The sequence below is a fragment of the Zootoca vivipara genome, chromosome 15, assembly GCF_963506605.1.
Source record: "Zootoca vivipara chromosome 15, rZooViv1.1, whole genome shotgun sequence".
NCBI classification, from domain to species: Eukaryota; Metazoa; Chordata; class Lepidosauria; order Squamata; family Lacertidae; genus Zootoca; species Zootoca vivipara.
This window is the reverse complement of record NC_083290.1, coordinates 31,145,714-31,289,892: the sequence shown is the minus strand read 5'-3', so window position 1 is coordinate 31,289,892 and position 144,179 is coordinate 31,145,714.

Here is a 144,179-nt window from a genome sequence, read left to right as displayed (position 1 = left end):
AATCACAAATCACCAGAGATACGTTAGAGAAAACACTTCCATAATTATCTGTGTAAGCCTGGTGCCACTATATAAAAATAAACATATTTGAGTCATATGCAGAGTGAACCCACTGAAATCAGTCATAACTAACTTGAGTCATAGATTTCAGTTGGTTACTTACATTATATACAATGCAACCCACTGCAACATGGCAACTGTTATCACAAGCTATGCAGCTCACTTGGGGATGGGAACTAAGGCTGCACTGAACTTTCTCCCATTAGGTATTTGCTATTTTCAGTCCAGGGACCCAGGTGGCGCTGTGGGTTAAACCAGAGAGTCTAGGGCTTGCTGATCAGAAGGTTGGCGGTTTGAATCCCTGCAACGGGGTGAGCTCCCGTTGTTCAGTCCCAGCTCCTGCCCACCTAGCAGTTCGAAAGCATGTCAAAGTGCAAGTTGATAAATAGGGACCACTCTGGCGGGAAGGTAAACGGCGTTTCCGTGCACTGCTCTGGTTCGCCAGAAGCAGCTTTGTCATGCTGGCCATATGACCCGGAAGCTGTCTGCGGCTCCCTCGGCCTATAGAACGAGATGAGCGGCACAACCCCAGAGTCGGACACGACTGGACCTGATGATCAGGGGCCCCTTTACCTTTACCTATTTTCAGAAATATTTTCCCCAAATGCTCAAAGAGTAAGTATTTCATTTCTTGGCATCATCACTTCTCCTGCCTTTTTTCTGCTTTGGTACTTCCTCCTGCTCCCAATTTCTTTTTCTTAACCACAGGGGTGATCCCAGGCAATCAGGGTCCAGGATAGTGAGACATCAGAATGTTATATAGCTAGATTTCATAGAATCATAGAACTGTAGAGTTTGAAGGGACCATGAGGGTCATGAGTCCAACCTCCTGCAACACAGGAATCTTTGCCCATGTGCTGTCATTGATGGCAAAGCTCTTACCTGCCTAAATTGGAAACTGTCCTGCAGAAAGGTTGGTGGAAGAACCTTTGGAATAGCACAGAATATAAGTGTGATGAATATAGAACTGTCCCTGTGTTGGCTGCACCCAAAAAGGGAATTGCTTAATTTATTTGGAAAGAAATATTGCTGGTGTTTGTATGTAGAGCTATATTTATGCTTGGCTTTTGCACATTTTCTTGAAATAAAACAGTTAGCTAAAAGAAAAGAAAAAAGAAAGTCAGGCATATAAGCCTATTCCCTAGGAAAGTTCTGGAGCCACGGGTTTAAATTCTAGCAGGCAAAGATTTATAACCGAAACAGTGATGGACCCATAAGGGATCTGTCACAGTTTGAGACTCTGGGGTTCTAAGGAGCTATTGATTTTTGCCAAGGACAACATCGTGATTTATTGTCCAGAGTGAGGAATATTGAGTGACGTGAAGGCTTGCTCAATATCATCCTAAGGAATAATAAATCTTAATGGTAAACTGAAAGAGTCAATCTAGATTTGATATTACATATCTGGCATAATGGTATGCTACCCTAACAGATATGCAGATGACAAAACCTTGATGGCGGAAAGTGAGGAGGAATTAAAGAACCTTTTAATGAGGGTGAAAGAGGAGAGCGCAAACTATGGTCTGAAGCTCAACATCAAAAAACTACTGTAAGATCATGGCCATTGGTCCCATCACCTCCTGGCAAATAGAAGGGGAAGAAATGGAGGCAGTGAGAGATTTTACTTTCTTGGGTTCCATGATCACTGCAGATGGTGACAGCAGTCACGGAATTAAAAGACGGCAGCTTCTTGGGAGAAAAGCAATGACAAACCCAGACAGCATCTTAAAAAGCAGAGACATCACCTTGCTGACAAAGGTCCGCATTGTTAAAGTTAAGGTTTTCCTTTCCTAGTAGTGATGTTTATGGGTATTATGTTAATTGCCACACAAAGTAACAGGCCTGTTGAACGCATGTGCCTGATCTATACACATATGGAAATTATCCTTCGGCCCACCTTTGCTTTTGCTCCATGTACAAAAGAATATATTTGTCACAGGCACAAAAGCAGGTTCTCTATTTAATCTTAAGGGATGGTGGCTTCTTATCATGCTGATTGACTTTTAGCCATCTCTTGCTTTTGCCATCTTAAAAATGATTGTGAGGCACCAGATGATCAATAGTGGTGGGGTGAGCTGTAGGTCTGATTCAGTATAAGGTAGCTTTAAAAGTTCCTAAGTAGTGGTTAAACTGAAGGATTTTAATGTTTTAATTTTTACTATATAAAATCCAAGGATTTTTGTATAAGCAGGGTGTTAGTTGAATCAATCAATCAATCAATCAATCAATCCATGCACTAAGAGGAAAGCACAGCCCTGATTCACATGCAGTTGAAAACCCTGATACAAATCTACTTGACACACACATATGTCAGCACAAGACATTAGTTTGATTGGCAATGCCATGGGTGTGTGTGTGGGGGGGGGGGAGAGGAATAGTTTTTGAAAGTTTAAATATCTAAATTGTGCAAAGTAAAATTTTCCCAAAAAAAGTGTGTTGAAAAACTTGTTCTGTATGTATATATCAGCTTGACATCCTCTCAGCTGCTCTGTGGTGCCACACACAGCATCTCACAGCTCTCAGAGATCTTAATAAGCCAGGGTTACTACCGGGGGGGGGGGGAATTGTCAGATTGGAAATATTGATTTGTGTGCAACACTGTCAGGTTCTCCCAACCTCAGCATATTGCCTCCCTCTAATTTTCATCTTACAGGTAAAATATGAGCACTCATAGGCCCCCAATAGAACTGATGTGCAGGATAGCTATAATTCATATAGTATGAGCTCTCAAATAGATATAAAGCACAGTGAGTTGAGCGTAGAGACCCTGCTGTATTCTACAGTGGGGATAGCACAAAATGCAAAATACTACTACGGTACTACTACTACTACTACTAATAATAATAATAATTTAGGCATCCAGTAGGAACAAATTCATGTTAAGGATTTGGAGGGGGTGGGAAACTTTGCAGAAACTCCGGAATCCAGTCAGCTGCTACTTAAAGTTGTATTCACATGCAATCTTCTACATGGATTGAGGAGATGCTCATGTACAGGAAGAGTTACAAAACCCACAGGCCAAAACCCATATACCAGGAAGAACTGGTAGTCAGTCAACATGCCCAATAATGTGCAATTAGTGACAAATGACAAAGACTGATTAACATGCAGACTGACAACTTTGCAGTCAAAGCTAATGTGTGGTTACAGCTAATGGCCTAATGGTTTGTTAATGAGTAGTTAAAACTAGTGGGTTAATGGTTTGCTCCTTCTTTTTAAATACTCATGAACATTCTTCAGCATTTGCACACATTTTCCTTATCCTGTACAATTTTGTTCACATTGTTTGGCTGGAGAACCAAATCACCAAATTCAGATACCAGTAAGTGCAAATGTCAAAGGAAAGCTGCCTTTTTATTTATATATTGTTTCTGGAATTAGGAATGGGTGAATATGCCAGATGCCTGTGGGAAGCCTGCAAGGAAGGCATGAGTACAGCAGCACTTTCCTGTTTATGTCTCCACCAACCAGAGTTATCATGTACTTCTGACAGAGGAGGTAATATGGTCACGGCAGCCATGGAGCATTAGGCTCTATTAGAATCCATAAGTTTGTCTGCTCCCCTTGTAAAGCTGTACACTTTCATATTTGTTATTTCTGATGTCTAAAATATTATTTCACATATTCACAATGCCAATTTGCATTTAGTTCAGCTGTGCAAATAATTTAGTAGTCTGAACTATTTCTGAACCTGGATGAGGGGGATCCATTATCTCTAAGCAGGAACTGAGGATATCAGATTTCACTCTAAGATGCGCCTTAAGTAGAGGCCTAGACACTTCACTTTGAAAGTCTATTTTTTATTAGAAAAACTACTTGCGAAAATCACCTTTTCTTACATCATTCCATCTGTGCAGAATTAACTGCATTACCATGCTGCTTACTATAGAAAACACTGCAGATGTATGAGCTGGCTCCTACATCATTATTCAGATGGTCTGCTTTGAACTTCTCCTTTTACTGTACAACAGGGGCAGTTAACCTTTAGCCTACTATATGTTGCTGGATTCAAACTCCCATCAGCTGCAGCCAGTCTGTCCAATCAATATGAATGACAAGGCTTGGTCCTCCAGATGTTGCTGTACTACTAATGGTTAGCCACCTCTGCTAAGCAAATAAACCAACAACAGATCATGATTTCAACCAGATGAATTTCTCTTATATCCAGGCCAGAGTTGTTTCTCATTGTGCAAGCTTTGGAACAAATGGATGTTCTGGAGCTAAAGGGATATCCAATTGCATAGTCATATGATGATAAACAGTCATACTGTACAGGTAAAATAATACTGGCTAATAGGACAATAGGAATCAGCTCAACAAAGGATTTCAATGTTGGCACAATCACTTAAAACTTAATATGAGAATCCTGTTAACTGAGCAAATCCCATTAGTTTCAAGGCCTATTCAGGCAAGTGAGGGCAGGGGTTGCAGGAAGTTGTACACAACTCAACCCCCTGTGTTCCCCACTGTGAACTCCAGCAAACTTTCATGCACTAAATGAGAAAGTCTGAAGGGTGGGAGGTTCTAAGTGCACTTAGAACCTCCCACCCTAACACAATTAGAAATCACCACATGATTCGGTGCCCTCTGTTATCAGGGCTCCTAAATGCATGAAGGCTTCTAAGCATGTTCACCCAAACATTGATACAAGCCTCCTTCAGACCATGCACATGCAACCTGCATTGAGTGTTGTTAGATGCATAGGATTTAAACATCTGTGGTTTTCAAGTTGCAGATTGAGGCTCCTCAATGAAGAGATCATAAATGGTGGCCAAGCCTCACTGAAAAAATGAGACATCTTGTCCTCCACAACCTATTTCCCCTTGAAAATGCCGAAATAATTCCATGTATACTGCAGGTTCACAGGTCCAAAAGGCTTTGTCGATGCACCAAAGAAACTGTTGTCACAGAATATGCAACACTATGGGGTGTGCACAGACATGCAGGGTTCCCTCAGCACACAAGACAATGTGGGGAAGATTCCCTGTGCATGGGGGAGGTTTAAAAATTCTTCAAATTACTTGAGGTGCCTCCCACTATAATAGGCTGATAATGTATTAGGATCTGCAGAAGAAGTCCTTCTTTGTGAGGTGACATGGTGTCCCCTGTGGTGACACCCAATTGATGGAGCCTCCTTTCCTTGGAGGTGCAGCTGGCCCCATCACAGTTTATGTGTGAACACTGGTTGACGACACACCTGTTCAGCTAAGCCTTTGCTGGGAGTTGACTCAGAATGATGGGTGTCTGTTTGTTGGTTAGTTAAGATTGTATATTTTTATTCTTAGGTTTTAATTGTAATACTGTTTTATTCTGGTTGCTTTAATGAAATTGGTATTGTACGTTTATGTTATAACCCATCCTTGGGATTAAGAATTGGTGAAGGGTGAATCTAGAAATTAAACAAATAGATAAATAAGAAGGGTGTATATTCTACTCAACACATGGTACCATCATTTTAAACCTTGCTGAAATCCAGAAGCAGAAATATACAGTTGCAGAAACTAAGCTACGGTAAGTCAAATTCACACGGAAACTTATTGCGTGGTTCTCCATATTGCATCATAATATTGCCCACTTCATCTTAATTGTTTGTCGTTTTTTTGACACAGTATGCTGCCCATTCCTTATTGCAATGTGTTCTCTTTAAGTACCTGCCTTTGGAGTGAACCCAAGGGAGCAGGAAGACTGCCAAAAGACAAACTCAAGCCCTTTATGCCCACTTCTGAAAGAATATCCAATTGCTAGCAAAGACTGAAAACAAGCCACCAAAAAGCACTAGTTTTCAGCAAGGGAATGCAACAGGATATTGTTCAACTAAAGCAGCAATTTGTATTACATCCTTGCATATGGCCAAAGTGAAGATGGGAATTTTAAAAGGGAAAACACAAACAGAGAATGGCTCCATAAATATCACATCATGGAACAATACAGCTGTCTTTCCTGGACTAGCAAAGCTAAAGAATTGTTAAATACCCAGTGAAGACAAAAGGAAAGCTGTTAAGGGAATGGTGGTAACAAATAGCCCTGTTACGTGTTTTTTCCTATATTCATTTTGAATATTGCTGGCAAATGAACTGATGGAAATAAAAATGATTATGTTCCAGATACTGAGACATTACAGTATAGGTAGTATAAAGTTAAACTTCAACAACCCTATAGAGAGTTCTTCAGGAAAGCTTTGAATAGCAACCATACTATCCCACAACGCATTTACAAATCATGTGATAAGAAGGTCTCTATATGAAGTGTGGGAAAGAAATAAGATGCTGCTGGAAACTAAAACCCCATGATGGATTTCACCAGTAGAGGTATTGACGGTGAAAAAAGTGAATATGGAAGGGAGGAGGGCCACATACGAAGAGATTCTGATTAAAACAGAGAAGGGTTGGAGGTTGAAACCTTATGAAGAGATTAAAGAGGTGTTGACAGGTTGGATACAATATCACCAAGTAAATGATGTACTTAAGGATGATAAAAAAAATAGGTTTTGAGGATAAAAGGTCCAAATTTCAAATAGAATTACTGGAAGGCAGAGTTAAATTGTTGTCGGAAATGTATGATTTGTTGTTAGAATGGTACACAAAAGATGAATTGACAAAAGATGTTATGCTCAAATGGGCAAAAGATGTTGGGCATAATATTGAATATGATGCGTGGTTGAAATTGTGGAATCAAACATTGAAATTCACAGCAGATGGTATTTAATGCCAGTAAAATTGGCTAAGATGTATAGAATGAGTAGCAAAATTTGCTGGAAATGTAAGGAAAAAGATGGTGAATTTTATCATATGTGGTGGACATGCGATAGAGTTAAAAGATTTTGGGAAATGATTTACAATGAACTGAAAAAGATTCTTAAATATACTTTTCCCAAAAAGCCAGAGGCATTTTTGCTAGGGATTATGGGAGGAGAGATTGCAAAAGAAGACCAAATATTGTTTATGTATGCGACAACCGCGGCTAGGACTTTGTTGGCCCAAAAATGGAAAAACCAGGAATTACCAACGATTGATGAGTGGCAGGTGAAACTGATAGACTATGCTGAATCAGCAAAACTGACATGCAGGATCCGAAACCAGGGAGAGACAAAGTTCCGTAAAGATTGGAGTAAATTTGTGGACTATATGGAGAAAAACTGTAGAAGTTTAAAAACGCTCGCAGGACTGAAATAAATCCTACGAATTGACTGAAGTTAGGATAATAGTGAACTGCAAGACAGGAGTAAATAAGAAAATCGTGTGAAGGGAGGGAGGGAAGTCAAAGCTCGGCAGAGCAAATTGAGATGATTGAATTTTAGATGAATTGTGTTAAAAATGTGGTTTTATTTGTTTTATTTGTTAATTTGGAAAATTGAATAAAATTATTATATATATATAAAAAAGAATAGCAACCATACTAATGAGAGCTAAAAGACTGGCTTCCCATTCCTAAGTTTCAGTTTGTAGGGTCATGGAGGCAGAACTTGACACATGCAGAGAGAGGGAAATGGCTGTAGCCTAGTGTTTCCATACAGGATTGTATGGAATTCTGTGTATCTCCAGCTATGGCTGGGAAAGAATTCTGCCTAAAAACCTGGAGAACTTGCTGGTAAGTCAGTGTGTAGACAATACTGAGCTAGATGAATCAATGGTCTGACTTTGAATAAGGCAGCTTCTGTACTGGATGGACACTCCCTCCTACACACACATGTTGTTGTTGTTTAGTCATTTAGTCATGTCCAACTCTTCGTGACCCCATGGACCAGACCACACCAAGCACTCCTGTCTTCCAGTGCCTCCTGAAGTTTGGTCAAACTCATGTTAGTAGCTTCGAGAACACTGTCCAACCATCTCGTCCTCTGTCATCCCCTTCTCCTTGTGCCCTCCATCTTTCCCAACATCAGGGTCTTTTCCAAGGATTCTTCTCTTCTCATAAGGTGGCCAAAGTATTGGAGCCTCAGCTTCAGGATCTGTCCTTCCAGTGAGCACTCAGGGCTGATTTCCTTAAGAATGGATAGGTTTGATCTTCTTGAAGTCCATGGGACTCTCAAGAGCAGGCATCCCCAAACTTTGGCCCTCCAGATATTTTGGACTACAATTCCTACCATCCCTGACCACTGGCCCTCTTAGCTAGGGATCAGGGAAGTTGTAGGCTGAAACATCTGGATGGTCGCAGTTTGGGGGTGCCTGCTCAAGAGTGTCCTCCAGCACCATAATTCAAAAGTATCAATTTTTTTGGCAATCAGCCTTCTTTATGGTCCAGCTCTCACTTCCATACACCACCCCTGGGGAAACCATAGCTTTAACTATACGGACCTTGGTCAGCAAGGTTATATCTCTGCTTTTTAAGATGCTGTCTGGGTTTGCCATCGCTTTTCTCCCAAGAAGCAGGTGTCTTTTAATTTCGTGACTGCTGTCACCATCTGCAGTGATAATAGAACCCAAGAAAGTAAAATCTCTCACTGCCTCCATTTCTTCCCCTTCTATTTGCCAGGAGGTGATGAGACCAGTGGCCATGATCTTAATTTTTTTGATGTTGAGCTTCGGACCATATTTTGCACTCTCCTCTTTCACCCTCATTAAAAGGTTCTTTAATTCCTCCTCACTTTCTGCCATCAAAGTTGTGTCATCTGCATATCTGAGGTTGTTGATATTTCTTACTGCAATCGTAATTCCAGCTTGGGATCCAGCCTCTGTATTTAGGCAAGCATCTTTGCTGTGTTTAGTTTCAGATGCCAGTTTAAAATGCTTTTATTTACACAAGCTACCCTGCTATGACACCCAGCTTCTATGTTCTTTGGAGCTTTGCCTTTTTATGTTTTTACTTTTGATTTCCTGTTGGTTTTATGTGCAACATTCAGAAAACATCATTTTCTTGGTTTAGCAGCATAGAGATTTATGTAAAAACAGGTATACAGTACATGATGCTCCATCCAGGACTACTGGCTAAAACAACATCCAAGAGAAGGTTCAGGTATGATGTTATGGCCAGGTGGGAAAACACTAAGGACCAGGTGTCTACTTCTAAGTAACTCAGAACCTAAGAAGAGCCCTGCTGGATCAGGCCAAAGGCCCATGTAGTTCAGCATTCTGTTGTCACAGTGGCCAGCCACATGGCCAAATATTGGACTAGAGAGACCAATGACCCAAGCTCTGCCTAAGAAAGGGTTCATAGGTTCAGCAATCTTCGCCTGTATCTGAATGAGATAACAGGTTGAGAATTTGCATTTCTAAGCACATTTGTCCCCATGCAGACATTGTTATGGTTTTAGGGCAGCTGAGCCAATCCGCCAACACAACATTAAAACCATAACAATGTCCGCATTACAATATTGATTTGCTAATGTATTATTGACTTGGGCGACTTCATGCTCAATTTCCCATCTGACTTTAAAGCAGGGGTCCCCAGACTTACCGGGCTTCGGGCCGGTGCCCGCTGTGCCGACCGCGCGGCGGGCCGGAGGGTAGGGGAGTGCGCGCGCAGCGGGCCGGAGGGCGGGGGAGTGCACGCCCGTGCGCATGCGCACACGCTCGGAAAAAAATCGTCGAAAATCGCTTGTGCGCATGCGTATGGGCCTCCCCCAACCCGGAAGTGCATCGGAAATGACCTCTTCTGGGTCAGGAGAGGCCCATACGCATGCGCACAAAGGATTTTCGGCGATTTTTTGCCGATTTTGAAGATCGCCGCCACGTCACGCGCCGTAAGAGCGGGCGGCGGCAGCGGGCGGCGGTGGTCGCCGCGGGCCGGATTGGGAGGCCAATTGGGCCGCATCCGGTCCGGGGGCCGTAGTCTGGGGACCCCTGCTTTAAAGTATGGGGAGTTTAAGTCCAGCCACAGTTCAAGAAGACTAAGAGGCTCCCCATCTCATTTCTGAAGGTTGCCATTTCTAATGCCCAATGTGTACCCAGGGAAAGTAATGGAACACAGCAACATTTACTCCTCCATGATAGCACAGCATGTTGACTGGGTGCTGTGGCCCATCTATGCTAATCAGCAGTAATTGGGAGCACTTGTACATGCAGTATTACCCAACCACAACATTTTAAATATCTGGCAATAGATGTCACATTCCCTTCTCTTGTTATTGTGAATGGTGTCAACTGCTGCAGGAGTGCTCATACTTTATTTAGACACAAGGCAGCAATCTCTCCTGTTATGTATGACAACTGTCTTGCGATTTCTGTCTCATTAAGTTGCAAAATGTAAAACAAATGAGCTTATCTGGCTTGCTGTGCAGCATTCTCTCTTGAAACGCCAAGACCTGTGACTTTTAATGGCCCTTTAATCTCAGAGGAGGGCTGTCATTTGTTTGGATTGTGATTGAGGTCAGTGGCATTTCTAGATTTGGATTAATTCACAGAAGGAAAGGGGGGGGTCTTAATGGTAGTTAAGCAAAAGGGGAAAGAAGGGTGGATGCAGATATGTCACACCTATCACCATGCTTAATTCCCTCAGCTGGTCAATAGGCTGCTAAACTCTTCCATGTGGAAGAGTCCTGCAATCATAAATGGCATATGTTATGCTCATGTACAGCTTGCAGGCTTCCCATGGGCATCTGGATGGCTACTCTGAGAAGAGGATGCTGGACTAGATGGGCCTTTTGGCCAATTCAACATGGCTCTTCTTATGTTCCAATGGTAAAGTTGGTTCATATGCTTTGGGGCATACCTATGGGATTGCCCCATGGAATGACATTTAAATGTGAGTGAATCGGACCTAGGAGTATAAGAATAACTTCTGCTTCTATAATGGATGAAGTGGCTTTCTCCATCTTAGGTTGATGTGTCAGCTGTAGCCTATTTTATGCAGAGATAGCCACACCACAGCCACCCATGGCTTGATAACACCCAGACTTCCTTACTAAAATGCATTGTGCATGGGGACTGCCCTTAGAGGCTATGTAAAACATCAGTGATTTTGCATTATTATTTTTTATGAGCTGTTTTCTTTAAAGGTTAAAATACATTGCTTTAAAACAATTAACAATTAGGTGGATATTAGGCAGCTTCTGTGCTTCTTGAACTTAGGAAAGTCCAGCCAATATATCAGTAGCTGGAAATCACAGGTGGGCAAAGTGTTGTGCTCATGTCCAGCTTGCAAGCTTCACACAGGCATCTGGTTGGCCAACTGTGAGAACATGATGTTGGACAAGATGTACCATTGGCCTGATCCACCAGGCTTGTCTTATGTTTTTATGAATGCAACAAAAATTCTCAAAAATGGGAATTTCACCCATGCACCAGAATTTCACCATTACCTCTTCCCTTTTGAATTCCATGGAATTTCTGTTCTCACTGGTGAGAAAGACACTTTGGCTCAAGGCTTCCAACAGTGAGACATTTGGTTTTCTTGTTCAGCATGGCTTTTTATCCTTGTCTCAAAAGTAGGCAGAAGTAAGATCCATGGTACTTTGTCAGCATCAAGTTGCAAAATGCACTTTGTACTTGGTATGCATATTCTGTGCAAAAGGGAGAACACAAGCAGCAAGAATGCTACAGAGCAGACTATAAATGCAACCACTGATGGTTTCTGCAGCTACATTAGGGGGGAAATGTGATGAACAATGAGAAAAAAATCAACCCAGAAAATTAATTTCCTGTCAGTGGGATAAAACCTAAAGCTGGCAGACAAGCTAGAGTCTTGAACAAAGGCCCCAACTCCTATAGGTGTTCTTAACAAAGCCTGCAAAGAACTTCCTCTAGAATAAAATGAGGAATTTAAAACAACTCCCCCCCCCCAGTATGCAACATTTCTCTTGACTTTTAGGTGTTTGTACCCAAGTTCAGATCATGTGCATCTCTGGGCACAAAAGAAATGGGAGAGAGAGAGAAAAGAGATCAAGCAAGGCTAAGAGTGATTTATTGATCCATAGATAAAAGCCAAGTAGTTAGTTTTTAAATTGCATACTAAAAAAGGAAAATCAGCTCCTACCATTTCAAAAAGAAAGCAATGCATGCAATTTTGCATTAGCAACAAGCACTACATAATGGTGTATCAGCTTACAACATCCAGCTAAATATTTGTTCTCAAAAAACAGTTCCCAAATAAGCCAAATAAGAGCCAAATAAGAATTAAGCTCCTTGCTTAATTCATGTGATTGTTATTAGGTAAGGTAAAGTAAATGATCCATGGATGGTTAACTCCAGTCAATGGCAACTATGGGGTGCAGCACTCACCTCGCTTCAGGCTGAGGGAGCCAACATTTGTGTGTAGATAGCTTTTCGGGGCATGCGGGCAGCATGACTAAACTGCTTCTGGCGCAACAGGACACTGTGATGGAACCCAGAGTGCACAGAAACGCCATTTACCTTCCCACCACAGTGGTACCTATTTATCTACTTGTACTGGTATGCTTTCGACCTGTTAGGTTGGCAGGAGCTGGGACAGAGCAACGGGAGCTCATCCCATCGTGTGGATTCGATCCACCGACCTTCCGATCAGCAAGTCCAAGAGGCTCAGTGGTTTAGACCACATTGCCATCCACTCCCTTGATTGTTATTAGCAACACCAATGTCACCAGAGGTATCCTAACCCCAATGGCATCCAAATACATTCCCCCCACTTTCTTATACAAGTGAATGATTGCCATTTATTCCTACATAGAATGTAAGAGGGCTGCCCTTGGGAGAGGGGAGGAAGGGGGAGGGCGAGAAGAGAGAGGAGGAAGAGGTCACTGCTATCTGGAGGAAGAGGTCACTGCTATCTATAAACTCTCTCTTACCCACACAAATGTGTCACCTATCATACCAAGGGACTTTCTTCAAGTTCCTTATGGCACAAATAGGTGCATTCTTCAGTGCTTCATGAAAGGAGAGCTCCCAAGACAAGTACACTTCATCTTAGTCCCAATGGATCTTTGAAACAGCTGAAGAACAAGTGATAGAAAACAGCCTAATAATGAGCTCAGCTGCAGTCCTACAGCTGAGAGAGGCTGAAGGCCAGCAGGATATGGTAGACAAACTCTTCAACATGCTTTGAGCATGTCTGCACTGGACAGGCTTACGAAGGACACAGGCAGATCAATATTGCTTCTCCTACTGATGCAGCTCCCCAGATGTACTATACAATTGGGAATTGATTCATCATTCTCTCTCTCTCTCTCTCTCTGTGTGTGTGTGTGTGTGTGTGTGTGTGTGTGAGAGAGAGAGAGAGAGAGAGAGAGAGAGAGAGAGAGAGAGAGAGAGAGAGAGAGAGAGAGAAATTGCAGAGAAGACTCCCAGAAGGCAGGAGCCATTGGGACCAAGTCTCCAAACAGTTGAACACATTTACCAATGTGTTTCATTAGGAAGAGTGCCAGCATAAGAAGTTGTTATGATGAACTCAAAGCAGACATAGTAGGAGACACAATACTAGTGTTAGCATAACACATGCACAAACTAGCAGTAGATTGAGAGACCAACCTTCGTTCAACTATAGCTGGCACACAAAACTGTCTCAAAGCTGTTCACCTTGTTTGCAAGCAGAAAGCTTATGAGGATCTTTTATTTGCAAAAATTATCCAGAGGAGAAGAAATTATCCCAACAGTTTCTATTGAGTAATGTGTTACTGCTACAGGTTTGCTTCCACTATTATTTATCTTGAATAGAATTTCTTTGCTTGTTCATTCTTCTGTCCCAGGAAGTGTTGATGTGTCCCCCATGGGCACCCACAGAGCTGAAATAAGGCTAGAAAGAAGTATTTTATAGTAGCCAGTTTCTCTGATTTGCAGACGTAGGGCTCAAATAGATTGCCATCCCTTAATCTACTCAATGGAGAACTTCTACTTAATATTGACACCTGCTCTGTGTGGGTTGTTTTCCAACCATATCCCAGGGCAGGAACTTGCAGTATCTCCAGCAGGACAGAGGGACACTATTGCTGGCAGAAACTCTACTTCTTTCTGGCATAATGCTGCCTGCTATTTCACACTCCAAATGGAAACGGAGAAAGAAGAAAAAGAAATGCTTTGTTAATATTCAAATCTATTCAACCCTATTTCAATTTGAATTCTATGCATATGATCAGACAGAATCAATGCAAATGTATACTAATGCATCCCTAAGAAGAAAACAAACAAGGGAGTTATGCATAATGGGATTAGAATCAGCTCAGTTTCAATCCAGGGTGGGTGCAATGGAAGACACTCTGTAGGGTGGGACCTTTTGCTTTGGAGCATTGGCAGCTTAACCTTTATTGGAAGCTGGTCACAAATCAGACAGCTTTGGATGCAGACTGGCTTGAAAAGGCTGCTGCTATTGCCACTAGGAGTCTGATTGACAGGTGGGGAGGACAGAGGCTTGAGTGAGAAAGCTGTTCCATGTGCATTGATAGTGCAAATGAGGATACACATACACACCTCTCTCTCTTTCTCTCACTCACTCACTCACACGCATGCACTATAGTGGCAAAATATAAACTAGGAAAATAGTCCTGGTCAGGAGGAAGGTTGCATCCCCCCCCCCGTTTAATGTGGGGAGCGGTCATTATTCTATTGCTAATTAATGCAACAGGTAGTAGGCTCCTTGTCAAGACTGGTTGCATTTTCTTTCACTCTCTCTCTCTCTCTCCCTCTCTGTGTCCTTAAGAAACTTGACTGTAGCTCCCCTGCCACCCTTTCTTCAAAGCACTGTTGTTGTTGTTTTATATATTTATTTATATCCTGCCTTTTGCCCTGGTGGGACTCAAAGCGGCTTACAGCTAAAAACAAGCATGACTAAATACAGAAAAATACAACCAAACATTAATAGAATTAAAATGATATACATATATAAAACCTGTTTAAAATGCAGTGGGTTTTTTTCTTTAAAAATGTTTAGCGGTACTCTCATTTCCCTACTCGTATTAAAACACTGCCCCTCAATGAAGCCAAACTTAGATTCACAAAATGTTTAGGGGTATGTGTCCCCCTGCGTCGCCCCCCCCCCCCCCGAAAAAAACAGTGTTAAAATGTAATACTTACTGTATGTTTGGCCAGTGTCTAACCACAGCAGATCGGCTGTTTTGATAGCCCTACACCCCTCCCTCAAGTACTGTGGAAACTGGTCTTCAAGCAGTAACCCAAAAGAAATGGAAGAGAACATATGGAATTGGTTTATGAGGAGTTAAGCAATCTGCCTATCCACTCCAGTTGGTCTCCCAAGACTTCAGGCAGTCGTGCTACCACAGGTCTTCAACTTGAGATACCAGGGACTGAACTTGAGATTTAGCATGCAAACCATATTCTCCACAACAGAGTTCCTATCCTTCCCCCATAAGAACTTTGATGCAGGTAGACACACAGGTGATTGATCCTCCACACATGAACAGAAAACATTTACAGATCAGATTAAGAGGTTTCAGAAATGCTTGCTGCTTCATGCATGGAGTTCCCAAACCCATCCTTTTATTGTATTACATTTTCATTTGAAGTAAATATCTATTTTCAATTAGCACACATTTCAAGAGCGACATGCATCATTTAGAGTGCTAGTTTCTCTTCCCCTCATTATTAGAGTAGGAGTCATTGAAGTTTAACTAACAGCATTTTAAAAGACTCTGCTTTAGGATGACTGTGTTAATCCACTACACACACACACACACACACACACACACACACACACACACACACCTTCTCCATGCATCTTAAATTCTCTTACCTATCACCAAGGGAATGAAATATGGCAAGGGACTGTTTCCTGGGCAATTGACACGATACTATCTGAATACTGGTTTTATGAGGGAATCAACACCTCTCAGGCACTCAGTCTAGGGACATACTGTAGGTGCAATCTAGGTCTTTTCTAATGCAATTAATTAGATCCACTATATCAGTAAGAAAACCAGCACTTTATACAATGTCTTAGTCTAGAAATACTAAAGGCAATTCCTCACACTCCATAGAGGCTAACTTGCGATTGCCCCTGACACCCAGTTCAAACTCATGTCAAACTATAGTGTGGATTAGCCATAGCTCAGAACTAAGAATATGGTTTCATCTTTTGCTTTCTTATCTGCTCAGCCCTCTTTTTCTCAAGTGCATCAGCCTTTAGAGCTGCGACAAGGAACCTTTGACCTTCCAGAGGTTGCTGGCCTACAATTCCCATCAGTCCTAGCAAACACGTTCAATGGCCTAGGATTGTGGGGGTTGTAGGATAGTAACACCTGGAGGACCATAGGTTTTTCCCCACCAGCTCTAGGGAAGCAACAGCACAGCTATGCACCCTTTGCCCTTACAATCCCTTGACTGCTCCAGCAATGCAGAGCTTTCCACCATTGCATTAGAGAGGCCTTAGGTGGTGCTGTGGTTAAACCACTGAGCCTAGGGCTTGCTGACCACAAGGTCGGTGGTTTGAATCCCTGTGACGGGGTGAGCTCCCGTTGCTTGGTCCCAGCTCCTGCCAACCTAGCAGTTCGAAAGCACATCAAAATGCAAGTAGATAAATAGGAACCGCTACAGCGAGGAAGGTAAACGGCGTTTCCATGTGCTGCTCTGGTTCGCCAGAAGCGGCTTTGTCATGCTGGCCACATGACCTGGAAGCTATACGCTGGCTCCCTCGGCCAATAATGTGAGATGAGCGCGCAACCCCAGAGTCGGTCACGACTGGACCTAATGGTCAGGGGTCCCTTTACCTTTTATAGCAAATTAGGCCATTGGTACTATTCACATTGACAGGCACTAGCTCTCCAGGATTTCAAAAGGGGTTCTCTCCCAGCCCTACTTGGATATGCTGGAGTACACATGATGCAGGACATCCAAAGTTAAGTTTTCCACTTCAGCACCCATCTACCCCCTGCCCTGCCACCAACAAATGTCACATTGGAAGGGGTAGCCTATGAACAGTGAAGTAGTTATGTGGCTTAGCTCTCTTCTGAAAGCAGGGGAAGGCAATAAACTACAGTATTTGGGATTTGGATGGACTGGAAGAAGTACACTTAAAAATAATAAATGCTATGACAGAAACCAGCCCCTTTCCCATTGTTTCCAAGTACAGAAGAGAGTTAATGGTGGCAGTTTCCGCATGTCCTTTTAAAGAGCAAACTATTAGTGGAACCTGCAGCCCAACAACATCATAAGACCTTCCCCAATACAGTGGGGTACAGGTACTATTTCTGGGTTAGCGGAGTCTGTAACCTGAAGCGTCTGTAACCCGAGGTAACACTGTAGAAGATTCACAGAGAATGTGCTCTCAGTTTCCATACCAAGGCAAGGGGCGCTTCATGATGCATTCCAAAATGTAAGGAGGCTTATAACTGCTCTATGTGCTTTCAAAACTCCAAAGGAACATTATACCAGCAACACGAAGTTAACAATATGTTACAGTACACTGATCCAAAAACGCACTTGAAGAAGGCAGTAAGTGCACTTTATCCACACACCCTAAGGGTGGGAAAACAAAAAAGAGCAAGTGACACAATTGCCTTTCCCTAGTTGTGACCAATACTTTCCCGCATCAACCCCCACCTTTATTTATTGAATTCCATTTATGAATTGTTTCCCATAAAATATATCAAACTGATTCACAGCAAGAAACGATTGTACCATTTCATTTATAAAAACAATCTGAACAATAAAAACAAAGACATCACAACTAAAATAAACTTCAGATCCAAAACACACACAGAGAGAGTGAATGGGAAAAGATCTCCACTTAAAAGGTTTGCTGAAAAAGGAGGATTTTGCAATGGGAGCCAAAATGTCAACAGAGATGGTGTCTGTCTAATATATACTAGGAAGGAGCTGTGAAAGGCTAGGTGCCACCATGCTAAAGACCTAATTCCTACATCATAGGAAATGGACCACCTGATGAGATGATATCTGTAGGAAGCCCTCACTGACAGAGCACAATGATTGGTTGTTATACACTCTTTGCCACTGCAATTGAATCAAGATTTATAGGATTTGGCCATCCACAGAGGTTGCACCCAACAGAAATCCTTCCTCTATATCCACAGAGTGAGCTCTCTGGCAATGAAGCGGAGTTATAAACATAACAGCACTATTATACTTCACTCATTATGCCTAATTTTTATTGCAGAGCCTCATTAAGTTAAGCAGCTTCAGTGCTTAACTGCCTCTCCTGGCCTCTTAGCCAGGGGGGCCCTGGCCCGTATTTTGTCATCAATCACCACTTTATTAAACACACAAGACCAAAAAAAAAAAAAAAAAAGCTATTCTGTACGCTCCTGCCCATCAATCAGGTCTATTGCCTCTCAGGACCTCTGCTTGCTTCCTCAATGCATGGGGGCCAAATGAATGTCAGCAGCACCTTTTTAATCATTGGGAATTTCTAATGTAATTATGAGCAGATTAAGGGTTCATTCCAAAGAGAGAGAAACGCAAGTCACACCTCCCTTTTGCATTGTCTGACAGAAATGAATCTATCAAAGCAGAATGGAAGGAAACAAAAGCAGGTGGCAAAACACAAACATCCCTAAGCCAAGGGTAGGAATACTTAATTTCTACCCCTCCTTCTGTTTGATAGCTTAGGTGGGGAGGGGGGGGAGAATCGAACCATTTAATTAAAGAAATGCAATTAAATCTACAAGTTTGCTCTCCATCTTAGAAATGGACCTTATTTTAATACACTTATTTTGCAGGAACATAGGAAGCTGTGAGTCAGAGCGCTGGGTCCACCTATCTCAGTATTGCTTTCACTACACGAGTAGCAGCAGCTCTCTAGGTTTTCAGATGGGTACATCTCCCAACCCAACTTGGATGGTGCCAGGGATTGAATCAGGAACCTTCTGCATGAAAAGCAAGTACTCTTAGCACTGAACCACAGTCTAGGTCAATATCCCCGTTTACAATTTGGACTCTGTCTTGATCCACCCATGCATACATCCACTTCCCCCACATACATGAACCTCACCACCTTTAAAGCAACACCCACCCCACCTCCATTTTAAATATACTCTCTGCACCAACTCCACCATACAGAATACAGCTTGGCTAATGGTGGAATAAATATGCTTTTAAACACACAAAAATCCAAAGGCAGCCAAAAATTTTTTTGACAGGGTGCTAGACAAAATATTTAAGATTGTATCTTGGCTTTGGCTGACTGCAATCTACCACAGCAATCTACCACCCATCTACTATGAATTTAAAGTTTGAGTGCCATAGAGCCTAGTGATAAATACTTTCATCAACTCATCCTGCAGTTTGTGCTGGTCTGACATTATTGCCAGCTTGTTCACAATATAGTTCCAGAGACATGAAGTCCACTGTGCTGGTTGAAATGGCTTAATTTTCTTATAGGCAAGAACAGGGCTTCAACATTTGTCCATTAGTGTGGAAGGATTCAAAGGAAAGTTCAGTGTAAAGACCTGGACTAAGTACATTCTCTTAAGACCACAGTGGAACTGAGGGAAGAGAAAAGCATGCAACGCTGAGCTGCAGCAGACATGTAAAGGGAAGGAGCTGGGACTGAGCAACAGGAGCAAACCCCGTCGCGGGGATTCAAACTGCCGAGAGCAGACATGTGGGACTTAACAAACCACAATCCTGCAGTTAGGGTTTGTTTTTTCAGCTGGAACTGAGTTCCGGCACTTCCCAGGTGGGTTTCTGACACTGCTAAAGTGGGCGCCATTGCCACTCTAAGAGAATGAGGGAAGTGTTCGTGGTGAGTTCTGGTACCTCTTTTTCTAGAAAAATATCACTGCCTGCAGTGTAAAGGTAAAGGTAAAGGGACCCCTGACCATTAGGTCCAGTCGTGACCGACTCTGGGGTTGCTCGCTCATCTCGCATTATTGGCAGAGGGAGCCGGCGTATAGCTTCCAGGTCATGTGGCCAGCATGACAAAGCCGCTTCTGGCAAACCAGAGCAGCACATGGAAACGCCGTTTACCTTCCCGCTGTAGCGGTTCCTATTTATCTACTTGCATTTTGACATGCTTTCGAACTGCTAGGTTGGCAGGAGCTGGGACCAAGCAACGGGAGCTCACCCCGTCACAGGGATTCGAACCACCGACCTTGTGGTCAGCAAGCCCTAGGCTCAGTGGTTTAACCACAGCGCCACCTGGGTCCCTGCCTGCAGTGTATCTTCACCTAAAAGGAGAGCTCCAACTAGGATTCCAACCAGCCATATTCTTCTCCAAGATCCTGCCTCCACCCCATTTTCCATTGATGTTCAATGGCTACTGAGCATGCTCAATCTTCATTGGTATTTTTAAATTTTGGTGGTGGTGGCAATAATAATAATAGGAGTTTGCTCCTATAGGCTTTAAATTATTCTCCAGAGCGTGTTGATGCCTACCCTCTTGGGTCTCAGTGGCTCCAATTACGTTGACCCTTGCCAACTGAGTTCACTATTATTAGAAGAGGAAATATGTCCCCCTGGAGCAGCATGCAGCAGCAAGAGAGGTAATTGACAGTACTTCCCTTCTGCCACTTTTGTCTCTCCCCCCCCCCTCAAAGTATGATCCCTGTGCTATGCTTAGGCCACTGTCTAAATGCACATATTTAAACATGTGCCAGTGAACACCTTTGCCCATCTACAATATGCTTACAGCTGCTAAAATAAAGTGTGTTGAAAGATTGCTTCATGTAGATAAATGGAAGGATTTGCTTAGTAATTCAGCAGGGTAGGTTGCACAATAAATACATAACCAGTGGGAAAACGACAATATCCATAACCAGCAGCTCATCCTTTCCATCTCCATGCCAAACTAAGCATCCAAGACTAGCACCCACACACAAATCCTTGGTCTTCTATAGGCAAGATGTTTTGGGTGGCAAGTGGAAATCAGTGGGCAGTACAAATGGGGCAGGGGAATGCAAAGTAAGAAGAATCCAGGTCAAGGTCACTTCATATTATGATTTGACTTTCCATTTTAAGATGTTTCCAGAATACCCGCAGAAGAGTAAAGTGACTATATATATATATATATATATATATATATATATATATATATATATATATATATAGGCTGCAGTGTTCTATCTCAGGATGAAAGGAGGCTGTAGGCACCATTGCAAAAGGCAACAAAAGGGCATTGAGCCAGTTTGCAGAATCACACAGCCTTTTGTTCTCCCCACACATGGTGTACATTGACTGCTGCTTCCGCACCACACACACACACACACACACACACACACACAATACTTTTCATTTTGTTTGGGTGGCCTTTTCCCCTCTGGTATGATCCCACTGTATTAAAAGATAAGCATTTTAGAGATCAAAAAGGTACAATGGAGGCAGAGTGGAAATACAGAACCCATATATAGCAAGTGATACAGCACTGATAGAGTGTGAGCCTTTGTCAAAGGGAGGAGAGAGAAAAAGGATGAAGGGGATGTTAGAAATGAAGACAATTTAGAAGGGTCTTTTGTACCTCAAATGCAGAAATCCAAGTGACCAGCAATTTTCTTTTAAGATAACTGATTTGATAAAACAGGGCTTTGAAGACTTGAAAGAACTCCACATTACCTAGTTTTATCTTAAATGTACATCTTAAACCAATATTTGGAGCATGACCAGAGAGAGAGAGAACATTTTCAGAAATTGTTTCTAGCACAGGAGATGGATGCTGCCTACATGCAAAAAATATTGAAGACATGGAGAGGAAGAGAGTGTGTGTTATACAGCATGCAGACACTTACCCAACTGAACAGTGCTACAGCTATTAAAGCAGCATTGGATGACATTTCAGCTATCATGGGGCCCAAGAGCAAAAGCATTTCTGATCTCCTGGAAAGCCTCATCTGACTCCTCTTCTAAATGTAAACGAATTGCACTTCTGACACTGAGCTGCCAACAACACTTCAGCCCTTTCACAAGCAGTAGGAAGCTTTAACTTTGAGCACCAGTCTGGACTGGTTAAAAAAGAAAAGGTTATACAATATCCAGCATTTTACTGCATGAACTATGGAGTATCAGTTTAAACAGCAGATATGGAGCTGGCCACCTAGCTCAAGACTTGGTCAACACTTATCTTCAGAAATACCCCAAAGCATCAACCTGATTTTTTAAAAAACAAAAACAAAGAAGCAGACCTGTTGCAGCAAACAACTTGCTGGTCTTTATTTATGTAGTAGGTGCTGTATGGAAGTGATGCAACAAGGCAAGAATAAGAGAAGAAAGGAAACGGACAGTCAATGAGCAATGGGGAGTTATATAACAATGAAGAAATCAGTAAGGCAGAAAGGATATGGCAGATGAACAGATTAAGGAGCCATCCATACTTTCACTTGCCCCATCTTTTGATTGGCTTGTGCACAAATTAATTCACCCATGAGAGCTTTTTATGTTGTTCTGTGGCTGTGCCATAGGAGTCTTGCAAAGATCTGATCAGATGAATATTTAGGGCAGCCCAACCGTGTCCCCCACTGGGCATCAAGACAAGAAAGGCACCACAGGATCAGCGGTGGAACAAGTTGATTGGGTGCCTGGGGTGGTGCACATGGCCTGCGCCCAGGGGCGGGGCCAGCTGGGACAGGATGCTCTGCGGGACCTCCAAGGAGTCTGCCTGCCTTTTCCCACTCAGCCGCCCTACATTTGATGGTGAGGCGGCGGGCAGACCGTTTGGGGCAGCGCGGAGCCTGTGGGTGCCCAAACCACCATGACACTCCCAGGAGAGATGCGTGGCTCAGGTGTGCTGCAGGTCCCACAGTGAGTGCCGCCCGGCATTTTGTCACCCCCCCAATGGTGACATCCAGGGTGGCCAGCTCCCACCATACCCCCCTTCCTCTGCCCCTGCACAGGATGTCACAACTATGACGTGGCGCACACGCAGAATGGAAGATGAGAGGCAGGGGGGATGCCAAATTTTGGCCTTGTGCAGTGTGCCACTGAAATCTGAAAGACCAAAGTCCTCCCCTGATTTGATCTTGGTAGAAGTGTGGAAAATCTGAAGAGAGATTTGGCCCGCTTGATGAACCAATTATGGATCAGGTTTCTTCAGAGTATTGGACTAGGACATGCATCCCCAAACTGCGGCCCTCCAGATGTTTTGGCCTACAACTCCCATGATCTCTAGCTAACAGGACCAGTGGTCGGGGAAGATGGGAATTGTAGTCCAAAACATCTGGAGGGCTGAAGTTTGGGGATGCCTGGACTAGGACTTGGGAGACCAAGGTTAAAATCCCTTCTCAGCCATGAAGCTCAGTGGTGACCTTCAGCCAGTCGCTGTCTCTCAGCCTAACCTACCTTACAGGATTGTTATGAGAGTAAAACAGAAGGGGAGAACCATGTATGCCACCTTCTTGGAGGAAAGGTGGGTTATGCATGTAATAAATAAATTAAACAAATCAGGCACAGCCCCAAGGAAAGACAGGAGGGTCAGAGCAGTAGCTGAAAATGGAATTGTCAAAAAGAAACAGTTTTGATGTAAACTGCAAGCCTGATTGTCTTATTCTCCTTTTTGCCTCTGCACTTTGGATGGTGAATCTGTCGCTTTTTATTTCTCACTTTTCCCATCTTAAGTTCAGTTCTTCACATTTCTGCATCACATTGCAGTTTCTTTTCTTAAAGTCCTCATGAAAATTCACTAGCATTTTAAAAGTAATTTATCCTATTATGCACATTTTTGTATGCAATGTGGTCTAATTATACACATTTTTCCAAAGCAATTTCCCCTAATATAAGGTATTTCTGGATGTTATTTTTCACTGATACATACATTCTTATGCTCACATTACCCTGGTAGAAACATTTTTGTACACATCGCTTGGCTGGCGAACTGCATTGCAAAATGCAGAGAAGTGCTAATTTTCATGGATGGCTACGTTTCAGTTCACACACTGTGTCATGAAGTGTGAATTAGGTAGGTTCACCTGCAAATGTGAACTGAATCCAATTTATCCCCTGTCCCTACTCAACGCCAACAATTTCTGCATTCTTGAGATAAGGCTCTCAGTCTGAGCCAAGCAACAAGAAGGAATTCCAACCTCCAACATTCAGTGGTTCCCAATAAACAGTGAACCCACCCACTAAAACATACTGGGGCACTCTACATTAATCTCTCATGATCGCTTTCCAGAACTTTGGCACCAGGTCTGAGGCAATGCTCCTTCCTGCCACGAGTCTAAATAACTGCTTCCTTTTTGCAGAAGCCAGAAAACAAGCCTCATCTGATTGCCTGCCTTCTCCACACAGAGCAACTTGTTCAATCCCAAAGAAGCGCTGCTGCTGCCACCACAAGGCCAACATTAAAAGAGCAGTGCTACCACTTTGCAAGCTGAATTAATATTCCAAATGCATGTGTTTTATTTAGGGGATGGTGGTGAGAGAGCAATCTCCCTCCTTTCAATATGCCTGCATTATTAAGGCACCCCACATTTGTATCTGGGCTCCTTTCTAGCGCCAGCAAGTACACAGCTGGGGAAAAAGCCGCCGATCATTTCGAGTTCAGTTTTGGGGAATGGCTATTTGAGTCGCCTGCAGATCCCTTAATGGTGGGCAGTGACCAATCAGACCCCAATCAGGAAACATTCTTTGAGTCACTAAGGGCTACAGCAGACAGAGCACAGCAGTAAAGGACATGCTGGAAGGAAACAGGCTTAATGCAGCTGGGAGTCAGGAACGATTTATTAGGAAGCCCAAAATGGTCTTTCCACTTCTAATCTCTACGGCGCTGGCAGCAGCTATTCTGGCCCAGCTGAGCAGATGTCAAGACTGCAATCAGCTGGAACAGAAGCAGTTCTGTATCTACAAGAATGAAACGTAAGATCATTTTGATAGGTTTCATTCTCTCTCTCTCTCTCTCTCTCTCCCCTCCCTCCATCCCTCCCTCCTTCTCTCTACGTGTGTGTGTGTGTGTGTGTGTGTGTGTGTGTGTGTGTGTGTGTCTTTCTCCCCAACCCCCAACCCTCGCATTATTTTTCTCAGCTCATGAATGACAAGCTCCAGCTGAGACATAGCAACCAATGATACCACAGGGCAGCTGATGGAGATGCAAAGTGATGGGCAGCTATGAAATTCTTACAAGCTCTTATGCAGGAGACTGGAAGCTAGGGGCTTTGTCTGTTAAAAAGTATCTTGGCTTAATGGCCTAACATTAATGCTGCCAAACCAGGGGCCGTTTTCCCACATCTTTTTTGTCTCAGGGCTGGCTAATCTATGGATAATGTTGTAGTACAATTCCCATAATCTCTGGCCATTAGTCATGCTGTCTGGGGCTGATGGGAGTTGTAGTTCAACAACATTCAAAGGGCTGCACATTCTCCACCCATTGTAAATCACCCTGCCCTTCTTCCATGGAACCTTGGATAGCAACGCATGAAGTCTTAGTCTTTATCATTAACAACAGACATGTGAGTTAGGTTAGGCTGAGACATACTGAGTGACCTTGAGCTAATCACTGAACTTCAGGGGTGGTGCAGGATTTGAACCCAAGTCTCCCCAGTTCAAATCCAACACTTCATCTGCAACACATTTGCCCTATGATTGAAAACTAGATCCAATGTGCAGCCAGTGCAACTCAAGACACCTGCAATCTACAGTGGGAATTGCACAGACTTCATAATGTGGAATGTGAAATCTCTGCTTAGGGAATTCATGCAACACGCCTTTTACCCAGAGGCTCTTCACAGTGCCCCATCTCTGAACCAAGAAGTTGCTGTGAAGCTGGAAGCCATTGGATCATCTGCCAATACTGTTGGAAGAAAGCAGACATTCAGTGCCCACTAAGCAGAGTCCTCCAGCAGTTTCCCACAGACACATTTGGCTTCTGCAAGAGTCACATTGCATATGCCTTGTGCACCATGAAACAGATGAATGGAAAGCAGAAAACATCTGGCAATATAGCACCTGACTTGGGGACACGGTTTCCAAGTCACATTATGAAAAAACAAAACAAAAAACAGAAGCACTACAGATAATTCTCTATCCACTGAGCAACAAGAGGCTCAAACACTCATTCTGACCAACGTTTTCTGGGTGCCTCACATAAGGAAGCCTTCCATAAAGCCACTTCCGCGCCTGCGTCGGAGGTGGGGTTGTGGGCTGCCCGACTGTACCATCGCGTAGGGGCTGCGAGCTCAGCCCCTACATGATGGTAGGTTCCCGCCTGCGTCACCCCCCAACCAGCCAATGAGGTCGGTCGGGGCGGGGCCACGTCTTTTAAAGGGCTCTGCAGGCGGGAAAAGCTCCCTCTTTCTTCCCCTGTTCACCGGAGCGAACAATTCACCCGCCCGCCCACCCCTTAAAAAGAGATAAGGGGATGCTGCTGTGGACGTCAGTTGGTCGCCCTGGTTGGCCAGGGGGCTGGGTAGGATTTTTCCCATACTGGGCTAGACATGATGGGTTTTTCGCCTACCTCATAGCATGTCATCACAACTTAGGTTAGGCGGTTAGGCGTTGGAAATTTGCATAACAATTAGATGGAGGAGGGGCAGGTTTGCGTCATCACCTGCCCAAATTTGGAGAAGTAATTCCGTTAAAGGATTCCGGGGGCGAGGCTTGGTCCTGAGCCTGGAGTTGCCTGGGCCGTAAGGCACGCCCCTTCGGTGGCCACAGGAGGAGCTCTAGTAGATCTACGTCGTGGGGCTCCTTTCTGGTGGTTAACTTCTCACAGACTTCAACACACGGGTTGGAGTCGGATATAGTCTGTTAGGTTCCAACGCCTAAGCCAATTCCGCTCTACATGCATAATTAATAAAGTTGTGACCTTAACTACCCAATTAAATCTTAATCCCGGCGTCATGAGTCTTTATTCTGGGGAAGGAGGGCATATTGCCACACAAAAACCAAGCCTACCACACATGGCTAAGCACAACACAGTCTACCAGCCATGTAGGAGAGCCCAACAAAGGTGCAATGAACTTTTGGCTTTAGCCACCTGTCTGAGGAGTTGTCAGGCTATATTACTGGCTGGATTCAAGTTATGCAGGACTTCTTTTAAAGGTGCTCGCAAGCTAGAAACAAAAACAAAAAAACCCCAATGAGAAGTTCTCTTCTGTTTTGGCAAAGCCACAAGACTTTTATGATGTTCACTCAAAGAGCACTAGTTAATAAAGCTTCAATAATGACAGAGCTATCAGCATTTATCCTTTAAAGCACAAGGATCTCTGTCTGTCAAGGACTTAGTGAAAAACGGTACAGAGGACTTCGAAGATTGCCACAATTAGAGGGAGACATAATGTATGGTAGAAGCCCACAGATGTGCTCAGAAATGGTTCCTTGGAATGATTGATCCCTCCATTTGAGAAAGATTCTTCTTTCGCCTTCCAGGTCGAAATGGATATTGAACTCATTCCCTTTTGGCCCTCCCCTGCAAAGGGTATACACTCCCCTATTTATATGACTCGTCTGAAGTTATTGTAATGCAGATTCCTCTTCCAGTCCACCTGCTTTCTACCATTGTCACATCATGACCCAGAATTGAAAAGAAACAGGGGGAGGGGATTTTTATATGCTGGTGAGTGGGTAGCTGGTTTTTTGTTTTTTTTTGGTAGAAGCCTTTTTAATAGGAGTTGTTGTTGTTGTTGTTGTTGTTGTTGTTGTTGTTGTTGTTGTTAATTTAATTTATATACCACCCTATACCCAGAAGTCTCAGAATTTTTCATTCCTGATGTAGAGATTGCGTATTTGCCACTACAAGTAAATGCTTCTAGTAAAGATAACACTTTACTGTGTACCTTCTGAAGAAAGGATAGGGTCAAGGAACCATGTTTTGTTGCACAATTAACCACACAGAATGCACAGGGTGAAAAGTTGTAGCTGAGCACCCAAATGCAACAGCTGGACTGACAGCACTTGGATGGGGAATTATACCCACTTCTGCTAGGATGTTAGCTAGCCATTTGGAAAATCCTACAATTGCAGAAAATTGAAAAACTACTTTTGCAGATAAATGTCTTGAACATGCAATGCCACTTTTTGGCATGGCAGAAACATGGACACTTTCACACATCTCAAATCTATTATTCACATCTGAACAGCTGCTTCCCAGGGCATTTGTGAAAGGAAATTCACCAGCAACCAACACCCCTCCCAACAATGTGTCTGAATTAACTGTGCCAGAAAGATTCTTTTATCAGCTACTGCAGAATTAGGACACTTGTCTTCATGGCCCAGTGGCTTCCCGTAGACATGTGCTGAGTCCTCTTCCCTCCCACCCAGACTGAGCTGTAAATATAGACATAGGCCAGATGCTGAAATTGCTATAGAAGAGGATATCAAATACACCTCCAGCTCAGCTTGATGAGGTTTTGATGCAAATAGGCATCTTCTGAAACACACCACCTGTGCACTCATGCAAGAACATTAAGGTCTGTTGGCTTCTGTCCAAAAACAATCATGAATGACTTAGCAATCTTCTCTATCATCCCTTTCACCTGGGATCCAAGTATTTTCTATGCTCATACAGAACATTCCACATTGGCCCACCCAGCAGTACAATTCCTTTATGTTGTGTGTGTTTCAAAACAGCTCAACATATGCTAAGCCACCCACTGTTTAATGGCAGCAGCACTCAACTTCTTACCCCACACTTTTCATGCTATCCTAAAAATGAATCATCAAACACTACAACACCAATTTAAATATTTTTCCCACCCCACAGTATGATTTACTAAATTCCTTCCCAAATTTTCAGGAGTCTGAGGCAGTCCCACCCACATAACCTACTATTGTCCTGTCAGTCCAAGTACTTAAACTACAAATGAATGCACACTTCTCTTGCTCAAGTACCATCATCTACTAATAGCAGCAACCCACTCTTCTAAATGAACATCTGACAGCTTAAATACTACCACTTCATAATTGCTGTTCTAGAGCAGACATCCCCTGTGTGCTGCAGATGCTGTTGGACTACGACTCCCATCAGCCCTAGCCAGCATCCTCCATGGATAGGGATAGTGGGAGTTGTAAGAAAATTAATAATAATAATAATAATAATAATAATAATAATAATAATAATATTAGAAGGCACCAGGTTGGGAAAGGCTGTTCTAGAGTTATCTCCTAATGTATAGATCCAAATATGATGGTGATAATCCATACAAATTAACCTGGAGAGGATTGCATGAAATGAACTGCTTTCCCTTATTCTCTTTCCCATTCCTCCCCCTCCCCTCCGAAAAGAAATCTGCTTCAGCCAAACTGGTCAGTATGCAAGTTCAGTCAATCTAGCTTGTTACTGAGCACCCAAGTAGCACTGACATTTATTTAATCTTCATAGCACTGTTGACTATGTACTTAAATATTGCACAGTTATGGAAGACATTTGTTTCCAAGAAGCTTATGCTAAATCGCTGTGATATAAAGGAAACACTTAGCCATTATTGACATTTACTGACTCCTGGCAGTATATAGTCTATGTTCTCATTTGTGCCATAGAATATATTTGGAAAGAGTCTGTGGTAGAAAAAATAATCAAGGCTCTTCATTTTTATTTCTTTTTAGAGAGCAACAGCAATAGACAATCAGTGAGCAGTGGCCTGCTCTCTATAGTAGGGTAGCGTGGCAGAACTCAATAGATTTTATGTAATGTAACATGCTTTCTATTTCCTTGGGGTGTGTGGGGAGGGAATGGGCTTGGAGGATCATCTGTACATGGAAGAAGGATTAGCATGCATTTCTTAAACTTGGACAAAATCGTGTGCACAAATAAGGTTCCCAGCAAGATGTGGCAACCAAAGCGATATATGCACAGCCTGGCAAATACTTGCAATACTACCGGTACTGACTGGCAATTTGGAATGGAAAGCAGATGACTGGGTTTGGCCACATCAAGACAAATAATTGATTGCATCCAACTGGTCCATGTATCACAGCCCCAACTGTGATTGGATATTCTGTTCAGGGAGATAGGACCCCTGCAATTTTTATGGATTTCTGTAAGGCAGCAGGGTTAAAGTTTGTAGATCAACCACATTGCTTACCCAATGCCAAGTAAGCAAATGGTCATTAGTTTTCCTTCAGCACAAGCGTTCCATCACACATGGCTGTGAGTTAACCATTGTTCACATCACAGTGAAGTTTAAGGAAGGTGGTGCAGTTAGGGCTGGAAATACCACAAGAGGGAACTGCTAGTTTTGGTATTTAGGTATATACTCTTTTTCCTTTTCTTCAAGAATGGAGAGAGAAAGTCCAATTTCCTTGTTTGGAATCAAAGTTAATCAGTAACTCAAAAAGCTAACATGGGGGGGGGAGGGATGCTAAACAAAGGTGGCAAAAATGGCTGCATCTAGACTACAAAATTATAACCAGTTTAACGGTATAATGGATTCCATTTAAAGAATCAAATATTTTATCAAGGTAGTAGTAGTAGTAGTAATTTAACTCTCACTTCTTACAGATTACACTCAAATTTCACTAGAATAGAGGAACTATAATTAAGTCAGTGTGGCTGGGCCTAAAATGTTTTTGGGGAACACAACAATGCAAATCCAAGTAGACTGCATGATCATTTTAACCATGCCTCCAATAATAGCAGTATCAACATCATGATGTGTACATAACTACACTGAATGTACTCATCTTTCGCCATTCAACCATTAATTCCTTCCTTCGTTCTCTTATTCAGTGCATATTAATGTGCCCCACCAAGCATATAATAGCCACAGGGGGTGGGATTGGGGACACTGGGAAAGCCTGTGCATGTTGGCTACCAGTCCACAATGAGCGGATTGTGTTCATCTACCATCATGTGCTGCTTTCGAAGCAGCCAATGCAACAACTGCTTGCTGAGTATTCATGCTGGCGTTTTAGATTAGAAGATGAATCCTGTGCATGGCACAGAATTTACTAGTCAAAGCTTAGAACCAACTTGCAAAATATTTTGCCTTTCACTGCTACACACTTTAATAATCATTTGAATAAGGTAATATATAGAAAACGCAGAACTTCACCATATGTTGATTCTAGTACATTGTACATCAATCTTCTCTATTTGGGTGCCATCTAGATGTTGTTGGACTTCCATTCTCATCAGCCTTGGCTAACATAACTGGCAGCCAGGGATGGTGGGAACTATATTTCAAAACATCTGCAGGGCACCAGTTGGGGAAAGGCCGATCTACAAGATTAAAGTCTGTACACACTACAGTGTTTCAAGGAGTAGTCATGAGTTTCACTTCTAGAACAAAACAGGGGGGGTGTCTTTTGGTGTTAGAAATGGGTAGAGACTCTGCCCTGTGCAAAAAACCGAAACCACACACATGTATAGTGTATTTGTCGGAGAGTGGTGAACTCTACTAAAGCAATTAAGTAAGGGGAAACCATACTAATACTTATTTCTGAAATCATTAAATTGATTTCATTCATTAACATTAATGCAAGCTATTCAGCAACTCAGGAACAATACTGCCTTAAAAGCAGTGCATTTTTAAGGAAAGAAAGGTGACACACTTTTAACATTTGAAGAAGAAGAAGAAAGGTGCAGGTACCCCTGCAGTACCCCTGGAAAAAAGCACTGCTAAAAGTATTTAACTGGAAGATTGTACTTAATGGGCAAAATACATTCTCACATGATGTGATCTCACAGCAGACATTTAACACATGTCAGAAAGTTTTAGACAGGGAACTGGCGTAATAGTTGCTTCTGAAAATCTAATAGCTGCATCGAATTTTAAAAACTTCTAAGGCACAGCAAAGTAAAGGGCAAATGCAGCAAACATGTTGCTCAGCACAAACAGGTGCAGGCAACTCCTTGGTAAGTGTATGTGCATTGCAAACCTGTGGTTGCTTCCATGAGAAATGTGATAAACCCTTAGAACTCTCATGAGACAAGCCTCAGTACATACAGAGTTAACTGCTGGAATTGGCTGCCCACATCCAAAGAGCTGGTCAGTACAATTGTAGTCAATTGGCCCACCTCCATAGCCCCAGCTGCTGAATGTGCGCAGACACCATGCATCTAGGTGGGAATGTAAAGACCTGTGTAACGTGTTCTGACACATTATAGCAGCCTCCCCAGGAGTCATTGACCAAGCAGAAGGGATGTTAACAGTATATAAGGAGGACCTGGGAGGTCTCTGCTTTCCAGGGGCACAACCATATTGGATCGACATTTGCTTCCTCTTTGGTTCTTTAGAGAACTGAAATGTTAGCATTAAGTTGCAGAAGAGGGTAATGTCAAGGAGGGTAATCATGTTGAAGAATGCACCTCACAATAAGAGGCAGCGGGGGGGGGGGAGGTTACACTGTCGGCCAAACGCACAAACACATGGAAAAGGCCACCCATGGGTTCAAAGGTGGGGAATTAACCATTTTGTAGAGATCTTCCAACATTCTGTTTAAGATGTCTTAAGAGAGCACAAGAGCAAGGTGGATTTCAGCCTTGGGGTGGAGGTGAGAAAATAGCTGGTGCCACCCCTCTCCTTTTAAGTGATCCCTAGCTTCGTATTTCCTACAGTGTTGTACTATAGGGCAAGGGTTGGGAACAACAGGCCCCTGGGCCAAAAGCAGCCCTCCAAACCTCTCTGCCTGGTCCTCAGGACTCTCCCTGGGCCACTACCCTCAACCACAACCCCTACTACCTCTGCTTCACACCCTTCTTGAGTGTTTTTGCCTGGCTGGGATGCGTCCTTGAAATCCAACAATGGCTCTTTGCTGCATGGGTGGAGGATACAGTGGGGTGCCTGAGTGTGTGTAGAAACTAGCCTAGTGTACAAAAGCTTCCCCTCTCTATTCATTGCTCCACCCAATTTTGCCTCAGGCTCCACCTACGTACCAGGAATATTTGGATCTTGGAAGGTTGGCCGGAAAGGAATGCAACCCTCTTCTGAGGGGATAAGTTTCCCACCTCTGTTGAAAAGTTTTAGTGAGTTGCTGTTGAATTCTGTAGTTGCATTTTATGGCCTGTAGTTGTTATGGGTTGTTGATTTTTTCAATGAAAATAAGTATATAAATGTAAAGAATAAGGACAGTAGTTGGCTTACAGGGCAGCAGTGGACAGAGATGTTAGAACTCTGTCAGGCAACTGGATCTACCCACCAGCTTATTTCCTCATAATACCAGGGACATTGTGAACATTAAAGTGGTGACTAGGTCAGAAAAATAAGTCCCCTGCCACAAAATGAGGTATCAATGGTGGGGCCCCAAAGGCAAGGAACCAAAGCACTGGCAGGTGCCCAAGGATGTCAAATGCTGATGCCAACCATGCTCAAAGGCATATTGGGAAGTTTACATTTAAGGCTATCAGCAAACGTACCAGGAATAAGCTGGTGTATTGCTACAAGTGTCCTCAAGGTTTGATAAGTTATTGGATTATTTTAAAAGCTCAAAAGTTAACTTTGTTTCACCTCATTGCATCAGTGGACAAGTCTCTCCCCTTTATTTGCACTGTGTGTTATTAAGTTGTCTCTAGTACCAGAGAACAGTCTGAAAGGCATAGCTCAGTTAGCAAAGAATCAGATGCACAAAAGCAGCAGATATGATTCCATGAAGATTCTTCCTTTAATTAATGAATTCTTCCAAGAAGAAATTAACAGGGAAGTAAGTTGAATCCCTGCGACAGGGTGAGCTCCTGTTGCTTGGTCCCGGCTCCTGCCAACCTAGCAGTTCGAAAGCACATCAAAGTGCAAGTAAATAGGTACCACTACAGCAGGAAGGTAAACGGCATTTCCGTGCGCTGCTCTGGTTCGCCAGAAGTGGCTTTGTCAGGCTGGCCACATGGCCTGGAAGCTGTACGCTGGCTGCCTCGGCCAATAACGCGAGATAAGCGCTGCAACCCCAGAGTCAGTCACGACTAGACCTAATGGTCAGGGGTCCCCTTTACCCTTTAAGTTCCACCAAAATAAATGACATTTACTTCCATGGGTTTAGGAATGGGTTTAAGAATGAAGCAGCAGTACCTCAATATAAGTATGTCAAGAAGAATTGCACTTCAGAAGTTCTTTTCTGAAGTGTATCTCACAAAAAGGGAAAGAAAAGTCGACTTCTGCATACTGTATACCCTGTTAACAGAGTACTTTAAAGCTAGACAGGCCAAAGCAGTACACTGTATTATGCAAAATACCTTTTCCTAACTCCAACAGACCTCAGTCATCTGCCTGCCCTGCAAGAGCATTAACTTCTTATGAGCAATCTGGAATTTTGCATAGTAACTACAGCTTGCTGCAAGTGTACCTGACATGTGCACACCAAGTACTTAGTATGGCAATGTAGCTCAATGAGGGCTGCAATTCAGTCTTTCATGTATTTGCTGTAGGAAATTCCATTGTAGTAACACAGTATATGCAGCAAAAATTGACTGCCATGAAGTTATGGAGGTTTGTTGGGGAGAGGAGCATTAGCACCACTTCTCTTTTTGAACTTTTTATGCTCTGTACATACATGCAACCCCTATCCTGCAGTTCTTAGAACTTTCCCCTACATATATACACACAGGAGACTGGAGTTTTCCCATATGAAGACTTGGGAAAGGGTCAAAACATTGACTCTTTGATTTAGTTACACTTACTGTGACTTGGTGAAGTATGCAGATACTGCGAAAATGAATCCCCTCTTTTGCGCTGGGGATTTGATTCCTCCTGGAAGCACGTCTTCCATTACATACTAAAAGAAAATATTTTATAAGACCTGCAGCACCCTCCTCACCAAGTAGCAAACACAAAGACAGCAGGCTAAGGAATAAGAACTCTGTAATGCTGATGGTCCTAGCTCCACTTCAGCATTATCAAGGAAGTCCTAAGAAACATCAGGCTCTTAATGTAGGCTTTAAGTCCTGCATAATCAGAGCTTAATTGAAGGGCCATGCTCCACTCCAACTTATGGAGAAACAAAAGTTCATGAATCACAGTTCTTGTGAGAAGGGGGCTCTTTCTTCCATCCTGATCCCTGATCAGTTGCTTAGTAGACTATTCCTTTGTCCTTTGGGGATTCTTAAATATTCAAAGGTGAATGGTGGCACGAGCAAGCAACAAGAGACTTTGCTCCCCTGCCCTCTCCCCCTGTGAATATTGGCCCCAAGAGATATGGCAAATGAATAAGCCAGGGATATTTAGTGCAGCTATTGTTAGACTATAATTCCCATTATTCCTGACCATTGACCATGCTCTCTGAGGATGATGGGAGTTAGGAGTCTATCATCATCTGGAGGGCATGACAGAGGAATAAGCAGAGGCAACAGCAGAGAGGAGGTGGTGAACCCACCCAGGGTGGTAGGCTTCCAAAACCTGGAGACACCACTGAAATGGACCCATAATGAGGTCCTTATGCTAAACCACACCCCATAATGCCTGACATGAATATGATGTAACTATGCCTATACAAATTCCTTTGTTTTGCAACCTGGTGTGATTTAGACCGCCATGCCACCAACTCTCAATCCATGGTTGTTGTTTTCTCTGGTGTTCAAGTGGAACTGGAAAAATGCTAACCCATGCCCCCAAGTATGCTCATATTATCAGAGTTAGTGTCATGAGTCACAGAATAAAAATCCCCCAAAGGATCAACCACAGCAGTGCCATGGGCTCCCTGTGTGTGTGTGTGTGTGTGACAGCAAAGTTCTACTCAAGGGCACAAGGAGGATGTAGTTCAGCTGTGACCAGACGTCACCACACTCCAGATCTGACAGACGGCAGGGGGCCTCTCTGTTTTTGTTGTTTCCATCCTAAAAATACTTTCATACCAAGGAATGAGAATGAGATAAATAAGAGGGCAATGGGGGGGAGGGGAACCCTACAGCAAACACACACATACACAAAAACAAGAACTTCATGCTTTTTTCTATGACAGGGTCACTTCTCTTTCCACCAAGGCACACGGTTGATGCCTCTTGCTAGCAGGAGGTAAATTGCCTTGTGACATTATACCAGTTTTTGTGAAGCACTATAGCCCTGACAGCTTAGGGAAAGCAGCAGCACAAGGAAAAACAACCAGCAGGAAAGGAGGGAGGAACACAGAGAGACCAAATATACACAACACTGGCAGCTGTCAAATTTCTGAGCCAGGACCTGGTTTTCTCATTGCCAACTATAGAGACAAGAACCCCACCTCCCAACACACCACACAAAGTCACAGAGAGGAGGTTTCTTTCCCTGTGCCATCTTAAGAGAAGCCAGAGCCCGACTGTTCACAACAGTACATTTTAAATCTGACTCTTTAGAGATCATATCCTTAATTATTTCATAACCTCTCTTAAGACTATAGGCACAGGGGGGGAAAGGCAGCGAGACCAGGAAGTTGGCACAGTGGATATGCCACTGGACATTTACATGTTGTAGATACGATTGAAATCTGGCTTTGAAGAGCATGTCTGAAAATTATTCTGCTAAGAGGCTTTAAAAAGGCTCGGCGGGGAAGCAGAAATGTATTAGCAGGCTCTTCTCCAAAAAGGTAGCTGCACTTTACATAGTGAAACGCCAGCTGAGACAGGTCAAACCGATACCTGTTTAGCCAGAGCTGAGAATGCACAAAAGTATAACATGCTTAGGAAGCAATTATAATAATAAAGGACGAGAGACTCCCACAATATGGGTCAGGGATATGTGCCAAGTCTCCCCTCCACACACACACACCAGACATACTCCCTCCTAGTGTAATATCCCACAACTGCAAATAAATGAACAGGTGCACTCGTTTGACCAAGTGTAAGATGCTGCAGGATAGCCATCATCCAAAGCTCTCAAACACCTACATAAGGAACTGCCAGTACATTTTGCATGTTGTACTTCTATCCACATCTTTTGTGTGCACACAATAGTTCCTTGCAGATCTGAAGGGAAACCTATTTGGCTTCAGGCCAGACTCTCAAACATTGAATTGCATACTCTTGAAGCAAGCTGGTGTGTGTGTGTGTGTGTGTGTGTGTGTGTGTGTGTGTCAGCAAGATACTGGATGATCTTCACATGGGACTAGACTTTGGGAGCTTGTCATGCAGCTACAAGGACTACAAACTTACCTGTTTCCAAGCAATTTGTTTACCGAGACCTCTGAAATTCTAACAAGATCCTACAGAACTCACAAAAAGCCACATATAGTTTGAGCAGGACACCAAACAACTGAAGTGCCACTGTTGTGCCATTGGCAGTCACTTTCATAATGCAAGGCAAGTAAGAGGAGAAAATTACACCCATATTTTCATCACCACCTAAGTGTTGAAACATAGTACCTTTATGGATATACGTCTACTTATGGACAGAAGTCAATATGAACATCAGTAGGGACTGTATGCAGCAGTTGAAAGGAGAAAGCTTTCTGAACACATCTCACCCCACTAACTCCTTTAAAATAGGCTTCAAGTGCTGGCTTGGTATTAGCCACCAAGCTGATCTAAGCAGTGATGTAATAATTGTATCGAAGCCAGCTACACTCCAGTGGGCTAGTAACCCAGTTTCATCCCATCAAACCTAGATGCATACCAATGAAATTAGATTCTTCTACAGGAAGGAGAAGTAGCAGCTCTGAGAAAAAGAGACTTTGCCATCACCTTGCCAGACACTAAGGAGCTATCAGAGGCACACTTGACAGGAGAGTCATATCCAACCATGCTGAACAAAGCAGCTGCTTTTAAATGCCATCTTTATTTTAACCGAGCACCAACTTTTTTAAAAAAGAAGAAATAAGGTGGAGAAAAGAAACTCAAACTTCCAGTCTCCCCTACATATCCATTCCCAATGGTACCTGAGGGTATGAAGGGAAACTGTTAGTTCTTTTAAAGGAGGGGGGAAGAGTTCTATATTGCAAAAGGACCTGAATCTCCACTACACAGAAAGCATCAGCTTTGGTGCAGGCTTATTAATTTAGTACTGTAATTCTTTGTTTTAAGTGCAAGAGAAGCAGCATGGAGAAAAGGCACTATGATACAACATAGGCATCAAAACTAGAGCAGTTATAAACAAACTGATAGCTGCACAGTCTCATGCTTTCAGTAAAAGAGAATGTGACGGGGTACAAAAGCAGTTTCTCGATTAAGCACCAAAGCACTAACTTTTCTTCTTAATTTAATCAACAGATGGACCTGTTGTGTTCATTTTGAAAAACAAAGCACACACACTGGTCCCCAAGAGTGATGGTGGGTGAGCAAAACACAGATGGCACTCAGCTTTGGCACAAGGTGATGGTGGGTGTTTCCAGGGCACAGGGAAAGCTGAGTTATCCTCACTCCCCTTATTCCACAGGTGAGTGCTTTTGCCCGCTGCCATGAACAACATTATAATAACCCAGAATAATTTATGGGTCTATTCTCCAGACATCTATAAAAATGCAGAAACAGTTGCTGTGGAAAGATGCAATGCATGTAGGTGACCCTAAAGGGGAAAAGCACATGCCCACCAGTTGTCTGCACAGTGTTTCAACGTAGGACATAATGGACTTCAAACCCAAATCATCTCACTGGGTGTACCTACTGCTCCCTCTCATGTAGAAGCAGACAAGTCAAATTCAAGTCAACGTGGCACCCCAGGAAAAAAAACGCACGAGTGTTCTGTGTGCAGCCTTTATGTATCCAATGGACAGAGATACCTGAACAGAAACAATCAGGAGACTATTATAACTAATGCCTAAGAGAGACTGGTAACGCACCTTCCCGCTGCGCCGCTATGCACGCTTGCTGGGAGGGTCTAAGCGGCACTTACTTCCGAGTAAACGCGCACAGGCTCGGACTGCCTATCATCCTCTCATCGTCATCATTATTTTAAAAACTCATCATCACCTCCTCTTCAGTCCTATTCCCCAGAAGCAAAAAAAAAGCACCCCTCCTGGCTTGGCTATATATGGAGGAACAGAAACATTTAGAAGCTTTTAAAATAATAATAATACTAATATACACGCCAAAATCTCCCCTCCCGAACAGTAGCTGAAGCATAACAATAGCAAACTCCGTCCGTCCGTCCCCCCGTTTTTCTTTTTGGTGGGGGTAGATTTACAAAAAAAACCATACACCAGCTGCTTAAACCCTTCACATCCAACTGAAACAGCGATACGCCAAGAAGAAGCGGCGGTTGGGGGCTAGAGAGGAATAGGAGGGGGGGTGAGAAAACCAGCTCCAAAAACAAAAGTCATCGGAGTTCCTTCCTCCTCCTCCTCCTTTTGCCCAGCTGCGAGAGGCACGTTGGCCGCAAATGCCTTCATCACCACCATCGCCACCATCCCCAACCCACCTGGAAAGTTAAAAAGAAAAAGAGAGAGATATATACATATATAGATGAGTCCTACCTTGACTGAAGAGGAAGAAGCAGAGGAGGACGAGATCTGTCTGAAAAGCTTTCATTCCTTAAGAGTTCGGCGGGGAAATAAGAGAGACGAACTTGCGCGCTTAAGCAGTTTCGGGGGCTAGCTTTATCTGCCTCCCGATGCTCTCGCCTGCCTTCTTCTGTTGCCGAAGCCCTCTTCCTACACACCGGCGAAGCGTTCGCTGGTTTGGCAGCAATAGCGGCGGCGGCGGCGGCTCCTGCTTCTGCTGCTAAGGCGGAGATGGAGTTTCGTTGCTCAGCCTCGCTCGCTCTCCCGGCGCCTACCTCCTCTTCGCTCATGTACGCGCTCTTCTCCGCTCCATTCCCTGGCTCTCTGAGCCTCGCCAGCCTCCTCCCGAGGAGCTCCTCCCACAGCCGCTGCCTGGACTGACTGACACGCCGACTGAAGTAGTCTTTAAAGAGGAACGACTTGCGAGCAACCTGAGAGAAGAAGGGTGGTGGGATTATTCTCTCCCCATTCCTCTTTTGCCTCGTCCTCCTTTACAAAATCTGGGCTGCTATCATTACAAGTTCAAGTAATATTTTTGTTGTTGTTAGTCCAGCCTGAGACAGCCCGATCCCTGGGCATGTTTTGCTCAGAAGAAGCAAACCCCTACTGAATTCAATGAATCTCCAAGCTCAAGGAAGGCTGCCTGTGCCTGTGCACACCTGCCGGAGAGAACCTCGCGCGGAAAACACTGGAGTTTACTTCTGAGGAAACGGCCCTTACACGACTATTCCAGGCGTGCTTTCTCAGAAGTAAACCCACTGCGGTCAATGGGATTACTCCCTAGTAAGTGGGCATAGAATTGCAGCCGTAAAGGGTTGGCAGGAAGGCTCCTCTTCTACAGGAATGAAATTAACATCTCCCCCCCCTCCTCCCCACCCCCTCTGCCCGCTTTTGAAAGGGAATCTTGCAGCCCGATCCTATTGATGTATTTATTTGCTCTGGGAACTAAGTCCCATAGATTTCGATGAGACTTGCTGCCAGGTATATATGCTTCGGGTGGCAGCCTTGCTGTGCCGATCTAATACTGTACATGGTTTAGGCTACGCTGAAGAAAGTTCCACAGAGAGCCCAATTAGAACTTACTCGCAAGTAAGCGCATAGACACGCAGCTCCCGGTAGAAAAGAAAAAGACACGGAGATTCCGATCCTGAGCACACATACTGGAAAGTAATTTCTACGGAAAACTCGAAGCATGCATGTACCGTACGTATAAGGTTGGGCAGGGAACGTGGCTCAAATGTCGGGGGCTCCTATGCCTTTCAGAACCGCGCAACAGAGAGCGGGTGCTTTAGCAGGTGCAACTTCGCTCCTTCCATATAGAATGCAATATTGTTCTAAGAAGCAGAAGAGCACGCGCCAGTAAAGAAGTTGGCAATCGTCCTGAGCTACAGTTTGGATCCCAGGCAGGAAACTGAGGGAAAGGATGGTTGATAGTTGCGACTGAGTAAAATAAGCCTGCATTGTAAAGAAGCCCCTTACTTGCTTTTAAGCGAAGTTCTCTTTCGCCAGTTGTAAAGGGAAATACTTCAAAACGAAACAGCTATCAAGAGCGCAAAGCGCTACAGTCTCTTAATGCCGCAAGTTCTTGGAAAGGGTGGCAGGTGGATAACCTGCTTGATTACTCTTGAGACTAACACCTGAGCTCTTGAAGATTACCTTTCCTGGAAAGCACTGTTGCTGGGGGGGGAGCTGTTTGAAAAGTTATTGTGAGGGCTTAAGGCACAGGCCCCTAGCAGACGTTTGCATATACTTTTTAAAAAGTCTTCCTGAAAATGTAACAGCAGCAGCATTTTAACTAAAAAAAAATTTGTCCTGGAGCTCGAGCTCCCTGGGCAATTTCTGTTTCTCTCCTTTTTTCCAATCTTAGGGTTCACTTCTTCACAATTCCACACTAGTTACGATTATTTTTTAAAGTCCTCATGAAAATTCATTCAGCATTCTAACATGAATTTCTCCTAATAAACACATTTTTGTATGCAATTCTGCCTAATATATGCATTTTTGCAAGGCAGTTCCCCCACCCCTAAATAAAATACCCTGGGGATGTTTTCAATAAACTATAAAACACACAGAATAATGTTTTTAACAGTATTTTAATGCACATTTTACCCTAGTACATGCAGTTTTGCACACATTACTTAGCCAGATAACTGCGGTGTAAAATTCAGAGAAGCGAGAATTCCAAATGATGGCTGTATTTTGGTTTGTGTGTAGTTTCAGAAACTGCAAATTAGGTAGATTCACTTTTAAATGTGAACTGAATCAGATCTCCCTGCCTTTTTTTAAAAACCTACATCTCAGGTGATCTACTAGATGAAAAATTCAACAGAATAGAATCCCTAACCCTGCATTTCAATGCCAGAAAAATATTTACCCGTTGAATTTCTGACCTGCCATGGAGCAAGCCAGCACACATAGGAGTACTTGGTGGCAAAGTGGGGGGAGACTAGATGGTAGGTACACACCCTTTATTTTTCCTATTTTATTGGTTATTGTTTTTATACCATCAAAACTTAAATCCTAAACTTATTAATTTTATTTTGCAAAATAATAATTTGTTCACTTATTAAGGGAGTTCTCTGTTATTATGTGGGGTATATGGATGGTTATATAAATACTGCTTGTCCTGATTTCTTAAGCGAGTCTTGAGTCACAATCTTACTGTTAAATGAAGAGTGTTCTTCAAAACAAAATAATAATTATTTGATTTTTTTTCACATAAGGGTTTATGTAATCCTCGTCCTCATTTATCCCTTACTCTTTATTGTTTCTACTGGCAGACATAAGAGAAAAGTGAAATAATGTCATTTAAAAAACCCAAAAACATTGTTTCTGAAATATACTCAGATGAGCTTCGACAGGAAAGCAATTTCTGAGTTGTAGGAGAGCTGCTGGGAATATATATTCACTAGATGCAATTTCTTATAATTCAGTATGTGTGTGGTTGTTATTAGGAGAGATCCTGTGGAGTAGAGTTGTTCAGTCTATACTCAACTGAGCTCCTGTTTCAGGCCTTTGCCCTCCAGATGTTTTAGACTACGACTCACATCAACTCTAACCAGCATGGGGCTGATGGCAGTTGCAGTCCGAAATGTTGAGGGTGGGGGGAGCACCGGATTGGTGAAGGCGAATATGATGTTAATAGATATTTCATAAGCCACTGCAGGTTTTCTTACTACAATGTTGCCATAACAAAATAAACAAACAAAACAAAATCCATTGGGGAAAGGGTGGTGGCCTTGTGGTAGATCCCATGTTTTGCATGCAGGAGGTCCCAGGTTCAATCCCCAGCATCTGAAGGTAAGGTTCAGGAGGACTCACATCTGAAACCCTAGAAATCCACTGCTAGCCAGTAGACAATGCTGAGGTGGATGGACTTGGCATAAGATTACTTCTGATGTTTATAGTTCTCATTTTCATGTAATCTTAAAGCAGACCTTCACAATTTGTGACATGGCAGAATGAATGCCATCTGCCATCTATGCCAGTCCACAAAAACTATCTGGCAACCTCCATAATTTTATGCCTGCTAAGGACGGGGGGAGGGGGAGGATTTCAAAAGCATATGAGAGGCCACAGTATATGGCTGGTGGTGCAATGCTTAATCGATTAACTGGTTAGATTAACCAATTATGAAATCCATTGATCAACTAAAAATGTACTAAAAAATAATTGGGCTGATTTTTTTTTAAAAAAACTAATTTGTATACTAGAAGCAACTTTAACAAACAACCAAACACCTAATGAGCATGAACTTAAAATATGTATTCCTTTTTCTACCTCATGCAGAACGGGATGAGTCTCCTAAGGGTGCTTGCTGAATGTGCATCAGCACAAAGGATGGTGGGTGGGTAGGTGGGTTGGAGAAACAGACAGACAGACAGACAGACAGACAGACAGACAGACAGACAGACAGACAGAGTGCTTTTAGATCAGTGATAGTCAACCTGGTGCCTTGGACACCAACTTCCTGACTATTGGCCATGGTGACTGGCAGGGCCGGATTTAGGTTTGATGAGGCCCTAAGCTATTGAAAGGTAATGGGGCCCTTTATATGTCCAGCTGTCCTTTGTCAACAACAAATTGTCTCTGCTTTTTGTGTTGAATATATGCTATATGGTAATTTATCGACCTAATAGGTATCTAAAGCCATTTTATTTGTTTTTATCTTACGTTGGAACTGTACATCCAGGTTTTTTTTCCTTTAATTTTTTGGGGGGCCCTCAAGAGAGTGGGGCCCTAAGCTATAGTTTGTTTAGCTTATACGTAAATCTGGCACTGGTGTCTGGATATGTTGGGAGTTGGAATCCAGCATCTGGATGGCCACTCCTGCTTTAGATCAGTTGTTTTCCTTGCATGTAAATTTTAATTAAATAGTTAATTGACTAAAATCCATTGAATAAATCAGTTAATATTAGATTACTGCCAATGCCCTAGTCACAAATTGTGCAGGGGCAAAATATTTAAGCCAGAGAGTAACCACTTTGAGTTAAGGCAGGGATGGGGAACCCCAGAGGTTGTCTGAATCCAGCTCCTGTCCTCTTTAGCTAGCATGAGCAATGGTCAGGATCAAGGATGTTGTGTGCTAGAGTCCAACACCATCTGCCAGGGCCACAAGATCCCTTGATTTAAGGCAGGCTTTCTCAACCTTGACCCTCCAGATGTTTTTAGACTACAATTCCCATCATCCCTGACCACTGGTCTTGCTAGCTAGAGATCATGGGAGTTGTAGGCCCAAAACATCTGGAGGGCCAAGGTTGAGGAAGCCTGATTTAAGGGTTCCTGGTTTGACATATGGAAAGAAGCAGCTATCTATTTTATTTTATTTTATTTTATTTTATTTGTGTTGTTGTTTTTTGGAGGGGGTAGTGTTTTGTCAAACAGTAAAGGTCACATTTCTGTCTGATGTGTGTGCTAATCCCTACACATCGGCATCTTGTAGATTATAAATCAACCTGTTCTTTTCTTGCAGACACTTAAATCTCCTCAGACAAAAAATCAATTTGGAAAATGACTTTTTATAATCAACATAAATGTATACTGTTAATACAGTGCAGCTTTATATATATATAAAAGAACACACAGAGAAGTTATTAACTTTATGTCCTTAATCAGGGAGTGCTTGGTTGGGAATTGTTTTTGTGGGTCAGCCCTAATTCTAGAGGGCTTCGACAACCTAGTGCCCCCAGATGTTTAAGACTACAGCTGTGGTGGCCGGTACTGATAGGAGTTTATTCCAAATTATATGGAAGGCTGGTGATGGTTGCTGCAGGTTAAGAAAGGGGAGGGTCAGTGATTATTATTATTATTATTTTAAAAGTACATTGTACTTGTGAGGAGGAAAAAGCTGATGGGTATGTTTTTTCAGTATAATAAAGCAGAGCGGGAAAGGGGAATCTATGACTCTCCAGAGGTTGTCTGACTCCAACTCTCACCAGCCCCAGGCAGCATGGCCAATGGTCAGCGATGATGGGAGTGGTGGTCTAGCAACAGGTGCAGAGCCACAGGTTCCCCATCCCTGTAATGGGGCTGAGTACACTCAGTACATTTAAAGCACATGACTTCCCAAAGAATCATGGAAACTGTAGTTTACCTCTCACAGAGATGCAAGTCCCAGTACCCTTAGCAAACTACAGTAGTCAAGATTCTGCGGCGTAGTCATGTGCTTTAAATGTGCCTTACATTTATGGTATGCAGCAGCCAGGGAGTTGGAACAGATTTTTTGAAAAAAAATGCACTTCCTGGCTTTTTGTTTGTGGGATCCACAGACACAAAGATGGCCCAATGATACATCCAGAAAGTGAAACAAATTTTCCTTCCGCTTACTTGTTTTCCTATTGCTGGACAACCTTCTTGTCTTCCCGTCGTTTCCACGTATTTAAAACCTAGCAAGGTTCCCCTGTTGAATGTCTAGACTGGTGGTATTGGGGGAAGCAACCACACAAAGCTGTTCCCTTTTTGTTTTTAGTACAGCAGTTTGGGGCATAGGAGCATTGTCACATAGATGCAGGTGGCAACCTTAATTTTCTTGCTCCTCCCTTTCAGCAGCAGACAATTGGCAGACAGGGCTTATGGGAGAATGGGGGAATCCTGCTGGGTGTGTGATGGACTGACTTGCCTTTGTGAAAGATTCCCTTCTATAATCTTAAAGATTATAGTGCATTCCTATATAGTGCAGTCCTAGGCATTTCTGAAAATCTCACTGACTGGGCTCATTCCCAGGCAGATAAGTACATGATTCCATCCTAAGGGGAGGCCAAAGAATTGTGTGGCTCAGGGAATAAAAGTATGTTTCACAAATCCGGTTCAACTACCCAGCAACTTCAGCATGTGGCGTTGAAATGGCAGTTATTTGGGGCAGAGAACCAAAAGGGGGTATGTGCTGCGAAAAGCACTCCACCCTACTCCATTCCAACATGTCTGGCCACTGTTAAAAGACATAGGGGAATGGAACCGATTAAAAGGTGCCAATTGTCCACCGAGACAGAGCAGAGAAAGGAATGAAAAATTAGAAATTGTCAAGTTTCAAAACTAGCTGAGGAGCAGGTTCACGCGAACACCTTCCTACCCAGCTCCCCTCTTCTTCCATGACCTAGTGTAGAGCATCTGCTCTGTGTGCAGAAGGCCTCCGGTTCAATCCCCAGCAACTACAGCTAGGACTGGGAATGTTCCCTTTCTGAAACCCTGGAAAGTCGCTGCCTAGTCGATGCAGACAATAGTGAGCTAGATGGACCAGTGGCGTGACCTGCTGTGAGGCAACTGCCTCCATCTTGTCTGCTGCTGCCCACTGCAGTCACAAGTGAAACGCCTCAGAATGTTCCCTCAGAATTTTCCCGCCAAAAACCCAAGCTGGAAAGAAGGCCCAAAGCGCCATTATCTCAGGCTTCTACTGCCTCAGAGATTTCATTCTGTGCAAGTTGTAAAAGGTGTGGGCAGGAGCATCTGTGTGGGTTGCGGTGGTGGGGTTAGGGGGCAGGCAAAGAAAACCACTGAAAAGGAGGGGAAGCAGGCTAATTTCTCACTGAAAAATGAGAATAACCCCTGTACATTTTGTCTCATGTTTTGAGTTCTACAATGCTAGAAACTTACCCTTTTAAAAAGAAAAAGGAAGAATACTGGGGGTAATGGAGGGTGAGTGTGGACTGTCTCTTTTACCCCCACCAGAGGCCCTTGGGTATGAAAAATACTCTGATTTCGGAGGCTTTTTCACATGTTCAGCTTTCAATGAATGCTGAAGACCCACCTCTTTACCTTGACCTTTGATGCCCGAGACACATGTTTTCAGAGCCCACCCTGTGATTGTGATCTGTTCCAACCATTTTTAATGTTGAATTTTGAAATTGTTGTAACCCACCCTGAGACCTGCTGGTGAAGGGAGGGCAATAAATCTGATGACATGAACAACGATAGTACAGTTGCTTCCCAGTCACAGAGGAATAACTAGTAAAAAAAAAAAAGGAAAAAGTTCGCAACACTTATCTCCATGCCTCTTTTTACCTGCTGTTTTATTTGTTTGTTAATATTTTTATTGAAAGTTTTCAACATGCAATACAACAAAAACCAAGCTAATCTAAAAGAAAAGACAATAATAAAGAAGAGAAATAGATAAAAAAAACCTCTCTATCTCAATTGTTTAGGGGAGTTTTTAATTTCTAATGTTTTATTGTATTTTTAATATTTTGTTGGAAGCCGCCCAGAGAGTGGCTGGGGAAACCCAGTCAGATGAGTGGGGTATAAATAATAAATTATTATTATTGTTGTACCATTTCCTTTATTCATATACAGAAAAGTCGGCCTTCCCGGCTCTCACATGGGAGCTTCTGTTTCTTCCCCTAGCCTCCCACTCTGGGAGATCTTTTTTCCTCTATCTCCCACACAGAGTCCCTCTCACCCCATCAATCCATTCCCTACTGTTTGCACAGGCAAGCACTTCCTGCATGTTGACGTCAAACTCTCGCCCAGCCTCTCCAGTATTTCTGTCTGCCCCTCTTTCTCCTGAGGCTCTGCAGTTTTCTCATGCTTGCCTACCATTTCTCCTTTGTAACCCACCCTTCCCCCCAGGCTCCTGCTCCCCACCCCCGGCATTGTCTTCTTTGGCCTTTCCTGGCAAGCACCCCACCTCTGGCTTCCCAACTTCCTGGGACTTCCTCTTTGTAAGCTTTCATCCAGTATTCCTATTTTGTATACCAGCACAAACTGCTCCTGCTGTCCAAAAACCTGTGTGAGGATTCTTTCACAGCAAGGGATTGGTTCTGCGTTCAGTCTTGGAAGTGACAAGCCTTCTAATAGTGAAACTAGGCACAGTGTTGGAGATTATGCAAGCATACTTTAGTGCTGTTAGAAGCTGTGTGTGTGTGTCTCTGTGTCTGAATTGTAAGAGAGTCACCATTTTCTGGGGGGGTCCCCTCCTGGGGGGTCCCTCCCTTCTCCCTTCTCCCTCATCCCATTTCCTTAATTTAAATCCCCCATGTTGCTAGTAGATTTGGGGTACAATAACAGGTACACAGTTGACAGCAGCTTTGAGGCGGGGGGGGGGATTTCAATCCAGGAAATGGGAATGGTGGGAGAGGAAGAAACTTAAAGCTACTTCTTTTTTTCCGGATCCCACCCCTAATGGCTGCCCAGAAATTCAGTTTGAATTGCACATGTTCTTGTTACTACACAGATCTCAGTCCCTAGATTGCAGTCACCATTGCCTACCGTTCTCTTGGGGCCTGGATGTGCACTGCAGACCGGTTTGAGGCATGTGCACCTATTTTATACAAACAACAAAGGAGGTGGTAAATTGTTTCTGCACTGTGCAGGAGTTGCATGGTGGTCAGCTTTCCCATGGGAGATACATATACAAAACTAGCCTATGCAGGGAAGGGAAGGCTAGAACTCTTCTTCCTGTCATCTTTTTTCCTGGTGTTGTAGGGAGTTTTATTTCCAAGGAGGATAATTCTTGACTCCTTCAGGTGGCCTGTTTATTGAACATTCATCTTGATTTGCTTGCACAAAGCTTACCCAGAGGCTAGACTATGTCTCATCTTTGTTGAGCATTTGGTCTGATTTGTTTGCAGGAAGGTTATATGCCCATGAACATCCGTCCTGATTTGCTCGCACAGTGGCTATGCATACACCTGCTAATCATTTGTTCATCCCACACTTATCAGTGCATTTTCCCATCACTTTCCTAATTGCAAAATCGTGTGTGTGTGTGTGTGTGTGTGTGTGTGTGTGTGTGTGTGTGTATTTGTTGCACCAGGGCAAGAGAGCGTTTTGATGCACTTTAATTGTGCAAACCTAAATTTCCAATATGAACTTGACTCTCTCCTGCAAAATACTGAGGACAGATTCACCAAACTGATCCTGTCAGTGGAAACTGCATTCACAGACTTTCACTGTACAATGCAGTCCCCCCCCCCCCAAAAAAAACCTTCCTGAAATTGCCTTTGTACAGGGTTGGGAAAATCCTCAGAACATCACATGTGGGGAGGCGAGCTGGAATCATTCTGTTTGTGAAGCTGAAAAGCTTGTGCTGATGGAACGTTCAACATAACATGGTGGTAATTTCCTCCCTGACAGTCTGGAGGCAACCTCAGCCAAGGAAACTGTCATTTGCAGTCTGGAATGGAACAGGCCAGGAATAGTTTTGCTGCCTCAACTGCCATTTGTGTGAACTAGTCCAGGGTCCATTGCCACTCCCATGGAGCAAAGTAACACAAGGCTGCTTCCCATTTCCCACATGGACTGCTGTTGCCTTTCCCATCTTCCCTTGTTGCCATCTCTGCATTCTTGAACATCTGGAAGCAAACTCTGCCAAGTTTGTCCCTGCTTCTTCTTTGGTGCATTAACAACTGAGATCAACAGTGCATGTTATGGAGACATCCAGTGGTGCTCAATAACAGTAGGGGGTGGTGGTGATGGGGGTTCGGTTTATTATTATGTAGTCTATTTTTAGGATGATTGTCCATCACAATCTCAAAGCAGTGTGCAAAAACAGCATAAAGCATCATAAAGATCAAAATCAATAAAGTGCCAATAAAAACAGACATCTAGCAATCTATGAAAACCATAAAAGTGACTTCAAGAAGAGCAGCATAAAGCTAGAGCCTATAAGAACAATTCTGAACTTCTTATTTTTTTTTTAGTGAAGGGGGAGGGGAGAGAACCCACTTGGACTTGGACTGTGAACTCCTTGCATTCCTTGTTACCAGGCCAAAGATGATGTACAGGTGAAAATGCCCCCTCTTTCATTAAAAAAGGAAAGTGGTAATGGGCATTTATCATTCTGCAGCCTGATCAGGAGGTTATTCATGTGCCCTACTCATGTCAGTGGTGATAGCTTCCAAACATACGTGAAAAAAAGTTGATGTACTGCAGCCTTCTTGCTCCTCTGCAAGTCTTTCCTATTAGCATTCAGTATCTAGACAGCTGCTCCCTCCTGTTGCTGCAGGAGGAAGATGGCATGGCCCTTTTCACAGAGGTTTAGAGAATCAGTTGGAACTGCAATATGTGTTCCAAGGCTGTGCTGCTCAGCACTCACACTGGTCTCCTCGCAGCAGCTAGAGGGCAGAAAGGTTTTTAGCAGTACATTCCAAGTGTGGAAAGCTGTGGTTGGTGGAGGTGCCCATTTGACAAGGCAAACTTTTGTTATTTTTTTGCCTCTTATCAGGTTGACATGTGTGGGTTTGGCACAGATCGTTTGGCAGTCAGTGTCTCCTCTGCAGGGTAATTTAAATGAAATACAACCAGTAGGAAGCTTAACACAAACCTCTGGACTGGACATTCAGGATGGAAAATTTGACACAGAGTCTTGCTACCAGAAAGCTCCACCATAATTTCTCAAAGTAGGTAACTTCCTTTCTGGAATGTGGATATTGGTTGCTGATCATCAAAAGCTTCTCTACTAATAATAAGTTGGTTGGAATCCATCATGGAAAGGCGGGGAAGAGGGACTTGTGTTGAACTCCAGCTGTTGTTAGCCTGAGATCAAATACCACACTTATCGCATTGACAGTGTTTGAACTACCCATGAGAAATTTCAGGATCCTTATCTATTGTTCAGTTTTCCCTTGAAATCCCTCAAATATTTTGCCTGAGGATGGTCCTCAAGGTTCACTTCTTGAATTGCTTTTAGGCAACCTTGGATGTTAACTCTTGTAAAATAAGCACCTTTTCCCAACATAACACTTTTCATTGCAGATCAGCTAAATATTCAACTGTGAGGCTTCATGTGATAGAGAAAAATATATATGCATATATCAGCAAGCTGCTAGACTGGGGTCTCTCCAGCCCCTCTTTTTTGGGAAAGGTGGCAGTTTTGCTTTCCATGATGAATTGTTTTGTTGTGAATTGAGATCAAATTCAAAAATTGCAAGTGAAACCAATGTTCAGTGTGGTTCTAGTCCAAAAGATTTGGGCCTGTTGCATGACTTCATCCTGGTACAAGCCAGGAAGTCAATGGCTGAATGGCTTTAGCCAGCTGAGCACAGTAATAATCACCTAGTAATGAGCTGCCTGGAGTCTTACTGCTTTTATGAAATGGAACAAAACGCACACAAGAATAAGGAATCCAAGGAACCCATTAGAGACATGGAGACAAATTATGCGTTCAACTCATATAGAAAGTAGTAAGGGTTCAGCAGAGCTATTGTGGATTTACATGGGTAAATTGGAGCTGAAATTATCAAGAGCCACAGAACCAGCAATGCGTCCAAAATGCAAAATCTATTTATGGTGCAACCTTTAGCTCAAAGGAACAGGGACTAGGTTAACCGAGTATCTGGGCAATGGTGCATAGCAAATACAGTTCATCTTGGGGAGGTAATGATGAGACCAGCAAACAATGTTGCAGTCAAATTTATGTTGGAACAGCAGATAATTTCAATACGGTTTTTAGATGGCTTTTTTAAATGCATGTGACTCCAATTGGGTTTTTGCATTTCCTGAGTTTATGCATGAAGATACTTTTATGCTAAATCAGGCTACTGACCCATGCTGCCAATGCTGCCAGTGCCGTCTGTGCTGAGTGGGGGTGGCTCTCTGGGGCAGGGATGGGGAACCTCAGGTCTGGGGGCCACATTCCATCCTCCAAACTACCTGGGACACCTCCTCAGACTACACACCCTGCCCAGGCCTTTCTGGCCCTGCCAGGTGGCGCTCATAGCTGCCAAGTTATCCCTTTTTTAAAGGGATTTTCCATTATGCTGAATAGGCTTCCTCGTGAGAAAAGGGAAAACTTGGCAGCTATGGTGGCGCTGTGGGTTAAACCACAGGGTCTAGGGCTTGCTGATCAGAAGGTCGGCGGTTCGAATCCCTGCAATGGGATGAGCTCCTGTTGCTCGGTCCCAGCTCCTGCCAACCTAGCAGTTTGAAAGCACATAAAAGTGCAAGTAGATAAATAGGGACTGCTACAGCGGGAAGATAAACGGCGTTTCCGTGCACTGTTCTGGTTCGCCAGAAGCACTGTCTGCAGACAAACGCTGGCTCCCTCGGCCTATAGAGCGAGATGAGCACCGCAATCCCAGAGTCGGACACGACTGGACCTGATGGTCAGGGGCCCCTTTACCTTTAAGTGGAATGTGAAGGGACGCGGGTGGCACTGTGGGTTAAACCACTGAGCCTAGGGCTTGCCGATCAGAAGGTTGGCGGTTCAAATCCCCATGATGGGGTGAGCTCCCGTTGCTCGGTCCCTGCTCCTGTCCACCTAGCAGTTCGAAAGCACGTCAAAGTGCAAGTAGATAAATAGTTACCACTCCAGCAGGAAGGTAAATGGCATTTCCGTGTGCTGCTCTGGTTCACCAGAAGCGGCTTTGTCATGCTGGCCACATGATCCAGAAGCTGTACAGAAGCTCCCTCAGCCAATAAAGTGAGATAAGCGCCGCAACCACAGAGTCATCTGTGACTGGACCAAATGGTCTGGGGTCCCTTTACCTTTTTAAGTGGAATGTGAGCTGAAAGCCTAATAATGCATCTTGCTTGCCTGGATGAACTCATTTGTGGGTATGTACAGAAATTAGCACACTGTGCAAAGATAAAATCTACATTTACTACTCTGGCCTCTCTTCCCAGCCATCACTGGCATTTGACACTTGGAAGATTGCTCAGAGTGTGGCCCTCACGTATGTACATACGTGTGTGGTGTGTGTGTGGGGTGTGTGTGTGGGGTGTGTGTGGGTGTGGGTGTGGGTGGGTGGGTACTATCCCAGTCTTTCCTCAGGTCCTTTTATAGTTACTAGGCACTGAACCTGGGATTGACTGTATGCAAAGCATGTGCTCCATTATTGGGCTATGGTCTTCCCCTAACAATTCGAATGAATATCCTGTATATGATACAATGTACATTCAGGGATGAACCCACAGATTTTTTTGGGGGGGCACCCAGCCTTCATCTCCGTAACCTAAATTGGAGTGGAGGAGAAGACAGTTGACCCTGTCAGGGCTGGCAGTGCTGGGCTAGATTAAACCATCATCTGACCCCAATGTTCAGTTTCCATCAATTTAGAAGGATGTCGAGCCCTCTTAGATCTACCTGAAAAGAGCTGCCATTGTTTAGTTCTAGGGATGGTAGGATCTGTGAATTTTGGTTCTCTCAGTTTCTCCTTTTTACATTCTTAATTTCACTTATCCACATTTCTGCAGCAATCTGTGATGTTTTTTCTTTTAGAAGTTCCTCAGCATTTTAATGCAATTTTCTTCCAATAAGTTACATGGTTGTATGCAGTTTTTACTAATGTACACATTTTTGCAAGCAATTTACTTTGACATAATGCATTTTATGTTATGTTCAGTAATACTTTAATTTTTATGCACATGTTTACATAAAATCATCACTTTGGTAAACATTGGAGTGCTGTATTGCAAAATTCAGCTAAATGCGAATTTTAGTGTTATTGAGTTTGCATTCTTATATTGTTTCAGAACGTATGAATTTCATAAATTTGACTTTAAATGTGAACTAGACTTTCTCTCCATCCCTATTTGTAGGGAAATCCCTCTGGTGTCACATTTCTATAACACATTTTTGATGTTTTAACTGACCAGTGTAGATTCCAGTGTTAGTTATAGTCAGAGTAGACACATTGAAATTAATGCACATGACTAACTTAGGTCCATTAATTCCAATATATCTACTCTGAGTATAATCCAAAATATTTATATTGATAACCTATTTATTGATCATCTTGATTTGTCTGTAGAACATTTGTGGGGAGGTTAGACAACATTGCCTATTCAGTGCGCATTTGTTTTTATTTGTTTGCAGGGAGATTAGATGACACTTCATTTATTTATTTATTTAACAAAATGTATATATCGCTTGATTCCAGTAAAACTTCTACGTGGTTTATAGGAGTTTCTTGCTGTGCATTTCTATTGGCTTGTAGTACAGTCACAGTAACACACACACACACACACACACACGCACACACACACACACACACACACACACACACTGTATACTGATACCCTGGGAGATTATTTAATTAGCCTCAGTTGGGTCTTTAAGTAGGCTGATTTTGGGTCTTGATCCCTTTCCAGAGATGTGGGGTGGGGTGGGGTAGTAGGAAGCAGCAGGTAAGCACATTGGGCCATGTTTATAGGTGAATGCTGGTTCTTACAGCTTGCAGATGAGGTCAGGGCAAGGCTCACTTTGGCCACTACCCAACAACTGTTTACCCCAACGGCTGTTGACTGGTCTTTTTATTTCATGTCTCTGCTTACAACTCCTGTATAGCATGTGTCCTGTATTTTCATGTATTATGGCCCTAAAATATGCAAATAACCTGGACAGAGCTTTTGTTTATGCCAGGAATCCTCAAACTTTTTCAGCAGGGGGCGGTCCACTGTCCCTCAGACCTTGTGTGGGGCCGGACTATATTTTGAAAAGAAGAACGAATTCCTATGCACACTGTGATGCATTTTAAAAAGGACACATTCCATGCAAGAGCACCAGGGAGGCCCCACAAATAACCCAGAGATGCATTTTAAATAAAAGGACACATTCCACTCAGGTAAGCCACCCCCACCCCCATGACTCTCCCCTCCCTTCTACACAGCACCAGACGAGCCTCGGTGACTGCCTACCTGTGTCTTGTGAGCAGCAGGGGCTGCGGGTGGTGGGGTGATGAGTGGCGCATGAAAGGGCTCCGGAGAGGGGCTGGCAGCAACAAAGCCCGAATTGAGCCTGCTTAAAATGGCGGCCACTCAAGCGCTCATGCTGTGCTGCTGCTGGCACCAACAAAGCCCAGCCCACTTCCTCCTCTAGGCAGGGCGGGGAGAAGGAGGGAGGGAGGAGGCACTGCCGCTGCCACCGTGTGAGGGAGAGGGAAAGAACGTGCACATTGGCACAGCCTGAACGATCAGATCCATGCCCATCCACGCGGCAATTCCCAGACCGCCCGTGGGCCTTTGTTTGCCAACCCTTGGTTTATGCTCTCCTCTTCCATTGCCTTCCCAGAATTCATGTTACCTCCTTTTTCCCAGTGCCTTGTTTGGCAGGCCTATTTTCAGGGACACATGTGCCAGCCATCTAACAGATGAGCTGGATTTGAATAACTGGGGGTAAACTTTTATTTTATAGCTTATTGCACAAGCTAGCTGCAGCCTCCCATGTTTTCTACCTGCTAACTAATGTGTGGTTCTGTGCTTAGAAGCCATAGGTAATGGCTATATATAAAACAAGCAAATCCAGTTTATAATTGCAAGAAGCCAACGAGTTACAAACACGAAAGACATGTTTAAAAGCCCACACATTTCCATCCATCATGTGCTAGAAATAATAGTTCACAAGGCTAAAATGCTGGATTGAAAACAAAATACATCCATTTTCTTTGGTTTTATCACAATAAAGCAAACTTACCCCCTGCAATGATTCCAAACATTTAAGACTGCAATGCTGATGTAGGAAGAATTTATTTGAAGGCAGTTTTCTCCTGCCAGCAGGGCAAAATTGACAACAGAGGAAGGGGTAATGTGTCCTGGCCACATTACCCTTTCCACAATTTCCTCCCTTCCATTACTATAAAAGGGACTGATTTATTCCATCAACAGAACTGGGGCGGGGGGGAATTCTCCCACATTTGAGAGGCATTTTGGGCTGCTGTGAAAGGACAAGGTCCTTTGTATCCAATCTTCCTCCCAACATTCTCTTTCCCTGACATTCCCCACCCCCTTTGGCTCTATCAACATTTATTTATTATCATTATTTATTTATTGGGGTCACGAAGTGTCGGACACAACTAAACGACTAAACAACAACAACAACAACAACAATTTATTGCATTTATATCCCACCTTATTCTCCAACGAGGCATACCTGGTTCTCCTCCTCAATACCTATAACAACCCTGTGAGAGAGGTTAGGTTGAAAGTGAGTGGTCCAAGGTCACCCAATGAGCTTCATGGCCAAGTGGGGATCTGAGCCCTGGTCTATCCAGGTTTTAGTCCAGCACTCCAGCCACTGCACCACATTGGTGTGCACACACACTCTCTCTCATTGGCACTCAAGAAGTCATAGTGGTGAGGAGAAAGGAGCTCAGACATGGGTTCTCCCACTCTTTCCTTACAAGGTCAAAGATATCTTCCTGACCTTAGACAACAAGAACAGATGAGAACATACAAAGAGCCCTGCTGGATCAGGGCAGAGGACAGCCTAGTGTGCCATTCTGTTCCAAAAGCAGTAGTCTCTCCACCTGTGAAACCTAGCAACCGGTCTAAAGAGGCATATTGTGAGCCCTGGACGCCATACAATCTTTGCTAAATGCTTTGGCATTAAGCATAAAGTGCCCAAATCATAAGATCCCTCTTAAAATGTGTGTGTGTGTGTTGGGGGGGGGTGTCCTACCAATGATCAAATTTAAATAGTCATACCTCAGTTTAAGTATGCTTCGGTTTGAGTACTTTCAGTTTAAGTACTCTGCGGAGCCATCTGGAATGGATTAATCCACTTTCCATTACTTTCAATGGGAAAGTTCGCTTCAGGTTAAGTACGCTTCAGGTTAAGTACAGACTTCCAGAACCAATTACACTCATACTTCGGGTTAAGTACGCTTCAGGTTGAGTACTTCGCGGACCCGTCTGGAACGGATTAATCCACTTTCCATTACTTTCAATGGGAAAGTTCGCTTCAGGTTAAGTATGCTTCAGGTTAAGTACAGACTTCCGGAACCAATTGTGTACTTAAACTGAGGTACCACTGTACTACATTATGAATCTATCTATTTGTCAAGAAAATGTAGAAAATGTATAGTATAAGGAACCACACACACCCAGCAAAACAGCTATTAAACAAAGTGAGGGCTGTTTTGATATCTTCTGCCTGTGAAAATAAACTTGTGAATTTGGTTGAGCTTTCTCAGTTTTTTTTTATATATAAAAACTAATTTCTGTATGCACTACAAGTACTTCAGGTAATAAGAATTGCAAATTATAACCTACAATTATACGCCAGATTCTTAAAATAACCCATCCGAAAAAAATATTGTCTTTATGCAGAACCCACAGAATTCATATTACCCAAGTAGTGTCTCTGACATGGCTACACTAAGTTGTGTCCAACTAAGTTCTACTCAGAGTAGACCCACTGAAACTAATGAATATAAGTATTTTCATTAGGTCTACTCGGGGCAGGACTAGTATCACTATAACCCAGGCATCCCCAAACTGCGGCCCTCCAGATGCTTTGGCCTACGACTCCCATGATCCCTAGCTAACAGGACCAGTGGTTGGGGAAGATGGGAATTGTAGTCCAAAACATCTGGAGGGCCGAAGTTTGGGGATGCCTGCTATAACCTATTATGGCTGAAGTTTCATGAGTGTGCAGGATTGAGGATTTGCACACCATTGGGCCAAGTATTGCAAATGGAAACAGTCTTTACCCCATTGACACGGAATTATATAAGAAGGTAAGAGAAACCCTGCTGGATTATATGAAAAGGTTATTTTATTCAGTATCCTCCTCCTCACAGTGGCCAGCTAGATAACTTCACCAGCTAGGCATGAAGGCAACATGCTTTCTCTATTGTTTGCCTCATCACAGCTAGTATTTAGTACCGGTAATATACTGCCTCTGAATCTGGAGGTTCCATTTAGCTATCATGACTAGTAGAAATTGTCAGACCTGTGCTCCATGAATTTGTATTGTATCATTTGGGCCCAAGGTATGTAGCCTGAAGGCACGTGACACAACAACAGTGGCATAGTTAAGAATGTTTAGGCTCTGGACTTAATGGCCAATATCCCGCTAACACATTCTGTCCGCAAAAAGCTTTCTACTTGCACAACAGAATTACTTCCTTCTCCCCTCACCCAGCAGACCACCTGAATCTGTTCTATGGGTTTCCCCAACCCTCTGGGGCAGATTTAGGTTGCAGGGAACATGCAGAGATGCGAGAGGGAATGCAATTCCATTTTACAAGTGGAAAACCTGGAACTGATGGGCACTGTCCATTGGTCTTAAAGGGACCTGTTCAGATAATGTTTACTGCTTCATGCATAGGCATGAACGTGCGCTGGGGTGACGTTCCAGGGATAGTACTTGAAGCCAAAATTGTATATAGACAAAAAACATTGGCAATCCCACTCGCCACTGAACCCAAAATCCTTTTCCCCATATTCCTGCCCCCTTTTTTGTCAAGTGCAGAAAGCTGACACAAGCTAAATGCACTTAAGCTGTGAGTTATCGGTACTTCAAAAACCCACCCAGCCAGCCAGCCAGCCAGCCTTGTTGCATTTGAGGATGACCCTTCTGCTCAATCTGCGGAGTGAGTGCCCTAGACTGTTGCCCCCAAAGTCCCGCCTTGATGAAATCCCTGTTTAGCCATGTGTGCCTCTTACAAAGTGGGAGCTTTCCCATTTCTGTTGTATTCTTAGTAGGCGGACACAATCTGTTTTGATGGTTAATATTTGCCAGTGGCTGAGTCATGTCTGAGTCAGGCTTCTAAACCTTGAAAATAAGACAACAGAGTATTCTGACTTCTGTGTGCAACATGGCTGAGAGAGAGAGTTCATTCAAGCAGATTTTTGTGTGTGTGTGTTTGATGAAAGCAAAGGATTAAAAGAAAAATAGTGAGAGCTACAACAAACTGTTGCAGGGCAGAGCACAGCTGTGCAGGATTCCAGCCACTGCCTTCCATCCCTCATCCCATTACACTTTCTCCGCTCACACCATACAGTCTCTGAGCATTCCATGACCACCAAGCATGCTCAGTTGCAATTGTGCTCTTTTGGGAAAATCTCCTCCCAACCTGTTGATACACATACCAGAATGCATGGTTTCCATACTATACAAAATATACAAAAGCATAAAAACAACAAAATGTACTAAAAAACCCCATAGATTTATTCTAAAAGCAACAGAAAGAAGACTTAAGTTAGTCATGCCCATTAAATTCATTGGGTCTTCTCTGCATGCGACTAACTATAGATACAACCCAAGGTCTGGACAGGCATATATCCAAAGAGGCATTATGCATAGCTGAGTAAAGTCTACACCTGGGATAGGGAACCTATGGCCCTCCAGATGTTGCTGAGTTCAAGTCCCATCAGCCCTGGCTGGCATAGCCAATAGTCAGGGATAATGGAAGTTGCAGTTCAACAACAAAAGATGGGAATAGTACTCCCTAGCAAGTTGTTTGGAGGGCAGAGCTGTGTGTGCTGCACAACCTGCCTTGCACCCTGACCTAAAGCTTTCCTGCTGCCCTCAGGTTCAGTGGAGACTGCTTTCCCATCACCAGTCTTGATGTTTTCAGTGTCAATGTGAATAGCTTCTGTATCTGCAGTGGATGAAGGAGACCATCTTGTCTTTTACCTTAGGTAGCAAAATATCTTTGACTTGCTCTGGCTAGCCCTGCACCCTGAGCCTCACTTGAGACTGGGGCAGAAGTAAGTCGTATTTTTAAATACCAATGAATTTTAAACACCAATGAAGCCTGCACAAATGTGTTTGCCAGTTAGTAGGAACAGTTGGACTGTCTTCCAAGAAACGAGTCAGCAGAACAACATTTTGGGTTTGCTAGAACAAAGCCCCAGTTCTGTAAATGTTGCCTCTTGTGATAATACTCTCGGCATAAAGAATATCTGAAACTGAGCCAGTTCCTTGTGGCACCTCCAGAAAACATAGATAACGGGGTGCAAGCGAGATCTCCCTTGTGCGTGGATGGCTGCCAAAAATTCTTCTCTTGCAGCATGTGATAAGCTATTAGACAGTGTGTTAAGGGACAGTGCTGACTTGGAGAGACAAGCAGGCAGTCCCTGGGAGCAATGCAAGTATGAGAAGGCAACAAGAGATATTTGATGACAGTTTGTTTTATGCAAACATGGCAAGGAAGCTTGACCTGCCTACCCACTCAAGGTTCTGCTTTTGCTGCATTCTACAGGATAAATAAGTAATGCTGATAAGGGCCAGATACTTATATAGCTTACTTATAGAAGGACTAATTACTTATATTTAGAGGATACTAAAAATGTTGATAACAAGGGAAAGTGTTTGAAGCTGCAACCTTAAGGTCACTTACCAGGAATAAAATCCCACTGAACTCAGTGAGACTTTAAAGTAAATATGCTTCCTAGGATCTTCCTGCAGAACAAGAGTATGAAGGAATGATTGATGACCCAATCGTATTGAATGCCATGGAGCTGCTAAGTTTAATAGGGCACTGACTATAGTTCTATTCAAGCATTATATTAATGAGGAAATGTAACACATGGAGATGGGTGTGTGAGCTCTGCTAGTACCATTGCCATTCCCCACTGCCAAATTGGAGGGTGACCATTTGCAGCATGGAGCTTGCCTCTGCTCATGCAGACACCCTGTGTGATTTGGAACTTCCTGATCCATACTGTGTTAAGGCAGGACAACAGGTCCTTTGAATATGTATGGCAGTGTCACAAAAAATACCTACTTCAGTAAGGGGATGAAAGGGAGCAGGAGAACAAACAGACCACCATCACCACAGGAGGATTGCATTGAGCAGGGATGAGGATCTGTGCCCCTTGAGAGGCTGCTGGACTGACACATCCATAGTCCATGGATAGGCCATGCTGGTTTTGGCTGATGGGAGATGCAGTACAACAGCACCTGGAGGGCTGCAGCACCCCCACCCTTGGGCAATGAGTGTGAAGGTGATAGAGCTAATGCCTTTTGGGACTGGTAGGGTGGAAGGCCGTGCCACCAGTGCTGGGCGGGGCCATGCCCAGTGTGGCTCCGCTGGGCAGTGCAGGCAGAGGCCATGGCTGCAGGAAATTTAACTGCAATGCGGCCGGGGCGCTCTCCTCTCTTACCGGATCTCCCAACCCACCTACCCTCTTTTTATGCTTTGCTATGATACAATTTTGCTATGGACAAATACCATCCACCATATTTTGGGGGCCAGTTAGGAATTTTTTCCACTTAGCAAATTGGCACCAGCCATTTGGTTTTCGCCTACGTTGTAGCCATCATCACAAATTTGTGAGTTTAGGCATTGGGTAAGCCTTTGTTTAGATGGTGGGGGAGGTTGTAGCCTCCACCTGCCCCTCCTCATTCAGGGTATCCTGTTAAAGGTATCTAGGGATCCTGTCTGATGGCCAGACGTGGGCTAGGGCCATGCCACGACCCCAACGGGGACCCCTCGGGGTGTCCCTATTTGATGTAAGTCATAGGGCTCCTCCTATGGGTGGTTTACCCTTCCATGGACTCCCTGCAGATGGTTGGAGTCAGGGCCGTCTTAAGCATATCCGGCGCCGTGGTGAGAAGATCCCTCCGGCCCCCCCCCCAATTCCCAAGAATTGACAACCTTTTTTAGGCGGGGGACCCCCCCAAAGTTGATGACCATTTTTAGGAAAGGTTCCCCAGAGAAGAAGCTGACAAGAAGCAGCGGGTGGAAATTAGCAAATACAAAGGAAAGAAGGGGTGAAAGAGAGAGGGAGGAAGAGAGAGGGAAGGAAGGAGGGAAGGAGGGAGGGAGGGAGGGAGGAGTCAGAGAGAGAAAGAAAGAGAGGGGGGAAGGAAGGAAGGAAGGAAGGAAGGAAGGAAGGAAGGAAGGAAGGAAGGAAGGAAGGAAGGAAGGAAGGGCTGCGCACAGCGCCCAAACGGCTCTTGCTTTTCTTGCTGGGAGAAGGGACAGACTGACAGGAGCTCCCGTCCACCACCACCCCTCCCAGCTCGCAGCAAAGCAAGCGGAGCAGGCTTGGTAACTGGCAGCAGGGGGGGGGGGGCATCCCAAAAGTGCTCCTCCTGCCTTCCGTGCCTGCGTTCCAATGGAAGGCAGGCGGCTCAGCCCGGGAGAGGCTGTTGCTTTTGCAAGCAGAGCTACAGCCTCTTCGGGGCTAGAGCGCCTGCGTTCCGTGGGCTCCTCTAAAGCAAGCACTTCGCTTGCTTTAAGGAGAAGCCAACAGAAGGCAGGTAGGCAAGGCAGGCGGCTCAGCCCGGGAGAGGCTGTTGCTTTTGCAAGCAAGGTGACAGCCTCTTCGGGGCTAGAGCGCCTGTGTTCCGTGGGCTTCTCCCACCCAGCCACCCTTTCTGTGCAAAGGGGGCTGATTTGTAAGGCGCCCACACTGCTCCCTCACTGACAGAGGGGGTAAGACCACCACCCCAAAAAACGGGGACCCCCTCTCTCTCTGGGGGTGGGGGTGGGCGGTGGAATGGGGTGGGGGAGGGGAAGGCGCAGCTGCCAAGGTGAAGAGGCGGCCTCACACCCACTTCAAAGCCTCCCACCGGGTCCTGAGTTGAGGGAGCAGGGGCGCCCAGCAGCGAGTCCGCTGCCCTCCGTCGACTCGGGAGTCTCATTGGGTCTCCTCGGAGGAGGTGGAGCCAAGCCAAAAACCCCACAGAGCAGCGTCTGGCGCTGCTGGCCACAGGCAGGGAGAGGGCAGGAAGGAAGCAGGCAAGCTCTGTGGGGCTTTCGGCGTGGTGCCTCTTCCTCTGAGGAGACCCAAGGAGACTCCCGAGTCGGCGGAGCGGATTGCGGCGGACTCACTGAGGGGCGGTGCATGGGGCCACTCAGCCAAATGGGAAGGAGGCCTCTGGGCGCAGCAGCGCCCCTGGTGGCCAGGCGCCCCGGCGCCCTGCGCCACCGTGACTACCCCTAGAGCCGGCCCTGGTTGGAGTCAAAATATAGTCTGGCTTCACCCAATGCCTAAGCCAAACTGCTCGCATATGTAAACAATAAAGTTGTGGCCTATTTGATCCCATAAATCTAAATACTCCTATCTGTGTATTTATTAATCACTAGGGAACTGCGGGTCATGGGGCCTTGTCACATAACTGTATTTTTGTGTCAACAAGGAAAAGGCCACAGACCAGACTCCTGTTTTTATCTTTGTAGGCTACAGGTTTGGGAGGTCTCTTGGACAAGAAGCATCCTTCATGGCCCCACTCACTCAGTGAGTCTTTCTCCGCATCACCTATATCATCAGAGTTGCTATTTCTCTTCCTTATCATTGCTAACCACCTGCTTGATTGCCAGGCAGAAAGCTAAGAAGTGTTCCTTTCTTGTGAGGAAGCCTATTCATCATACGGGAATTTCCCTCAAAAAAATGGAGAACTTGACAGTTATGTTCCAGGTGGAAGACCTTATATTTGAGTAAGCAGTACCAACCCTAGGATCATCAGGAGGCATGCAGGTGTGAAGCATCTCTCATGCACAATTCAGTGGATGGTAAGATTTGCCATATAAGACATTAATCTATAACTTGGATTGGCAAAACTCTTAAATCAGGGATGGGAAACCTTTTTCAGTTAAAGAGCTGCATTTCCTTCTGAAGAACCACCCAGGAGGTCACATGCTTGTGGTGGGTGGGACCAGAGGCAACAAACATGACCTTTGTATGGTAAGCTAGTTTCTACTCACAATTGCAAATACCCTTCTGTCACAGTGGCCGGAGTGGACTACTTCAGAGTAACGACGCTACGCAGCTCTGCATTTTATTCTTTTATTGGTGCTGCGTATTTACAGTGCTCAAGTCATTGCTATTTACACGGAGCGATGTTGTCAGTCGGTTTCAGAACCTCCTAATGGCTTTTGGCGCGTCTTTCTCCAACACAAAAGCTTTGGCAGACCCATCCTCTTGCCCCTCCTCTTCCTGCGTAATTCTGGAGTTGGGGGGATGGGTCTTCCCCCCTTACTTGCCCCTTCCTGTCCCACCTGGGACCCTGGCTCCTCTACCTTGCCTGAGCCTCGGACACGACTTCCTGCTTCCCCACTGGAATCAGAACTCTCCCTGCTTTCCCCTTTGCTCGGGGACGGGCTTGAACTCAGGAGGGGAGGGACTTCGCGATATCCCCTGTCCCTCACATCCACCCCCCTCCCAAGCTCTCCTTCACCCCTCCCCAGGCCCCCCCCATGTGTCGGTGACGACTGGAAGCCTAAAAACTCGGTGCTCTCCGAGCCCGTTGGTGTGAACACCTCCCCCCAGTCCTGCGAGCCCCCCCCTTCCGCCTGGGAGGACGGGAATCCCAAAAAGTCCGTGGCGTCAGAGCTGGTGGGGGTAAAAATGTTTTGCCAATCTGCTCCTTCCTCTGACTGGGTGGATCTTGGCGACACCCATACCTCATCCTCTGGTTCCTCAAACTCCGCTTCCCAGCGCCATGGTGAGCTGTTCTCCCGTGCCTCCTCCTCCTCCCCCTCCCTTTCCATGTGCCAGGGCTTGGGTCTGTGGGGAAAGAGGGCGTGAAATTCTTCCACCAAGAATTCCTCCTGTATCTGAGTGGCGGGAACCCATTCATTCTGGGACGGTGGAGCATCCTCCCATGCCATGGGGTACTCCAGGCCCCCCACCCCCCACCTTGAATCCAGGATGGCCGTGGCCTCATTGAGTTGCTCCCTGCTTTCCCTCTCCCCCCCTCCCTCGGGGGTTTGTTCGCTGTCTCTGAGCCTGCTGCTTTCCCTGTACGGCGACAGCAGCGATCTATGAAACACTGGATGCACCCTCATGTCCTCTGGCAGTGCCAGCCTGTAGGCCACCGGGTTGACCTGTTGCGTGACCGTGAAGGGGCCCAGCCATTTGGGTGCCAGCTTTTTGCACCTCCCTCTGGTGGGAAGGCCCTCCGAGGACAACCACACCTTGTCCCCCACCCTGATGACCTCCCCTTGTCGCCTGTGGCGATCTGCCCCCTTTTTGTACGCTTCCTTGGCCCTCTCCAAGTGTTCTCTGAGCTGCTGGTGCACCGTCTCCAGTTCCTCTGCCCAATCCTCAGCCTGTGGGCCCTCCTCCTCCTCCTCCCTCTCCCTCTCTGGGAAAGATCTGAGGTCGCGCCCGTAATTGGCCTTAAAGGGCGACACCCCTGTGGAGACGTGCACTGCATTGTTGTAGGCAAATTCTGCTAGTGGCAAGCGATCCACCCAGTCCGTTTGCCGCTGGCTGACGTAGCATCTCAGGTACTGCTGCAGAATGGCGTTGACCCTCTCCGCTTGTCCGTTGGTCTGCGGGTGTCTAGCCGTCGACAAGCTGACCTCCACCTGCAGGAGGTTCATGAGCCGCCGCCAGAACCTGGAAACAAATTGGCGGCCACGATCCGAAATAACCCTTAAAGGTAATCCATGCAGTCTGAAAATGTGATCAACAAACAGTTTGGCTGTCTCTTCTGCCGAGACTGCCCTGGCACACGGTATAAAGTGACACATTTTGGACATGAGGTCCACCACCACCAACACTGCAGTCTTACCCCTGGACGAAGGCAGATCTGTGATGAAGTCCATGGACACCACTTCCCACGGCCTGTGTGGTGTGGCTAAGGGCTCCAGCAACCCTGGTGGCGCTGCTCTGACCACCTTCGCCCGCTGGCAGGTGGTACAGCCCCTTACATAGTTTCGAACATCTTCCCTCACCCCTGGCCACCAGAAGTGTCTCATGACTAGGTGAGTGGTCTTGTCCCTTCCAAAATGCCCCGCTGTAGGGTTGTCGTGCATCTGCTTGAGGACCGTACGTCGAAGCTGGGTGGTGGGTAGGTACAGCGCACCCTTGTAGAAAAGCAGCCCTCTGCGTTCTGCAAAGTCTTTTGCCTGCTCCCTCCCCCCTCTCAGTTCTCTGAAGATGCGGTTGGCAAATTCATCCGCTGCCGTCAGTGCTGTGAGTTCTGCCTCGCTCACCACTGCTGCTCCGCAGGACCATGCCGACGGGGGGAAAATGTGCCTTGGGGCTGGTGGCGCCTCCTCCTCCATGTACTCTGGCTTGCGGGAGAGGGCATCCGCCCTGACATTCTGCTCTCCTGGGATGTAGTGTATGGAGAAGTTGAAGTTCGAGAAGAACTCCGCCCACCGTATCTGCCGCTGGTTGAGCACCCTGGCAGTTCTCCAGAACTCCAGGTTCTTGTGGTCTGTGCACACCTGGATGGGGTGCTTGGCGCCCACCAGGAAGTGTCTCCAGTGCTGGAACGCCGCGTGGATCGCAAGAAGTTCCCGATCAAAAACTGTGTAGTTTCGCTCGGGCTGGGTCAACTTCCTGGAGAAGAAGGCACAGGGTCTCCACTCTCTGTTGGCGTCCAGTTGCAACAAAATGGCGCCCACAGCCTTATCAGAAGCATCTGTTTCAATGCGTAGGGGCGCGTCCTGAACCACGTGGAACAGGTTCTGGTCTGAGGCGAACACCCTCTTGAGGCTTTCGAACGCTGCTTGCGCCTCTGGTGTCCACCTGAACTTCTGCTTGCCTCTCAGGCAGTCAGTGATGGGAGCCGTAACTCGAGAGAAGTTCTTGATGAACTTCCTGTAGAAGTTGGCAAAGCCTAGTAGGCGTTGGGCATCTTTGCGCGTCCTGGGGCTGTGCCAGTCCAGGATGGTCTGCACCTTGTCCTTGTCCATTGCCAGCCCCTTGTCTGACAGCTTGTAGCCCAGGAAGTCCACCTCCTTGGTGTGAAACTTGCACTTCTCCAGCTTCACATACAGGTGGTTCTCCTTCAGGCGCTGTAACACCTCCCTGACGTCCTGCACGTGCTGCACTGGGTCGTTGGAGTAAATAAGGATGTCATCCAGAAAGACCAAGCATTTCCTGAAGAGTAGGGACCCCAGGACGTGGTGCATGAAGGCCTGGAAGCATGCTGAGCCCCCTTGCAACCCGAAGGGCATCACCAGATATTCAAAAGAGCCCAGAGGCGTGAACATCGTGGTTTTCCACTCATCGCCTTCCCGGATCCTGATCAAGTTGTACGCCCCCCTCAGGTCTAGCTTGGTGAAAATCTTGCCTCTGCGTGCCGCTGTCAGGAGATCATCCACTCTGGGCATGGGGAAAGCCACTGGCTCTGTCACCGAATTCAGCCGTCTAAAATCCACCACAAGACGGCGCTGTTGCGTGTCTTTCTTGTCCACCCAGAAGACCGGGCTGCCCCCTGCTGCCTTGCTTTCTCTGATGAACCCCCGCTTGAGGTTCTTGTCGATAAAAGCGCGCAGATCCTCCAGTTCCTGGTCTGACATGGCGTACAGCTTGGCTGGGGGTATAGTTGCCCCAGGCACCAGGTTGATCTGGCAGTCAAAAGGCCTGTGTGGGGGCAGGTGGTCGGACTCCGCTTCACTGAAGACCTCCTGCAGGTCCCAGTATGGTTTGGGTATCGCCTCACCCCCTTTGACGTGCATGGTGGCCACCGTGGCTATCGGAGGCCCCTCCCCTGGTTGGTGCTGCATGCAATGTTCCAGGCAAAAGTCCGATCCAAAAGTGATGCATCTCTGATGCCAACTTATGGAGGGGTCGTGGCGCGCCAGCCAGCTCATGCCCAAAACGATTGGGGGGTCTGAGATGGTGGTGACGTTGAATGCCAGTGTCTCTGAGTGCCTTCCAACCGTCATTCTCATGGGGGGGGTTTGATGAGTGATGGCCCCTCCCAGCAGCTCTCTGCCGTCAATGGTTGCCACGTGCAGAGGAAAATCCAGCTGCAGAAGCTGGATCTGGTGCTCTTCTGCAAAGTTTCTCGAGAAGAAGTTGGCTGAGGCACCACTGTCAATTAGGGCGAGGACCGTCAATGGATAGCCATTTGGGAGCGTGAGCGTCACTTCTAGAACCACTCCTGCTCTGGGAGGGGTGGGCTGGCTCTGCTCCTCTCTGTGCGGGTGGGTGGGCTGGGGCTGTTGTCTGCTGACTGTGCCTGGCTGCCGCCCCTTGTCTCCTGCAGCCAGGCTTTCCCGTTTCCCTGCTGTGGTGCTGCGTCAGTGGGGGAGGGCACAACCGTTCCCGCCTTTCCTTGCCACTCCCTGCGATGTGGGCAGTCTCTGACGAGATGCTGGGGGGAGTTGCAGAGAAAGCAATTCCCACCCCTTCCCTCCTTGCGTCTTGGCGCCGCTGGGGTTTGAAAAGCCCGCGCGCGCGCGCTATCAATCTGCATGGGTTCCTGGTCCTGACTGGCCCCAGGCGTGGCTTGAAAGGGTTGTTGAGGGAGTGGCTTCTCCTGCGACCGTGGGAACCAAGCCCGCTTTGCGCGCGTTGCTTGCTTGTCGCTCCATCTGGATTCCTGCCTCACCCCCACCGCCAGAGCCGCTTTGCTCAGTTGATCCATATTACTGGGCTTTGGACCTCTCGAGAGCTCATCCTTCACCTCCTCATGCAACCCCAAGTAAAACGCCGCTTGCATTGGGGCAGACTCCAGATCCCACCCCAATCTGTGCACCAGCATGGTGAATTTCGCCCAATACGCGCGAACTGTCATATTTCCTTGGCGTAAATTATGAAGTTCCTCCTTAGTCTGGTCCATATGACTATCGGACGAATACATCGTTTTCAAACCTTCTAGAAATAGTTTGACATTCTTCATGCAAGGATTCCTTGTTGCAATTAACGGTCTTAGCCACTCCCTGGCCGCCCCTGTAAGGTGCTCCACAATAAACGCTACTCTGTGCTCATCATCAGGGAACTCATCGTGGTGCAGCTCAAGAGCATACACAATCTCAGTCTCAAAGCCCTGAAACTCCTTCGGGTCTCCATTGAACTTGCTTACTAGGGTCCCGGCTCTCCTTCCTGGCAGCACTTGGACTTGGGGTGCCCCTCCCGCCTTGTTTTTCTCTGCATCCAGCTTGTTTTGGAGGTCTACCGCCACCGCCCTTAAATGCTGCTCTTTTTCCTGGAGCTCTCTCACCTGTTCCGCAAGTTGTAGCCGGTCGTCCTGGAGCTTCTTAGTCTCCTCTTTAGCTGCCTTCAATTCTCCCTGCGCCTGCAGCGACAGCTGTTGCAGTTCTAGCTGGGCTTGCTCAGCGATCTGCCGCCACTTCTCCGCCTCTGACACGCTCATCCCGGCAACTCCAAAGTAGCCCAAAAATGATTAGGAGGTTGCTGTCACAGTGGCCGGAGTGGACTACTTCAGAGTAACGACGCTACGCAGCTCTGCATTTTATTCTTTTATTGGTGCTGCGTATTTACAGTGCTCAAGTCATTGCTATTTACACGGAGCGATGTTGTCAGTCGGTTTCAGAACCTCCTAATGGCTTTTGGCGCGTCTTTCTCCAACACAAAAGCTTTGGCAGACCCATCCTCTTGCCCCTCCTCTTCCTGCGTAATTCTGGAGTTGGGGGGATGGGTCTTCCCCCCTTACTTGCCCCTTCCTGTCCCACCTGGGACCCTGGCTCCTCTACCTTGCCTGAGCCTCGGACACGACTTCCTGCTTCCCCACTGGAATCGGAACTCTCCCTGCTTTCCCCTTTGCTCGGGGACGGGCTTGAACTCAGGAGGGGAGGGACTTCGCGATATCCCCTGTCCCTCACACCTTCTATCCTCCATACCGGCAAGCAAGAGATGCTATCAGGATTCAAGGACACACCCCAGCAGAAAGGCCTGGAGAGTAGCTACTTTTGGCACATGAGGCCATAACTACACTAAATGAAAATAAAATAAAATTTATTTATGCTGTCATTGTTTCATCTGTTGAATGGCTAGCTGAGTAGAAAGCTCACCTGCTCCCCATCAAAGTCTAGTGCTTCAGGTGGTTGCCTGTGTCTAGTTCAGGCACCCCCAAACTTCAGCCCTCCAGATGTTTTGGACTACAATTCCCATCTTCCCCAACCACTGGTCCTGTTAGCTAGGGATCATGGGAGTTGTAGGCCAAAATATCTGGAGGGCCGCAGTTTGGGGATGCCTGGTCTAGTTCCATCTCTGAGAGAAAGCAAGTATGAAGTAACATAATAAACTGGAATACAGGCTTGGGGATGAAATTCCCTTTCACTACTATCTGCACTTCCTCCAGAAGAGTGATGGAGGTGCTATGCCATAGTCCCATACACTGCTCAGTGTGGTTATTTTATAACCACATAGAATATCTCTATGGGGACTTTTTACCCCAATGACTCTCCACCAGCCAAATCTTAGCGTGAACTCCCTGCTCCAGCCTGTTACCAGGAGTTCCTACATGACGTCTAATAAAATGCTCTGATTCAACTCAAGAAATGGTTGCAGTCCACAGAGGATCAAGCTAATTAGCTTTCCAAGTGTCCTTTTGCCCTCTGAGAGACAAAATGAAGATACACAGTCCCTTGTGAGTGAGAAGTTGTAAGGAACGAAGGAAACTGTGACCTAATTGGCATTGCTAGGACCTGGGGGATAACACATGAGTGGAATGTCAAAACTGAGAGTTTTAGTTTATTCTGGAAGGACAGGCAAAGGAAAGGCTGTATAGCACAATCTGCATATCTCAGTCGGTGGAGTGGAAATTCTTGCAGGTGTACATCAGGGATGGTGGACTTGCAGCCCTCCAGATGTTTGGTGGATAACTCCCATTATCCCATACCATTGGTCAAACTGCCTGAGGCTCAAGGGAGCTGGAGTTCCTCAAAAGAGAAAAGAATGGAGGGCCACTGGCTCCCCATGCTTTATTTAAAACATAGGTATTTTAAGCAATTTAAAACACCAATATAAATTACAATACAGTGGTACCTTGGTTGTCGAATGGCTTGGCTCCTGAACAAATCGGCTCCCGAACGCTGCAAACCCGGAACTGAGTGTTCCAGTTTGCGAACGTTTTTTGGAAGCTGGACATCTGACGCTGCTTCTGTGGCTTAGGATTGAGTGCAAGAAGTTCCTGCAGCCAATCGGAAGCCGCACCTTGGTTTTCGAACAGTCCTGGGACTCCCGGAATGGATTAAGTTTGACATCCAAGGTACCACAGTATAGGTAACAGGCCTAAGTTTCCTTAATTTGCTTTTGAAGAATAGGCTTCTTTAAGAGAAATAAGTTTGAAAAATATGGGTTTTTCAGGCCCACTTAAAAACGGGATAACTTGGCAGCTATGTATATGCACCTTTGTGAGGAGGGAGTTCCACATACTAGGGACCAGTAGAGAAAAGGTCCCATATGTTTCTCTCTCAAGTTTGCCATCCCAAGTTTGCCAACAGGTAAGAATAAAAGCAGAGTATCTGAGGCAGCTCTTAATACCTTGGCAAGCTTATATGGCTGTAGGCGGTCCATAGAATAAAAACATGTAAAGCCATTTGGAGCTTGGAAGTTGAAATCTAACACTTTGAATTGGGCCCAGAAATGCACTGGCAACCAGTGAATTCGGGGTTGTGTGCTCCAAAAACCTTGACCCCAACAATGGCTTGAACTAGCCATGCTTCTCTGTGGCCTTGGAGAGGGAATTTTATTCAACTTGTGACCTGATTTTCTGTAACTGGAGACTTTGAGGACTGAACCCTTGACCTTATGAATGCAAAGAATTTGCTCTATCTCTGCACTATGGCCTCTTTCTTTGGCAAAATCTTATACTGTACGGTACTTCGATAAATTTCTCATGGCACCACAAACTGAAAACAAGTAGTTAGTTTGATACCCCAAGCACATTTACTAGCCAGCAAGTCCCACTGAACCCAGAGGGAATGGCTTGGAAATTCAGAGCACATATGCTTAGGAGCACTTATGCTTTTTCACTTGAACTATAAAATACCATTGTAACTTACCAATAAAGCTGCACGCTTATGCATAAAATATACTATACACATGAGATCATGATTTATACAGAAACCAAAGTTACTGTCTGCATTTGCTATGGGCAAAACTCAAGCATAGCCCAAGCATGTAAACAACATATTTGCCAATTTATACAAATTTCATTTTACTACCAAATGGAGTTGCATCAGGCTAGAGTGTGAACTTTAAACATTATCCCTGATTTCATGAATTAGATTTGCAGCTTCAGATGCTACAAACAAGCACCAACAGCTGCCAAGGGCAATCTCTGCCCCCTTTGGATGGTAGTGCTTGCTTGTGATGCTTGAAAGGAGAGATTGTACCGAAACATTGTGCAACCTACACAATGCTTTGACAAAATTTCCTCTTTGGACATTGCAAACAAACTCCACAAGCCAATATCAAAGGAGAATGTTCAGGTGGCTAGCATGTCTTGTTTATAACACTTGAACCTCCCTGACCTGAATTCCAGGAAGAGCCAGGCACCTGTATGAAGAAAGGACCCATTGGTAATTGAAGCTGCAAGGTTGCCCAACTTCCTGATTCAGAAGTGGGGAACTTCAGGTCCAGCTGCCAAATGCAGCTCTCCAGTTATCTCTATCTGGCCCCCATAACCCTCCAGATAGCCCTCCTCGTTGCCCCTGAATGCACATGTACCTAAACCAGGAGCAGCCAATGTGGTGCCCTGCAGATGCTGTCAGACTCTAACTCCAGCTGGAGCTAGAGCTGATTGGAGTTGGGAATCCAGCAACATTTAGAGGCCATTCCCCATCCCTGATCTAAAGAGTCCCCTTGCTTGGTCCTTTTTCTGGTACAGTGGAACCTTGGTTTATGAACACCTCGGTTTATGAATTTTCTGTTTACGAACGCCGTAGACCCATCTGGAATGGATTAATTCACTTTCCATTGCTTTCAATGGGAAAGTTCGCTTCAGTTTATGAACGCTTCAGTTTATGAACACACTTCCGGAACCAATTACACCCATGCTTTGGGTTAAGTACGCTTCAGGTTGAGTACTCCGCGGACCCGTCTGGAATGGATTAATCCACTTTCCATTACTTTAAATGGGAAAGTTCGCTTCAGTTTATGAACGCTTCAGTTTAAGTACTCCGCGGACCATCTGGAACAGATTAATCCACTTTCCATTACTTTCAATGGGAAAGTTCCCTTCAGTTTATGAACGCTTCAGTTTATGAACAGACGTCCGGAACCAATTGTGTTCATAAACCGAGGTACCACTGTATAAAGAATACCGACTTCCCCGTTGGGGACTCTGCACTGAAAACCATGTTGTATGATACCAGTTTGCCAGGTTTATGTCTATTCGGATATGTGGTTCCAAGAAGTGCAGGAAAGATCTAAATAAAACAGTGATGATGACTGGTGATACGCAACAACCGCCACCCGATTACTAATTGCATCAAAATGGAAAGGGGAAAAAGTACCAACATTTGGGAATGGCAGAACAAATTATTAGATTACGCAGAAATGGCTCTATTGGCAAATAAACTAAGGGGTAATACAAAACAATCATTTATTAAAAAATGAGATATGTTCAAGAGATATTTACAAAAATGTAGCAGTAATATAACATCTATGGCAGCGTTCGAATGACTCTTGTGTAAAGTAAATATTAGGAAATAAGGAAAAATGGTACGACATGTTGTAAGGAAGTATTAGAAAATATATGAAGAGTAAGGTAGTAAATATAAGTACATTCAATATTACAGACGTCAATTACATTGGGAAATGATGGGAAGTCTACTTTATCTTATTTTATCTTAGTTTAGTTAGAAAATAAGTGGAAAGAGTAATTTAATATTTAACAGTAAATTTATGTAAGGTTATTTTTTCTTTGTATGCGTGGATTTAAAATACTGTATGATATCTATGAGTTCAATAAAGGTTTTTTTTTTTAAAAAAATAATAATGATTGGTGATAGTACCATTGATCTAATATCAAGGAGAATCTGATTTCTAAGCTGAAGCTATTGCTTCCTCATGAGAGGAAGTTATAACAAATATTGTGTTAGGTTCCATGTGCTAATTATGATTTTAAGAGCTGAAATGTATACATATACCCCCCCCCCCAAGCTGGCAAGTTATCCATTTTTTTAAGGGAAATTCCCTTATGCTGAATAGGCTTCCTCGTGAGGAAAGGGAAAACTTGGCAGCTATGACCCCCCCCCCAAATATTTTATGTTACTCCTAAATTTCCGTCTCAGATTGTGCTTGTGCAACTTTGAATTTGACGGATTACAAATATGCAAGTGTTTTAGTGCCTAACTCACATTTTCAGCCACATCAGGGAATGTTTCTTTAATTCTGGGGCATGGGGACCACTGTTTCCATGGGCACCATTGCACATGGGGTGGAGGCCTTTAACCCTTAAAGGGTCCCTTAAAAAAACCCACCACCACCCCACTGCAATTAGAACTATGGAAAGAAAGCTTCCATTGGCACCAATGGAATCATGATGACGGAGGGAAGTCAAACATGCCCTGTGACAGAAACTATCCCCTGCTTTTTTAAAAAAACTCCTCTTGGCATCATTGCAAACTATGTTTTCAATGTAATATGTAGTTAGACCCTTAAACAGTTTGGCATGTATTGATGTTACAACAGGTGTGCATCACATAAGCAGTCAACAGTCAAATGCTATGTAGCACTGCATGTAATTTGAAAAACTTTATCTGGTACTAAATACTATAGAGTGCCAACCATCCAATGCTAACACAATTGCACAACAGCTGTTAAATACTATCAAATGTGTTCATCACTACAACATGTCTAATATTAGTTGTCAAATATGAAAAATGAGCATTGGAAAATATGAAGTTCAAATAGCAAATAAACTTCAGAGCTCCAAACACCCCAAATATTCAAAATGGGTAGTGGACAATATTGAAGAAGCAATTCCTTTTTAACTCTATTTAAGATGCTATTAAAATAAATGTTTGCAAGAATAAGAGCATGTTACAAAAGTAAGAAGCATTAGAGATTCAATCCCCCCCCCACACACTTGCAATTCATTTCCATTAAAATGAAGTGGACCTCTGAATATTCATTCTATCATTGGGGACAGGTGCTCCTTGGATTACTGTAATTGCTAAGAAATGATACACTATTATTAGCAAGTTGTACATCCTCATAATCAGGGGTGCCAACTTGAATAAAATATTGTGGGGGCCCAGGTAAGCCCTGCCCCACATTATTGATCACATGACACAGTGCACACACAGCATTTGAATGGGAATGGCTATCAACTTTGCCTGGCCCCCTCAACTATTTTATTGTGGGGGCTGAAGTCCCTGTGGCCCCTAGGAGTTGGCTCCTATGCTCATAATTGCATTTCTTGAAATTCTGGTAGTCAAGGATAGAAATGCAGGTTGTCTTCCACTAGTTGAACAAGAATAAAATTGCAGAAACTACAAATGTTTGTATTTTAAAACACCAAAGAATCCCATTTCTCCTTGATTGGCATTTTAATTAGCTCCTGTCCTTTGACTGCCATTTTAATCAGATTGAGGAGAATTGGGAAACTTGCAGACAGTTACACTTATCTTTAGATTACAACATCTTTTAAAAAAATAAATCTTACAAACGTGAATACTTGATGGAAGCAATACAGTCAAATCACCACTTTCTGACTGGGACACAGGTTTAATCTTATCATGTTAACAAGGAATTACTGAGCCAAGGGTTTTTTGGGGGGAGGAAATTGAAACTTGCTTGTAAAACCTTTAGTCTCCCAGCCTCATCAGTAATGCAGCAAAGTCTCTGAAGCAACAAAGGCAGCCTTGAATTCAAGATCTCTTGCAAAGGAACAAAACTCCTCAATGCTTTTAAAAGCTGATTCTCTGCCATCCCTCCATTTGTTTAAGAGAAAGTATGCTTCTTTCCAGGCTGCACAAAATGGTAACTCTGTATGAGGAGCAAAGTACTTTGGTCACATTGAGGCCCTGGGAGCCTCAAGTTTGGGAAGCTGTCAAGCCATTGCTCTTTTCTAGCTCAGAATTGTCCACACCAAAGATTGGAAATGTGGGGCTTTCCAGATGTTACTGGACTATAGCTCCCATAATTCCTGGCCACTGACCATGCTGACTGGGGTGATTGCAACTGTCATCCAATAACATCTGCAGGACACCACTGGGGTTGCAAGAAGGGATTGTTTTCCACTTGCCCTGTATTTGTTGCATACATCATTGTTTATGTTCTGCTGTAGTTTGCCTTCTGCCAAAAATGACATGACTGCTGTGGTGAAATTACACCATTTAAGTAATTTATTGCATAGACTACATAAGTCATGTTGCCATTATTGTATTCCACCCCATTTGTTTCAATGCAAAGGAAACACAATGCAAATTGTGGTGTGTGTGTGTGTGTGTGTGGCATAATCAGTTGTGTATCATTGTGTTTCACTAAAACCAAATAGATCAGTGAAAAGTGATCATATTCAATGGACTGATTTCTGTTCTAGACATGGGAAGAATAAGCAAACATTGGCAATTTCTGTTCCCATTGCAGTTTTTGATGGAATATTCCAACATCTCTAGGACCACACTGGCAGTGTCTCTCCGTGGTCAGAGTTGGTTTTAGGGTAACTCAACCAGTTCAACTTCACTTGGCACTGCACCATGGGCGTAGGCAGGGGGGGCAGGAGGGGGCAATTGCCCCCCCCAGAAGCAAAGGCCGAGGGGCGCAGCAGTGTGGCAGCCCCAGGCTCCCGCTCCCGGCGCGAAGCTCCAGAGTCGCGCCGGGAACGCGAGCCTGTGGCTGCGTCCTCCACGCCTCCCAGGTCTTTGGAGGAGGCGGCCCCAGGCTCCTGCTCCCAACGCGAGCCTGGGGCTGCCTCCTCCGAAGACCTGGGAGGCGCGGAGGAGGCAGCCACAGGCTCGCGTTCCCGGCGTCACTCTGGAGCTTCGCGCCGGGAGTGGGAGCGGGAGCCTGGGGCCGCCTCCTCTGAAGACCTGGGAGGCGCAGGCCACGTGGCCCCGCCCACATTTCCACTGTGGCCCCTCCCCTCCCCTCCCGCCCCTTGCCCCCGCCCCTTGCCCCCCCCTAATTTTGATCCTGGCTACGCCCCTGCACTGCACTGCCAGAGGCTCCAAAGCAATGCTGTAGAGTGTAGCAAGAGAGGTAGGGGGCACAACAAATTTTAGTGTTGCACAGGGCACCGCTGAAATTTGTGATCCCAAAGTCTCCCATTGCCATGGTTTCAGGCAGGGGCTTTTCCCATCTCTGCCTGGAAATTCCAGAATTCAGCCTGGCACCTTCTGCATGCAAAATGGTTGCTCTCCCCCAAAGTCACTGTCTAGTGATTGGGTGAGGGTTTGGGGGACTGTCCATAGTTTTCAGTGCCCTTCAAATCAAACCAACAAATATAAATGTGCAATTTGGGGGAGGGGAGGGAAATATGCATGTCATAATGGCACAAAATCTGCATTGTTTTGGAACATGACTATAACCCCCCCCTGTTGCACAGGACATGTAGCTCTTCCTATAGGTAACAAGCTGTTCTTGTTGGTTTTTCTTTTTAAAGAAATATGCAGGAAGTGAACCCCCCCCCCAAATGTTACATTGTCATGTAGCGTTGCTCCCAGGTCATGTCTGGGGTGGGAAATGCTGGCTGTCAGCCAACAGCTGCTGGGAAGAGCTCTCAATGTCACTGTGCTACTGCCAGTGGTTGTGCCACTGTCGCTGGGAAATGGGTGAAAGGGACAGGATGCAGTGTGAACTGTTTCACCTCCTCCCTCTGTTATCAGTAGCGATAGGCAATCTACCATATTTTTCTGTGTACTGTATAAGACAATGCTTTTTGCTATAAAAAAGGCAAAAAATTGGGTGTCGCCTTATACACAGATAGTGAATACAGAGTGGGGATGTACAATTAATGGCAGCAGCAATCAGGAGATTGGCAGTGGCGACTGGGCAGGTGATTGGTGGCTGCAGCAAGGCCTGCTAGCAATTGGCTGTGGCTGTGGTAATTGGGCAGGCAATTGGTGGCTGTGGTGAAGCAGGCAGGCAATTGGCAGCTGCGGCAAGTGGGCAGGTGGGCTGTTGGTGGCGGCGAGCGGGCAGACAATTGGCAACAGCGGCGAGGTGTGCGATCGGCAGTGGCTGTGGCAAGCGATCGGCAGCAGCGGGCAGGCGGGTGAGCGATTGGCAGAAGTGGCCTCCCCCACCCCACCCAAAAAGCTAAACAGCTTAATTTCTTAATTTGAGGTTAAAAAAAAAACAGGAGAAGAGAATGAGAGACAAATTAAACTGGGTTCAATGCTGCAGGTTGCAGTCAATTGTGGGATCCAGGTCTGAATAAGTGGAAGACTCCTGTTGTTGAACATAGACTGACTGGATGAACTTTGAGGGGGGAAATTCCACGTTACCTTGTGTCAGGGATTGGACTGAAGAGGAATGGTGGAGGATGCCTCCCCGAACCTTCCCAAGAAGAGGTGGGCAGTATAGATTTACACCGGTGGTTTGCAGAAGGTCATGCATGACTCTGAGACAGAAGAAGGGCAGAGCTGGGAGATAATGGAAGGGGAGGAGGGGGGAGCAGCAGAGCCAGAACAGCTGGCTGACATCCCTTCTCCTAGAACCAGGAGGGCTGTGAAAGTGGGAGAGCAGAATGCGAACAAAGGGTCTTACGCAGCCACCATATAAGGGGTGGAGCTGCTGGTGACTGAGAGTAAAAGGGGGGAGGAGATTACTCAGAGCAATGCCATTACTACAGTGTAGAGGCACTTTTCAAAGACTCTCTGTGAATATTGAATAAAGGACTTGGTAAGAACTCATCTTATATAATAATACAGTAATAATAAAGCCTGACACCTTGAATGGAATAGTTACCACCACATCTGTTACTCTTTCTCTACTCCAGAAAATCCACCCACAACATTAGACTAGCAAATCATTTTCAGTCATTAGGGGTGAAACTGAGTAACCCAATTCCATCCTGCTTCAGTCCTGCTGCCACTCAATCATAGTGCCATTCCAACTTGTTTTGTGCAGATTCTTTTAAAAAACACACATTTGCATTTAGATAGTATGCATTTTGTGGGCAGCTTTCAGAGTATCCCCAGTCCAACCTGAGATGGTCTAGGGTCAACTTGGGCCAACTCAGATCCAGGTCCCAAACCAAACTGAGGACCTTGTGCAGTGTTTAATTAAGGCATTAAACCATAATTGCCACACACATTGCTTGGAGTGGCATGGAGTAAACTCCAGAGGTGGCAAGAACAGCACCATTGAAAGTAACATATAAATCAGGCCCGAGGATGTGATTTTCGAGGGCAAATTACCTTGAATTTGCAGTCATGTAGGCTTCTGCCTTCCTAGTTGAGCCAGGCAGACTTTTCATCTATCTACTCTGAGCAGAAGGACCTGTCTAGGACTTCAGAAATAGATCTTTTGCATTATCTTCTTTCTGATCCTTTTAATTGAACCTGTCAGGGATTGAACCTGGGATGCACTACATGCAACGGTTGCACTCCGCTGTTGAGCTATGGTCCTTCACCTTCTTTAGAGGAGAGCACAGCTTGTCTTCCTCCGCCTTCCAAAACACAAATCAGTATCCAGTGTGGAAGGTTAGGTGTCAACTCTTCACACTCTCTCACCCTCCCACATTAAGAAGAATGCATACAAAAAACAGATCTCCCATGATCTGCTCCTTTTTTCTCCTGGGATCTTTTCCCTTTCATAAGAGTTTGGTAATGAGCCAATGCGGGACTGTACAGTCTCGGGTAAGGCTTGCATGAACTGTTAAGAATAACATCAAACCACCACCATGAACATGAAAGCAAGCAGCTTGCTAGTTCCCAAGAGCCTGGATGAGACATACTCTTCCTTGGTTTTATTTTACAGATGTCTCTGTGCTCACTAGGCTGATCTCTAAAATGTTAAAGCACCACGAGAAATGATGTTCTGGCAAGATTTCGATATCTGGGTGTTTTTCCCCCTCCAGTCCCAAGTGGTTTGAAATAACTTTCTATGTTTCTTCTTCTTTGGGTGTACTGCCAAATACTCCCAGTCCCCCATGGGGCTCACCAGACAGTTGTTCAGAGTTTTACTGGAATGCATTTCAACTTCTATAGGTCAGCTTTTGCACCAAGCAAGCAGACATTCAAGAGAAATTTATGACACTTCCTGGCCCCTGGGCACACAACAGAAATAGGAATAAACTGGTTATTCATCTTTAGAGATGTGCAGGTGAACCTGTTGTCCAGGTTGTGAACAAGTCATTTCAAGAGTAGTGGAACTCGAAACTCTTATTTTGTCAGTCTCAAGAACATAAGAAGAGCCTATTGGATCGGGCCAAAGGACCATCAGGGCAGCATCCTGTTCACATATTGGCCAACTAGATGCCTATGACAAACCTGTAAGCAGGACATGAGTACACCAGGAAGTCTCTCCACTTATGATTCGTAGCAACTGGCAGGAGAGCTGGCCCCATATAGCCAAGATGTCTCAAAAGCTAACCTTTTTTTTCCCTGAATCTGCATCGATTGTGTGCCTAGTCTGACTATGCAGCCAAACTCCACCATCTTTGCACATACTTCTTAGCTGCTGAAATAAATGAAAATGTCAGCTGTTTGCATAGGCTCGGCAATATTTCACATTAACCCTTTTGTTACTCTTGGCCAAAGAAACCAACCAGTTTAAAAGCTTGGATCTAGAACCAAAAAACCATCATTCATGATGGAAGATTCTGACACCTCTTGTTGAATGCTTCTTTCTCACTCATGGAAAGATCTTCTTTTCCCCACTTTGTGGCTCCACGTCAGTCTATCATTGCAAACAATGTATATGTGATAATGACCAACCAGAGAAGGATGAGACATGACATTGTGATGCACAGAGTGGATAAAGAATGTCCGATTATGTATGACACATTCTGGAGGTGCACTATGGTAACATCCATGGATAAAAATTCAAAAATGCTTTGAAAGGTCATCTTGCAGGAGAACTGTCATCCAAGTTTATTAATGTAAGGCTTACAAACCAGCTGCCAGATTCTGAACCAGAGCCCTGAAATTTGGTACATGTAAACTCCAAGATACCTTGATAACCAAAAGCATCAGCACGGGGGACATTTATGTCATAAAAAGGCAATGAAAAATGTGATTGGGATTGGGAAACCTCCTCCCCATTTGCCACCTCCACAATAAGCTCCCATAAAAATCTTTTTTTTAAAAGTTTCAAAAAATCAGTACAATAATTCATAAACAACATACAAACCAACATGTATACTACATAAAAATGCTTATATAGATAACACACACACACACGAGAAAATGAAAGAACCACTGTGGGACACAGTAAGAAATTACATTGTCCCACTTATGTTATCACACCTCACTAAAAGGAAACGAGAGAGAGATGGCTAAAGTCCTCCCAAATTGGAATTAATATACGAGAGAAAAAGGATGCGGGTTTCACAAAACTGGTCACTTTTTATTTCATCTTTGGGTAGTTTATATTGCTGTGTAAGTTTGACAGATGAAGTTTCCAGCCATACCGGGTCATACCATTATTGAAGGGTAAGTTGTCATTCATGTTCCCAGGAAATGCAGTCTTCATTTATGCAGTTGTGAAGGGATGGATAGTTAGCAATTTACAGATAATACCTTTATTTGCTCCTCACACAAATAAAGATGATGGAACCTGTCCCAAATCTAGTTCAACTTCAAAGTGTAAAATGTCAGAAATAAGTATGAGAACCTCATCCTAAAACTTACTATCCTACATTCCCACCAAAGGTGTGTTGCATAACACAGCCCCTCCAGCAGAAGCTCACTTTTGAACTGAAAAGGATGTCTAGAAAAGGTTTGACTCAGCTTGAATTAGAAGTGGAGCCATGTTGCTGTCAAGGGTTAAAGGTCAGCTACTCCTTTAAAGCTTTGCAAGGGATCCTGCAGTGTACCACTGGCTACTTCAGATAATGCACTGTAGAAAATCACCCACTGGCTTATTTTTTAGCTAGTTTTCCTAACCTGCAGAGTAACCTATTTATACTGGGAATGCAAGCCATGGTTCAATGTGGATCGGAAGTAGATTCAAGTAGACTAGACTCTTTGAATGACTCTGAATGCATTAAAGGGCTTTAGCTTTGCATGCAGAATGGTCTAGGTTCAATCCCCAGCATCTCCAAATAGGGCTGGGAGAGACTTGTCTAAAATCCTGGAGAGTTTCTACCTGCCAGTGAAGACAATACTGAGCTAGATGAACCCCTCGTCTGATTCAGTATAAGGCAGTTTCCTGTGAACCTTTGGACGTGGGATCCTAGGTTAAACTCTCTAGATCTCCACCTTGTTTATTAAAAAACAAAACCCAAGCACATATCAAAACCTGGCTCATAGCATTCTGTTGTCCTCATTGGAATTCATTATGCATGGTGCTAGAGGATTATTGGCACCGAAGGGAATGAGCACGTAGTTGATACATTACTGTGGCTCCCTGTGGGATACAGCTGCTACCTTCAGCTCATCGGGGATGGTTTAAAAGCCAGCAAAGGACTATGTCGTAGTGTAACATAACTCCTGCAGCAGGAGCCTGCAGGGTTGATTACCACCTCCTCCTTCCCCACAAGGTTGCTCGTCAATGCTGACTCAGCACTTTTGGACTTAATGATGATGTCCCTGGGGAAATCAGCACAGTGATTGATGGGGATCTTGAGTGGGAAAGGGAAGAAAGAGATGCCTGCCCCATTCATCGCCTCCCCTTCCCCCTCCTGCCTACTTCTTCACTGCATCACATTCCTGACTAAAGGTTGCGGCTAATGATTCAGACTCTGAATTCATTTTACCTGGTTGTACAGTGGCAAGGGAATCAATGAAAGTGTTCTGAGAGCCTTGGCTCAAGGCAACAGCAGGAGGAATAGCCAGAGGAAGGAAGTGGATAGCCCTTCAAGATATATAAGGCGAAGCTCTCTCTGGGCAAGAACTTTCTTAGGCAAAGCCAGGTGCTCAGAAAGAATCAGTCGCTCCTCTGTTCCTTACCTGAAAACTCCTGGGCCTGCTGCTGTTGCTCTTAGGTGTGAGCCATACAGCAAGGGTAGTCAACATGCTGCCCTCCAGATATTGCAGACTAACCCCCCCACCTTAGCCCCAGCCAGCTATATCAATGGTCAGGTGATGGGAAGCAGCACATGAGCTACCACTGTCATATAGGGTAGCCAAGTGGCTGTCTCACAGTTGAACAGTGCATGTGGCTCACCTTCAGTCAGTCTTCAGTGCCTTGTGCCTTCTTTCTCCTGATGGGCTGTTCCCACCGCAAGCTTGTCCAAGAGATTTCTGTCCTTTGAATGCACCATTTTGGCTACCATCAGACTGCCTGAGCACTGACTGTGGAACGTCAATTTGCCTGATGCCATTGTGACGTCAGGTAATTGGCAGGTAGGCAACCCTGCTCATCCCTCAAATTTGGCTTGTAAAGTTAGATCCTGATAACGATCTGGCCTGTGGAGCCCAAAAGGTTCCTCACCCCTGATCTAAAGAGAAGTCGCACACACACACCTTGCAGATAAAGAGGGAAAGCTCTGAGAAACCCTGTAATGCAGAATCTTCACTTACCCAGTTGCACTGCTATGCTCCCTTTCCCAATAGCTGTTCTGGAACTCCTGAGAATTGATTGCTGCCTTGGAACGTGACTTCCATCAGTTTAGAGCTTTGCTTATGGCCTGCTTGGATTGACTGGCAGATCCTGCCGTGTCCTGTTCTGGAGCCCCGCTGTGTAAAGCCTTGCCTGACACCCTGGTACACACACCTGCTCACTTGATTACCATTTGTGGCCTTCTCTGCCTCTTCTTTGCTAGTCTGCTTCTCCTATCAGACTCAACTGAGACTGCAGGACATAGGATGCTGGTTCTGTTTCAAAGCTGCAGACAGAAGAATGGAGAGCACTCGCAGGATGGATGCAGTGGGTGTGGTACTCAAGCACTGACACATTCCATTCTGCTTCCTCTATCCCAGGGATGGGGAACTGAGGCCCAGGGCTGAGTGAAGCTCTCCAGGCTTCTCTATCTGGCTCTCACGACTCTTTCCAAGACATACCTCTTTCCAGGACATGCCCCCATCCTCAGACTGCACCCCTCAATGGCCCAGCTCCGCACCCTCCTTGGTGTGTTGAACACGTCCTTGATCTGTGATATCATACCCTCCAACATTTTCCCAATTAAAATAGGGATGTCCCATTCCACTGTGAGAAGCCAAGTTACAGGGAAACAGACAAAGGGCCTTCTCGGTAGTGGCACCCGCCCTATGGAATGCCCTCCCATCAGATGTCAAAGAGAAAAACAACTACCAGACTTTTAGAAGACACCTGAAGGCAGTTTAGGGAAGCTTTTAATGTTTAATAGACTATTGTATTTTAATATTTTGTTGGAAGCCACCCAGAGTGGCTGGGAAAACCCAGCCAGATGGGCGGGGTATAAATAAATTGTTGTTGTTGTTGTTGTTGTTGTTGTTGTTGTTGTTGTTGTTGTTGTTGTTGTTGTTAAAAGGTGACAGATGTACCTCTTGCTCTGGCCCAGCTCACCACTGGCCTGTGCCCCCCAGAAGGTTCCCTATGAAAAAATGCGGCCCACAAGCTGCAAAAGATTTCCCAGCTGTTTTGCTGCATTAGAACCAGAGCATTAGAGCCATTCTACCCATTAACTAAGGGATGCGGGTGGCGCTGTGGTTTAAACCACTGTGCCGCTTGGACTTGCAGATTGGAAAGTCCGCGACGGGGTGAGCTCCCGTTGCTCGGTCCCAGCTGCTGCCAACCTAGCAGTTTGAAAGCATGCAGCGCAAGTAGATAAATAGGTACCGCTCCGACGGGAAAGTAAACAGCATTTCTGTGCGGAAAAACTGTGTGCGGAAGCGGACAAACAGTGGCTCCCTCGGCCTGTAAAGCGAGATGAGTGCCGCAACCCCAGAGTTTTTCGCGACTGGACTGTCAGGGGTCCCTTTACCCTTTTCTTTACCTATTAACTAGAAAGAGGCGGCAGCAGACTGAGGCTGTAGAATTCTGCAGTGTACTGTTTCAGCTCCAAATAAAGGAAGGCCATATTTTTTATGGAAGGTGGAATGCTTTGTGCATGCCTTAAAAAGCACGTCAAGAAGCAAAGCCTTGGGACACATACTCCCTCCCAGAACTTTATTCCAGTCTTCTACCACATTTCGCCAAAACGCTAAGAAATCACTCTTAGCAGGGGAAAGGGCAGGGAAATGAAATGCAGATGTGCCCCTTCGTAAACAACAACAACAACCCCTCTACTTATTGTTGTAAATAGGACTTAGGGAAGTGAGGAGAGCAATGTATATCCTCCAACATGTCCAGCCCCAAACCCAGGATGTGCGTCTTCCGGGCTGCAATCCCAGGCAAGTCATTTGACCTGTGCAAGATCACGACCTTGAAAAAAGGTGGGTTTTTTTTTCAGGGTGAGACTGTGGCACCCCAAATGGCTGTTGTGCTCTCATGTGAATAAACAGGATGTCCCAGTTTTCCTGGGACAGTTGCGGGGTATGACAATGATGTGTTATGGTATCTAACATCCACCACACATGTCCTTTCCATTAGAAATAAAGAGACTCTTTTACATGGCCGCTTTCTTCTGTTGTTCAGTTGCCCGTGCCACTTTGGCGTGCCTCAGTTTACCAGATGGCATCATGGATTTAACTTGGCTGACCCCATAGGAGTAGTTGCTGCATAGCCTGATTAGTTAATGTTTTATAAAGTGCCTCAAAACCCTCTGTCGGAAAGCAGTCTTCATAATTAGACCATATTAATCCTTTCAACGACCCACTGTGCCGTGCATTCAGCTTCTTTTCCGGGATAATGAAATGGGTGTGCTTTTTTGCTCTGCCTTTCTGAAGTGCCTGGAAATTGCCACAGCCTGTTAGGAATACATTTGCCTCCTTTTTCCTCCCTGCTCCCCAATCTGCCTGCTCCCTTGCCCTTCAGAACAAAACCCTGAAGCATATGCCTGCCCTCCATGTTTATGTGTACATTTTTTTGAACAGTCAAATCTGTTTCTCAAGGAGCATTCCCTGTGGCTTGGAAAGCAAGATTAATCAGCCCTTCCTGGAGAGGTTCCCTCGTCTGTGCATTCGCTACAAAACACCCCTCTCTCTCTCTCGTGAGAGCCAGTGTTTTGTTACATGCAATTAGGCCACACACGCAATGCTGCATGGGAGCTCTTAAACTCACATCGGGGGATTGTGGCCTGTTCTCAAGGAGGCAAAGACATAGCGGTTGAGAAGACGGCTGGGGATGCAGATGTAGGCTGAGCGAACTTCTCTGAAGACCCACTTATAGCCCCAAAGAGTCTCATCCCAGTGGGAGTTTTGAGAGCTGCAGCTGCAAGGCTAAACAGTCAGGGAGGACTGCTTATGCAAGAGCAGCTGAAGTGAGCCAGCATGCTATCTCTGTTCTGAGGTGGGTGTTCTGAAATCCAAGTAAGATCTACTGATTAACATCAGGTGCCTAGTACCACAGCTCTCCCTATGTAATAACAATAAAAATTAGTACAATAATAGCAGCCTTTTGCATTATGTAAATACCAGTGGGGGTTCTTCTGAGAGGAATAAGAACAACTATAAAAGACAGAAAAACAAGTAGTGCTTTCATTCTTTATCTCAGTAATCCTTATAACAACCAATGCTTTTTTTTTCTTTAAAAAATGATTAGGGGTACTCTCATTTTCCTAAAAGGTAAAGAGACCCCTGACCATTAGGTCCAGTCGTGACCGACTCTGGGTTGTGGCGCTCATCTCGTGTTATTGGCTGAGGGAGCCGGCGTACAGCTTCCAGGTCATGTGGCCAGCATGACAAAGCTGCTTCTGGCGGACCAGAGCAGCGCACGGAAACACCGTTTACCTTCCTGCTGTAGTGGTACCTATTTATCTACTTGCACTTTGACGTGCTTTCAAACTGCTAGGTTGGCAGGAGCTGAGACCGAGCAACGGGAGCTCACCCTGTTGCAGGGATTTGAACCACCAACCTTCTGTTCGGCAAGCCAATGCTGCCCCTCAATGAGGCCAAACTTAGATTCACAAAATGTTTAGGGGTATGTGTACCCCTGCGTCCCCCCCCAAAAAAAGCACTGATAACAACCCTGTAAAGTAGGTCAATTTTATTATTCTCCCCATAATATAAAATTGAACCAGAGGTTTGCTGTTGTATTCAACACAGCTGAAAATTAATAATATTACATGTTTATTTATTACCTGATTGATATATCATAGTTATAGTTTGCACATAACACTAAGACAAACCATGGCTTAGCATGAAGAATCATAGAATCATAGAATCATAGAATCATAGAGTTGGAAGAGACCACAAGGGCCATCCAGTCCAACCCCCTGCCAAGCAGGAAACACCATCAAAGCATTCCTGACAGATGGCTGTCAAGCCTCTGCTTAAAGACCTCCAAAGAAGGAGACTCCACCACACTCCTTGGCAGCAAATTCCACTGCCGAACAGCTCTTACTGTCAGGAAGTTCTTCCTAATGTTTAGGTGGAATTTTCTTTCTTGTAGTTTGAATCCGTTGCTCCGTGTCCGCTTCTCTGGAGCAGCAGAAAACAACCTTTCTCCCTCCTTTATATGACATCCTTTTATATATTTGAACATGGTTATCATATCACCCCTTAACCTTCTCTTCTCCAGGCTAAACATACCCAGCTCCCTAAGCCGTTCCTCATAAGGCATCGTTTCCAGGCCTTTGACCATTTTGGTTGCCCTCTTCTGGACACGTTCCAGCTTATCAGTATCCTTCTTGAACTGTGGTGCCCAGAACTGGACACAATACTCCAGGTGAGGTCTGACCAGAGCAGAATACAGTGGTACTATTACTTCCCTTGATCTAGATGCTATACTCCTATTGATGCAGCCCAGAATTGCATTGGCTTTTTTAGCTGCTGCATCACACTGCTGACTCATGTCAAGTTTGTGGTCAACCAAAACTCCTAGATCCTTTTCACATGTACTGCTCTCAAGCCAGGTGTCTCCCATCCTGTATCTGTGCCTTTCATTTTTTTTGCCCAAGTGTAGCACTTTACATTTCTCCTTGTTAAAATTCATCTTGTTTGCTTTGGCCCAGTTGTCTAATCTGTTAAGGTCATTCTGAAGTGTGATCCTGTCCTCTGGGGTGTTAGCCACCCCTCCCAACTTGGTGTCATCTGCAAACAGAAGCAAATGTTCAGGTTCCTGGAGGCTAAACAAGGAGCTGTTGTGTTCTGGTTCTGCTGATTCTGCATTACACAGGACTAAACCATGGATCCTGAAGTTGAGGCTCCAATACTTTGGCCACCTCATGAGAAGAGAAGACTCCCTTGAAAAGACCCTGATGTTGGAAAATGAGCCACTGACTCAATACTGCCATCTCCACATGGACATAACTGTTTTCCCAACGGAATTTTTTGAAATCGACCCTGAAGTAGAGCCGAATGCACTATATTCATTCTTGTGAAAGTGAAAGCGTGCCTGTATTTTGGAATTGTTAAATTTTGCAAATAGGGTTCCAAAGTGTCAAAATGACTAGGTGGAACATACTCATACCATGGGCAAAATTTCCTTATTGTGGCCAAATTATTCTGTCACTCAGTATCATATAGGCACTCTCTAATTAAATAATTTGCTTTACTGAAACCTACTGTTCATAACTTTTGTGGTGATAAACCAGAAAAGCAAAGTTTGGGGTTGACAATCTCTCATGACAATCTTGCGATACTAAGGGTAGTAGACCAGTGGGGTTTAAATTTAGGCGAAGCCAATAATTAAACGCCCTACACCAAATCTGTAATTCAGCAGAGGGGAGATTAGCCTCTAAGTGCAATGAAGCATTTGGAACACAGGATGGAACAGGAAAAAAAAATTGCCTTAGGAACTTAGATTGAACAGCTTCTGTAGATCCAAGGTGAGTGCCTGTCCAAATCTGAGCCCTATACAGTGGTACCTCGACTTATGAATGACTCAACAACTGAATTTTTTGACTTACGAATGGGGCAAATGGCCGTGCGCTTATGATTTTTTTGACATCCGAATGGAAACCGCGGTGGTTTTAGATAGGGTTTTTTCGACTTACGAATTTTTAGATGGGGTTGCTTCGACTTACGAATTTTTCCATTTCCAATGCATTCCTATGGGAAATCGCATTTCCAATGGCGCTTTCCGACTTACGGATTTTCTGACCTACGAAGGTGCCTTTGGAACGGATTAAATTTGTAAGTCGAGGCACCATTGTAAAATAACTGTGTTAGGGGTTTAGCTTCAAACAATTCAGGTGCTGATAGTATGTGATTGCCACCTTTTGTATGGAAAAAGCATGTCAGAATTTTTGGATGTGAGGGTGATCTGGCTGTGACATCTGTCACCCCATTGATTGCCAGGGTTGATTCGGCTGATCTGGCTGGCTAGGCGAGTGTCCCGTTCCTTCCTCACCGCTCCATGTGCATCCCTCCCAAAGCTGTGTGCTTGGTGGAAGGGGACGGCCACCCCAGATGGAAGTAGTATACCGTTCTTCGGTCAAGGGTATACGATAGCTGCGCTCCCCTGCTAGAACCTCCAAAATCCCAGGTCAATCCATGGCAATTAAAAAGAAAATGATGTAGAGTGATTATGGGAAAGACTTGTTCCTGATACCCTAGAAGTGTTGGTGGAAGTGGTGGCTGGTGCATATTGGGACTAGTGGAGTAGAAGGCTGGAAGCCCAAACAGCAGGTGAGGCCAGAACCCATGAATGGCAAAGCTAAATCATTCTAGTTTTGTTCCCATCTTCTCTGCGGAGTTCTACAAAGGCAACACTGAAACTAAGGAGGAGGAAGAAACTGAAGGCAGTGCCACCCCCTGGACTGGTTGTAAGTAAGAAGGCAGGCAGGCGGGAATTGGTCAAGGGCAGACTGTGGTTTTTGGAGCACTGCTCCATTTGCCTTAATAGAGCAACCTCCACTGGGATGGTCAGAGTAGACAATACCTAGAGAGATGGGCAAGTAGCCAGGCTTAAGTACCTGGCAGCTTCCTCAGATATCTAACAGACATTGCTCTTTAAGCTTAGGGCCAGGGAAGGGGGAAAGGAAATACAAATACATTAAACACTAGGGACGGCCATGAGATGGAGGGAATAAATTTAGCTCACATTTAAAGGTGAACCTACCCAATCAGCACTTTCCAAAACAATACATGAATTGAAACATACAAATCCTTCAAAATTTGCTCTTCTCCCAATTTTGCTGTGTAGTTTTCTATCCAGGTAAGCCAAGTAATGTATACAATAATAATAATAATAAATGCATATACTAAGGTAAAGCTTCTTGCACAAAGCCCCCTGTCCTTTGTTCTCTTAATGGTCAATCACCCAGGCAATCGCCTCAACACACAAGCTAGCCTGGATTATATTTTAACACTTGCTGGATCCAGGGATTAGATGGATCTCGCTTACAGCCTACTTCTCCCTTCTCAGATTGATAACGATAAGATCCGAGAACTCAGTGCGTGTGTGTGATCCATTCAGCATGCTCACATGCTCTGAATGTAATATTATTACTGCTTACATTCTATACCATCCTTTCTCCAAGAAGATAATAGAATCATAGAATAATAGAAATGTAGATTTGGAAGAGACCCTGAGGGGTCATCTAGTTCAACCTCCTGCAATGCAGGAATCTCAATTAAAGGGGCAGGGCAGCATAAGAGATTTTCTCTCTTACACCCTCCATTATATCCTCATAACAACTCTGTGAGGTAGGTTAGAACGAGGGACCTACTGAGGCTTTCCTGCTTCCAGCCTCAAACTCTTAACTACTTCACTACAGTGACTTCAGCATCCAAATACGGCAGTATGATAATGCTCTAGGCTGGATCCCTCTTGGATTCTCAGGACTTTTCCATTCCATTACAAGACCTTTGCAGGAGATGCACATACCTGCAGCTGTTGTTCTCGAGTGTTGTCACAGAGTTCATTTTAATGTTTTCAGTGCTATTTTTGGTCCTTTCACTGTTGTAGTAGATCTATGAGAATGTCTGAAACGTCCTTGACAGTGGAAAGGTGTCATATGCATTGAATATACAGAATAAACTAAGATCCTGTTAATACAAACAGCAAAAATGGAGTGGCAAAGTTTTCATGCACTGTATTACCTCAGTTGTAGGGGAAGTGTGGGTGGCTGCATGCAGTGAAGGCTCTGGGTTTTGGAAGGGCTGGCTTGGATGAGAAACCATCAAAGGGTCCCCTTCCCTCAATGAGCCAAGCCCCCTCACTGCCATCGTCACTGGCTGCTTCTGCTGCTCTTCTTCTTCATCATTGATAGCACCTGCTAACTTACCATGCAAAGAACCAGTGGACAAGCAAGAACCAGCAAGTTTCTCCTCTTTGTCCACCTCACCACCTCTGCTTGCTCCCTCTTTACAAAAGTGAGGGGTTGGTTCAAGAAGCAGTCTGCAAGGATCCAGAGGGCTCTCAACAAATACTTGATCATGCTGACTTGTGACACCATGTGAAAACCCCATGAGCATTTGAAAAATAGAGCATTTGGATGAAGTGTGTGGTGGCAAAGTTCTCTGGTTCAACCTCTAGCACCTGCAGCTAGGGATGGGAGAGACCTATACAGTTGGTACCTCTGTTTATGAACTTAATCGGTTCCGGAAGTCTGTTCTTAAACCAAAAGCATTCTTAAACTGAGGTGCGCTTTCCCAATGAAGCCTCCTGCTGCCAGTGCCCTTCCACTATTCGGATTCCATTGTTAGACAGAGGTAAAGTTCGCACACCGGGACACTACTTCCGGTTTTGCGGAGTTCATAAACCAAATCGTTCGTAAACAGGACTGTTCTTAAACCGAGGTACCACTGTATCTGAAACCCTGGAGAGCTGCTGCTGGAAAATATAGTCAATGTTGAGCTAAATACACCAGTGGTCTAACTTCATGTAAATAAACTTGCTATGTGCCCTTAACTTTGACATGGCATATTTGTGGGAATGTTAAAGATAGTAGGAAATGATATATTGAATAAATATTAGCCTTCCTTCACTCATGCTAGTAAGTGATGTAGCAGAGCAGATTCCCCTCAATATAGCTGGAAGCTAGTTTGCAGATTCGTTTGAATCTCTCAATTAAGTTTATTTCCTGGTGTCCACTTTAATCCCTCTTAAAAGAATAAAAACACGAGAGTAAAGTAACAGAAAGTTTACTCACATTTCAGTTCACGATATGATCCCTGAAAGGCAGGCTTTACTTGGTAGTTGCACAAGAAACTGTGAGTTAATTTCATAGGGAGACTGAACTCATGTGCTGCTGGCTGAGAGCCAGCAGACAGCAAAAATTACATTAATTGAACACAAAATGGCTGCAGGAGTGTAGCATGGCAGCAAAAGAACAAGACAACAGCAGCATCAAGACAAACTGGAGACTTGAGAAAATGGCTGCATGACTCGGCTCTTTTAAGGAGTCAGCAAGGGCCACACCCATCTCCCAGATCACATGCAGGAGGAGGAAACTCCAGATCAGTGGAACAGGAAGTTACGCTGACTGGATGGTCCCCTGTCTGTGCCCACTCTAGGGAAACAAGGAATGTTGCATTTGACTGCACCAATGGATTACATCCCACAGTATTTGTACGTGCAGAGATCTTTGGTCAAATGAAATATTTTTTTAAAAGTTTTTTTTTTAATACAGCCACCGACCTGCAGCCCAACGTGGCCATCCCATGTCACTTGATTTGACTAAATTTCTGAAGTTGCCCTAAGCCACAATCAATCAAGCCACATGCAAGCAAAGAGCATTCTGTTCACTGCATCCTTCCTGATACAGCCTGAGAGACATCATATTTCCCCCGGTGCATGATAGATCTTTTGTCCTAGCGTGGGTCACCAGAAGCACAACACTGACGGGTTTCATTTAATTTCAATTACTGGCCATTGAAACATTTTCTCTTATGCACCAAGCCTTTTCCAAAAAGCCATCAATGACAACCCATTACAGTGTCATTATTTATTGCAGGGCACGTTAATTTTACAAGACCACAGGCCAATGACTCTCGTCTTGGCTTCAGTGAAAGGAATAATTCATTGGCGCTTTTATGTTTGCCAACATAACAAGCACCTATGTTCAGCAACCTCTGGCAGGGAGGGCTCTTGAGTGAGGTTTGAGTGCAGAGAAGAAATGGACAGATATGCGTAGACAGTGATTGGTGCAGCAGGTGATAATCAAAATGATGAGATGTTTACTGGAAGACAAGGTGTCATCTCTGATGCTCAGATTCTGATGGCAAGGGGCATCAGAGAAAACATTCAAATCTCACACTCTTAGGAAAAAGAAAACCCTGAGATTTCCTAACAGGTGTGGTCCTTCCCATTTTGCCTGTTTTGCAAAACAAGGAATTGTAATCTCCTGCCCCCCTCCCATTCTGCCACCGTACCTCCTTTTGCTGCTGTGCCTTTCTCTTGCCGAACTCGGTGGGAGCCGGGATGTCTCTTAAATCAATGCCACTTGCTCAACTTCTCTGTCTGAGGGAAGGAAGACAAGTGGCAGTGATGTGTGCCAGAATACCATGCACTGGAATGCCTCCCTCTCGGAGCTGGAAGTGGGATGGGCAGAGCCCTGACTCTTTTGTTTCTACCACCTGAGGCATGCACTTCATCTGGCCTCATGGGTAGGCTGCTTTGTCTCCCAAGAATGTAGGAGCCCTGTTGAATTAGGCCAAAGGCCCATCTAGTCCAGAATTCTGCTCTCATAGTGGCCAACTAGATGCCTATGGGAAGTCCACAATGCAGGACCTAAATGCAACAACACTCTCCCCATTTACCAGCAACTGAGATTCAGAATAGGGTTGGGAAAGAAATGCAATCCAGTTTGCATTTTAAGGGAGCCAACTTAAAGTGATAAAGGTATTCTGGGAAATGATATATGTTGAATTGAAAAAAAATGTTTAAAACAATGTTTGTTTAAAAACCAGAAGCCTTTTTGTTAGGAATCATAGGTGCAGAGATACTGAAGGAACTGAAAATACTGTTTATGTACGCTACAACAGCTGCAAGGATGCTCCTTGCCCAGGGATGGAAAGATGACAAGATACCTACTAGGGTAGATTGGCAGATGAAATTATTTGACAATGCAGAGATGGCAAGATTGACCAGGAAAATCAGAAATAAGGAGGATCCAAACTTCAACAAGGAATGGAATAAATATATAATGTACTTGAAAGACAACTGCAAACACTTGAAATCTTTGGCAGGCTTCAAATAACTCTTGCAATGACACATAGACTTTGGATACAATGGAGGATGATAAACTAGGCAGATCCATAATATGTAGTTTAAAAAGTTAGTTAAAGAACCTACGGAGGGGAGGAGGGGAGTCTTGAGATTCAGAAGAATCTTGAGTAAAGTTTAATATTTTTGATAATACTACTTGTGTGAATGAATTTGTAAAAAATCAAATAAAAATTATTTCAAAAAATAACAATTAAGGGATCCAACTTAATTCACACTTTCTGAAACAATACACAAAAGGAAACACGGCTAAACTTTAAAAAATTGCACTTTTCTCAGTTTTGTAACACAATTGCCCCGCCAAACATTGCATACAAAAATACATATACGTGCTAAAGTGTGAATAAAAATGTACATGTGACTGAAAACAGCATACAAAAGTGCATTAAAGCGAAATTGCATTACGGAAATGTTTAGACTGGGCAAGATTGCATAGCAAATTGTGTCTAATTGGAGAAATTCACACTAAAATCATGATGAATTTTCATGAGGACTTTTTAAGAAAGGAAAAGGCAAAATACAGAGAACTAAACTTAAGACTAGAAACATGAAAAACTGAGAGAAACCAAACTTGACGGATTCAACCATCTTGAATTCAGATGTATGCTGTCTCTGACATTGGAGGTAGAACACAACCACCATGACTTGTAGCCCTCTGATATTCCCTGTGGTCCTGGAATCTGTAACCTTCTAAACCTTGTTTCAGAGCCATCCTAACTCTGCTGATACCAAGGGTGGATCTACACACAGGAAAAAGGACGCTATAAATAAGTCAGAAATTAAATCATTGTAACAACAACAAAAACACTATGGAAAATTGCAAATAATTTTTTTTTGCTCCCCAACGCCATCTGGTGTTGCATGTTAATAATGAATTTGAAACGCTGATTTTTGACTAATATGGCTGAGTCCCAGGTCAATTAATCCTGGATGCCCGGTAGATGTACTCATGAGATCCATGTGTTTGCCAACATGGTTATCACATTCGTGCTTTTCACTTGAAATGCCTTAGGGCTATAGCTGAAAGGGTAACGTGTGGACCCAAGATTTGGCACTGTTGAGAAGGTGTTGGGGTCCAATCTTGCCCAAACCCCAAAGCTGAGGGAATCCTGAATCACAAGGAAAGCAAGACACCCACCCACCCAGAAGCCCATGCTTCCAATGAACCCACTGTTCTTGCAGAACTTCCCAGCCTTGATGTATTAATCATAGTACTGGAGGCCTCCACACCAATTGCATGGCTCCCAGCCAGAACTTGCCCCTGAGACTGGGTAGCACATCTGAAGTCTCGGGCATTTGCTAAGCTTTGTTCTTCTCCTTCCCTGATTGCTGCTTTGGATCTTGACTATTATCTCATTTGACTAGACCATTTCTTTTGGCCCACATGGACTGACAGCCAGTTCCCCACAGATTCCAGAATCTGCCTGCCTGGAGCTTGACCCTTATCAAGGCTTGACATTTTCCCCAGAGCCCATCTGGCTTCATAACAAGCAAAGGGGGAGATTGTACTAGGGATATAAAGCCACTGTTGGACTGCACTCCCTGATGACCACCCATAGTGCTGAACATTGATTGGCACCTGGCAGGCCTAACCGAGTACTAATGTCCTGTCTATCTAATGGAGAGCATTGGGAATAGCCGGCCATTTTACTTTGTTAGTTCCGCTTTCCACTATGTAATGCTTTGTTTATGGGATAATATAAGTTCAATTAAATCAGCCCAAATGGAGTATAAAATGTACAAAATTGGATTTTGGGAAGTGTGCCAAAGGTGGGAATAAATGGAGATGATGCACAGACTGAAACAAGGTCAGAGATGAGGCATAAGTTAAAGTCAGAGGAAACACCTGTTAATTTGTTTAATTTGTTTTCATATTTATACATCTTGGGGGTTCTGGTCCCTGACTTGCCAGACTCTTCCACCTAGTCTAGGAGGGCGGGCCCTGAATGACCAGCTACGAAAGCTGAGGTAGCTGAACAGACTTTTGGGTTGGGATATTGTTTAGCTCCTGGTGAAAAAAGTTAGAATCGTAGAGCTTTAGAGTTGGAAGAGGCTGCAAGTATCATCTAGTCCAACCCCCTGCAATGCAGGAATCTTTTGCCAAACGTGTGGCTCAGACTCACAACCATTTACTACATGATTCCTGTCTGGTTGGCATTACCCATCCAAAAATGAGGATGTCCTGTCCTTCCCTGGCTGAGTTCAGAGGTTAGAGGGAAATGGGCTACTCTTGTGGTATCTCTTAGCATGGTGGCATAGCAACAGATGTGGCAGAGTCATGTTCAGGTGAGGCAATGTCACACTGAGGTGAGGCAAAGTCAGAACTCTGAACAGAGCACTCGTTGCTTTCTTCAGCAAGCTGCAAAATGAACTGTGGCCATTGCTGCTTTGCCACGGGGGTAATGAGGGCTGCCCTGGAAGTGAGGCTTCTTAATCTGAAGAGAAAGCCATGTCTTTTGGTCTGGAAAGATCTAGTAGCAGAGATGGAGACTCTTCATCCAGATCTTTCCAGACCAAAGGACAAGAGTAACCCATTGCAACCCTAATTTTGTTATTCAGTAAAATCTGTTTTTAAAAATGTTGTTTTCTAATCCCTGAGGACATCAATCAGAACTTTAAAAAGTGAAGTCTCCCATCCTGGTTGAGGTTTTTAACATATAACATCCATCCTACAAAGGGAGAACTCAGGAGCTCTTGGCCGAAGCATCACGATTGAAAATAACAACACTAGTTCTCAAGCTGTGAGATATGTCTTCTTTTTTCCCCCAGACGCAGGTGGTAGTTGCTAAGGAAGGCATGAATAGGGGTTGAAAATACAGGTTGGGAAGAATATAGGTCTTGAAGAAGGAAGAGGGAAAGAGAGGGAAAATAACAGTCTGAGAAAATGAGATAATGTTCCTGAGAGGATATGAAAGTCACTTCTCAGAGTATATTTGGTACTGAATTCAGCCTATTGCAGTATCAAGCAACGTGCCTAGTGATCTTTCCTCTACTAAATCAGATTCCATTCATATGGAAAATTGTCAGAGAAGCTTTGAATGACCAGAAAGGTGGGGATAACAGGAAGCTCAAAGGGCCTCTCTCATCCTCTCTGAACCTTGTTTTCTCAACTGGATAGGAAGAGGGTGATCTGAAAGTAGGGGATATTGACATCAGTATCTTGTCATGATCAGATCACTTCCTGTTGAGTTTTAGGCTTTCAGCACCTTTCTCTCTCTGCAGAGGTGGGGGACCTATTCATATGGTCTGCCCTTGGAGACTGATGAATCCAATGAATTTCCAGGTGGCTCTGGGGGATTTTCTGGTTGATATGAATGGTGCTCCTGTTGAAGCCCTGGCGGACCTCTGGAACATTCAAATGGCTTGGCCCATTGACACAATTGCCTCTGAGTGCACTCTCCCACTTTGTGGATCCTGTTTGGCTCCCTGGTATACTCCAGAGCTTAGGTGAGGAAAGAAGCTGGGAGACAGCTTGAATATGAGTGGAACAAAAATCCAGTTGAATGCAATCAAACACTGGTGAGGGCACATCATTAAGCCTACCCAGTGGCAGTGAAGGTCGCAAAGAAGGCATACTTTGCAGCTTCCATTGCATCCTCATTCTGCTGCCCAGTGGAGCTTTTCTGGGTAGTGTGGGCCTTTTATACTCTGGTCCCAAGGAGGTGACTGGTTTGCAAAGCATTTTGAGGATAAATTGCTTGCATCCACCAGGACCTTGACTCCACTGTTATAGCAGCTGAATCTTGAGAGGTGTCCAGAGCACTGTCTAGTCCTGTTTTATTGGATGAGTTTTCAGTTAGTAAGGCTTGAGGATATGGACAAGGTGCATAGATCAGTCAGGGCAACCACTTGCATTCTGGACCTTTGCCCCTCTGATATGAATTAGCAGGGAGGGGACAGCTGGCTGGGCCAAAGAGGTGATTAATGCCTGCTTTCAAGAGGGGGTGGTCCCTGCCTGCTTGAATGTGGCAGTGGTAAAACCACTCAAGAAACCCTCCCTGGATTCAGAACATCTAAGTAATTATTGGTCAGTTGCCAATCTCACCTACTTGGGCAAGGTTATTGAGTAGGAGGTTGTGGACCAGATCCAGGCACTTTTGGAGGAAACTGATTTTCTAGATTCATTTCAATTAGGATTTAGGTCTGGTTTTGGACACTGCTTTGGCCACCTTGTACGATGACCTTTGTTGGGAGAGAGACAGGGTAAATGTGCCCCTATTAATTCTTCTCAACCTCTCTTTTGTCCCACACCTCTTTCCCACCATGCAGCCATACTGTCCTCTTGAAAGACTCTTTGCTGGATGATGTCTTCTTGAAAGTAAGAAGAGAGGGGCATTTGAGCTGGAAAAGGACAAGGCTAATGGAAAAGGGCATTCTATTAATAACTCAGGGGGATGAGAACTCATTTAACGTAAAGGTGAGCTACTGTAAATTGCCGATTTGCACTGGGAAATGTCTCGTAATATAATGAAACTCACTTAAATGGCATTCCCCCTAATGGGAGATGGTCTGTGGCTCTGAGCTTGGAGCATCTCAGGCGGAAAAGAGATGAAAAGTTTCTAAAAGGAGGAAAACATTCCAAAAAAATCAAATTGGGCCAGGCCTTTGAGTAGCATCTCATAAGAAACAAGACTTCCTCCAGCCACTGAATGAAATAAAATGGTCACTCCCTAGTTTAAAGATGCAGGATCCAAGAAGACTGGGAAATAAAAATGGGAACAGAAAATGAAAACCAGACCCACTATGTGAGCAACTAGAATGTAAATTATGAGCCTTCCTGGAGAAGACCAAAGTCTTAGCTAATCAAGATGCTTCAAAGAAGGTCACACACAGTCCATGAAGGCTGTAGACTTTCTCTACCATTGATTTTTATTAATTAGGTTTTCATTCAGCATGGACAAATTTAGGTATCTCTCCATCTTTCATGTTTTTTTCACTCTGAAGTAGACCTCATCACATTTCCACACGTTTGAATTTTTAAAAACCAATCCTCATGAAAATTTGCTAACATTTTAGTGTATATTTATTCCAGTATATGCATATGCATATACACATTCCTGCTAGAAATTTCCCCAAATTTATTACAAATTTTCAAGGAAAGCTGCATTATTTGCTTTTTTTTGGGGGGGTGCAGATTAGGTAGGTTAATGTTTGAATGTGAACTGAACAGAATTTCTCCCCTCTACTGCCTTTGAACATGGATGTTTAATGCAGCCATCCATGACCAATAGTCATTAATGACCAATAGTCGCTGACTGCCCTCTTCACCTTGAGTTTGTGGGATCTCGGACTAACTATGGCATTCCAAGCCTCTTTATCAGACCTTTAAGGTTCTCTACAGCCCTCCTAGCAACCCTTTTTGTACCCTCCTTGAGTATTTTTAACAGGCTGGAATGTGTCTTGAACACTGATAATGCCTCTTGCAGTCCATCCTTCTAGATCAGGCATCCCCAAACTTTGGCCCTCCAGATGTTTTGGACTACAATTCCCATCATCCCTGACCACTGGTCCTGTTAGCTAGGGATCATGGGAATTGTATGCCAAAACATCTGGAGGGCCGCAGTTTGGGGGTGTCTGTTCTAGATGGAGGGTAGAGAGGTGTGAGTTTGTGTAGAAACTACCCTACTGTACAAAGGCAAAATTTGGATCTGTTGCTTTGTCAGTTTCTGCCTCTGGCCCCAAACCTATTGGTTTGTTGCCTCTGGAAGGTTGCCCAGAAGGGAATGCAGCTCTTGGATTGAAAATGTTCCCCACTCTTGATCTACTTCTCTCTTAAAGCACTACACCTTCTGGCACCTTCTGGCAGTGCCTTTCAAACAAGAATGACCTACATAGCTGCCAAGTTATCCCTTTTTTACAGGGATTTTCCCTTATGCTGAATAGGCTTCCTCGCGAGAAAAGCGAAAACTTGGCAGCTATGATGACCTATTGTGTGAAGAAGAATTTCCTTTGTCCTGTCTTAACAAATGACTGCAGTGCGTGCTCCTGGCATGTGCAAAGGCACCCAAAACAGCAAACAAAGTAGGTCTCATTTGCTGTTAACCAAACTTTCCCCAACCCCTTTACTTCCCAATCCAGGCAAAAGGAGGCTCCAACCCCAGGAAGCCCCATTGCACTAAAGGCCAACCAGGGGCAATTTGCTTTACCCTGTGTTCAACTCCTTTCTTTTCCCCATTAATGCCTATTTAAGGGTAATTCCCCACCTCTGATTTCTTTAAAGTTGTTTTACTCCCTCTGCTTTGACATTCAAGGTTAATTCAGTGCTATTTTCTCTACTGTGGGTCTCTGGAAAGGCTATTGGAAGTGGCAATTAACTGAACCCTGTTGCAGATAAAGCGGGGTCTCCTTTTGTGGGATGGGGAGGAGAGAATAATGCCTTACAAGGGGAGAATGCAAGTTGTTAGAGTTAAATGAAACTGAAGTAAGAACTGGAGCATCCTGCAGAAGCCACTTACTGCCATTTCATATAAAGTCACCAGGCCTCAGAAACACTACATGGAAGGTCTGGGTGCATGTTTAGGGGAAGTTTAATTCTTACCACTGACCACCCCAACTCTCTCTCTCTCTCTCTCTCTGTGTGTGTGTGTGTGACGTTTTGCATTGTACCTGAAAGCCAGAAATTTGGAGTGACACTGGGATTTCATCTCAACTTCTATACAGTATCTCCATCTTCTCAAGCAGATAAGAACATAAGAAGAGCCTGCTGGATCAGGTCAGTGTTCAATGTAGTCCATTATTCTATTCTCATGGTGGCCAACCAGAAGCCTGTGGGAAGCCTGCGAGCAGGATCTGAGCCCCTCACTCCAGTGGTTAACATGAGCTAGTATTCAGAAGCATCACTGCCTCCAGCTGTAGAGGATGAGCTAGTAGCTATCAATAACCTTCTCCTCCATGAATTTGTCCAATACTTTTTATAAGCTACCCAGGTTGATGGCCATTACTGTCTGCCGTGGGAGTGATTTGCATCGTTTCACTATGTTCTGTGTGAAGAAGTGTGGTACTTTCTTTTATCTTTCAGCTCCATTGGATATCCATGAGTTCTAGTGTTACGAGATGGGGAGAAAAAACTTTTCCCTATCCACTTTCTTCATGCCATGTTTAATGTTATATACTTGAATGTTTCGTGTGAATAACATTTTATGAGTGCACAGCTCAAGTAGGGCTCATTTCACCAACTTTGCTAAAAGCCCACTGTGCCAGATGGTCGTTACAGGAACAACTGTTTAGAAATTGGTGTCCGAGGTTTGATTTTTCCTCTTACCTCCCTGTCCCTTTTTCCTTGCAGGTGGTGATGTGGGGACCCAGGCAGCGCTGTGGGTTAAAACACAGAGCCTAGGGCTTGCTGATCAGAAGGTCGGCGGTTCGAATCCCTGCAACGGGGTGAGCTCCTGTTGCTCGGTCCCAGCTCCTGCCCAACTAGCAGTTCAAAAGCACGTCAAAGTGCAAGTAGATAAATAGGTACCGCTCCTGCGGGAAGGTACACGGCGTTTCCGTGCGCTGCTCTGGTTTGCCAGAAGCGGCTTTGTCATGCTGGCCACATAACCTGGAAGCTGTATGCCGGCTCCCTCGGCCAATAACACGAGATGAGCGCCACAACCCCAGAGTCGGTCATGACTGGACCTAATGGTCAGGGGTCCCTTTACCTTTTACCTTTAGGTTTTTTTGTAAGATTGTAAGCCTGCGGGTAGGGACTGTTTTGTTTTTATTGTGTCTAAGCCACTCTGAGAGCCTTTTGGGCTGAAGAGCAGGGTACAAAGGCTCTAAAACAAAAACAAAGCAAGCAAACAAACAAACAAACACTTCTCTTATGCCACCTCTCACTTACCTTTCTTTAAACTAAAAAGCCCCCAATAGTGCAAACTTTCGAATTCCTTTGATCTTGCCCTTTTATGAATCCTTTTCCAGCTCTACAGTACCATTTTTGAGGTGAGGCAACCATAACTGTGCACAATATTCCAATTGTGGTCACACCAAAGATTTGTATAACAGCATTATCATATTGGCAGTTTTATTTGCAGTTCCTCTCCTAATTAACCCTACTATGGAATTCACCTTTTTCACAGCTGCTGCACACTGGGTTGAAGTCCTTATTGAAATTTGACCTCTTCTACCTCTTGTTTGTTTCATTTCGTTTAGTATGCTTCAGGTGGGGAGTTATGTCTGGTCCTGGGTGATTCTAGGGAAACATAATATAGTCTAAATCAGAGATGGGGAACCCTTTCTTCCCAAGGGCAGCATGCCTTGCCTAACCCTGAACTTGTACCAGACATGTAGTCCTCAGAAGATGAACTAGACACCCCATAGGTTGAGGACCTTGAGGAGCAGACATGGCCACCTGGATCCAATGCTGAGGGTACCCTTGAAGGGCCCTTCAAGTTGGTTCCCTGAAACTGTTAGAGGAGGAGGTGGAGCCACCGCTACCTCAAGTACTTGAAAGAGCCACCACCAAAAGGTTTGGGTCCAAGGTGAAGAGCCTCAACAACATGGTATACATCTATGGATCCAGAGTCTGCAATCTTCTTATGAGTAAGGGGTCCGCTTGTGAGTAAGCAATCTCTGATACTCAATGACTTCCAGTAGCTATGGTTAGCAAGTAGTTTGGGAAGCCAGAGTGTAGAAGGTCTACTGGGGCGTGTTACAGCAGTGTCTTAGGGGGCATTTCCCAATGGTGCATGGGGTCAGAGGCAAAAATGGCTGGAGCAACCAATGAAACATGTTAGTGTAGCAGGTGATGTTCTAGCCATGCAATACCCAGAGGTTTCCTTGCTGTTCAGTGACACATACTAGCCAGGCAAAAGAACTCAAGGAGGGCAAGATGCCTGCCTTTGACCTAGCCTAATACAGTACTGTATGTAGGTTTTAGGTGCTAGGCTGTCTTCTTTAAAAACACACACATGTATAATGCTGCTATCAATGCTTATTTGCAGTTTTAAATCTGTTTTACTATAGGCAGGATTCAATTTTTAAATAAATAAATATGCAAAGAAGTTATAGACACAACTTGTTTCTCTTCCCAGTCTATGAGCAAAAGGTCTGCAGATCCACTTCTGGCACAGCTTGCTGAACTCTTGAGCATCGGAAAATCTATTGAATATTGACTTTCAGAAGTGACTGTTGATAATCCCCAATAAAATTATATGTACGTTCAAAAACAGCTGTAGTCACCCCTATGTTACAGGCATTCATCAGTGGATGCTGGCAACTGTGACTAATGTATCTATGATTTTTTTGTAAATTCAGAAAATTGATTTGCGGATTTTCAACATTCGCACTTCAGCAGTGACATTGTGCAAATTTTGAACATTCTTTGCAGCACATTTCTATTAACCACACATCACTTTTTAAATGTGAGCCCTGACCATGGTTAAGGTGTAATGTGTGAATTAGTTTTGGGCAGTGACAAAGGCCTTCTACGGTTCTGGTGAAAGATAGGAATAATATGAGCTGGTCTCAGTAATAATATTTGGTTTGCTTGCATGTGTCATGCTTAGGGATTTCATGAAGGATTAGCATCATCAAGCAGGACTGGGAAACCTTTTTCAGCCCAAGAGCTGCATATCCTCCTGGGCAACCTTCCAAGGGCCACGTGGTCAGTGGTGACTGGATCCAGAGGCAAAAGCAGACAGAGCAATAAATGCAAATTTCACCTTTGCATAGTAGACTACACCTCCCTCTCACTATCCTCCATCCAGGCAAGTGAGAGGCATTATCACACCTTAGGGTGTGATGGAAGGCCAGTGAATGGATCAGATGGAGAGCCCAGGAGGGCCACTTTTGCCTCCAGCTCTGAGGTTTGCCATCCCTCATCTACCTGGATCCTTGTCATAGTAGGAGACTACTGACCCTGCTCCACCTCTTCTTGGTTGGTGGCTCCTGTTTTTGCAAGCTGAGGCTGTGCCCAACCCCCTAACCCCCAATCCATTCCCCTGGTCTGTTTTGACACAATTTGGTTTGGGATTTGGCCAAAGCTGGTGCATGGAGCAAGGAGAGGGAGCAACAGCATCTACATGCCTTGCCCTCTGCTTCTGGGCAAATTGGGCTCAGAAGGATTGAGCAAGAGAATGTGCAATGGGGACAATGGGAAAGAACTGGGTGGTACAGGAATTGCATCCCACTGAGAGCCTCTCGCCAAAGGGGGGCTCCCCCCTCATTTGTAGCTAATGCTAGACACAGTGCATGTTCTTTGGACATTGGAATGACCAACCTCCTTGTCTACCAAGGGCTCCCTATCTGAATCTGGGTTCATTTTCCACATTAGGAAGTTTATGATGCTGTGAATCAAATGCTTTAACTCCTATAAGAATTTGGCTCATCTCTTCTCAAAACTGAGGACACTTTCAAGAGCAGTAAAATGTAGCTAGATGTGAATTGGGACTACAGATGATCTTGGAGCCAATGTCATGATGTGTAAATTTTTGCAGCTAATTCACTCCCTGCTTTCTGACTCGGCACATCACAAAATCAAGCCACTAACCATAGGATTACACCAAGGTCCATCTCATTCAGCTTTCTGTTTCCAACAGCAGTGAATACCAGTAAGTACTTACAAGCAAGGTATGTGTATGATGATTCTCCTCTGTTTTCCCTGGCATTGAGTATTCACAGTAGGGGTAGAAGATAATTTCATTCTGTCCACATTTTTAAGTAAACTGAACTAATTCACACCTCCAGGACGATGCACAGATTGAAACTTAATTATCCTCTGAACTTCTTGCAATATACTTACCTGCTCAAAAAATGTCCAAGAATGCATAAAAATTACATATTATGGAGCAAAATACATTAAAATATGCACATTGAGGTAAAATACATATTTAAATGCACATTTTGTAATAAAATATACATTTAAATATGTACATATACCTTTAAATATACATTTGTATATGTATTTAGATATATATTTGATTAAAATCTTTGTATAGTTTTAAAAAAATAAATCACAGGTGAATGTGGAAAAGGTGTAGACTGGACATGAATAAGCACATGCATTTTACAAAACATTGAACAGATCACCTCCATGTGTATGCTTGTTGCCTCTAATACAGGCATCGGCAACCTTGGCTCTCCATACTTTTGCATGCAATAATGGCATGGCAAAATAGCAGAGTAGCACTATGGGCACAGCTTGTTTCCCCCCTCCATACCTGTTACTAAAATCATCTCTTGTGATTTCTTCTGAAAGCTTTTCCATTGCTGCAGAGAAGAAACGCTCATATCAGCAAACAGATGGCAGCTGAGGCATGTAGCATAAAATATATTTATCAAGGCAAACAGCTGTAGCCCATTCCGTTCTGAAGATTTCTATTAAAAGTTCTTTGGAGCCACAGGCAGAATCAAGCCAAAGGGGTGAACGGCTCTTACAGAGACTTCTTCCTTTCCAAAAGCCTCTGCTTTCCTGTTCACAGGCTCAGTGAGAAAGGGGAACAATTTGACTGTGTTTGTGATGTTTAAACCTGATACTGTACAAGAATGAGGGGGAGAACCTGGTGGCAGAGACCAAAGATCAGACTTGCCCATCAGCAAAGTCATTCCCATGCCCTGTTGCAATGCATTATCAAAATTCCAAGTTCCGCGATCAAACATTTCCAAAAAGAAAAATGAACATTCACCGAGAGGGCATGAGCAAGATTTCAAACTCCTTGCCTCCCACAACACATTTGCCCAGGCAGGCACATTATGTGTCCCATGAGAGCAGCAATATATTAAGACTGTACAATGGTGATGGGATAAAATTGGGCCAAATCTTTATTGACAGCAGCAGGCAGGGAAAGGGTTGACATGGCATTGGGTCCCGGGATCAGTTCATTATTTCACAAGCCCCATGTGGATGGAATGGATCCGCTGGGTTTGGACTGCTCCAAACCTGTCCCATAGGAGTTGGACAGTGTCTAACCTTGCTGTGGTGAAAGCCAATCAAGCAAGTTCTCATTGGGCAACCAGGGTGTTGATTCCTACCAGACAGATACCCCAAGCTTGGGTGCCTTGGTCAAGGCTTCCCTCAGGCCCCTTATGCCCCCCCTTCATTTCTATGTTGATCCTGCCCAATGCCATTTTCACCCATATACAAACAACATTCTTACCTTAACAAAGGAAGGTCATAATTTCACTGAGGGAAAGGGCAGAAAAAACCTTACCAAGTGCCAATCAGGCTGAGGGTGGGGGGACATTTCTGGCCCTGTCAACCAGCAACCCAAAATTGCCCAGTGAACGCTCTAACCTGAGGGTGGGAGGGCAGGAAGCTCTCAAGACAAAATGGCCCTGAGCTCCAGGGAAAGCAGCCTTATATAGACTTTCCTCTCCCCTTTGCAAAGGCTCATGGGACAGCTTTGCTCAATATTTTGCTGCAGTCTGTAGGCCACAGCACTGCGGGGCAATGGGGGTCCCGTGCTTATTGGGCACGGAACAGGGCTTAAAAGGGGATTGGTTGAAGAGGAATGTTCCATTCAGACATGGAAGCTTCAGTCTGAAAAGCTCCATTCAAGGAAGGACTGTACCAAATGAGGAAGATGCCTTGTTAGTTGTCCCCTGTGTTACAGAGGCTCAACTTGCCTCTAGCAAAAGTTGGACATTCAGTGTCATAGAGTACTCTTCCAGCAGGGATCTTTGCTGTTGACTTTCAGGCATCTGTTGAAGACATTATTATGTTGACAGGCCTTTAAATTTTTTGATAGGACTAGCCAGTTGTTTCAATTGTCATTTTGCATTGAGTTTATGTTTAATAGTGTTTACGTATATTGTTGTACACGGCCTTTGTATTTTACCCAAGATGGTGGCATTTGGGAAGTGCAAATGATACGTATGTCAATGCTCTTTAATCCGTACATTTGTAATTTTATTATTGCATTTTAAACTTTCTTTTTAGGACTTGTTAGTGGGAAGCAGTATGCAAAAATTATTAAGTAGTGAGTGGACATATTAGACGACACAGCAATTTCACCAAGTAGTCCTTTATAAGTGAGCTGGAACTGAACTGAACAGCTCAGCCGGCCTGCTTTATATAGGCAGCCGGCTGTCAACATTGTAACAACAACAGCCCAGGGTTTCCCGCCTAAATTAACTGACGTGGACCTGAGTGAAAACTATATATACAATGCCCCTGGTGGCCAGGGGTGAGAACTTCAATACATAACAAAAATAATAACCTAACCTAATCCTAAGATCACCGAATGTTCAGGAAAAGCGTTTCAATGCAGGGCCAGGAAGCCTGTGACTCTTCAAATGTTGTTGGACTCCAATTCCCATAATCCCGGTTCACTGGACTTTCAGGTTGAGGTTGATGGGAGTTGTTGTTATTATTATTGGAGACTAGCAACATCTGGGAGGACCATAGATGGTCCATCCTTGTTTTAAGGTGACCCTGGAATCTCCTTCATGGTTATCTCTATGGCTTCGTGCCGCTATCTCCACTGTCAGGGGCACTATGCTTTTGAAAACAAGTACAGTACCTGGAAACAGCAGGAGGGGATAATGCTGTTGTGCTCAGATCCTGCTAATGGGCTTTCCAAAGGCATCTGGTTGGCCAGTCTGAGAAAAGGATACTGGCTTAGAGGGGCCAATGTTCTGATCCAGAAGGGCTCTTCTTGTGTTCTTATGAGATACAGGTTTTATGTATACAGCTGTGGCTATGAGAGCTTACAGGAAAGTTAGAAGCTTCAGCAATGCAGTTTCTGAACATAGTCTAAAGACCCAAGCTTTATTTGTCTGAGGCTTCATTCAAGATCAATGGGTACCAGCTCTTGACTTCTGGTTTGCTTCCAAGGAACTGGCAACACTGCTTTTCAACTGTGTTTTACAAATCCCAGCTTTCTGCATCATCTTTGCCTACCACTACCCTTGTGCCAATAACTTTCTTTCTAATGAGCTGTAGACCTCAGTGCAACATTCACCTCTTGGTTTAGAGTCTGAGGCTACAGAATTTTAATCTGGGTTGTTTGAAGTACCCATAAAAGTTTAAAGTATGTGCAAATTTAAAATGCAAGCCTCTCCTTCTGCTCTCTCAAACAAGTCCATTTTATATATATATAAAAATAAGGAGGGGAGGAAAAGCATGGGATCACAGGCAGCATATGCACCAAATAATATATTCTTGGCAGCTGAAGTTTCTAATTGAATACATTTTCCCTAGCCAACTCTTGTAGATTTCATCCCAAAAATTCAGACTTCTATTTTCAGCCTAGAGAGCAGAAGTGGGATGAGAAGTTTGCCCTAAAAATGCGCTCAGCGGAATGAGGAGACCATATGTGTTCAGAGAGTCTGTCACCAACCTTTCTGAAAAGTGAAAGTTGTATGGAACTTCAACATCCCCCTCCCCTCATTTCGCCCTCTCTCTCTTGCAATGGGTGTTAGCACTAATTGGAAGCCGGCAATTGATTTTTATAACCTGAAACATGAGAAATTGTTGGCTGTGTAAAACAGAGCAATGTGTCGGCAGAGACTGCCACTTGCCTGGGGCGAGATTGTCAATCAGAGATGGCTTCCGAGGGCATCATTTTTTTGTGACTGTGCCTCATGATGCAAAACGATATCCAAAGAGCATTCCAGGATGGTCAAGGGCTGGATGAACTTTATGAACCTCACAGGCAGAATGAGAATTCACAGCAGGTCCAAAGAAGAAGCTCATTCTCCACTTCTCCCTAGTAAAGTCTACTGATGCAAAGCACATGGTGTGACATCATTGCACTCTTGAGTTTCCACAACCCTGCAAGTAACAGCCAATGAAGCTGAGCATGGGAGGGAAACTTTAGAGCAGTGTTTCCCAAACTTGGGTCTCCAGCTGTTTTTGGACTACAACTTCCATCATCCCTAGCTATCCTCTCCCCCCTCCCCTTCCCACAAACACATTTAAAAGGTTATGGGATGATTGCAGGGTCTGCGTAGGCTGAATTTTCATCTGATTTAAAAATAAATAAACCACTAACTGAATTTTAGACTGCAAAAATGAGAAACTGAGATAAACAGAAACTGACAGATTCATCCATCCCCACTGGAAACTTCATTAGTAGAAACTGCAGGAATTAAAACACAGATTCCAAGGTACATGTGTTTGCTTTCAGCAAGGCAACCACAAAAACATTCAGCCATTCACCCTGGCCAATCTGGGAATGAGATGCAAAATAGAAAACAAGAAGATGCAAACCCTCCCAGTTCCCAGAAAATGGGCAGTCAGCCATGCCTACAGTGGTTCCCATGGACAGAATACTGCTGTCTCTAATTGCCCTCCAAAACAGGGAAAGGAGGGTGAATATGTCTCTTTTTTTTAAGTAACAAAAGGGGGAGGTCTGCCCCTGGCTATATGGGCAACAGCCCAAGCTTCATCAGATACACAAGGGAGTGGTCTTCAAACATGACATTTACATGCAATGAGTTTAAAAGGGATATTAACAATGACTAGTCCACGTAAGAGACAATTGAACTGTGCTGTTCTTTGTCTATAAGTAATAATGGCCAGAGGTACCATTTTCATAGCTGTCAAGTTTTCCCTTTTCTCATGAGGAAGCCTATTCAGCATAAGGGAATTTCCCTTAAGAAAAGGGAGAACTTGACAGCTATGATCATTTCACCACACACAAAAATAGGGTTACACAAATATATGGAAGAATTGGAACACCAGTAACAGTTAACTACTAGGGATCTTGTGTGAGCCACTGAGATATTTAAGGAGGTACTCCTTCCTAACACCTGGGAGCAAATGGCATGGAATAGTGAGCATGGATTGTATTGCTACACGGCAAATGTTTCCTGGTGTTATAGCCATAGCTGCCAAGTTATCCCTTTTTTAAGGGATTTTCCCTTATGCTGAATAGGCTTCCTCGCGAGAAAAGGGAAAACTTGGCAGCTATGGTTATAGCAGTTGTGGCTTCCCTCAGAGAACACTGTAGCTGAGCAAAAGTCAGAGCATTCTGTTAAGAGATTCCTCCCCCCACAATATCAGCAGGGATGGAAACAGGAACTCCTGACCTGTGTGATAAAGTTCTGCAACTTGACATATCTTCTAGGGAAGAGATGTGATCATGGGCTCTTGACTGGCCCACCCACCAAGACTGGCCATTGGTTCCTCCTGGATAGGAGGGGTCATAAAGAGCTTCCTGTTTGAACTTGGACTTTGCCCAGGCAGTAACATTCTTCCTGCTCCTGGTTTGTTTTGGTGTGTTCTTTGGTTCTAACTCCAGGTTGGAGTCCGTCAATATCTGGAGGGCAACACAATGGCCAGCCCTGCACTAGAAGTTCTTCCTGCTAGTTGCCAGAATTATACTGTAGGTCACCACTGCCTACCCACTGAATATATTTGTGGAGCCCTGCCTATAACAATTTTTTGGTGTCAGGCTGGTTTGTTGGCTTGTGGAACAAGCAATGTATTTCTATGTGTCTACTCAGCAATAAGTCTCACTGAGGTCAATGGTTCCCAGATCAGTGCAGCAAGGATTTCAGCCTAAGATTCTCAACACTTGTTTGCTCTGAATAGCCTTCATTTTGACTCACTCTAAACTAAACAAAAGTGGGTCTCACAGCAACACATATCCTGTAGAGTGAATAATAGGATCTAATCTTTCCCAAAATCCATAATGGTTCCAAAAGCTGAATATGATATATTTAGTAGTACTAGGGTCTGAGATGGAAATCATAACACATTTATCTTAATTATTGCAGTTTGACCTATCCAAGAAAACTTCCACCCACACCATGTTTTAGGGCCTGTGAGATTGTCTTAACAACCTTTGATTGTGTTAATTGTTTAACATTTTCACATCTTGAAATAGAACTCTAAATATTTAATGCCCTAATGCCTATACACTTCCAGGATGTGTTACACAATTTGGAAATACCATGTTCAGTTATGCAGGTTCAAGCCCATTGTTTAACATTTGGATTCATTTATTTTATAGACTGCATTGTTAGGCTAATTCTACAGGAACTGAAAGAGACTTCAGAGAACTGTAACTAACAATGTCAAGAGTAATAGCATAATTTTAATTTTTACCTTTGATGCTATGGTCCTAGGAGGCATCATTAAAATAACAAACCAATAACCCTGTATGGGACAGCTGCATATCACTGCATTGCAGGGGTTGGGCTTGATGATCCTCAGGGCCCCTTCCAACTCTACAATTCTATGATTCTATAAAACAATAGCTATCTGTCTATATTTTCTTATGCATGCAAGTCCCTTTGTCCACATGCACACTATCCAAAAATTCACTTATCCACACATAAAGAATTATGTCCAAATATCACTCTTCAGATTCATATATCTGCACAGTCAACTTCCTTACTGGTTTTTGTTTATGTCTAGATACCGTTGGACACCATTTTAAATCAAGATGGCACACAGAACCAGTCCAAACTGTAGTGATTTGGATACGTCTGAATATATCATCGCCCGTTTTGGCATGAAAGATAAAGGAGCAGCTTTCTGCCTTTGTTTGGATGCCATTGGATGCTATTTTGAATCAAAATGGTGGACTGAACCTTTCGAAACTGCTCAACTTTTAAACAAATTTGACAGGAAAATAATGGGGCTGTGCATCTAATTTGGCCGAAGGCCAAACCTAATTGGGCTGATTCAGGTGGATCCAGACTTGACTCAGTCAAGTTGAGACAATCCTGGCTCAGACCACCTGGAGTGATGCAGACCTATCAGGGTATGGGGTGTTGGGCAAGAAGAAAGAGAAACATGTACAGTACAGTAGTGCCTGCAATGAATAGAACACAGATTTCAAACAGCCCCGCACTGGGCATTGACTGGGCATGTGTCTTCCCATCAGGAGAATACATGCACACAGTCAAACTGAGCAGGATTAAGCCTTCTGCTCATCAGTTGGTGAGCAGAGGGTGCAATCTTACTGATTGCAGGGGTTGGCTTTGCCAGTGTGTTACCCACACAGGTTACACTGCTACTCCACAAAGCTCCGCTGGGCTCAGAGGGAGAGTTGGGATTACTTTGTATTGAAATAAATCAGTTAATACATAATTTGGCTGAGTTTTCATACCGGTATTACTGTATTCATTATTCTATGTTGCTGCTGCTTTCGGCATCTTTTTAAAGGAAAAAGTAGAATAATGATGATTAATCAAATAAATGGCTACAGTCTGATGCCATCATCAAAAAGAGGGTCCACACTTTATAATAGTAGTATTGAGAGTGGATGAGAGATTCGTGACTGATTTGATTTTTGTGAAATGTGAGGTGCCTTGACCTGATCCCCACTTCCCAGACTAAAGTGTGGTTTGGAATTATTTATCCTTTGGATTTTGCACTTGTCAAATTTTCTGATACAATTCTTGGCTCAAAAATATACAAAAATGCATTAGCATTTATTCATTCATTCAAAGGGTAAGAGGCGGATAGCAACCAGAGAACATATTTATTGAAAAATGGGGCAATTCCATCATGTTCTGGTGCACTAAGACACAGGATAATGCACAACCACACAGTCTGTAGGAAATAATCTGTAGTAATGGTTTCACCTCATTTATGCTTGCCAAACTGAAATATTAACGTCCTTCTTTCTCCTTGTGTGCATGTATGTGTACACATACATATGTATGTGTTTTTATATTAGTATTTAAAATTATCTGTAAAATATATCTATTATCAATTCTTACTATAATTAACTATTGTCATCTGCTTCAGAAAACAAAACTTTTGTTACAAAGAAAACCATCAGTAACAGAAATTTAGATTGCCTCCTCCTTCCCCAAACACCTGAGCAGAGAGGCAAAACCTGTTCATTTCAGGATAAAACACATATGTAAATACATATATTGTGGTGAAATACAGATTAAATTCATATTCAAATGCAAATTGTTGTGCAGATTATTATTTTTTAAGTTTTTAAGTTTGAGAGATTTGTTGCTCAGACACAGGCAGAAATGCTCCCTCAAATGAAAAGTTCTGATGAGCAGCCTGAACAGCCCAACCTTGCACAGGAGTCATCTGAACCCTCTCCTTTAAGTGCATTGGGAACTGCATCTTGAAACGTTCCTTTTAAGTGAGATAAGTGGTTGACAAGGCAAGGCAGTAAGGGGAATTTACTCAAGGTATTTATCCTTCCCTGGAGGAGTCTGAATCTCTCCCAGGTAACCTATTATCTCATTACACCTCTAGTAAACAGCTCTGCTTCTTGAAGAAGAAGAAGGAGAAAGCACCCCGCTGGTACCTGTGTGTATCTCAGGCTGCTAGGAGGCATTAGGTCATTCTAGATGTTCAACAAAAACAAGGTAGGTGTTGGCTTTTTTGTCTTTGGAACACTAGTTTTTCTGTCCTTTCTTTCTAGGTATGTAATGATGGCAATAAGCAAATACCTCCCAGGACTCAGCTGAGTTGCTTTGCTTTGATCTGTAAAGATGAGGATGTCTGTGAGTTTACCGGTTGCACTTGAAACCATATCTACATCTGGTTATAGTGTGTGTGTGTGTGTGTGTGTGTGTGTGTGTGTGTGTGTGTAAAAAAATAGGGGCAAAAGCCAAGTTCTCCTTGTGGAATGTCAGCTGGAGCTGAACCAAAATGGCCCAGAACATGTTTATCTGAGAAAATGTATGAGATTCTTCTTCTCCTGCCTCTCCCAACCCCTAGGCCACTTTGCAGAATTTCCTCTGAATATTTCCCAACATTTTGGGGTGGTGGGGGTGGTGATGGCTGCAATTCCACCCCACCCATGGAACTCTGTGTGGTCTGGGGCATTATGCAGGTTGCAAAATTGTAGTCAGCCTTTTCATACACTTGTTGCTGCTGCTGCTTGCATTGGTCGTAGGTGGGGGACTTAGTGGGAAATAATCTGTGCTACTACCATAATGAATGCCCGCCCCACCCCCCACCCCGAAAAACTGCTGCAGAATTTTTTCTGCCCCCGAAGAAAGTTGGTGAAATGACCTCAACACAATTTCTCTGCCTGCGAATATGGTGTTGAATTTCGATAATCCATTTCAAGTAGCAGCAGTAAGCAGTATACGAATTATTAGAATAAATACAATTTGCACCCAGCTCTAATTTCCACCAGTTGATTTCCAGCATGAAATTATTTCATCATGATAATTACTTATCCCTAGTAATGAATGCATTGGTGCTGGTGGAGAGGTATTCAGATATAAATATGAAACACAAATACATGCATATTCTAATTGCAGACCTTTCTCCCGCATCACATGCAAATGAAGTGACTGTTATTTGTTATGTGCTATCTGGCGTGAGGGTGAAAGCTCAGGAAAGTAATACCTATTTAGTTTAGCAAGATTGATAGCACCCCCAAGTGCTCATTAGTGCAAATAAATTTACATCGGAAACTTTAGTCTGGTGTGGTAGAACAATTTGTGCTATGAAAATGGAAGTCCTGTAGCAAGAACTAGAGGCCAAATCCTGAGGTGTGTGGATTATTTATTATTATTTATTTTATTTATTAAATTTGTATACCGCTCTTCATCCAAAGATCACAGGGCAGTTCCCAACATAAATTACTGCTACCACCATTATTATTAATATATATTGTGCTATCACCATATATGACATTTCACAGCATAATAATATAGAATAATGAGTCCCATGTTTTTCAGAACCTCAGGCCTAGAAATGTCTGGGTTCTTGCAGTGAGCTGTAAATACAGAGGGTCAAAGTGGAAGTTATCACAGAGAGGTAAAAACTTTGAATGAACATGCTTTACCTCCTTGTGTGGCTGAGTTTGCAAAAGGGCTACTAGTCATACAACATCACATACAATTTTACAAATTGCCAAACATTCCAGAACTTGAATTAGATTTCAAATGTTGAATTCGCTGATTTTTCAACATTAGATCCTAATTCTTTTGGATTATTTTAAGCAATTTTGCAAATTCTGACCTGATCTGCATTCCCTCAACTAATATGTGGACCGGAACTTTGTTATCTGCTGAATTTTGATTTCTGAATATTCTGGTACAGTTTATGACTCAAAACATGTTTCAGGATACATATGTGTATTCTGGAGGAGAAAAACACCATTAAAATGTTTCTGAATTAGTCTACCGTATGCATTTTAAATAATGATAATAATAATCTGCATATAACATTTAAATAGGTCAATATATTTTATGCATATTATTATGCTGATTTAAACTATATAGATTATTATTTAAACTATATAGACTAATCTGGGGTATATGGGGTGTTAGATGAAGGGTGGTACATCATGCTCCTTCTGGGGTAGTTTGTCCACCTTTGGTTCCCCAACCTGCACTTAGCTTTCACTTGTGGCTCCTAGGAGCTGACTTAGTACACGACAGAAACCATACCCTGGGAAACAGCTTCAGCTGCTGTTTCAAACCAGGTGTGAGTAACTTATGGATCTCAAACAGGTTCTAGCAGATTGAGTGGACAAGGCCAGTAGTGGGCCTAATGGTCAAGGAGGCAGTCTCTAGACATTCTGTAGACGGAAGTGAGGGGAAGATGGGGCTCATCAACCTGGGAAGTCTAGGAGGAAAACTCTGATCCTAAACCTCAGCTGCTTTGTGGGAATAATAATAATAATAATAATAATAATAATAATAATAATAATAATACATTTATTATTTATACCCCGCCCATCTGGCTTCCCTAAACAGGGCTTTCACTGAGCCTAGGGCTTGCTGATCAGAAGGTCGGCGGTTCAAATCCCTGTGACGGGGTGAGCTCCCATTGCTCGGTCCCAGCTCCTGCCAACCTAGCAGTTCGAAAGAACGTCAAAATGCAAGTAGATAAATAGGAACCGCTACAGCGGGAAGGTAAACGGCGTTTCCATGTGCTGCTCTGGTTTGCCAGAAGCGGCTTTGTCATGCTGGCCACATGACCTGGAAGCTATACGCCGGCTCCCTCGGCCAATAATGCAAGATGAGCGCGCAACCCCAGAGTCGGTCACGACTGGACCTAATGGTCAGGGGTCCCTTTACCTTTAAATGTCAGATAGTTGTTTATCTCTCTGACGGGGGGGCATTCCACATGGCGGGTGCCACTACCGAGAAGGCCCTCTGCCTGGTTCCCTGTAACTTTGCTTCTCGCAGTGAGGAAACCGCCAAAAGGCCCTCGGCGCTGGATCTCAGTGTCCGGGTTGAACAATGGGGGTGGAGACGCTCCTTCAGGTATACAGGACCGAGGCCGTTTAGGGCTTTAAAGGTCAGCACCAACACTTTGAATTGTGCTCAGAAACGTACTGGGAGCCAATGTAGATCTCTCAGGACCGGTGTTATGTGGTCCCAGCAGCCGCTCCCAGTCACCAGTCTGGCTGCCGCATTCTGGATTAATTGCAGTATCCAGGTCACCTTCAAAGGTAGCCCCACATAGAGTACATTGCAGTAATCCAAGTGAGAGATAACCAGAGCATGCACCACTCTGGTGAGGCAGTCCGCAGGTACGTAGAAGAGAAGGCTAAGGCATAGGCAACCTTGGCTCTCCAGATGTTTTGGAACTACAACTCCCATGATCCCTGACCACTGGCCCTATTAGCTAGGGATCATGGGAGTTGTAGTTCCAAAACATCCAAAGCTGCCAAGTACCCCGTATCCCCCAGGAAACCCCTGTTTTTCCTTACCATTTGGTGCTGTTAACACAGCGGTATGAATCCACCCCCAGAGGTGCACTCCATTGCCTCAAGTCAATGGATGGACAGATGGATGCCAGCAATAACAATAGGCTAATTCAGAACCAGGGGGAAATGGTTTATGAATGCACACATGAGAAAGTGAAATAGACTAGAAAAAAAGACAGATTCTTCCATGCCAAGATGAGCATTAGCTTGTTAAATACAGTGACTTGAAGCCAATCATGGAGGTTGTTACAGAGATCTTTAGCAGCAAGGATGGAATAAAATGGGGCTGAAAGTTGCTGGTCTTTCAGCAGAGCTGATGGAAGAGGCCCTGCTGTTCCATCTCTGTCATCTCTCACAGCCTGATGGAATAGCTGCTATAGGTGACAAATGAATGAGGAGCTTGATACAAATGCCTGTGAGAATTAAAATAAATACTTCCTAGTTAAAGAAAGAGTGGCTTCCTCCCTCTCCCTTTGTGATAGATGTTTGCCATTTGACCCATACTGAAAATAAATATGAGAAGACTGTCCAGTACTCTAATATTTCAACTCATCCTAATTTTGTTTCCCCTAAACAATTTATTTTTTAATTTTTTGAAAATAAAATAAAATGATTTGAAGTCATTTTGCCCATATTGTGAAGTTTGCAAAGCCTATGTGGTGTTTGGTAGTGTGCGTTGCCTGGATTTTTAAAGGCTATTTTAATTAACATGCAGAATAGCTGAGCTTGTGAAGGATTTCTGTTCTGGAGTAGCAGCTCACACTGTTAGCAGAACATTATCTTGCTTAGCCTAATCGCCACTAATGTTGCTCAGGAAAATTAAATGAAGACATTAACACTTCATAATTCTTTAGGTGAAACTGATTACAGAAAAAGCAAACGACCCGGGTGGTTGCTGGAGAGAGAGAGAGAGAGAGAAAGTTACAGAGAGGAAGATGAGCCCTTCGATAATGGGATCTCTCTCCAGATGACGCAAAATTAGCAGGCTTTTGTTTCAAGTTGTCTTTTCATGTTCATCCATGAAGTTGTCCCTTGCCACTCTTAGCAAGGATGGAAGCAAGCAAAGGTACAGTAAGAAGGATGTGGTCTGTCAATGGCCAGCATCTACTGTGGGGCTTGGAGGAAGAATCTGAGCTAGTGAGTGGAAGCTGAACAATAAGGACCTCCAGTGGGGAACTTTTGACTCACCAAGGGTCCAGAAGAGACTGACACACTTCTGTCTTCCTCCTGTTGTACCTCTGCTGCCAGAGGCAGAATCAGTGGTGTAGTATTTGGGGGGGGCAATGCTGGGGCGACTGACCCAGGCACATTTTGTGGGGGATGCACACTGCTCATGCAACCCTCCCTGGGCCAACCCTGCGCTGCTTTGTGAGGCTGGCTCGTGGAGGGTGGTGTGAGGATATGCACCCTTCAATTCCAGCCTCACCCTCAAGGGGCTGGGATCGAAGGGCACATGGATCTTCTTCCTCCTCCTGAGTAAATCCATCCTTCTGAGAACGCTGGCAATAGCCTTTTTTTGCCTGTGTCTTTAATGTGCAATTATTGATTATTCAGCTGATTAGCTTCCGCCTTTAAAAAACAAAACGCAACAACAACTGCCTTGTTTGCCACTCACTGTGGGCTTTGCTACTTACTAACTGGGCAGCAGCTGATTATATACAGGGAGTAGGAATACTTTTTACATCATTCTCCAGCAGTTTGCTTTCTTCAAGACGTGCAATGTTAAATAACCTTCCAAAAAAAAAAGGTGGCAGCTGAATCAAGCTTGTTAAAAATAGAGTCATAGCATGCCATTCCACACTTCTTTTTTTGCACTTAAAGTACTTTTTAAAAGGACATCTTGCATACACACACAAAAAACCCTTAGTTTAAAGCAGAAACAAAGTTTTAAAAAGTGCCCTGTGGTTTCCTGGACAGTTTCATTAGATTTATTTTCATTATGTGCCAGAAGGCAAGAGTCTATTACATAGGGGAGGGGGGACAGATTTTCTTTAATTAGGAAATGTTTATTTTATTTCTCACAGACACTTCTATCAGGCTCCTCCCTCAATTGTCACCTATAGCAGCTATTCCATCAGGCTGTGAGAGAGGATAGAGATGGGACAGCAGGGCCTCTTCTGCTGGCTCTGCTGAAAGATCAGCAACATTCAGCCAACATTCAACATTTTATTCCATCTTGCTGTTACGTACAAAATCCCTGTAACAAACCCCATGGTTCTTTGGATTCAAGTCACTGTGTTTTACAAGCTAACCATGGGCTTCAAATGCATTTTGACGACTTGTCTATTTACCCAGGCCTTTGCTTAATTGTTGAGAATAAACTTCCTCCCTCGCTGAACTGTATATGATTTTGATGTCTTCTTGCTGTTGTTAGAATTACAGTAGATACTTTTATATTATATTTATATTGTTGCACTGCACTCTGGGCTTTTGTGTGTGAAAAGCAGGCTAGAAATCTCCCAAATAACAAAGTAAAATAAATAAATAAAACAGTTTCTCCTCAACTAGCTGGGCTTATTTATATAAGGCATTTTTAATAACAATCAACATTACCATTTCTAAGCAGTTTCATGAATTTGAAGTTGGACAACCTTTTCTCACCTGCTCTAATTCCATTTAAAACAGCAACAAACATATCATAGTGTAGACAAATTCTGGAGATTTTCTGTCATTGGGAGATCTGTCGAACATAGGCAGCCCACACAATGGCATCTTGATATCTTGACCCCATGAAAATGCAATTAATTTTCAAAGCCTTGGAGGGAGGCATTTCAAGATCTCTCATATTCATAATACGGTGGCCGTGTCCTTGTGTCTTTACTGACTTTTCTACAGTTGACACCTTCATGCACCCTTCAGTATGTTGTACCTGGCAGGCAGCTCTTTGCCCAACAGAGAGAGAGAGAGAGAGAGAGAGAGAGAGAGAGAGAGAGAGAGAGAGAGAGAGAGAGAGAGAGAGAGAGAGCTTGAGCTTTATAGGGAATCTGTAAGTGAAGAGGTTTCCCTTATGGTATATGATCCCCCAGTCATTTTACCATGCTGCACATGTACTCAAACAGCTCTTCTCTGAAACCCTGGAAAATTGCTGCCAGCCAGTGTTAACTGTTCTGAGCTACTAGGGCCAATGGCTTAACTTGGTATAGCATCCAGTCCACCATCCTACTCTCACAATGGCCATTCAGCTACCTGTAGGAAGCCTTCAAACAGGACTTGAGTTCAACACTACTCTCCCCACTTGTGATCCCCAGCAATTGGCGTTCAGAGGCATATGGTGGTAGAACATAGCTTGTAGCTATTGCTAGCCTTGTTGCTGCTGCTGCTGCTGCTGCTGCTGTTGTTGTTGTTGTTTAGTCATTTAGTCGTATCTGACTCTTCGTGACTCCATGGACCAAAGCACACCAGGCACTCCTGTCTTCCACTGCCTCCAGCAGTTTGGTCAAACTCATGTTCGTAGTTTCGAGAACACTGTCCAACCATCTCGTCTTCTGTTGTCCCCTTCTCCTTGTGTTCCCAACATCCAGGTCTTTTACAGGGAGTCCTTTCTTCTCATGAGGTGGCCAAAGTATTGGAGCCTCAGCATCAGGATCTGTCCTTCCAGTGAGCACTCAGGGCTGATTTCCTTCAGAATGGAAAGGTTTGATCTTCTTGCAGGGTATCCTCCAGCACCATAATTCAAAAGCATCAATTCTTCGGTGGCCAGCTTTCTTTATGGTCCAGTTCTCATTGCTAGCCTTATCCTCCACAAATCTGCCTATTGGGCAGAGATGCACCTTTTCTCTATTGTTTTGTCACCATTTCCCTGATAATGCCATTGGCATGTTCTGTCTGAAACCCTTTCCTTTGGCTCCCTGGCATCTAAGCAAAGGTGGAGCCAACAGTTCAGCACCTGTGACTTATTCCATCTTCCTACACCATCATGACCCCAAAGGCAGAAATGTCACATGTATAAGACTAACAGTTTGCAGATTGTTTTAACCAGAAGTCATTCCTTGGCAAAAGAGCCAGCCCTTGACCCACCCACCCCCTTTTGCTAGCACAAAAAGAGCAGATTCTCACCACCGTGAACTTGCTGTCAAATCCTCCAGCAGAAATAAAGAGGCGGTAATACAGCACAGCCTGGAAGGAGGGAATGAGATTAAAGGCAAGCACCGGGAAACTCAGAGCTTGTGGGAAAAGCAGGAGGGGGGGGGTAGAGAATTGAACAAGGTTTCAGTTGCCTGTAAGAAAGAAAAGCTGACAGACACAAGCCTTTGAGGTTGTTAAAATAAGAACCCTCATTACATCATGCTGTTATAATGAAAGCGAGCTTGGTGGGTTCTTTAATTTGGACTAGGATATTAATTTTTCTTTTGCTCTGAGAGGCCAAGCTAGGCAGGCACCTGATGTGTGCTTTGTGGCTCAGAGGTCTTAATTTACTGAGGGGAGATAGGTTGTTAGTGGGTGTTTTTACACTCTAGAGTCTGGGAGGGCAGTGAGCAATATATTTCATATGGACTGGCAGCTTGGTTAAGCTCCTTAATGAGCTTCATCATTATATAAAGCTAAAGACAGCTGCATCATTTTCGAGGACATTTTTGTTTTGTGTGGTCTATCAGCTTGCCTTTGAAAGAGATGGGGAAGAAAAGTGGTTCTGTTTACATTTAAAGATGAGCCTACCTGAACTCAGAAGGGCTAAAGGTACTTTGCCCTCCTCCAGTGAAGCACTAATCACTTCCTTGACTCACCCGGTCAACCCCATATGGCTAGCTCTAAGAAGCCAAGGTGGGCAGGGGTCAAGGGGGTCACAACAATCAAGTACAGATGAATCAGACAGTGCTGTGGAGCCCTCCATTTGACTTGCTGTAACTGAGGCATCCAACTCTTTCTGAAACTGAGCAGTTCTGTCCTTAAAGTGCCTCACAAAATTGTTTACAGTAAGCTGCCAAGGGTTGTCAGTACAATGTTGCCTTGGCCACATGAGAAAAGTCCATTCACCACTCAGAAATGCTCTTCCAGACAACTACTTCCTGATGTAATGGTGGCAGAGAGGTAAGCTTTCTTCAGCACTGATGTTACCAATGATATAACCTCACCCATGATCGGCCAGGTTCTGACCAAGAATTGCACCACCTGCATTCTTAGCTGCCAACCCTCCTATTGCATAGCATGCAGCTTACTATAGTACCAACATGGTCTATGTGCTCCACAGTGGCATATTGTGTCAATGGTTCTACAAATCTCAACATTCCACAGTGAGACAAGACAGGCGTGACAACCATGTCAGCCAGACCCCCTCCGTGAGCATTTTAGGGATCCATCAGATTCCACAAGTCTTTGAGGGCAGAGCATCATAATGCCCCACCCCACCCTGGAGAGTAGAGTAGCCACATTCAGCCCAAATCTCACCAGGGATTGAGTTGTCCATGGCAACAGACTCACAATGAATCCACCACCCTACCCCAATCAATGGAGCGTTACTAAAATGTCCAGTGGAAGCCACCCAGAGTGGCTGTGGCAATCCAGCCAGATGGGCGGGGTACAAAAAATATACTATTATTGTTATTGTTATTGTTAAGTTGGTGTTTTGTCTGGCCAGTGATAGATTGAGATAGCCCATGGTTGTCATGAGATCCTGAAGTCCGAAGCCAGCCTGTTTGAGGTAGCCTTGACATGGATATTGAAATCCCCTAACTTTTGAATTATGGTGCTGGAGGAGACTCTTGAGAGTCCCATGGACTGCAAGAAGATCAAACCTATCCATTCTGAAGGAAATCAGGCCTGAGTGTTCACTGGAAGAACAGATCGTGAAGCTGATGTTGGGAAAGATGGAGGGCACAAGGAGAAGGGGACGACAGAGGATGAGATGGTTGGGCAGTGTTCTCGAAGCTACAAACATGAGTCTGACCAAACTGCGGGAGGCAGTGCAAGACAGGAGTGCCTGGTGTGCTCTGGTCCATGGGTCACGGAGAGTCAGACACGACTAAACAACAACAAAACACGACTGTGAAAGGGTTCTCTAACACCACAAATGATGCAAAAAAAATGTGTATATAAGGGAAAAAATCACCCTAAAATGTTGGTGAAGGTCTTTTAAAAAATTGCTAACTGTGGAAATGTGGAGAACCAAACTTAAGATGGGAAAACTGAGACAAACCAAATTTGACAGATTTATCCATCCCTACTTTTGAAAGCTGTGAATACCCTTATACCTCTTGTACTATGCAAATGTCCTAACACATTTCTCAGATTACTCTGTTCTTCCCTTACGCAATAACTTTCAATTAAAAAAAAAAGGGTGGGATTCAGTCAGGCACTGACTTTTTAACAGAACCCCCCCCCCCTTCCTTTCATTTTACTACTACTTCAGCTCCCTCTTGTTCAAAAGCTTGTTTATTTGGGGAGACTTCTACATAGCTGCATATTTCTTTTGCTTTGGGAACTAAGAAATGCAATATTCATTGCTTCACTAATTTTATGTTGTATTCTTCTCTCTGGTTGATTTTCATGACATACATTTCTGTACATCTCTATGCACTTCAGTTGCCTGTGAGACTTTATCCCATGTAAGGATTGCATATATAGTATTGGTACCCTAAGAAGTTTATCAGATTTAACATTTCTGTCTCTCTACTTGCAGGAGCTGTACTAAAGCTGACACTCAGCAATATGAAAACAAACAAGAGTTGGTTCCCCTATGCGTGGGAGGGGATGTAACAAAAGAGGAACCAAGTCCCCATGAAATATGGCTTTATTTGATATTAATAACATTTGTTTTGTATTCTTTCTGTATTAGGTTTGTTTTTTGCTGTAACATCTAATTCATGGTGTGGTTTTTGAGAATGTACTTTATTTTATGAAGTGATGTCTGTGAACCCTAGATGGTTTTTTTTGGTACTATCCCGCCACCCAACACACCTTTTAATTTACTGTATTTCATATTGCATACTGGATTGTTATTTTAACTTCATAATAAAGTCTTGGAAATAATAATAATAATAATAATAATAATAATAATAATAATAATAATTTTTTATTTGTACCCCGCCCATCTGGCTGAGTCTCCCCAGCCACTCTGGGCGGCTTCCAGTCCAATATCAAAACAATACAGCAATAGCACAATTACAAAAGTCACAAACAATACATAAACCACATCAAAAAATACACAACCGAATAGAAAACAATTTCGACATAAATCAAAATCTAAAACTAAGAATACATCCTTAATACAGTTTAAAATAACACAGGTAAAAAATAACAGGAATTTAAACAAAAAACAAAACAAAATGGAGCCCTCTCTGCCCAGCAGCAGCGGCGGCAACAGTCCTTTATAAAGCCCATCAGGCCCCGCCCTGGGCCAGGTGGTGAGTGGCAGGACTGGGGCCTCCATACTAAACGAAAACCATACTAATATTAAGCTGCTTTCTGGGGGTGTAAATTAGCAGTGGCCCAAAGCTTTTGGCAGATTTTGTGTTGGTACTTTCAGGGTGCATGTGTGCCCCCCCACCCCCCACCATCCTTGAGCTCCAATAGCTTTATGGCTGCTTCAAGACACCGCAAGGCTCTTTTTAGGTTTTAAAAGGAGCAAAAACTTGCAGAAGTCTCTGCTGCCTTCTACGATATGGTAAGTCCCTTGGCACAGAAAAATATATAAATTTCTACAAACTCCTCCCCAACCCCACAAAAAAGTGGCAGAAAGTGTGGATGTTCCACAGCTAAGGCAGCATCCTTGGAAAATGGAATTTGCCCGTACCCCAGTAAAAATTACTCTTTTACTTTAGATTTGCCCTTAGGTAAAGGTAAAGGGACCCCTGACCATTAGGTCCAGTTACGGATCACTCTGGGGTTGCGGCGCTCATCTCGCTTTATTGGGCGAGGGAGCCAGCGTACAGCTTCTGGGTCATGTGGCCAGCATGACTAAGCCGCTTCTAGCGAACCAGAGCAGCACATGGAAACGCCATTTACCTTCCCACCAGAGTGGCACCTATTTATCTACTTGCACTTTGATTTGCTTTTGAACTGCTAGCTTGGCAGGAGCAGGGACCAAGCAACAGGAGCGGGGGATTCAAACCGCCGACCTTCTGTTCGGCAAGCCGTAGGTTTAGATGTGGTTTAGATCACAGTGCCACCTGCAACAAAAATAGCTCTTCATAGGGTAGAAGACCACTGGAAGCTATTTTCCATTTCACTGTAACAAGACTCACTAGACATCAACGATTCCTGAACATGTTTTATTCAGCTTTGCCAATGAAATATTCCACAGCTTCTGAAGGCAAACTTTATTTCCATTGCTCTGACCGTATTGAGAAAACTTTCCGGCATCTCAGTCTCAGTTTGGCACTGTACGGTTTAGAGCACACTTTGCTTCTGAGCAATTTTTAACAGGAAAAATTCTGGACTGTTTGATTAAGGAACAAAAAAAACCCACTCCATGGGACCAGGCAGCTGTGATCCTGCAAGAGGAAGGAGAAGGAAAGGAAGTATTAAAATATCAGGTTTTGAAACAGGGTTTTCTGATTCCTGCACAATATAAAATAGTTTCTGCAAGCAGCAATTTCTACCACTGACCACTCCAACTCTCTCTCTCTCTCTCTCTCTCTCTCTCTCTCTCTCTCTCTCTCTCTCTCTCTCTCTCTCTGTGTGTGTGTGTGTGTGTGTGTGTGTGTGTGTAAATTCACCTCCCCACCCCTTACTTGATAATGATTTAGTGCTGGCAAGATAAACCAATAGTCTTCCATGGCAAAAGTTGTTCCTCCAATATCATCTCAGAATTATTCCACTGATATGTGGCCACACTTGGAGCACTTTGCCAGAGACAGATTTAGAGGATTGTGATTTAGATTTAGAGATTTAGAGGTTCAGTCATGCTGGGTGCTGAGTTTTGGGGGCACTGCAGGGGGAGCTTCAGCTATGATGTAGAATGGAAGGTGAGAGATGGAGGCACTGAATTTCGGTGCTGCACAAGGCCTGCTGAAATCTGAAACCCCGGAGTCTGCCACTAAGATAGCTTTGGTGGCAAAGTATGATTACCTGCCTTATACTATTTGGTGACTTGGAGCTAGGATAGCTCAGTTGGCAGAGCACAAAACCCTTAATCTCAGGGTCATGGGTTCGAGCCCCACACTGGGCAAAAAGATTCCTGCAGTGCAGGGAGTTGGACTAGATGAACCTTGTGGTCATTTCCAACTCTACAATTCTATGATCTATTATCTATGACTTCAGCGCTTTGAACAGCAGAAGAGCCTATTGGATCAGTCCCATGGCTCTACTAGCTCAGCATCCTGTTCACACAGTGGCCTGCCGGACTCCCATGGGAAACCCACAAGCAGGATCTGAGCACAAGAGCACGCACCCCCCCCCCGTGGTTTCAAGCACCTGGTATTCAGAAGCATTACTGTCTCTGACTGGAGGCAGAGCATAGTCACTGTGGCTAGTACGGTAGCTACAGGGAGTGTTGCATAAACACACCAGGAGTCAAACATCCCTGATAAAACCCAGCAAAGATCATGCAGCAAAACAGCATGTCTTCCATCGCCAGTCTTGAAGCACATATTAAGGACCATTTCCCTGCTTTGCACATCTTCTAAACTGCATGCACTGGAGATGTTTTCACTCAAGTGATTTGAAGTATTTACAGTCACAGCATTGCCCCCAGTAAGGCTTCTTTCCCCCCCTACCCTGGTTTTTGTCATGGTGATGGGACCTCGGACACGAAGAGATTAACACTCCACTCAGCCACTCTCCTTTCCCATGATGAACAGCGCTTTCTGTTTATCTCCTAAAAGCAGACACTTTGGATTTGGTCCCTAGGGGGATTTAGCAGGGCATCCTGAATCTAACTCTTCCTCTTTCTAACTCCCTCCCTCCTTCACACTTGCTTGGCCTTAGACACAACACCATGGCTATGTGCATACTGAAAAGATTCTGCAGGGGGCATTTGCTCTTCCCTATGCCAAACCAGAGTTGCCTAGAGGGGGTGGGGAGCCTCTGTGTTTGCCAGGTTGGCACAAGCTTCTCATGGGCAAGAAATGTTTTTGCCCTCTCCCCAAGTTTCTCCAAAATACAGCTTGCTAAGCTGGTTTCCGGGGAGCGATGGGAGAGACATTTGATTCAGTTTGCAACTAAAGTGAACTTGCCTTATTTGACTTTCAGGAAGGAAAAGTGAGCCAAAACAAAGTTATACTTTGAACTTTTCTGAATTTTCCACCAAAGTTGGAAACATGTACGTACATTTTTAAAGACATATAAATGCATATATTAGTGAAAACAACATAGCAAAATGCATTATATTGTGAAAAATTGTTTTTTGGGGAAAAGTCCATATTAGAAAATTGCATTAAATATATATATATATTAGAAGAGGTTTGGATAAAAATGTTGGTGAATTTTCACAAGGACTTATAAAAAAGTGGAAATGTGGAGAACTGATATGAGAAACAGAGTAACCGAAATTGACATATTCACCCATTCCTCTTTGTGGGTTGGACTTCTGCTGTATTTTCTCATCCAAAGTTAACTGCTTTCCAAACTGCCACAGAACTTAAAGGAAAGCCTTCTTAAAGGTTTGCCCACTATCTCGTGTCAACTACCAGCCATGAGGGCTATGTTCCCCATCTGCTTCCAGGCACAGTATGGTTCTGAATGCCAGTTGTTGGAAATCACAACTAAGGGAGAGTGCTGTTGCACTCAGCGCTGCTTGCAGACTTCCCATAAGTATCTGGTTGGCCACCAATAAACCTCAACTCATTAGCCCACATTCAATTAATCATTGTGCTCAGACTTTGGTAGTCTCTTTGACATCAGCTGAAAAGGAAAGGTAGGGCCGGGGTCTTACCAGCATGGCACTGAAAACACAGACCCCAAACTTCAAATGTCCTCCTGCAGCAGATTCAGGGAGATATCTCCTCCATAATTGGTTTAAATCTTTCAGGGCATCATTTTCACGCAGCCCAATGTGCTTTCCCTCCCTCCCTCCCTCCCTCCCTCCCTCCCTCCCTCCCTCCCTCCCTCCCTCCCTCCCTCCCTCCCTCCCTCCCTCCTTCCTTCCTTCCTTCCTTCCTTCCTTCCTTCCTTCCTTCCTTCCCTTCTAAACCTTTTCAGGAAATCTCCTTCCTTTTCCTAGAAGCATCTCTGGCCACCTCTTGCCTTTGTATTCTTTCTGGCAGATCATGTTCAGGTATGGCATTTCACAGCTAGCTGATCTGTAATAGAATTCCGTTTTTTCCCCTTAGCTGAAAGTTACTTTTCCTGGCTTTTGGTTCTGATTATCAGAGGCAAATCCTGCCCTGCATGTTAATGTGCCTGCATGGCACACGTCATCCCCATGTGTCAGCCAAGATCAGTTGCTGCTCACACAGCCCTCAGAAGCAGCTGGAGGCTGGAAGCAGGACACAGTCAGCTGAAGAGAGCTCTTAGCTCATGGAGCTCCTGAAATTGATCAGGCATGATGTAAAGCACATTTTTATCCTCTAAGGCTGGGATTTTAAAAGTGTCTGCTGCTGCTTGCTATAGGGATTTTCTTTAGGTCACTTTGTGTCCTTTCCTTTTTCTGTTTGACCTCCATTTCTTTCCTCTTCCCCATTGCCAAGGTCTCCCTCCATCCAGTCAAACGGTTTCAATTTCTTGCTTCTCTGAATCCCTTATTTCTATCTGTACCAAATAGCTCTACTATAAAACTATTGCAAAGTTGGGGGCCCTGTGGTCCTCCAAATGCTGTCAAACACCAACTCCCATCAACCACCACCAGCATGACAAACGGTCCAGGATGATGGGAGTAGTAGTCCAAGCACATTTGGAGAGTCGCAGGTTCCTCTCTGGGCTAATGGATCAAAACTCCCCCAGCAGATTTCAGTCCATAGATTTGAGTGCATTTGTGTGTATTTTTACAGATCTGAGGTAACAGATTTTCGGGGTGCAAGGTCATCATAACTGCTAGAATTAGGGAATGTTAGAAATTAATAAATGGTAGAATTTAGATAATGTATGCAGTATTGAAGGGAAGATGCCAGCAGGCCAGGCTCTAGGTGTAGTCCCGGTGGTGCGGGGCGCCAGGCCGACAGGGGGGGCGCTGTGCAACAAAGCCGCGCCGAAGCCATGCTGCGCGCTGCGAGGGCGGGGGCACCGGAGCGATCTCCGCGCCTCAGCACCAGGGCGCCCGACCTGCTTGAATGAGAAGTATATCCGAAACACAGGAAGGTGTCTTTTCTTCAGAATGAGAAGTCCCACCTCCAGATGTGTCAGAATCCTTCCTATATTTTTGCAAGAATTTAAGCTCTGGCTGTATGAGAAGAGTGTTTGTCAGTATTCCTAGATAAATAATAAAAAGTATAAGTCTACATTTGTCTGTCTCCTTGTTAGCTTTGTATCAACTCTGGTCCAGTTGGTGTGTCTGTTGATCCTTCTACCTACAGCAGGCACCCCCAAACTGCGGCCCTCCAGGTGTTTTGGCCTACAACTCCCATCATCCTTAGCTAACAGGACTGGTGGTCAGGGATGATGGGAATTTTAGTCCAAAACATCTGGAGGGCCGAAGTATGGAGATGCCTGACCTACAGGTTTGGGGAGCTGCTGGTTGCTTCTGAGCTGTAGCCCTTTTGCAGCTCTTGAATAATCAATCATTTTAGTCCTTAACGCTAGATATAGCTGTTTTCTGATACAGGATACTTGCCTGCTTGGTACGTATCCAATACATATTTTTCCCCTTATGATGACATTTCCCTAGGTGAGGGACAGACAACTTGTGCATTCTTGGGATGCTGCTCTGTTCTCCAGACAGTGTCCTGGGGGCTGAGAGTGCTCAGTTCCATCATATATTTGGCACCCATCAAGCCGTAGCTTGGGGCAATGTTCAGCTATGTAGCGTTGGCACAGAAGACCAAACTAGATGTGACGTTAACTGTGTGAATGCAATTTACAAAGCATAAATAGCAGCTACAGGAGATCCCAAGCGACAATGGAACTCAAGGGTTGGGGAAGGAATTTTACCCCTGTTCTCCTGCCTGTGTTGTAGTCAAAAAATCACCCCCCTTCTCCCCAAGTGCCAATTAATGCTGCTATTTCTATTAAGAGGGAATCCTCTATTGATGCCAGTGGAGGCTCCTCTCCCCAATCCAGACTACAGATTAAATGGTGCAATTTTCATTGGCAGGGACAAGTTGCTTTTTTCTGATTAATTTTTATTGCTTTTCAATTTTTTAAAACAGATGGACATCAAATTAATGCAAATTTAATGCAAATTTAAAAGTTGACTTCCCGTCCCTCTGCCTTGATGTTTCACTTCCCGCTCTTAGTTGCTGCTCATACATTTCCAAATTACATTTCAAGAAACTTAACCTATTTTAGCATTTTATCCCTTTTTTTCTATTTTCCTCTTCTTCATTTCCCATCAGCTGCTCTTTTTTGATTCCTGCTAGACTTTTACTTAACTATTCCCAAATATCAAGAAGAGTTACTCTTCACTTTGTCAGCCCACATAAATCCTTAGTTATAAATGAATAATCCATACATACAACCCATCTCTCCCACTATTTTTTCATTCATAAACATCTGACTGGTTCTAATAAGCACAAACTCCTCTGCATTCCCAGCATTCCATTCTTACCCACAGCACACAGATATCCCCAAGGTCTCTCATTTCTCATTGTTATGCAGCTCAGTGATATCAAATTCCCAGGCTTCAAAATAATCTCTGGACCTTCCATTTTAACTCCGTCCCTGGCAGGGACAAGTGATTTGCTAACTCTAAATAATGAATTTGGTTCTCGTTTACATATGATTGACTAAAGCAGGGCTGACTGTCATGTGATCTTCCATTTTTTTTTAAACATACTTTTTATTAATTTTACAGAATACAAAAAAACAAAAAAACGGTACATACATAAACACCTTTTCCACCTCCTTCCTACCCACCCACATGGGTCCTCCCCTGCCACAGAAGTATCCCATGTATGTGAACAGTCAGAGATGGTCCATTTTATGCTTGGATTTCTGTCCTCCTCCCCCTCCCCTGACCCCAAAGCCCCCCCCCCTGCCACCAGGGAGCTCCAGCAAACCAGGGCAGTACGCAGGAGGCCATCCATCCAACCATCTATTGTCATACCAAAAAAAGAGAAAAATAGAAATAGGAAAAAAGAGAAAAAAGAAAGGGCAAAAAAAGAGAAAAAAACAATACAAAACAGAAGATTTTTTCTTACATTCATAATTGTAAAACCATATTTTGTGGGCTTCCCCTCCCCCCCCTTCCCCGGTTTTCATCCCTTTTTTATCATCTGCAACAGTTTCTTACTTTATAAAAATACACCTTTGTATCTTATACAACTTATAAATCAATTGTTAACATTTTCATCTAATATTCAAATCACTGAAAAATCAAACACCCATTTTATCTTCCCGTGCCTAATTTTTTCTCCCTCTATAAGCCTCCATATTTTCACATTTTCCAAAATCCATTCACTTTTAAAACTATAACTATTCTCAATTTAACCTTACATCCCCGATTACCGGCTCCACCCCCCCAATCCAGCAAATTCCATAATCAGCAGACCAGTTATAAACCTGTTAATCCATCCATATAATCACAACATCACTTTCCCTTCACCCCACCCCCTGTTTACAGTCTTTTGCCATCCAGGCCACCATACAGGACCCCTGAATTTCTTCTCTTCTCTGCATATTTTTTCCTTCTTCCCTGTGGGCGTTCTGGAGTTCCAATAATACCAATCGTGCCCCCCTCAAAAGCAGGGCACTCCATCCAACTTTTTGTAGAGTAAAGTCATCATTTTTTTCGTGGTGTGCTTCATTTTGTGTTGAATCATCACAGTCCTCATCTTCATCTTTTCCTTCCAAATCACAGTCATCATCATTGTCATTCTCACATTCATCTTTTTCAGTGTCAAAAGCTTCATCTCCTAAAAAATCATATTCTGCCATCACCATCTGAAATTTTTGCTGTAACTCTTGCCGTCGTGTCTCCTCTTGACATAGCTCTATTCTTGTTTCCCACATTAAGGTCAAAACAGACCGCTGGAACTCAGGGGAACACTTTTTTGTTGACATAATTCAATCCTGCCAAGGTCAAAACTTGTCACGTGGGGTGGAATATGATCACAGTTTATTTTCTCGACTCCATTTTAACAAGCTGGCTGCATTCTTCAAGTCTTATTAACAATAAAGTTCGAACTCACATTTCTCAAACATTTAAACCAAAAAAGAAATTCCACAAAGTCCAGAAATACAAAGTGAAATAAAAATTGACTTATAAATCCTGATCAACTCACTGGGTTGTCTGGGCTGCCGGCTCCCGAGGAAAAGAAAGGTTTTTCTCAGTCTTTACCTCTTGCTGCAGGGCAGTCATAAACCACAGTCTCTCTCCCCTTCTCACCCTGCATCAAAGGGGAGATTCTCTTTGATGCCTTTGAGGGATCCTTTTGAATTGCAAATCTTCTGTTTATGGCTTCGGGTTTCTATTTACTGTCTCTTTTGTTGCCGTGGGGGGGGTGGCTTCCTCTTTTCTCCCCTCTCTCCCAGATCCAAATTGTTTTATAATCCAAATCGTGAGGTTACTTACAGTCTTTTCCAATCGTTTTATTTTCGGAAGAATCCAGCGCTCTCCGCCTTCGACTTGAAGCTTCTCCCTGCTAGAATAACGTTGCCGCTCAAAATGGCCCCCGCGACTTCTACCCTCCTCGCTCCGGAGCTCTTATTAGAGCTAACCGAAGAGTTGGGGAGTCCGGATTGGGGCTGTGCCAAGCAAATTGCCCCCGGGACGCCCTTCCCGAGGTTCTAAGGGGCGCAGCGTCGCTCTCGCTGCCCTCCCCACTCCTAGCAGGGACGGGCCGTCTCGGAGACGAGACGAAACCCCGCCGATCGGCGCTGGCGCTGAACCCGGAAGCCTGTCATGTGATCTTCCAGATGTTGTTGGGCTCCAGCTCCCACCATCCCTGACCATTAGTCATGCTGGTGGGGGGGGGGTTGATGGGAGTTGGAGTCCAACAGTGTATGTAAGGCCACAGGTTAGCAAGCCTTGGCGTGGGTGAATCTGTTAATTTTCCCCAGACTTAAATTCAGTTTCCCCCTTTCTACATCAGATTGTCATATATATATATATATATATATATATATATATATATATATATATATATATATATATATATATATTGCCCTCCTGAAAATTCATACACATTTTGGTGTGAATTTCTCCCAATATAAACATTTTGGAAACCATATTTTGCATAGTATAGCCCATTGTATATGTTATATTCAGTAATATTTGTTTCAGCTATTTGTATACTGGTTATTGAAGTTTCTAAGTTTCTAGTAAATGTATATGAACAAATTACTTGGCTGGAGAATTGCTTTGGGATTTTGGAAACTTGTGAATTTTGAAGGATGCCTGAGCTTCAGTTTGTGCATTGTTTTGTAAAATACAAATAAGGAAATAATGATAGGTTTGTTTTCAAATGAAAATGGAATTGAATTTCTCCCTCATCCCTAGCCAACTCTAGATTTTTATTTGGGGAGGGGGGAAGAATACTTGAATGAGTTTCTTTAAACTACTAAGTGCATTCTTTTCATTAGCAAGCTGAGAGAGGGAAAAGTGTTTAGAAGCAAGAGCAGTCTCTATAAATAAAAGGAATACACTGAGGTGCTAATGAAGAAATCGGTATTGGGCCTAATTGCTTAAAGCTGCGATCAAATTAGTAAATTATTATCAAATTAGTACAGATTATTGACAAAATGGTGCTAGGGCTCTGTTGAGTAAAATTCCAGTTTAAACGTTCTTATTCAAATATTTGAGATCCAACATACTATACTAACACAAAAATAAACTTCAGAATGAAAAGGCGATTGAGATTAATTTAACAGATGCTTAATCTGTTGGATATTAGATCAGTATAAGACATGATTTTACATTTATGGTTAATTGAGTGTTTTTTCCTTCTTAAAAATCCTTCACTTGCTACAAGAAGTGAAGTGTGTATGTTGAATCTGTCAATTTTTTTCTCCCTCTTCCAGTCTTAAGTTCCTTTCTCCCAGTTTCCATATCAGTTTGTAATTGTGCTTTGCTTTGCTTGCATCATGGTAACTGCTGTCCTTTATTTTCATTGCAGAAATCTAAAAATTGTAGACAAAATAAAGCAATTTCTTTCTTTCTTAAAGAAATCCTCATGAAAATTCGTCAGCACTGTAGTGCAAATTTCTCCTACTATGACACAATTTGGCATGGCATTTCTGCCTAATTTTTCCAGCAATTATGCACTTGTGTTTTCACTAATATATGTACTGATATGTATCATGTGGAGCATCACATGTTCCCCATCCCTACCATCCCTCGAAGGAAAAACAGCCATGTGAGATGGCAGCCAGGTTATGGATTCACAGCATCTCCCCAGACCCCTTCTGGAGTCCCTTGAAATGTCTCAAATGTTTTACACAAGGGGTAGGGAAGCTCAGCTCTAGGGATTAACTGTGGTCCCTCTTTCCAGCTCTCAGAACTCTTCCGAGGCCATACTTCATCTCCAGGTGGCCACATCCTTCATCGGCACTGTTCTTTGGCCTCCAAGAGTGCTTCCTTAGTACAGTTTCCTTAATACATCAGATTGTTTCCTTAATACAGTGACAATGCCTCATGCTTGTCTAGATGCATGGATGGTAGAGAGATGTGTGCATCTCTGTATTTTACACATCCCTGTTGTGCGAAGATAAGAGTAACATTTGCCTCTCTTCACACCCACATTTAATTCTGCCATAGCCACAACTGGCATGCAGCCCCCATAATGTTGTCCACAAGGGAATCACACAATCATAGAATTGTAGAGTTGGTAGGGCCATCTAGTCCAATCCCTTGCAAGGCAGGAATCCTGCCCACAGCTGTCCCCTGGGTGGGCTCAAACCAGCAACCTTCTGGTTAACAGCCAGATGCACTATCCCATTGCACCACTGGGGAAGAACGTCACCCTTGGACTGAAAAAGGTTCTCCACCCCTGTTTTATGCATATGAGGATCCACAACGTACCTTTGAAACACTGTTTTAAGGCTTTTTCTTTTCTTTTCTTTTTTGGTTGGGGTAGCACCAGCTTTTCCAGGTGTGTAGGAAGCTCCCTTTTACAAGGCCAGATTATTTGTCCATGTGGCTCGGTAATGTCTGTTCTGCCTCATGACTGCTCTCTAGGGTCTCAGACAGAGAAGCACCTTACCCATCACTTGTTACCCAGACCTTTAAACTGGGGACACCAAGGATTGAACAAGTGGTGGCTGGTGCCCATTTTGAGTGGTAGGGTGGAAGGTAAGGAGGTCAACTGTAGGTGGAGCCAGACCCATCCTCCTCCCTGTTGAGTCCTACAAGGGCAGCACTGCGACTGAGGTGGCGAAAGTTGTAGGTTCACCCTCTAGGTTGGTTCTAAGTAAGAAGGCAGGCAGTTGGGGGTTTCCTGAGGGCAGAGTGAGTCTGGTGGGACAATGCACTATACCAGGCATCCCCAAACTTCGGTCCTCCAGATGTTTTGGACTACAATTCCCATCTTCCCCTACCACTGGTCCTGTTAGCTAGGGATCATGGGAGTTGTAGGCCAAAACATCTGGAGGGCCGCAGTTTGGGGGTGCCTGCACTATACTGTATCTACTACTGAGCTGCAGTCCTTCCTCAGAACAGATGTGTGGTGGTCAGTCAGAATAACCACTCATAACTGTTACCAACATAGTATTTGACATGCACCCAGTGGTTCATATATGACCTGTTTTCTATTGCGTTTTTCTAAAAAACAAAAACAAAAAACTTTAGAGATGTCTTTTTACTCTAATCAACTTTTTAACCGTCTTAGATCTGTCCCCCCCCCCGACCTGCTGATATTATTTTTAGCTGCTTCTGCCATTATATTTGTTGATGAGTTGTGTTTAGAATAATGATTTTATTTTAGAGACAAAATCTTGTGTTTTAATGTGTTGTGAGCTACTTGGGAAGGGTAGCCTACAAATGAATGAGTGAGTGAGTGAGTGAGTGAATGAATGAATGAAGACCAGGTTTCTGCCTGGTACCTATGCCCTCTTAATAACACAACAATAATGTTACCCTATCTAAATGTCAGCCGTAAACACAGAAAGTGCTCCATCGTCCTGAAATACCAGTGATGATTTCTCAGAAGGTTAGAGTTTCTTTGTCAATAACTTCCAACTGGTAACACATTTTTGCTCGCAAGACACCACATTGGCTGCATCCACACAGTGGCCTCATTGCTCATGAAGTAACAATCCCAGACAATTACTCTGAAGCCCAAGGGAGCCCCCTGCAGGCTAGACAACTGCCTTGCAATGCAGGGGAAGCTCTTCTGTTTGCATTTCTTGCAGAGTGATGGAAGCCTTTGTCTTTCTAAGCGCTGCCAAAAGCCCTATTCACTTGCCATTTGTCATTTCAATGTGCAGTTCCCTGTGGCAGAATTATATTTTTTTTTTAAAAAAACCACTGCTTGATCTCAGAACAAATCCTCCTAAACATCTGCCCTGTTTTAAGTTCAAATGATAGGCAGCATGCCTTCTTAGCAGGAACATAGATTACAGTACTTCAAACTCTCAATCCCTTTTCTAGAATACAAAACAACTGAGGTCTGCTTTACACATTACAGGAGACTAAGGACCAGTTCAGACTATCCTCAAAACCAGCGGTTCTCAAAGTCACCCCCCCTACACACACACACCTCATGGGCCACTTGGAAGCTGTTATGGATCTTAGTATCCTTTAATAAAAACTTCTGTTGTTGTTGTACTAATCAAAGGAAATGCCTAACTCACATTTCACAAGTACTAAATGCTTCAAGCGCTAAAATCCTGAAAATAATCTGGCCGAGCCCCAAATGTATTTTATAGAATTATTTGATATGTCTTTTAATTTTTGTTAACCTAGGCAACAAATAAATGTAAATAATAAGCAAGCAAACAAATGAAAGGCCATAAGAACATCACAGGGCAAAAACACATAAGCTGGGATAAGAGCAGAGCTGTAAATCATCAGTATCAATTAAAAAAGATATAAAAATAGACTAATGCATGTCAAAACAATATTCAAAAACCCAGTAGAATAAAAATATCTTCACCAGGTGTTGGAAAGACATATGCACCATTTCTATACTAAAAATGTTTATAATATCTTTCATATACATTCAGTTATCTCTACAACCTTGTATAGAAGGGCAGTGCTTCCCCACTCTTTCAAAATCATATTACAGATGGGAAGCTGTGACTAGGAGAACAATGGGCTTGGCTAAGGCTGAGGAAGGTGTATAGTTAGCTCACTTTGCCTTTTAGTGTGTGCCTGCCTGCTTAATTCACACTTGCATGCCAAGGCCCCCATGACCCACAGTTCCCTAATGGACAATAAATACACAGCCGCGAGTATTTTGGTTTATGGCTTCAAATAGGCCATAACTTTACCTTGAAAATAAGCCTTAGTGTTTTTTTTTGAGGAAAAAATAAATATAAGACATGTCTTATAATATGAGAAACACGGTATTGGTTACAGATGTGAGTGGTTTGGCTTAGGCATTCGGGTGAGGCCAAGCTATATCTTGACTCCCACCCATCTGCAAGGGTAAACCACCAATAGGTGGAGCCCCATGGCTTAATAGGGCCACCCGATGGGTCCCCTATAGGGGTTGTGATATGGCCCTAGCCCAAGCCCAGGCATCACCCAGAACCCACACCCCTGGATCCCTTTAACAGGATACCCTTACTGAGGAGGGGCAGGCGAAGGCTACAACCTCCCCTTCATAAAAAAAAAGAGGCTTACCCAATGACTAACCACCATTCGAGTGAGAGATAGGGTCCTGGCCGGCCGAGCCACACTAAAGTCTCTCATGGCCACGCCCCCCTCCCAGCACTGATTGGTCAGTGTGGCCACGGTGGGCGTGGCACTGGTGATGCAGCCAGGACAATGCAGAAAAGGGATATTAACACTCTGACCCCCCTGGCGGATTACTGTCGGGTGCTGGCTGCCCGGCCGCAACACCACCCAGTGGGAAAGGTGAGCAGACTTCTTGAAACATGTCTGTTCTTGGAAAGTCATCCCTCTCTGAATTTTGCAATGCAGTTTTTGTAAACAAAAAAGAAGAGAATGCATATTTTAATGAAAATAGCACCCCAAACTCCTCACAATATGTTATATTGGGGAAAATTGCGTACAAAACTGTATTTATTAGGCAAAATTGCATATGAAATGATGCATATTAGGGGGAAAGCCATAGTAAAATGCTAATGGAGTTTTGTGGGGACTTAAAAAAGAAACCCACAAAATGATATGCAAACATCACAAGCTGAAGATTGGAAAAATGAGAAACTGAAGCTGACAGATTTCCCCTGTCTACAACATCCTTGTGAGTTTTGCAGCTGAGGCGAGAATACCATTGAGGGAATTGGTTTACACTTTTATCCACCATGTGTAGCCAAGTCTCAGGGTTCACACCAGCTCCATTTTTTGAAATATATAAACAGTAACGTTGCAAGATGAGGGGCAGTTCTGAAGAACCATATACAAAGGTAATCTGTCTCTCTGTGGCAGAAAAGTGAGTCCCTAACAGCTCAGTTATTTTACAACTGCATAATCACATGGATAAAGTTATCAGCCTGAAATCGCCTGCAGCTTTCCCCTATTCCCCCCCCCCCCAAAGTAGCTTTATATAAGGCACCTCAAGGCTGTATATAAGCTTATTTCCACCACACATCCCATTAGATTTAGTCTGGGGGTCTCTTTATTTTACAGTTTTCTTCAAATTGCCAAGATGAGTTTACAATATACAGAAACACAGGGAGTTGCTGTCTGAAGGTAAAGATGGTGCCTTCTGCAATTCTCTGTATAGAAGCCAACGGGACGGTTGGATCTCACTTAAACCCTGACTCCATCCACTGCAGCAGGGGCAGCAGATTAGCTGAGAGGGCACAGGGCTCACTGTGTGGCACACATAACTCTCTCCATGCCACCACATCCATTACCGAGGTGGCTGCCTTATTCTGCCTAATGGTAGGACCAGAGCTATAAACATGTGTCTGTGCCAAACCCATGCTAATGTAATGGCATGGGGAGGGGGGCAGGGCTGGTCTTTCCATGCAGCAGGTTTAAGCCACCTACTTTGAGTGGCACCGTGAATGGGTAGTGCTGAAAGCAGAAACTGATGTCTGAATCAGGGCCAGCTCTAGGGGTAGGCTGGGTGGCGCGGGGCGCCAGAGCGCCGGACCGGCAGGGGGGCGCCGTGCGGCGGAGCCACGCAGCAGCCCACCAGCCGCGGCAAGAAACGGGGTGGGGCGGGGGTGCCCGACATGCTTGAGACGGTCCTGGTCTGAATGGTACAACAAAACTGAGTTTTGATCAGGGCCGGCTGGGTGGCACAGGGCACCACAGCGCCAGCCCGCCAGGTGAGCGCCGCGAGCTGCGCCCGCCCGCTGGCCGGCCGGTCCGCCGCGCAGCTGCGCCCACCCACTGCGCTGGGAAACGGGGCGGGGGGGCGCCGGAGGGATCCGGCACACCACGGCGCCAGGGGCGCTTATTATAGCCCTGGTTTTGATTCAGTAAGATGGGGGAATGTTTGCCACTCACTTGAAGCAGCTATATGTCTTGGGGCATCACGATAGGGAGGCAAAGGAAGAAGTCACAATGGAAAAAGTCAGGAGGAGAAATTCAGTTCGGTTTTGCATTCTGCAAAACAGTATGGGAATCAAAACAAGGAATCCTTTAAATTCCAAACTTTTTCAAATTTTGCAGTTCAGTTCTCTAGCCGAACAATGTGTACCCCACAACCTATAAGGGAAAGTGTACATAAAAAAGCATATATTATGTTAGGGGAAAATTCCTTTCAAAAATGCAAATACTAGGGGAAATGGGCACTTAAAAAAAACTGATGCAGAAATGTGGATAATTGAACCTAATGTTGGAAAAATGTGAAACTCAGGGAAGCTAAAATTGACGGGTTAACACAAGAATGTAACATTGCTGGATCAGGTCAAAGGCCCATCTTCTCCAGCATTTTGGGAATGCCACAAGAAGGAAATGAGTGAAATAGGTTTCTTCAAGGTTTATCCACCTCTATCGCCAGCATAGCAATGAAAGCTGAGGCATCGTGGGAGGATGACAGACACCTTTATGAGGAAGTAGTGGTGGCAAGAACTCATGGATGTATCTACCCTTTTATCATGTGAAAAGCCCATCGTGGCAGCTGTGAGAAAGTGCCAGTCACAGAGTTACTCTCTTAGATGAAACTGTGCAAAGAAAAACACATGCCCTTCAGCCAATTAGCAATTTATATGTCAAGCTAATGAACTTAGATCTTTCAGAAAGGTTACGAGCACAGGTGTTTTTAAGCTCAAATTGGCACTGTAGCCCTTAATCACACTCAAGGTGTATTAGCGTATTTTTCTGTGAGAGGAATCAGACAACTAAACTCTCCTCCCTCCCTCCCCCTCCCCTCCTAGTACCCTTTGATAGGGATCCAGTGGAAGGTTGAAACATGTAGTAGATAGTTTTATAGCAGCCTCAGTGCCTCCCACCAAGCTTGTCTAACATCTCTCACCACCAAAGGAACACAAGCGAACAGCAGAAAACCTGCATAAGCAATGCTCACATAAAAACCCCACATGCATTAAGTAAAATAGAAACATCGTCACCCAACCCCAACCCCACCCATCTTTCCCCCCATCTGCCTCTTTTCCCCTTTTCTTCCCAATGTCTCAACAAATGAAACTGATTTGTAAAAATGTTCTGAGAGACATTGCACAAACTTTTGTAAATCAAGAAAATCTTTAATAAAAAACAACAACAATGCTGGTCTTGTTGCCCATTCAGACAACCTGCTTCCTCTGATAACCATGTTGACAATCACATTGGTCATTGAGTAATGGGTGGGGTGAGGGACTTCTAAATCCATCATGTTCACCAGATATTTACTAAATTTCCTTTGTACGTGCAACATTTTTTCATCACAGCCATCTTAATGTTATCCTTACTTGTAAGTTATGTACAACAAACCTAAATGGTAAATACTAGGGGTGTGTACAGGACCCAAGATTTTGCCTTGTATCTATATTGGTGTGTTGTTCTAATCTGCTTCTGAATCACTCTGTCATCCCTCTTCTTCAACATGTGTTCCAAGTTCTCACCCACTATGTGTATAAGAAAGCTCTGTGTCCCCCATCCAGTATAATGGGAAAAGTAAATCTAGTTATAACTTTCCTCTCTTTTGACCAAAGTGGATGACATTACAGGTACAGGAACCCCTCCAGAGTGGATGAAGTCTATCAAACTGTAGATGTGTACACATGCTGGGAACCTTTAAAGTTTGATTTTTAAAACAATGGAAAAGTGTATAACAGTTACATTTTCTGACGCAATTTGGTCACCTCTTGTGAAATTTTAGAACAATAGTTGCAGTCGGTTCCTCTGAAGGCAGACTTTAGTGTTTTGGGGTGGGCACGTTAAGAATCATGGGGGGGCACTGAAGATATTATTCCCCCAAACAGATATTTGAGGATGTGGTCTCTTCTCTCAGGAAGAGCGAAACCCCTTCCATAGGAGAAGGGGGAGGTGGGAAATCCTCAAGAAAGATTGGAGTGAAGGAAATGCCATCACTATTAACTGGGACCCTGTAAGCCCAAGATCGTTTAAGTTGAGGAGGCTTCTGCCCCTCCCCTATTCTTTTAGGATACAGCTTCCTAAAGTCTCTCAATTGACTTGCATAGGGGAATGAGTGGTGGAGGAAAGATTCCCTAGAGAAAAGAGGAAAATGTCACCTACCACATCTAGGACACACTTGCCCGAAGGGTTATTGGTGGAAGTGGAGAAGCATCAGAAGGGTACAGTGGAGATCTCTCTATTGACTTGCAGAAGGGAAGGCATAGACCAGGCATCCCCAAACTTCGGCCCTCCAGATTTTTTGTACTACAATTCCCATCATCCCTGGCCACTGGTCCTGTTAGCGAGGGATCATGGGAGTTGTAGGCCAAAACATCTGGAGGGCTGCAGTTGGGGGATGCTTGGCATAGACCTACGTGAAAAACAAAAGCAGTTTTTAATTCCTCCAGCAAATCCATGTGATTGGAGAACCTTGGGGAAATAATTCACCGTGACTGAAAGCTAGGCTTGTCTGTCAAAGCAAAATTTCCCCACGTCTCCACCCCTGGCCTCTCCAGCTCAGCTTGGTTTCGTTTCTCAGGATGGGGCAGGGAAAAACCACTTGTTTTTCTGAGAGCTGAAGCACTCAGAAGGTTAGGGAGTCCCTGATCCACCTGAAGACATCTTGCTGAATGGAACAATGTGACTTGGAAAGCTGAGAATCCCATGAATCATCCTGATTCATCTGATTTGGCATGTGTACAGAGCCACTGCATATCTTGATAGTGCCTACATTCTGGCATGTACCTTCTGGCATGGTGCACAAATTCCACCCTATTCAATTTTGAACACCTGTAATAGATTTGGCACATCAATATTCTTAATGCCCCCCCAATGTATAAATTGTAATTAATATTACACAAAGGAGCTTGCCAACTCTCTCCCTTCCTTCACTTTGACATTGTTAGATGGTTTAGCTATTGTTGAGGGGGAAAACCTCATTCCCTTTTGCATGGAACTCTGTCAGTTCTCCAATATTTTCATGGCAAATCTTTGCTGCAACAATCAAATATGACACATTTCTCTAATTTCTGTTGTTATATCCCTAAGGAAATGCATAGCGGTTCAAGACTCTGATTTAACCTACTTATTAGAATACTATTTCAGATAATATCTGCCCACAATGTTTTGCTAATGAACATGCCCACAATTTATGGGGAAATGTCTTTCACATAATTCTAACTTACAGGGCTATACTTTCCAATAATGGTTTGAAGTTTATTTGGGAGGTGATATACCTACTTGTCATTATTTTAATACAGTTTTCTCTTAACATGGAACAGAAAGGTGGGGATATTATTCTCCTTCCATATACATTCCTAGTGATCATAATGCATCTTTTTACCACAGTCTTGGGCCTATTTAACCAGATATAGCCTTGCTTGTTCTGTTTCACACTTTCCAAACATCCCTTATTTTAAGAGGTGTCCCTTATTTTAAAGGGGTTTATTTTATGTCGAAGTATAAAACTTGATGGGCACCCTCAATTTTAGATTACTTTCCCCTAAAACACCAAAGACTGCTCCTTATTCCTGAAATGATGATAAAGTAAGAACTATAATGCTGAACCTGGAATAGGCTGGAGGGATGGAGTAAGATGTTGAGCTGTTTTATTTTATTTATTTAACAGGCTTATATACCACTTAATCACTGAAATCCTCTAAACAGTACAAAATAGTCATTAAAATTCCAGTGAAATCAATCCTAGGGGGGAAAGCTATGATTATATAAAACCTATGGAGTGCATCCAATGATCTCTGTCCACTTGAGTTTTCATTTTGCACAACAGAAGAATCCAACATAGCACTTGAACTAGTGCTGGTTTCCCCAGCCACTCTGGGCAGCTCCCAACAGATTAAAAACAGAAATAAACATCAAACATTAAAAACTTCCCTAAACACAGCTGCCTTCAGATGTCAGATTGTTGTTTATTTCCTTGACATCTTGTGGGAGGGTGTTCCACAGGGTGGGCATCACCACCGAAAAGGCCCACTGCCTGGTTTCCTGTGACATCACTTCTCGCAGGGAGGGAACCGTCAGAAGGCCCTCGGTGCCGGACCATCAACCTGCTTATGTTTTTTTTCTTGCACACCAATGTTCCACTGGTGCAAAACATTTTGCCTGTGGAACATGTATACTACTAAGCGACTTTAATTTTATCCTGCATTGGATATAACTCTATACTGATTCAGATATTTCCTGAGATTGAAGGGAAGCTTGCCTCTGCCTTGAGTTATGTGGGGCATAACTTCTTTCCCCCATAGAATAACTGGCTCCCTTCTCTTCCCACCTTTCTCATTTGTTTTTTCTTTTCTTTTAAAAACTGAAAATTGTTTCACAGCACTAGCACAACATTGTAGACCTTTAATTATGCAAATATGCCAAGACAGCCATGTCATAATAATCTTTTAAATGGAAATAACATGAGGCCCTGCAGCCAAAAGGAGAGAAAAAAGTGATCTGCCTTTCTGCATCTCTCCGTCTCACAGCCGGAATTGGGATCAAGCGTGATGAACCCAAACCCGGGATGAAAGGACGCGGCAAGAAGAAATTAGCAGAAAGAACCAAAACATCGCAGGCAATGAGGCATCTGGAAGCACGTGGAAGAAATGCAAAGGGCCAACATCAAACAAAGGAGCTTAAGAAAATGCAGGCACTATCTCGGTTTGTTCAATGGTTATCTTATTTACTTAGCAAAAGGGCTCTGTCCTGGCTTTCTGCAAATTCAAGGCAATGAACGAGCAATAAAATCAGACAACATTAACAAAAAGAGTCAAGGCAGAATGGAACGGGTAGCTACTGAAAGATAAAGATAGTCCTAAACTGTATACCTCAGCCGTTTTTATACATGAATTACTTTTCTGAGCCTGTTTAAGGTCTGCACACTAGGTCAACATTTTGTTTACAAGAGCAGGTGCTAAGACTTGCCTTCCCCAACCTGGTGTCCCTTTGGATATTTTAGGCTCCATTCATCATCCCTGACTTTTGGTAATGATGGAGGGAGAAGATTTGCAAAAGATGCTGATTTTTCTTGTTGCCAGTGTGGCGTAATGGTTAGAATGTGTCAGACTAGGACCAGCGTTCAAATACCGAACACTGCCATGAAACTCACCTTGAAGAAGGGTGGATAGGAAGGGACAGGGTGGGAGTGGGGTGAGGAGCAATAATGGATGTTACTTTTTGATTGCTTTAGATGGTCCGAAACTGGAATGACCTATGGAACTCGCCAAATCATCTGGGAGACCCTGAATCCAGGGGAAGGGGGCTGATTTAGTTTTAAGTGATTAAATGTTATCATGTTAGAAAAATTAATATTTGAATTCAGGGAAAGTTTTTGGTAATAAATGTTAGGCTAAGGGAAGAAATAAAAGAGGATGGGAAAATAATTTTTGATTTGGATTAATTGATTAATTATTGGTGGAGGATAGTGGATGTTCTTAGAATAGAATAGTTGAGAGATAATGATAAAATGTGTTAGAATGATTTAAGATATAAAATGAAAATTGCTTAATTGAGATTTTAAAATGGACCCAGTGTGGGGGGAATTGAGGAAGTCAACAATGTTAAGTAAAAAAAAATATGTAAGAACTGTTATGTTTTTCTTTTTAATGTTTTATTTTTCTTTAATTTTTTATGATTTTATTTTTGTGAATATTGGAAAATGAATAAAAATCATTTGAAAAAGAAAGAAAGAAAGAAACTCACCCTGGGCCAGTCACTGTTGCTCAGCCTAACGTACCTCACAGGGTTGTGGAGATTAAATGAGGAGGGGGATGAACCATGTATACCACCCCGAGTGGGATATAAATGCAATAAATCAATAAATCATTACAGTATTTATTGATTCACAAACGTCCTTCAGCATACAACCAAAATACTGTATTACAT